The sequence below is a fragment of the Manacus vitellinus genome, unplaced genomic scaffold (assembly GCF_001715985.3).
Source record: "Manacus vitellinus isolate BGI_N305 unplaced genomic scaffold, ASM171598v3 scaffold_54_pilon, whole genome shotgun sequence".
NCBI lineage: Eukaryota > Metazoa > Chordata > Aves > Passeriformes > Pipridae > Manacus > Manacus vitellinus.
The window spans coordinates 1-114,851 of record NW_021940645.1 but is presented as its reverse complement, the minus strand read 5'-3'; the positions used below and the strand labels follow the sequence as shown (position 1 = coordinate 114,851).

Genomic DNA, 114,851 nt, shown 5'->3' with positions numbered 1-114,851 from the left:
GGGGGGGGTGTAAGAAAGGAGCTCTGCCCGTCACATGGGCAGGCTGGGCATTCCCCGAGGGCACAGCGTAGCCCGAGGGAGCGGGTGACACGGCTAAAGCAAGGATGCTACGGTTCAACTGAAGGTTGTAACATCGGATTTAAGCCCACAAACTGCCTGTTCTCACCAGGAATTCATAAGACCTTTCAGAAAACATGCTTTCCAGGCAAGGTGGGACAGAAAACCCCATTTTTGTCGTATGTTACATACGTATTCCTTGAGTAAAATTCTACCAAAAATTTGGAGGAAGGAGATCGTTCATGTTGACCTTTTCTAGCACAAACAGTACTAGCTAAAGGCTTCAATAAACATCTTTTTTTCCTACATGCATTCTTTAAAGATGAGTGAAATTGCTCACATGGAAGCATTTAGAGGAACAAAACAAAATAATAAAAAGGAAAAATGAAAAGGGCATTTTCCAACTACATTTTGTTTGCCAAGACACTAATCAAAATAGCAAGCACAGCATTATCTGACTGAATCAGAGCATTATACAACTTGGGTGGGGAATGAACTGGTCCTTGCAGCTGGGATTTTTGCGAACAGAGTCCAGAACCTCCTTTACAGCACTTGCTTCCTTAATACATATGCATTCTAACAGGTGATTTCACTTAGAATGAAACTAATTTGGATAGATGTGTTCATGCTTCTTAAAGCATACCTCCCATTCAACCACTTCATACAGTGTGACACCATGTGGTACAGAATATCCCTTGGGTCAGTAGCACTCAGCTAAACTGTGTCCCCTCCCAGCTCCTTGTGCACCCCAAGCCTCCTCGGTGGTGGAGTGCAGTGAGAAGCAGAAGGGGCCTTGGCTCTATGTAAGAGCTGCTCAGCAATAACAAAAACATGTCTGTATTATCAGTGTGTTCAGCACAAATCCAAAACACAGCCCCATACTAACCACTGTGAAGAATGTAAACTCTACCTCAGCCAAAACCAGCACATTGGCTTTTTGTGGTTTAGCACAAATTATGAATTTATACCCAGACTATTTTAAGCCTTACTGATATAAATGCATTTCTGATTAATAGGCAAAGCTAAACATCGACACAGGTTTTGATGCAGATGGAAAAATGAAGACGTGCCCACAAAGTAGCTCACATCGAATGAAGGCCAGGGATCTTGTCCTCTCAGTATGCTGGTATTGCTTCTCTTGGGAGTTAACTGCTCTCACTTGTGTCAGCCAAAAGGGGCCACATGAGCTCTAACAGAAGAGTTCTGTTAACCAGAGTAATTTTGACTGAAACAGGTTAGGAGCCGTTCAGGGGAGCTGCTACTCCCAGTGGATGAGGACACAGTGACCCTACACAAAGGGTTACTTCTTCTTCCAGCAGGATAAGAAAAAAAAACCCAAACCCATATTTCTGCAACTTCAGTACTGCTATTTTTTCATGTAGAAAAGCCCTTTGAGTATCATGCCTAGGCTGGAAGGGATGTATGAGGAAGCTTGTACTGCTGCAACCAGCCTGGTATTCATTCCAGACCAGGTTGTGCTCACTTTGAAGTCAATTGCAATGTTCCATGGATTTAACCAAGGTCCAGATTTGGCTTACTTCTATGAATCCCTCTATTTATCCAGCCTCAGTGACTGGAAGCCCCACACCTTTGACACTGCATTCATAAACAGAAAACTGGACTAGCTACGGCAGCATATGGAATATTCTTCTGACAAGGGAATCAGTGTATAGAAACCTCACTACCTGTCATTTTCAGACAGTCAGGGAATGAGGCATTTGCTTAATCTATTTTATTTTTGAAAATTTTTCCACAGAAATGATAATGTCCTAGCCCACAGTTTTTGGGAGCTTTGGCTGGAGCAAATCCCTCTCCCTGCAAAACTTGTTATGGGCAGCATAAAGCCCACTTCTGCTCATCTTCAGCAGCATTACATCTGATACTCCCACAGAGACATTCACAGAATAGTTGCTGCCAAAAAGGGACAAGCAACACCCTCTCCTTTCCACCCTTCACTCCACTTTTTTTGACCCTTATTAGATCAGCTTAACTGTATCATGGTTTCCTACCAGCAGTGTAGGTCTAGGAGCCTTACTGTTTCTGACTAGGACTGTCCTCTATATCTTTGTAACACATTTAATCTCAAAAGTACATTAGAACAATTTACTGGTGAAGTAAATATTAAGTCACAACTGGACTGACTACTTCTCCAGAGCAGGATGTAACTGCAGGTATTTTCCTTAAGAGTTTACAAGAGGAAAAGTGCAGAAACATAACATGCAGTATAACATATGGTGTTACGTGTATTTGTTATATGTATGTTGTATACATACCTTTTAAGACTGGTTTTCAATCAGTTCAGTTTAGGAATCCTAAACCCAGCCTGGAAGTGGAACCACTCCAGCACAGAGTTCCTAAGGTAACTGTGGCAGCCATGCTGTGCAGCTAATACAGAGAGGAAAACAAGGATATTTTCACCAGTTAAAGTTACAAGAAGCCTACCAGCAAGTTTTAATATACTTTTAATTTTTTTCAGCTTTTTTTTTTAATATACTTTTTTAATATACTTTTTTTTAATATACTTTTAATTTTTTTCAGCTTTTTTTTTTTAAAAAACTTTTGGGGTTTAATATTTAAACAACAGAACAGCCAAACCTCACGTGCCGTGCAATTGAACAGAGGCTTATTTTTACTCATATTAAAAACTGTCACTCTGTATTAGGATTTCAAATCAAATGCATGCAGACAGTGATGCCACAATCAGGATAAGACAGCAGAGATGAGGCCTAGAACCCTTGGTGTTGGGATAGGTGAGAGCTGGCATGTCATCTCAAGCACAAGCATAGTCATACTGACATTGTGCTGCTATTGACTCAGTACCAATTCAAACAGAGAAGCCTTTGTGGGAGAACCCACAAAAATCACAGCAGCATTTCCTGCAAGCACTGCATTTTCCTAGTCCCCCTTCCAAACTTTAGTTCCAACCTTGTACATTTCCAAGTGGATTTGTGCCATAACAGGACACAAACCAGAACCAAGTGATGGAAAATAGTACAATAACCACCATCAACACTCCCGATTTCACAGGCACTGTCTTCCTTTTTTCCGTATTTATTTTGCAGCATTTCATTTCCATTGCTAAAATATTCCACTGGTAAAAACTCAAAAAAAATTCCAAAACCCCAACAAAAAACGATCTGAGTGTTTACGCACTAAAAGCAAGAAGAAAATACAAAAGAAAAAATAAAATAAAATTTGCGAGTATTATAACACCGTCTTTCAGGCAGCCTAGGAATGTTGAGTACCAGCCAGGCTGTGGTGTATTTTGGGGAGTTCTAGCCTGGAATCTGAATGGTCCAGATTACCCCACAGGCTTCCTGCATGAACTTGATCAGGTTCGGATGCTCTGAAGATACGTGTCCACACAGCCTACATTCATTTTGAGCCCTAAGGAACTGATAGGCATCATTTGTCAACTCCCTCTTATGAGAAAGGGAGTCCTCTCACAGTCATTCTGGATTGTAGTTCACTTCTTTACAGTCCTGTTAGGGGATGGAGATTTTGGAAAGACAGTCACCCAAATACTTCTACTCTGCTTTAGTGACAAAAGTAATTTATTTCCCTTCCCTGGTTTTTTACTACTCCTGAGCATTCTGTAGGTTTTATATTTACTGTTTTTTGCACATGGTTTCTAACTCCTGCAGCTTGCAACTCTTCAATGCACATTTTCCCTTCTTCATAACTGTTAAATCAGATCCTTGCAAGACAATATCATGTGCTTGTATTTTTCTCCCCTGCTTGTTGCTCCACAAGTTCTTTGTACCCGCTGGTGTATTAGGCTTGCTGATATTTAGATAGCAGCATTACCCTCATTTCGTGTTACACTCCTGAGAAAATTCTACTGCTTAAAATCCATTGCTTGGAGGCAAGCTTAGCTGAACTGACTTCTGCAGTCCAGCTTCACTTCCCTGGTGCATTGGCGTTGCAATGGGAGACTGCAATGCTTAATGTCTCTGCATTGCCACTAGTCTGGAATAAAGGTGATAGAACTTGTGATGGACTGTGTAGACTACATTATCAAAGGGCATCTACCTTAGGCCTGTGTAGGTCTTCAGCATACAAGATTTTTGCTGAAATAATTTTCTTGCATGTATCTTGTGTTTTCCCCAAAACAATCATGCTGTTAGCTTTGATCTCCGAGTCTGTCAATCTGAGCACCTTCCATTATTACTAAAGGCATTCACATTAAGATAAGAGCAAATTTTGCTTTCCAGGGTGTGCAGGTTATGGAGTGTTGAGCATGCATTTGTATGTAAAAATTACCCTTCACATGCAGCAGAATATAGCCTTGAAATAAACATTTTCATCAAGGAGCAGCAGATGGAAGTGCTTTAGTTTCCATTTTGTATTAAAGAAACTTGTCATTAAACTCTCAACAGTATTACAATTGGACAGCTCTGTGTTTTACTGCTTGGTGGGCATAACCTAGCTTACTTTGGTAGGCTGACACTTTGCCACACACACTCAGAGAAGTCACTAGCTCAGCCCTTTAGAAGTCAGATTTTCTACCATCTGTTTAGATTTTCTGCTTTGGGTTGTATCTTGTGTAAAACTGAATTTTGAACTCCAATTAACATTTAATTCTAAGTAGTAGAGTTAGCCAACAGGAAAAGGAACTCACAGAAACACTGAGCTGGCCCTGGTGCACACACTCCACCTACACCTGCAGAGTTCAAGCTCCCAATATGGGGAAATAGATAAATATTTGCTTGCATTTTTAAGTACTTCTGAACGCAATTCACTCGGGTGACTGGGAACCCCATCTGAATGGGTTCTAGTTGAGCCATTTATCCTTATGTGTCAGTTGTGGCAGTTTGTAATAACATTCTGAACTGTTTGCTTCATCATTGTAAATGACTTTCCAGCCCCACAAAGTTTCTGGGTGGAGCTTTATATGACGTAAATGCACATACCTACCTTTTTTTTTTTATCCTCCATCTCCAGGAAGTAGAGAGCAAAGCAGCTTGGGCAGTCCAACACTCAGCAGAATCAAAGAATTTCCAAACCAGGTCAATAGCTGAGCAGATGATTTCTCTTGGGCAGAAGAAGAGCAGGGTTCTCTGATAAATTCACAGAAGCTAAAGAGATTTATCCAACCATATATTGTATTTCAACAGCATGTTTCAAAATTTGCATTTTCAATTGAAGGATATTTGGTTTGCAGCAGAATTTCTGCAAAAATGTAAGCGAAATTTAAATGAAGACAGTTTTTCTAGCACTTCCCATACTCTATTATAGTCTGCAAAAGGCAGCAGGGTTGTTCTGAGCTGGCAGCAGGTAACTCCAGTGATTACAACATCTACAGTTTAGATGTTGTATTAGATTAGATTAATTCTGTTTACTACTGGTCTTCCATTATTTTCAATGGCAAATTATTGCACTGCTTTTCCTGTAACTTAAGCAGGACCCATTTCTTTGGTATTTTCCATACTGCAAATGCAGATAAAAGTATTAAAGAACGACTTTCATTATGACTTGTTTGTAAACTGAGAAAATGCGAGCTGTTACAAGTACATATATCTACAATATCAGAGATTTCACAATCCTTGTGTTTACAGACACCATCTCTCCCTATTTCTAGAGGTTTAGAAGAAAAAGACTATCCCAAAAACACGAACAAATTATTAACAATAGTGCCAATGTTTTGTGCAGTCACACAAGTGACATTTTGTCCTCTTACCTGACCCCGATTTCCATGTCTCAGATGAACTATTGAGAGAAGTCATCACTGTAGGGTTAACCAAAAGGTGTTATTAAACGATGATTTAATGATGACTAAACAATAATGAAAAGGTAGTCAAACACTCTGCTAGTTACTACACTTCTAATAATTAAGCCAGCTTTGTATGCAGTATGCTTTAGATCTAACACATCACTTACCTTGTTGTAGATATCAGATGCCAGGTAAGGGATCGCTTGGCCTCAAGGAGCAACCTTGAAAAGCATTCCTGCTCATGGGGAGATCACCACTGTGCAGCCCATGCAGGAGAGCTCAATAGGCTCTGGGGGCTGCAGATATTTGTGGTGCAAAGTGACTGGTCTGTAGTCAAACTCCTCTCTGATGTATGTGCGGGTGTGCAGCTGTAGCAGTTTTAGTTTTGTTCGGTCCCAGTTCAGGCTGGTCCTGCTGACTCCTGACCTAAATTCTTTAGGTTCCCGAGAAGATACAGCTTAGCATAATTTCTCAAGGTTTGCACAGCAGGGCTGGCTTCAGCCAAGCCTCTTTGTTGGTGATGCCAACAAATGATGTACCATTAACTCAGAGCAGTGCCCATCACACCATACAGTTTGGGAAACAATTTTGGAAAACAAATACCTCAATTCTTATATCCCATTGCTTCCGAGGTAATTGTTCAATACTCCTGTCTTAAAGCAATGTTTCTATTATTGCCTCATTATTTTCTTATCACTTTGCATTTCTGATAAAAGAAGGTGGGATTTGGAGTCGCTTACAAAGCTCCATTTAGCCTTCATTCTGGTTTTGACACCTTTTAGGTCCTCCTTTCAGGGGTCATGCATCCACAGCTGTTCACCTTTCCTGTGCTATTTACTAGAACTGAACCCTCTCCCCTATCTTCTGTTCTTCTTTCCTTACCCTGAAGTGTCAGAATACACCATATTGAACTATCCTTCTTTTCCCTCATCTACTATATACCCCTCTTTCATATTTGTGTGGTGATTCTTTAGGGAAAGGAGTGCCTGTAGCCCATTCATATATTAAGTATGTCAAAACAATCATGGAACTGAAAATATGACTACTCAGTGAACATTAAGATCTGGGTGACTTTAGCCTGTCCATTCTTCAGATATCCTTCCCTAAAACTGGAGATAAATATCATAAATCTATCCTCAATGTGAGAATAAAACCCAAGAGGACCACATAAAGATAAACATTCTACATGTGCAACACTTGTATGTAACTATTAGTCAAAATTGAAAGGCTTAATAAAAATTCTCAAGAGTACCAAAACACAGTACAAACTGTAGTTAAAAGTATAACTTGTCAGAGCTTCTGATCACTGAATCTGACACCTGTGGGGGTCATCTGTGCACAGCAAGCTCTGAGGGGCTCCTTCACCTCATTAATGATACGGGTCAGCACCTCCTCAAGCTCTGCCTCCAGCTGCACAGCGTCCTGCTGTGGAGGAACAGTTCTTTGGGGCATAACTCTTGGAACATAATAAGCTAGGTCTCATATATAGAAGGAGCATAATCTTCCCATGACTCAGCCCTGACTCACCAGGAGCCTTTCCCACATTTAGGGAAAACCCTGTCATTCAAGCCATCTTTGGCACAGATGACCTTTTAACCAAGATTGCTTAAAATATTCTGCAACCATTAAGAAAAGCAAGCATCTGAGATGTCCAGATCCTGAAAGAGCTGGATGACACAGTATTTAACTGAAACTGAATAAAACCCGTTTTATGTTCTTGGTATTGACAGCAGAGGCAGCATTTGTGTAAAAGGAAGAAGATAAATTCAGAGTTTTTCCAACAAACACTGCCTCCTCAGCTGTTACCTTGAACCAGCACATACTTCTTCACTTGCCTTCAAACTGCAGGGAGCGAGAGTCTCCTGGTGGCGTTGGAGTGCACAGCTGTGCAGCCTTGGGTGGCCCTGCTGCACCACACAGGTCCTTCCTACAGCTGCAACCAGCACCCCAACTGTGTCCTTTCACTGAGGCTCTGTGTGTGGAGCCAGGGAAACGTGAAAAACACAGGCTCAGGTGCAATAGTAATTCACCCTTGCCGAGGAATTCTCTTTCCTTCTCTCTCCAACTCAGCCAGTCCCAGGTGACTACAACTGGCCTCAAACACTTTTTTGTTTGTTTTGCACCCCTCACCCTTGCTTTAAGCCTTGCAAACCTCCTTTGATTGAAGTTTTAAGGGAGGGAGCCTCATTGTATCCTGAACTAGAGACTTACATTTTCATATTTAGAAGCAATATGAAAAAAAGAAATAGATGTTTTCTACAAAGCAGCTGCCACGAGCAGAGCCTGTTATCCAAGGTGGCTCAAAGCACAAAGGAATGATGGCTTGGTGCTAACATTTAAGATTCAGAACTTTGGTCTATTTTAATACATTTCATGATGAGTCAGAGCCCTCTCCTAGAACTAAGGAAAGGCATTTTTTCTTTTCTTTACATAGTTGTGCTATTTCACCTCAGAAATACTTAACACTGACAGATATGAGCCACTGACATTCCTGCTTCCTTCGATTTTGATTTGCTTCTACAGCAGGGAATGAAAAAATGTGTCAAGAGAAAATTCTGAATATGACACTCAGATGTAAATAGACCAGAATTATGCAGTGTCAAAGTTTGCAGTTCAGTTTTGGCTGGTTGCTTTTGTTTGTTTGATCACAACAGCATTAATAGAATTGCTGAGATTTCACAAAATTCAAGTATCCTAGGAAGATACATGCACACAATAAGTCTAATTTTGTCTCACAGTTACACATAGATTTCCCAACAGAGGGAGCCCTTTTACTGTCTACCAAAATTTCATCGAAGTGAATATTCACAGAGGTTTCAAATAATGACAGTGTCCCTGCTGTGCAGCTATCATCCCACGAATTGCAAAAATGAAAAAGGTTTGCAAAATAAAGTCACCTCAGGGTATTTAGCAGATCAAAATGTGGGGTAATATCAGATATCTAATGACTAGAAATGCACTGGAGGATTCAAGTGGCCGTTTGTGTTATTACAGCAATTATATCTAGGGGTACAGCGATGAAACATCTATGAGAGTAATTACTTTAAAATACATTAAGAAGAATTATGCCAGAAAAACATATAGTTCCCCTATGTCTGCAAATCATTGTTTAACTATAACACTCCTTTGAGTTCTTTCCTGTTGTTGCAGCCATTGATTGCCAAACAGAAACTATTCAGGCTGTAGTTTGGAGGGAAAAAAATAATTAAAAAAAAAAATCTTTCTTTTACATTGTCATTTCATTAAAGTATCATGTAATTTTTATCACAATCGAACTAACTTGTATACAGTAAGACCTTCAGAACTTCACTTGCTCTTTCATCACAGCATAAACCAAACTTTCTTGTGAAATATGAAAATGTTAATTTAGTATTTTGGAGCCACTGTTTGGATTGTTACTGTTTCTGCTTCTTACCCTCTACATATAGTGGCCAGTTCCCTTTTGACTTCATGAGAGCATTTCAACAGCTGATTTGGTGATGACATGAATCCTGTTCCAGATTAGTTTGGACTCAGCATCTTAGTGTACTTAAGGAAGAAAAAAAAGACAGAAATAGCATTTATTCTGACTACACCAAAGTAAACATTTTACAACTACAATATATTGCCTAGGCTAGCAGAGTTTTGTGAAATATGAAGAAACCAAACCAAGAACTGAGGAGTGATGCCGTTTACTTGCCTAGAGGTATGACGATTACTAGTAGTGTCATAAGGACAAAAACATGAGGTTACATTCATGTCTGTGGGACAGTAGCTCCTCCCTTCGCACAGAAATGTACATTTTTATGGTAGTTAAGACTGAAATGCTCATGAAACAACTCCGAAACCTCTGGGTTTTTTTCAGCTTGATGTATCCCAGTGAGCCTTTAAAAAAAATAAAAATACAAAACTAGTATTACCTGTATCGTCCCATACCCTCCCCTCATGGGGGAAGGGACCTGGGTTTACACTGAAATTCCAGTGGCAGCCCTCTTCCCAACCAATTATCTTCTGAAATTAGTTCAGGATAGGTAAACTAGTGCCAAGGAAACTGCAACAAAATTGAATGTAATTGTTAATGGGAGCCAAATTGAGATTTTTTTTCTTCTTCACTTTCAAATAAGTAAAACTCTTTGTTTTCTACTTTCTCTTAACACTGCAAACAGATCAGCTTTGCAAGTTTTGGACGTCTGGCCATTTTAGATAAACATTCCAACCTTTCAAGTGTTTACAGACTAAACTGCAGAGCTAAATGTTTATGTTGCAGTGAATAACTTCAGCATTGTATTTAACAGAAAAGGCTGCTGAAGTAATATTTTTCAATCAGTAGGTGAAGACACACGCTACTGAAATAACCAAAATTTTAAAGGAAGATATTAATACTAGTCTGTCCATAAATATTTAGCACATTTCTATGTAGTAGGCTTTATAGTTGGAATATATAAAACTTCCACAGTGTACAAGGTTTCTAAGTTTAAATCTATTCCCAGGCCCTTTGAAAAGAATTATTATAGCTTTTAGCTTCTATGGAAAGTAGAATGTAGATTTTGGGGTATCAAATTGTATATTCCTCCCCTAATTCGAGTTTAATATGAAATAAATCCTTGGCCTTGTATTTCAAAGAACATGACCTGAGATACTGCTAGGAAAAGGGTTTGGATCCTATTGTTGTACTTGCGCAGGACAAGAGTCCACCCTGACAGGTGCAAAACTACATAGAGCAGAGAGCTGGTCTGGTCCAGAAGAGATAATTTCTGGAGCAAAATATCTGTTTTCAGTCAAATCTTTACTCAGTTTTAAATAATGATATAGCTTTCACCTGCTGAGATTAATTTGAATCATGTCTCTCCTTGGTATTTACATTTTTCTTACTCTTTGGGGACAGCAACAATGTCTAACAGTGTGTAAACCTCAAAGTATGCCATTCACTCCACAATACCACTTTGCTTGCAAAATGAAAACAAGCTGGGGTGCAATATTTCTTCTAAGAAGAAAACCAACATGAAGAGAGCTGCAGAGGGGCATCAGCTCGCAGGCTGTGTTATTCATTGCTCAGCTTGTTGTTGTTATTCATTGCTTTAAACTTTCCACTTTAAAGCAATACAATGCAGATGAGGATATTTCTTAATTGGTGGTTAACTTGTATGTTTCCATTTCACCGAGTTTGGTCTGGATGTGTTTTCTGCAAGGTCAGAGGAGTTTGCCCTGGATCTGCTCCTCCAGGGATCATACCATTACACGTTTCCTGTTTTGCACATGACAACACAGTAAGCTTTTTCAGACACAAGCTGTATGTATAAGCCTTCTGAGCTGAGTTACTACTGTACTACTGCAAGAATCAGACAGTACAAAGCCACAGGAAAGAACTCCTGACTGAAACCTTTGCCATCTTTCTATTGAATCTTTCAGAACTTGAACACAAACAAATAGAATTCAAAGAGTGACCACCTCAGGATTTTAATTGGGTTTTCAAATCCCTGATTGTAAAGGGATCAAATATAGCATTTAAGTTTTGTCTTTTGGCCATTGTCAATTTTCTCTGTGTCAGAGTAGCTGCATTAGCACTTATCAACTCTGGTAATATGAATTTACCAGAGACTCAGTACAGGCACATCCTTTCCAACAAACCCAGAAGTATTCAGGCAACAGTTCCTGAAACAACTGCTAACAACTGGCATCACTACTCCTTTTCCACAAACTACTTCATCTATGCTTAAATCAGCAGGCTGCTTCTCACTCCAAACAATTTTCTGGAAGTTCCAAGTTATTTAGAGGTTGAACCATGTCCAGTGCTTTATAGTAACTCTGCTGTATTGAAGATAAATATAGTGTTTTAAAAGGAACTAACATCTCCAAGAGTCTTCTGTTAAGATATCATATTGTAAAAGGAATTTTTTAAAGAGATGGCAACAGCAAAAGCATGGAAATTACAAATGGAAGTATAAAGGAAACAACCATCAAGAAACACAGTTTTGGGGTTTTCTTAATCAGTTCAATTGGAGATGCAATGTAGACATCCATCTGAAAGTCCTGATGGTGATCTATGAAACTGAGAATAGGGCTATAATTTTAAGATGGTTTATTTCAGCCAAGTATCACTGAAATTACACCTGAAGACTTGGCACAGATCTCACTTTTTCCAAGACTGTTGGAATCACAGTCCAAACCAGAACAATGCATCCCTCATGCACATTTCTATTGCTGTCTGGCCACAGAGCATTTTTGGAGCATCTCAAAAATAAGAAAGAAATCGTCTGAACTTGTCAGGTTTGTCCTGACATGATCCTGAAATAGTGCTCTTCTCTGTGCGTGAAACAAATATAAAGGAGGACTTCTGACTAATCGACAGAATCCTAGAGTCCTCAAAATTGGGACTGTTACGCATAATTCACAAAACTCTTTCCTATGAGAAAACTCTTGCAGTACGTAGGACAGAACAGCAGGAGGGGATAAAGGCAGCCTTCGTTTTTGGGAGCTTCAGCCATCAGGGAGTCCCAGCCTAGTGGGACTGGGGTAAAGGCTGCTGTCTCCTCCCTCCGTCCCAATGCTTTCTGCGTTATTATTGTCCCAGAGGAAGCTCTGCATTGAAGGAGCCTGGCTTGCCTGTTCGTAAAATCAGCATTGACAAAGATGAGCCAGAAACAGTGCATCATCCTGCAGGACATTGGTATCTAAACTTAACATTTGGGAAACAAATTCAAAGGAAGAATTTAAGAAAATACATAGAAACATCATAATTTCTTTCTGGTATTTCTAAGGATCCTGACGACAGAGTATTTCACCAGTAAGCCAGTAGCCTGTTACAGCTTCAAAGATGGACCATCTCACTTCACACACAACGAAAAACAGCTACAGGGAAAAATCTGATGCCTGCTTGAATCCCTCAGTGAGCTCAGTGCAGGCACATCCCTGAACACTGCAGGGACTGCTTGAATGAAATTCAGTACAGGACTGAAGCCGAATTCTCTGTTCTGACAGCTGTTCTTGGTGGTGTGCAAGACCCCAGCTAGTGAGCTCAGATCAAGCCTCAACAGGCACATGCTTACCTCTTAAAATAGTACACTCTGGCAATAGGTTGTAAAAAGACAAAGATACACATGCTATAAAAGCTAATTAACATTGCAGCCCATGTCATGGCCTGCCATTGCCCATGATGCACAGTAAAGGAAGGGTTTACTCTCCAGGACTTTGACAGCTCAGCAAGGTGACTTTCCACCCCTGGAGTGGAGAGATTTTTATCTATTTTCCTATAATGAAGTATTTTTAAAGGAGTGACACAGATGCTAGAAATGGGGAAGACATACCATTGCTTCATTTAGTTGTATTCCATGCCTAAACAAGACTGATCTCAACTGTAATTTATGCATGCTCAAGCCAAACTACTGTTTTTGTGAAAAAATTACTCCACTTTTATCTCTGCAGTCTCTATAATAGAGTTCACCATCAGCAGAGTAGAGAAGTTTCTCTTTCCTGACTACAACCTGATAGTCTGTCTTATACCACTGTTGAATTACTCACTTCACTCACCAATGTTTGTGTACATCAAGTATTTACTGGCATTTACCTTGAATTCTCTGCAGGGAGACTTCAGTTCTTTGAGGGTTTGAAAAAACTACAGTCCCTATTCACAGTTCTACTAATGTACAACATAAAATGCTAATTGGATTCTTAATCCTTGCTCTGCATACATTTTCTAGTCTGTCCATATTATCCAAATATAATAACTGGGTACTGAATAACAATTCAATGAACAGTTTTGATCACTACCTTCTGTACCTACAAACCCAAGCTTGCATCATGTGTATTTCCTTGCCAGAACATTGAATGAACATATGTGTGCAGTGACATTATTACCACCCTCCTGTATTTTAATTCCTAACTATCTTTCTGTAAAAGAATGACAGCATATAAACTGCATGATCTATGGCAAAGCAATTTTGTTCATTTCTGATTCAAGCATCTTAGTTCTACAGTTGTTTCTCAGCCCATTCTAACATTTACAGTTTCCTATCAATCTGGTACTATCTGAATATTTTACTGTTATTCTGCTCCTATTTTCTTTTACAATAGGCTCATGATATACTTTCAATTCATGTTTTTTGAATCAGTAGTTCATCTATGTACACAAGAGTAAAAAAACAGAATAAACATTTGTTCAGTGTTATCTCCCACTATGCCTTGCATTTGCAATCTATTGTTTCTAACCCTGAGTTCAACTCTAAATTTATTATACTCTAGGCTTTTAAAATTTGTTTGAAGCTTATCAACTGAAACTCTAAAGTCCTAGTAGTGGAAGCTTAAGAAACCATTTACCTACCATCTGTGTCAAATTACACTCTCACTTCTACCTATATGATCAGAAATAGAAGAACTTAGCAACTTCAAAATCCTTTTTCCAGGATCTGGGGGAAGGGTGGGGGGACTAGTGCAGCCACTTTACTAGCTACAAGTTATTAACAGTAATTACTTACCTTATTGATATATTAGGAGTGAGACATGATTTATTTTTAAAGCAATCTAGTATTCATATTAACTACTAGTGTCTAACAAACTGACATGATCAAATCACACAAAACCTAAGCTGAGTTATGTGGGTAAGAGGACTTGCTTCAGAATATTCCATAAAACAATTCCTGATGTTTTTGAAGAAAGTTTACAGTCAGGAAAGGCCCAGTGAAGTAGGGGAGATCTCCCCTCAAGATAACCCTTTAACAGGCTCTCCCTTGGAAACTGAGTATGCAAAGGGATAGGAATAGAGTGGCAGAGAATGCATGCTTAGAAAAAGAGAAAGTAGCAGCTGCTACTATAATTGTAATGCACTTGTGCTTGCAGGACAGCTTGAAAGTTACAAGGGACTAGCAAGCACTAGTAACTTAAAAAAATAAAACCTTTAATTCAGAGCCTAATACTCTGTGTGTAATTTTAAGCCCTGCTGAACGACCAGCTCAACACAATGAAAGAAGGACAGGCTAAAGAGAAGTCACAGAAGATTTAGGTGGGATTTTGAGCAAGGTTCTAACTCCAGTCCCAAAGTCAAGTGGGCTCTTACTAATCCTGTCCTTAATAAATTATCATTTAAATTGACACAACTACTGATCCTATTACAGGTTAGATACAAAAGCCACTTTATACGTGTAATAATTCCACAAGCACTGAAGAACAGTGCTTCAACAGGATATCTAATGTCTGCAGTTCAAGACTAGGGCACAGCACTTTTGGCAAGAAAAAAAATTAAATAAAAAAATCAGTCCTCAGTGTAATTGCAATAAATTGATAATTAAATGCTTAACATGGTGTGTAATGAAAGGTCAAGGGTAAGGTGAAAGAGATGACTTTCACCTCTGCTACAGTTTAATAGCAGGAAGATTCCTTTGGAACCTACAGATTTATGTAGGCTGTTGGTTGAAAAGGAAACATTGTGTGGATTTCTATGAGGCTTCTGTGAGAGGCAACAAAAGTTGTTCTTTCTGAGAAATGTACCCAGAATGAGAATATCTCCTGCTGGACAGCTTAGACAAAGAGCTGGGACTGCCAATAGCTGAGGAAAGCTGCCAAAGGAGAAAGAAGAAAATTAAGCAACAGAGAAGTGCTAACATTTTATCAACAAAATCTTTAGGGAAGGGAATGGCAGACTTAAAAATGCCAACAGTCACCGTACACAGAACACCCTGAAACAGGAAAGAGCCAGAAATTCCAGCTGGAGAGCACAGTAAAAGATTTTGAACAGGAAATGGGGAGATCACATTACCATCAACATTCAAAATGTTGATTTTTCAGAGAGGGCCCAGATAGACTATAAAACAAACTGTTACAATCCTATAACTCCTTTTAATACTATGAATAGTAAAAAAATGGAACACATGAACTGGAGTTAAGATGCTCCACAGTCTAACCTGCAAGCACCCTTATGGAATAGTGTCTGTAAACAGCAGGAAATAGTCACAGATTCCACTTGGTAAAGCATGATGCACACATATCAGACTACAGACATTTTCAGGTAATGTTTTGCTGCCATTCACCAACATCTGAGCTTTGTTCAATCATTTCCTGGATTAGAATAAAATTTGTATCAATTGTTGCATAAAAATGACAAGGCTAAGCTATTAAAACTCCCACGATGAACTACAATTATGTAGCCACTCAATTGTTATGACTGTGACTTCAAAAATAATTTTCACTAGTGCTAGTGAAGCAAGAGACTATTTAAGCTCTGTCCTCAAATAAACTGTGATTTTTCTTCATTCCAGTCAAGCTCTCACATATGCTTTTACATGAGTTTGTGAAGGAATTTCAAAGGAATATCTTCAGGGTTTTTTCTACTCTCATGTAATCAGGCCTGGCTTTAACAAGAAGTTACACCTGACTGTGGAAACTGAGCTGCTGCATTACTGCCACGGAGAGATTAGGTATTACTAAAATTAAGAACGTGGAGCCACATGTCATGCTTTGCAGCATAGTTACTTCTCTCATTACAATCTTCACCATATGCTTCTTCAGTAGTATGCAATTCAGTGTAATTACATGGAGTGTGTGTTTATGCATTTGTATATGCAAATGCCTTCTATGTTCCAAACAAACGTGGCTGTTAACATATATACCTGCTATTGGAGTCAGTCATTATTTTAGCCTTATCTGCACATGAGTAATAGTATCCTGTTTTAGTGGTTGGAACATGCATATAAGTGGCACTGATTTATTTGCATGATTAGTGAAAGCAGTCCTGTGTAAGGATCTCTTGATTACTTCTGACAGTATAAATTTTAATAAAAAAACATTCAGTAGCTGGCACTGAACTCTACGTGGCAGTAATGTACCAGCTCAGTCTGTACAGCCAAGGCTTAAAATAGGTAGGGGATTACATGACGCAGGTGTAAATTAGGAAGATATTAGGACTTGACCCTGTGAACCATGAGAAAAATAAACAACCTGTGAAACAAATTTAAAGAATTCATGATTTACCACAGTTTAAGGAAGGCACCTCCCCCCCTCTCATGCACAACTAGCAAAAATTCCCCTTCATCTTTCTGAGGATGGTTGCTACGGTCTTAAAAATCTGCTTATATTTTTGAGGTCATCCTGTCTGGCTTTGTAGGATCTTTTGGAACAGAGCTCTACAATTTTCCATCCTAGGACATCTGATACCTACACTAAAAATAGCCCCATGGCAGTTCCTCTGTTGAAGATACACCTACTGGTATGTGTCATTCTGATCATAGTTGAGAATCCTCTCGGACACTCAAACTACTGCTGATGCCCTGGGGGCTGTAACAGAATGAGTCTCAGTGTGCTCTTTAAACAATCATTAATAACTTATGCCCATAATAAACCTCATGAGAAGTGTATCTATTTTCTGCACATCGAGAGTATAATACTTAGTGTTCTCTGACCACGTGGAGGGGGGTGGGGATGCAAATCAGCAAGGAGAGGGTATGAAGAACATCTTAGCACTGTTTGCACAGCTGTGGTGTCATGTTTTACCCCTACATTTTCCAGTGTTCATGTCCCAGCCACTTAAATACTCCACAAAACCCAAACAAATGACCTCTGATAATTAATTAAGAACCAATAGTTAGAAGATCTAGGCAAAGTCCTGCTTCTGTGGATATCCACTCAGACAGCTTAGAGAAGCATTCACTAGTCTCTCACTAGGGTTTGTCCTGAAAACCACCTTGCCAGTATGGCTGGTAGGATGTGCAGCAGTAACTCAGACCCTGGTACCTCAGGAAAGACCTCCATTGTTTCCCAAAGGCAGTTAGCAGCAGGAATGCTGTTGCAGCAGGAATGTTTCCTGACAGGTTTTGCTTTATATTTTCGTCGTATACATCAAATAATTGCATTCTGCGTGTAAGCACTATCAAAGATTATAACAAAAGCATAAAAAGGCTTGAAAAAGATTTAGTGCAGCTTTAAAACTTATCCTAATTTCTCCTTAAAGGAAGCTTTGGAGTATCTAGGTATTATTCTGACTAAAACAACTCTTTTATCAAAGTCAAGAGAGTACAATGGTGAAGGCCTACATTTCTGCACCACTCTATGAGCCAGCACTTTCTAGGTTATTGTTAGAAAAGACATTCCTGCTTTTTTTTTTCAACAAATAAAATGGAATTTCTGGAGCAACTAAAGTGAATTAAACCCCCCCATATAATAATTAAAAATAATCAGTCTTCATTGTTCTATATTCTAATTAGTCACTAGATATCTCTGTTCTTGCTTTTCTTTTACATTTTTTAGCAATGTAATTATTGCATAGGGGAACTTTCCAAACGGGAACCTGCTGAACAACAGTGAGACTTGGAATAATCTAGCCCATTTCCTTCTTTCAAACAGAAGTTTGTAAAGACTGTCTTATTGGAAAAATATGGAAACTGGGGCCACGTCAAACTCTGAGCAAGAACTAAGCTAATGATATTGATCATAAGCTGGATTGCCATGAAAAGTAACATGCACCAAACATGAGGAGAGGAATGGAGTAGGCAGGGTGAGGGGGAGGCATCTTGGAAAGTGAGAACATGTTTGATAGGATCTTCCCATAAGGTATGGAATATCACTACCCTGGAAGACTTTCCATTATTGCTTTCCAACTGCTGGCTTCAACCTGGACTGAAGCAATGTTACCCGTGGGTGTACTATTTTGATCAATTTATTCTCTAAGAGTTGCCTTGATTCAACATACACATGACAATGTCAGAAGTTAACAATTGCATGTATTGCAGTACATAATTCATCTTCCTATAGTTCCATACACTTCTTGCAGGTGTGGTGTTCAATATATACTATTACCTGGTTTTAAACTAGTAACATGGAGAAGGCCTGTCCTCAGCCTTCAGAGTAAGGGTAAAGGGAAACAGGAAAGAGAAGGAAGTAATTAAAGGATTCTAGTTCTAGAGACTTGAACTTCAAGTTTTACTTTGTTTTGGTTTTGGTTTTTTGGGGTTTTGTGAGAAGGCAGATGATTAATTACCCTTAATTACCTGCAAAGAGGAAAAAATCATTCCTGCAGATCCAAAAAGGTATAGAAAATTTTATATCCAAAAGCAAGGAATGCAGTTAGAGTGACAAATTCCTAGGAAAAAGAGTTTGAATCAACATAATCCTTCCATGTGCTCCAGGCAATCCAATTTCTTGGATATACAAACAAAAGTAGATATGTTGATTTTTGGTGAGAAAGTGATTTATCTCTATATAAAAAGTTATTTATCTCTATATATGGTTTCAGTACTAGAATACAGATGACAACCACATTTTAATAAGACCAGCTGAAGTTTGGAAAGCAGACTAGCAGAAAGGAAACACTTCAGAAACTAAAATAAAAAAGCTTTTGAATTAATTTTTTACTTAGTCATAAACGGCCTCAAACTGTTTAATCTAGAAAAATAAAAATGCAATATGATTATGGAACAAAAGAACCTCCATAGAAATAAAGCACTGTATAATTAAAAAAAGCCTCTTTGCCTGGAGTGTGGCAGGGCATTTGGCAGAAAAAAAGAGACACCTTCCCCCCCCAAACTGATAACTAACAGCTAAGGACAAGTTTAATCCAGAGAGCGAGTAAACATTGGAGTTGATACCCTGTCTGTTGCAGAGGTGTTTTTCAGGTCAAGAAGATATTTTTAGCCAAAGATATTAGAAAGATTATACAATTCTTGGCAGAATATCTTGCTTACTGGGATTGATCAGAATAAGCATTTCCATCGTCTCTTCCAGCTTTAAATTCTGTGAAGAGTTAGACCTTCTTCACAACATTTTGAGAAGAAGGCTTTTATTCACTTTTCTACACAAAATCCTGTTATCCACTAAGATATCTAGTAATATCAAGTATATTTTTAATAAAGTTGCTACTTCACACCAGTAGAAGGCAAGAAATACGAACATACACAACAAAACAGTTAAACCCAGTGCTAAAATGCAAGCCCAAGGGAACTGAGCCATGTCCCAGCCATGTCTGTAGGGCTGAGTAGTCAAGTAATTAGTTAAGTCTTTTTGTAGACAACTGACTGTGATTTAACAGGGATTTTTTCTTTTTTAGTCCATTTCAAGAGAAATTGAGTATGTTGAATGGGAATAAACCCACACATTGACAAAATACACCAAAAAACACCCATGAGAAAATACAGTATCAAATCCTTGATCAACAGGTCTTCTGTGCCTTCACAAAGCTACATATTACTGCAGACGTAGAGTAAAATAAAATAAAAAAGAGAATTTAGAATATGTATTTGAGATTGGAGTTAGGAAGGATTCCATCATGAAACTTCTTCACTAATCTTCTCTAAGAAATGAGTGGCAAGAAAGAGATATATGGGTGATGGCCACCTCCTGAACACCTACATTTGAGTACCAGCATCTGTATTTTCTGGGTACAATACATAGCATTACCTTTTTCTTTTGATCATCACATTTTTATGGTTTCTATCTACAACCTCGATTCTTCTATTTGTTGACTGGGGATTTTTATTTAGGGTTTTTTTTCGAGGAGCACTTCTGGCTTTTTTGTGCTCTTCACCACAAATTTTGGTTTTCAAACACCATGAAAATAATCAGCAACACTTGTCAAGCCAAGGGATTAATCTGAAAATATTCAAAAGAGCAATTTATTTTTGCCTCCTTTTCCTCTGCACTGCAACCAACGTAACAGTGAAGAAAACCTATTTCCCTGCTTTTCATATCACATTTTTTCCAAATCATGATCTCAATAGGAAATATCTGCTGCATGTGCTGCATGTGAGAAGAATCCCCCCAGCCAAGTTGGCTCTTTCTTAAAAAGTATTTGCAAGCCACATGGCATAGCTGGAGCTGGCAACAACTCTGACCTGAAAGGGGGTACCACAAATCTGCCCTATTTTGCTCCAAGCCTGTCCAGTGAGACTGTTATCAGTGTACCTGATAAGGTACAACAGCATTTTGCCTATGACTTTTAGGCACTGTAGGTATAAAGTTGATTTAAAACTGGAATGTTCTCAGTGAAAGGTTTTATGCTTGGTCTCCCCAAACACCTAATCTTATTTGAACCCTCTGTGTCCATCCACAAGGTAGGGAGGAAAATGTAAGCTATAGAGGCACTGAATAACTTTACTCTTCATCATAAAGCAAAGTGCAAGAGAGAAATAGCTACAAGTTCATGGCAAGAAGGAAAATGGCAAACCTTATATATCCTATCAGCACCAAACTACATGATATGATCACTTCTGTTCTTAGAAACTGCCCTACAGGACGATATAATGGACACAGGAGATGGATCTATAAAGATGTGACCAGACTATCCAGGCAGGCCTTGTGCTGAGCTTGGCAAAACAGAGAACAGAGGATAGTTCTTTGATAAAATGTGCACACCATCTAACCAAAAATAAAAATGGACAAAGAAAGTCAACAGGAAGAAGTGAAGGAAGTTTTCTAATGCCACAGAGCAGACTGAACAAGCAATAAGAATACAGCTCTTACCAAGTCCCCTCTATTTCCCTAACCACAAGATGTGCTGCTGCATACCAGCAATCGTTCTATGAGATCAAGACTTTATTGATTCACTATTTACAAGCTGAAAACAGACAAACAGTTCAGAAGTGTAGTAAGAAATCAATGAATCACTGTTAATTTCTCTCCCAGTATCCATTGTTCCCTATGAGATGCTTCCACACAGCTTTTATGGGAGCTCTCTAAGCAACAATGCAGCCCTTCTTAATCCAAGCAGCAACATACTTTTCAAAGTTTCATTTCCAAGAAGATACTTCAGCTGCTGAAAGGTTTACAATTTCTCAGTTTGTCAAGCTCTTTGGGGCAGTGGGAGGAAGAAAAGATTGGTAGGTCCAGCAGTGAAAATAAATTCCCTAAAGAAGAGAAGATTGGGCACTGAATAATAAGTGGAAAAATGGCCAAAACATCAGTTGTGAAAAGTCAAACTTCTATAAGTGTTCCTACAAGATCTCACATTTATCTACAGACAGTAACACGTCTAGACTTATAACAATCTTCTGAAACACATAAAGAGAGCCTTTTCCCTGCAGATTAGTTATCCCAGGTGCAAAGAAGATAACACTAACAATTCCCAAAGTCTGACTTGCTGCAAAACTAATGAAGTCAGGTCACATATTTTCTGGTCTTGATATGAAACTCATTCAAAACATCAGACTTTACTAGCACAAAATGCTTAAAACACCCTGCAGAGGAGCAAAGGGATTTTTTTTTTATTGCAGCCATTTAGGAACACTGACAATCATTTGTCAGAGGCCCATTGTAAGAGTACTGGCACCAAAATTCAGTTCTCAATATATAACTACTGATCTATACTCACCCTGGTTTTGCTTATGAACATAAGTAACATGTGTTTCTACAGCAAAGTAAAAAGTATGAGAAATTTCTTCTTTCTTATATAAAGAATGCATGAGCAAGTCATAATAGGTAATTACAAGGGGTTTGTAATTAAGAAATATTAAGAAATATTTTACAGAGTGTGCTTAAAAGGTATAGAATAAGATGCAGCATTTCTGGCCAAAGTATTTAAATGTAGAAACTCATTGACTATTTTCTACTGTACCTAAGGTTAAGAATAGATATTTTAAGAAAAGGAAGTAGTCAGAACTCCAAAACACAAGTGCTCATGCATTCATTTGCTACAGTCATACAGCTGTATGGACACTGTGTGACAAACACTGTTAGAATTACACGATTTTCTCTTCACACTGGAGAAGTGTGGTCCTATAAAGTAAGACTAAGGTTTGTGGTTTACTGCTTGGAAAAAATCTGCTGTGTTGCTGTCTATATAGGCTGCATTGTGGCCAGTCTTTGCCCAAAGGATAAATATATATGGCTTGCTATTCTGCCCAGACATAGCCTCCATTGACATGTACATTCAAAATGCTAAGCTAAATTCACACCACCTCAAAAGCTATGCAATTTAGCAATGTTTCAAATCTATAGCTAAAATTTCAGGCTTTTGTAGCACTGAGGAGCTTCAACCAGTGACTATTTTCAAGACACGCAAAGAAGAAAAAATTCACATGCAGAGTCACGTGAATAATGAATTCCCTCATGAAGCCCTAGAGATCCCCAAGTTAACAGCTAATGCAAGAGATTTTGGACAAATTTTGCAGGACAATCTAGCTTGAACTAAATCTCAAAAAATATAATCAGATGTGTCAGATATTGGACAAGATAGTCAAAGAAGAAAAATAATATGAAAGAAACTTTTCCCTGGTGAGATATTCTTTTTCGGTTAAAAATTGGAGACTTTTTTTCCCCAGTCATAATTGTCCATCATTTTTCCACAGAATCTGATGTAATCAGAAGTTACCAAAAAGAAGAAAAAGAACCACAGCCCGTTACATTTATTCCATATTCTGTTTTGGGTGAAAGCTGGGAATGAAAAGCCATGTTATCCACTGTCAGATCATCAAAAGCCTTCCAGGAAAGTAACTTGTGGTCCATGTAGAGCAAGCAACAGAATCACTGGGTCTAAAGTGACCACTGGTGAAAATAAGACAACTGGGAAGCATCATTCCAATAGTCACCTTTTAAAACCTGAAAACAAATAAATTGGCAATTGCTACTTATAATAATTGCTGCTGGATAAAGTCTGAGCAATTACTACTTTGTCCTTAAGCCAGGTATAGTCTGAAGTAGGAGGCAGCAAATTCAGGTATTTCAAAACATACTGCTTCAAAGAAGAAGGCTCTTTGTGAGATTTTAAAAAAAAGAAATACCACTTAAAAAACCCCCCATAACTCTCCTAAAATGGCACATTAAAATTTAGTAGCTGCTTTAAATTTTTAATTCAAATTGTTTCATGAAGCATCATGAGATAAATCCTGGCATCCCATATCTTCCATTTTGTTAAATTTAGAATAACTGAGACCAGTTTTTATCCAATGGTGATTGAAACATTTCCCACCACCCCCTTCTCTCTCCCCAGCTCTTATTTTTCCATGTTCCTTCTACGTCTTTCTTGATTTGTGTTGTTTAAAAAAAAAAAAAGAAAAAAAATAGTCAGATAGATGTAGTAAGTCTACTTGGATAAGTTTGTCAGAGTATATAGCTTCAGTCAACTCAAAAGATTTACAGTGTACAATACTTGAAAAGTTCTAGTTAATCATAGTCTATATTAAATAATTCCTTGTTAACAATCATAAAAATTTTAGTGGGAAACTAGTGAAAAGTTATTAGAGACAGCATAGTCCAACACTGATATAAAGAGCAATAACTGTTCAGTCAAAGCAGTGTGGTTTCTTCAAAGAAAATTTGTTCCCTCCTTCAACAATTTTACTACACTAATAAGTGAACAGAACAAGCAACAATAGAGTTTTATGTGCTTTTTCACAAGACATTGTGAAGAGTTATCTCACAAATTTTAACAAGGAAAATAAATAGCCTTGAGCACACATGCATTTAACTAGAGACATCCACACATATTCCTGCTAGGAAAGAAATAGTATAAATCTATTTTTTAACAAAGGAAATAAAATTAATACTGGAATAAGCAAATCTCAATTAATTGTATTATTGATACATTTATTAACAATTGGAAAGCAGCACAAGAGAGTCATGAAATGAAGGTATTATGAATAAATGCACAAAGGAACTCTCCTCCAAGGAAAAGTAGAGGAATAAGGGTAATCAAGGGGAAAAGCACGTTCTGTGTTGTCTTGTTTTCAAATACACTATAAATACTTAAAATATTATTATGCAAAAACAGAGTTTAGTACTATTAAATAAATGATTGTAAAATTTGATTTTTTAAAGAAAAATGTTAATTGACATCAAGTGTAAAGTCAAAACCAAATAACTTTGCTTCATATGTCAGTAAGAACTGTTAAGTCTTGAACATTTCTACAGGTATATTTGAGAAAGTAAATCTTTGAGAAAGTATTTATAACATTCAAAACTATGCACTGTGGTTTGCAGAGCAGACACTGGACTCCTTCCAGGAGGTGGAAGCACTCCATGTAGAGCCAGAATGGTGGGAGTGATTATGGCAGACCCAGAGCCTTCCTCTCGTTAGAAAAAGGTGGTTCTGGGAATCTGTCACATCCAGCCAGCAGAAAAAAGGGAGCAGGAGATATTCCAGGCAAGATGCAGCAAAAGTGGTTTGCAAACAAAGCACTTGCTGCAAGACAGGGTGTTTTTGTTGGGTTTTGGTTTGTATTCATTCTAAACAACGTCCTCAGAAACACCAATATCCCAGTTTATCCTGTACCTATATTGGTGAACGAGCAGAAGCTGAACAGTAACAGTTGTACTCAAAGTGAAAAAAATGTTTAAAGCGCAAAGCTTCTAATAAATTCCTAGCTTACACCTGAAACTTCAGGGCCTGGGCAGGCACTTAAAAGCCACAAACACCCACGTGGCCAAACAAACCCAAATAGCTGCAGAGATCGGAAGCCACTGCTGAAGGTTTGGGTTTTCATTGCCTTACCCTGGTGACCAGCTTAGCTCGAAGGGATGTCAGCGTTAGCTGACACTGTGCAGCGAGGTGTCTGTCACAGACAGAACTGGTCATGGGAGGAACAAGAGAGGCGTTAGTTTTGTTTCCCACAAGTATTCCACAGGCAGTGACTGTGTTTAAGGTTTAAAGCCAATCCCAGCTCCAATGCCTAGGTGCCAAAAGGCGGACGGGTTCTTAAAAGTTACTGCTTTGCGGTGGGGCTGTTTCTCACTCTTAACAGTGGTGCAACTTTACAACGCTGTCTGAGTGGTGTGAAAAGAAAGGAATAAGTTAAATGAAGGCTTTTATAGTTCCCCAGTAGCTCCTGTCACTCAAAACACAGCCGTTCTTAATCCCAGTTCCAATAAACAGTGGAAACCATTCCCCTGAAATTCGTGTTGCAAAGCAGGGTAAAGGGAAGGGTTCAGACGACCGCCTTGCTCTTGGGCCTGGGGGATGCCAGCAGCTTTAGTAGCCAAGTTAGCTCATTAGAAAAGGCAGAAACTAGCTCAAAGGTGAACAAAACGATGAAATAAAGGAGAAATATTCTTCATCTGTCCAGATTTTAGTCAGCCCTGTAAAGAGGATGAAATTCAGTGGGGCAAATAAATTTTAGAAGCAGACTAGCTGACTAGGATTTTTTTTTTTTATTGAATTTTTTTCTCATTTCAGATGAAAGGGCAGGATAGAACTTTGCATCCCAAATGCCAAACATTTTTTTTCGAGAAAGGGGATATATTTCAAGAATACCCACTGTTAAAGCACACACACTGAGTCCCTGTTATGTGGGTTAGTGGTAGAAATTAGAGGCCAGAGCTTTGGCTGTTTCTGCCTGCCAGGGGCTCACATTTACCCATAGTAAAATAATTTTGTTGGTCCAAGTTTATATACCTACAGAGTCGGGTTTAGTAACACCTATTAAATTGATGCACTAACCCGTATTTAATATCAATAAAGTATTTAGTAATTCTAGATTATAATTCAGTTGAGGGTCACTAAAGAAAAACATTATTTTAGAGTCTGAAAAGAATTATATAGGGGCATTTTCTTCCTTTGATGGTTGAAACTTGGCCCACACCACTGATAAAGTTTTGATTTAATGGTTGTTTTTTGTCCTATGTCAAATAATACATAGTTTTGATTCCACTCCAAGCAAATAAGTGACTACACTGGGCCGCTAGTCATGGTATCAATCCTTATGAAAGACTCACAAAAAGGATAAATAGGCTACATAATGAAAGAAACATAAAAGTGGTACAAGACAAACTATTCAGGGTATCACAGCATGAAAACATTTTGTGATTACTGAAATGCCAATATGGCAAGCTTTCATGTAATATTCTCTGCTCTTCAAAAACACAGGAGGGTTATCTTACCACTTTGAAATTTAAAAATGCTCAGTTGAGAGCCTTCTTTCAAACCCCCACAGAGGAGAAAGCATAAAAAGCTATATAACTGGGTGAAAGTAACAAGAATAACAAAATGAAACCCCAACAAACAAATAAACAAAACCCCCCACAAACAAATAAAAGCCAAAACAAACAAAAAGCCAAAACAAGAAAGCAACAACAGCAACAAAAGACACACAAGGAGAACTACTATAATCCATCCTAAATTAATGGAAAAGGGGAAAGCAGGAATTTGCATTCAGTTCCTGGACCAGCATAGAAGAAACAGAAATATACTTAATCTTCTGTCAAGGGCAAGGAGGAAAGCCAGAGGAACAGTGTAGTTCCTGCTCTGCTCTCAGGCTCACCTAGAGAACATCTATGTTGACATTTTAGTCCAGACCAGGAACACACTCCTGTCATAAATACTGGGACTGTTCTCCCTCACTTGTTTTTATTCACATTTCAGAGCACAAATAGCATGCTCTAAACACAAATCTGTGCTCTGTCTGCCGATGGGCAGTTGGTCTAGATGGTAAGACTAGATCTTGCCCTAAGGAGAAAAAACACAAAATGTGTAAAGTGTGGATGCCAGGTCCATTGATGCTCCTTTAAAAACAAAATAAATCTTTTACTAACACAGATATAACTCTATACACTATCCACCACTACTTCCCCAAATAGACTTTCAAAACAATAAGCACCCAAACTGTTACATGCAAAAAAAAAAAAAAAAGGAACAAAGAATTTACTGATAAGGAATAATTCAATAAGGAAAAGTGGATGATTAGAGAAGCAGGTTGAAAACAATGAGACTTTTCCCCCAATCTCTGGGAATTACTACAAGCCAAAAATATAAGTTTAAGAAACCCGGCAGGATATATGACTCCTTCAATTTCTACTGAGTTATAACTGAATGATTTTCAAGCTTTCAATGGAATATGCAGGTACCATGGAGCCATAATAGTCCAATTAAAAATGCATTATAGATTCCAAGGAGACTAAGCTATATCTCTGGGTTACTCAGTGGAATTTATTAGTCCTTGCACACTGGCTGCTATTATGATCAAAAGCAATTATTCATGTTAAAAGTGTGACTGTCAGTTTTAAAAATGTCCCAATGTAACTCAAGTCTCCTGCTACCATACAGTCTTCAAGTCATCCAGAAAGCAGATCTTTAGGAGGTATAGTATGAATTATTTATTTATTTGCCTTCTAGAGTGATTCTTTATGAAAGAATTACAATCACATAACTACAATGGTAGAGAGAACGAGAGAATCACTGAAGTACTGCAGAAACAGTACAAGATAAAGGTATTTTGAAACAGAGAATTGAATCGAATCTGAACCCAGTTCAAACTGTCCTACTACAACTGAAAATGAATTACAATTTTGGAAGTACTTCTCCAAATTGCACATCCAGCTGACACCACAGCCACAGTTAACCACAAATCAAAGCCAAACCACAACGTTTTACTGGGGATATTAGTTGTCGCTGTCAGTTCTTCTCAAAAGATTTTTAAGAGAATCATAATTTTGGCAATAATTTCAGCACTGTCATATTTTCAGCTCATCAAGGATAAAAGTTTAAAATCAGTTAAACAAAGGATTTTGTTTCTAATATATTGTTAAATTCTTTACTAGATTTAGGTAAGCTTAAGCCAAGTGAAATTTTTTGGTAACACTCAGTTTGCCAAGGGATGCCTGATATATTTCTGCTAACACAATAAAAAACACAATACAGATAAGTGTGGTGGGCTTTTTTTTCCCTAGCTGCATGAATCCACTTATCTCACCTCAAGACATCTGGCAAAATAGAAAAACAGATGCAGGATACTGACATCTTCATGCAAGTCATTCATGACCTAGAAAGAATCAGACTGAAAAGCACGATCCTTTCTTGTGCTGTGCCTCCTCGTGGATGTCACTATTTGTCATCCCCAGTTTGCTATATTTTGATATAGATACAGTCAAAACACACATGCTAACACCCAGGGCAAAATGACAGGCATGTACAACATTACACCATGAATTTTCTTCTGCAGAGCCTACAGAGACCCCTCTGGTTCTCACAACCCCCTACACCCCTACTTTCAGGCCAGAAAAAACAATTTGCATCTGTTTTTTTGGAAGTAATATGTACTTGACAGTGTCCTATTCTTAAAATGGTAGATAATAATCCATTTCTAACATTTTAAGCTTTTTTAAAAATTAATTCTCCTTTCCTCTCAACCTAAGAAAGCAAAGTTGAACGCAGACCAGCAGTTGAACTCCTACTCACTGCCATGTGTTTGATTCAAAATACATTAGCAACTAAGTAAAAACAAGCTAAAGATACAGTGGGAAGGTTCAATAATTTCATATGTACTACTAGAAGGGGTAGTAAACAAAGTGCATATTCAGCACATATAAAATAAATACATAAATATTAACTAAAATTTTAATTTTTTGCTTTTTGGAAAATCTAGCTGTTTTGTGTGACCCACAGACTCGATATGTTTGATTTTAGCTAAGGTTTTCCTGTGCAAATACTGTAAATGAACACAGTATTTTTAAAAGAAATTTCACCAATTCAAAAATAATGTAACAAACCCACTTCAGTTTGCTTAAGTAGTGTCCTATTTCTCCACAGAGCTGGATAACTTTTTGCTGAATATAATAGCAATGTAGCATTCATTTATTAAAATGCTCAGGGATGGGAAAAATATTTTGGTAAATGCAATACATAAAACTGTGCCATCAGTAAAGCTGCAATTTTGGCAACAGCAGGAGCACACAGTACCTTTGACATCACTGGTATGGCATTTGTAATGGTGAGTTGAAGCCACTTTCCTGAAAGATGTTCCACCTGGAGGCATGAAAGGCAACCAGTGTAGGGGTAAGCCATCACAAAAAGTTCTAAACTGTGATTTTCTATACTTACCCTTTATATTTTCCCAGAGTAAAAATGTGCAAGACCTTCTGCTATGGTTTGTAGGGTGAGCACTAAGATTATACCAGGACATCCACCCATTTCCCAAAGTCCTTACTTACCAAGCAATTCAGTTTTGACATACTTTTAAGGAGTGTCTCTGACAACGTTGATGGGGATGAATATTTTTCACTCACTGAGAGGAATACTGTGGTAGAAACAGGGAGGTGGACATAAGCCAGCTGGAGAATGTGTTTGTGTAGCTACCCAGTTACATCCACACCCTTTTCTGGCCCTGGCCTACAGCTTGGGCTGAGACAAGTGAAAGAAAACAAAGTGCAATCAATATTAAAAGTGGGGAAATAAGCTCCACACTTTTTTCACTAGTTTGTCAAAAAATAGATCATCTGTTCATTCGTTCTTCCCATTTCCTAGCAAATATGACTTTCCATAAGGTAGAAACATTGGAAAGTTAATTTTGGAGCAATTACACCGTTGCAGACTTCCTCAGCTTTCATTTTTATTTTTCATTCATCAAGTTATTAGTGTTAATGATACCCTTGGCCAATCCCATCCTCACAGGACCAGGCGGTACATGTTAACACCTCCAAATTAACAGCTGTGTTTAAGATAGAGACACTGGTAGGCTTGTTCAGCCCTTTATATGAGAAGAAGCTACTTGTCTCATTACATGGGAAAGGTCAGGTCAGTACTTGCAGGCTGGCACCAGTCTTAAGAGGTTCACTGTAAGGGTCTGCAGTAGTGTCTAGGCAAATGTGGAGAGTAAAAATAAAGTTTCAAGGAGTTAGCAGGCAAGAAAAATTTCCAGAAGAATGGTATGGCTCAAAATATTCCAATTTTACACCAAGGAGTATGATATATTTTTCCCTAAGGCATGAGTGCCTATACTCTTCTGGTTCATTCATTTACTTTAGTCTCCACTATAACTTCATCTTTCTTATTTAGGATTGTACTGAAGAAACAAAGAAAATGTGTCTTGCTAAAAATTCACATTTTACCTTCAGTTGAATTAAACAGGGCTAACATGAATGTGAATTTGATTAGGGACAAGCAACTTTATACTGAGAACTCTGTTTTTACACAGGCTTTGGAAGAGCACTTTTTCTCCTTGTGAATATTTTCTTTTTCTTTGTGAGTGATTAGAATATAGTACTCTATTAGACAAGACATATATGTGAGAAAGAGTGAAGTTTGTCAATTGTATTAATTGAGGTGAAAAACCAGCCTGGATTAGAAAGGAAGGGGTCAGATTTTAATGTTTTAAAGTAGGGGTTTTAGTGTTCCACCAGCAGTGTTAACTTATGTAACATCATGGTGATTTTTATCTACGATTGATAGATGTGCATATATGAAAAAGGTTTTTTTAATAGAATAGTTTAGTCCATATTTATGTCTGCACCAATATAACTGTTCTCATAAAACTATACACCAGAACCAATGTAGTAAATCTAATCCAAAACCTGTACACCATGTATCTGTTATAAAAGCTGAGGACTTTTAGGCCCTTGATGGATGGTACTAGGCAACAGCTTCTTCCCATACAGAGCTGTAAATGGATCAGTACTTGCTGATCCACTGCCTGTATCAGACAACTCAGGACCAGATGATACTCAAGACAAGTCCTAGATGACTGGAGAATTTTGTAGGCATATAAGGTGTGCTGGTTGAGGCGAGAATTGAGTCCTTCTGTGAGACAGAGGTCCAAGTTTCAGGACATAAAAATCAAAACCTTTTGTCTTCAGGCATCTGCAGTTCATTCTTTTCATATAAAGAATTGCCTAAAACCTGCTTGGAGAGTTTCCAATTTTGATATAAGTAATTTGTCAACTCAAAGTACCTAGGAAACAAACTTTCCTGCAATGGGCTTAGTGCTAATTAAGAGAAATGCCTACTCTAGAAGCAACGTGGCAACTCAGAATGGATAAACTGCATATACTCATGAACAAAGCAAATACCCATTCTGTTATTCAGCCTAATGGAAAGTGGGGATAAAACAGAAAAAGCAAACCCATAGATAATCCTGGGTATGTAAAGAGAGCATAAAGACAAAATCAGTGAGAGTGCAACATTGAGTGGGTGGTGACAGTAATCTCAGTGATGACTGTGGTGCACACAGTTTGCTGTACCATGAATAAAATACTGCTTTCGGACCTGATCTGACTTAAGGATGATCAGTACTTCCACAGAAAGCAGTCAGATACTCCATTAACCAAAAGATAATTGTAGATACTATCCCAGCTTCCAGTCCCACCAGAGCCACTGTGTTTGTAGGTCCCCCTCTTGTCCTCTCATCTCCTATTAACCACTAAGACCAGAACCATCCAGTAATCATCATTTCATGTACCTTTATCTCTGTCATTCTCTTTCATCTCCTGCAATTGCTCTAACTCTTATTTTATCAAAGCTTTGTTTTAACCCAGCAAGCAAGCTCAGAGTTTACAGTTATTGGAAGAAGGAATCTGGTGGAGCTCCCAGGGAAGCACAGAGAAGTGGCATAAAATTAGGCACTATATCCAAGTCCTAGAGCTTGCTGTACCACAGATTTAATGAGAGAAGCAGATGGGCAGAGATACTACACACAGTAAAGGCATAAACAAAAAGATACAAATGAAACCCTCCATGCATTCCCAAAAAGGTCAAATAAAGGGTCATACTTTCCCTCCTTGGGCAGTAGTTTGAGTATTTTTAACATCAAGGTTTTTAAGGGGCTCCAGAAATAACACCTAACTCAATTCTTCAGCTAGTAGCCAGTTACAAAGCACTGAGGCCATTTCAGAAACACCCTCAGGAAAGCATCTCCTGTAGTGTAAGGCAGCTTAGAGGGATTCTCAGGTGACAGAAAATCCCTGGGACTCCCCAGACACCTGCCATTTCTCTGGCTGGAGAAGCCACCATCAGCAGCAGTTCCAACGCAGACACTTCCAGGTAAGGCAGGTGGCCTCCCCTGCACCCTCTTCTCCCTGACTGCTACGGTTCTACTTCTCTGCCCTTTTCCTTGGACCCTCTCTCTTGGATTCCTGGGTCAAGCAAGAGAAAGGGGTTAGGATGGGATAAGTAAAATGGCTAAGATACCTCAGCTACTATTTTTAGACAGAGATGCTGAACTTTTAGATCAGTACTAGAAACAAGGAGCTACTGCCTTTTAAAACTGAAATAACAGAACATTTCAGATGCCCATGTGGCAGCTGAAGAGTCTACAGGAAGCTTTGCAAAACAATGCAAAAATCAAACCAGTATTTCTCACACAGCTACTCGGTTCCAGGGCATATTTCATGCAATTACTCAACAAGGCACTGAAATCTTCATGTAGAGCAAGTGAGGAGGCCCCAAGATTTGAAACCACAAACTGGCCAGGTGCAAAATCTGCATGCTCCAAGAGGATCTGTTACACCAATTACCCACTTGGTGGTTTGAGACTGTCTTGCAGGAATTGTGCTTCACACTCCATCCACAGCAAATCGTTACTGCATATGGTATATATTTACTAACATTTTACATGTGGATGAGCTATATGTTCATATCCATCCGTTTCCAGAATTTTCTATGTCAAAGTTATAGGAGTAAGAGTAGCTTAGAGGAAGAAAACAGGAATTTTTATTTTTCTGCCTGAGCACTGTTTTGCAGCTGATCCTTTATATAGGTGCAAAAATCCACAGTGTAACATACCCAAGCACATGCATTTCCTAGACTCACTTTCACAAACTTTGGTTTATGCTGCGTTTTATTGCTGGCAGTAGAACTGTTGCACCTACATAGTGAGCACAAGAGGTTGTAACATCCATAACTCACAAATACCACATGCAGATGTACTTTCACAGTTTACAGCTCTGCTGAAATGGGTTTCTCATAATTCAGAGAGTGCTTACACACTGTTTCCACCGCATAGCAAAATTATTTCATAATAAGATAAGAATCTCTGCTGCAGCAGATGAAAAACATTTGCTTGGAATATTCCAGCTAAACTGCAGATGAATGGCCCATTGCATTATGTATATCCTGATTACAGAACCCAGGGAATACAGTGGTGGGTTCAAGTTACCTGTTTTCTCTAGTCTTATTGGCAGTTTTGGGTATTCATTATATTTTCCTTCTGGAGCCCCATCTAAGCTAGAAGACTACTAAGAAGGCAACAATTCAGACACCTTTAAAAGCATGAGAATCCAGGATACTTTGTATTAGGGTACATTCATTTTTAAAGTACGGAGAACCATAAAAATTTTCTTTAAAAAAATAAATAATCACATATGTAGTTTAAAAGCTGACATCATCTAAAGTTATGAACACTGAAAGCAAGACCATAACTACATTTGATTATGAAAGAAGCCCTGACCAGAAGGGGAAAATTATGTTCCTCACTCTTCCAAAGATGCCATGGAAAGACAGCAGGCACAAGAGGTCTAGATCACCAAAGGAACAGGCTGAGTAAACAGTTATAGGGAGATTTTGGATAAATTACATGATTATCCACTACTTAAGGAATAGGACTGAAGAAGATGAATCCTGTCTCTGTGTTTGCCTTTGACCTGTTTCAAGGCTCCTATTTTCCAAGTCACTTAAGCCATTCACATTATCAAAAGTTCCATGTTACAGTTCCAGTTTTTTTTTTTTACTTCATTAGCACCACTCATGAATAAAACCAAGTGGATACATAAATGTTTGGGCACCATAAGGCTGATGTAAAATCCATATAGTTGATGTCACTTATACTCCATCCCAGCATAATCAATAGCAAAATACTGTGCACATCTTGAAGATTCTTCTCAGCCATCAGACTGCCTTGTTGGGCAGTTGTGTCTCAAGTATTTTTCAGAAGAATAGATGCAACTGACCTTGATAACTTTTTCTCTACTCTCATGTATCTGCTAAATGGATAACTTGTATTGATCTTCTCCTTACTAATCTATGACTCCCAAGGGTGAAGAGGGGACTTCCAATGAAAAAATTGCTATCTTGAACTTAACTGGACTGTGGCAAGTGTGGCAGGAGCATCTTGCTCTGCTATGAGCAGTATTAAATCCATCCAAATGGAGGGAAACTGCCTGGAAACTGTTTTCCAGAAGAAACTGCAGCAGGAGACCAGGATGACAACTGAACCTCAAAGTGTGGGTGCTTTTTATTTAAGCTCTTCCTAGTGGAGGCATGTGCAACCTTTCTCTTTCTTGATACACCAATCATATTCAATTTACTCATTCTTCTGCGTGGTAACTAGAAGCCACCAGGGCTACTGTCAAGGGGCAATCAAAGTAAAAAACTTTAAATGTTCAAATGCATCTGGTGGAGTGCATGGTGTCCCTCACATCATAAAGGGCTGCTGCAATAAACACACCCTAACTCTGCCTTCGCTTGCCCTGCTGCAATCTTTACTGTATTGTCTAACTAAAGCAATCAAAACAACCATCTACTATGAGAGCTACTTTCAGTTTGGGAAAAAAAGTATCAAAATACACCAAATACTCTTCATCCAAAACATTCTTTATTTTGACCTCTATTAGTACAAGAACCCTGTCATGTTATCTCTTCTGCTTGTTCAGAATTCCCATTTGCTTCACAGCATCTTAGTAAACAGAGTAAACAGTGGAGCTGTCAAATAAGAATATACACGTTTTAGTTTAATATATCAAGTAGAAGAGGGAAGTGATAAGAATAGAAATTGTCTTTAAGGAAGGAATTAGCATGCTTACAAAAAAACCTCCAAAACAACAAAACAAGTGGCCTAGTTCCCCCTTCTAGACTTCCTACCATATCCTGACTTTTCTACTACCATCTGCCAGAAAGGCAAGTTCCTCAGATATGATATCTATTTCTTGTTCTTTTTTCATTTACCAGCAAATCATGAAAAATCCTCCCCCACAGTTTATTAACTCACTAAGCCTCATAGACCTTTTTGCTTCTTTAAAACACTGTGCAACTGTCTGAGTTTGGGATGCAAAGTGATTGAATTCTTCTTTTATGGTCTATGCTTTGGACAGTTGCTGAGCTCCAAAGACCCTTTACACTGGTGTAGCTTGTTCCTTCTTGTGCTGATGCCCACACATTTAGATGTGCTCCAAAGGACTTCTAAACCAAGAGAACTCGTGAGCAACTGCACTCATGCTGCAAGGACTTCATCACTAAAATCCCCCAAATAATATATCAGCCCCACTAAAGGAATTAAGTTTGATTGAGCTGTTCCAAACTGCACCCCACCTTGTACTTCTGGAAAATTAGAATCTTCACCTGCACTTAAATTCTCGCAAGCAGATGGCTTTGCTGCCTTAACTATCTGCTCTCAAAAGTTAAATGCATCCATCTCAGGTGTTTGCAGCTGACAATTTAACAGCATTTTCTACTGTGTGTACGCTGACCTGCATTTTCTGTTGCTTGTAACCATGCCTTTTCAGTACAGTGATTTTTCTTCTATCTCAGCAGAGATGTACTGCTCACTACAGAAAACCAAGTTGCCAACTTTGATGCTTCAAAAGTCAGATTTTTTTTCTGTTAGGTAAGTAAAGAAGGCATTTCCCTCCTCCCCCCCCCCAACACTGTATTAGAAAGGCACACTAATTTTCAGCCTTCTGTCGCTCAGGAAAGAGCACAAGGAGTTATGCTCAAGTTTTAAGTTACCTCCTGGGAGTTCCTTTGAAAACTCCTAGTTTGATTGCTACGGTGCTTATACCAAAGCAAGAAATAGCTGTCCTGTTCCACACATCGCAGGGAAGGCAGCGGGGAAGAGTTTATGAACTGTAATTACCAGCTTACCCACTCAGGCTCCTTCCTAAAAGAAGAATCATTCATCATCCTCCTTTGTGCTACCGACTCCTTAAAAGGCCTACTCAGCTTAAACTCCCGGGTATCCCACCACAACCAGGCTCCCTAAGAGCCTAAGCCAGGGCTACCTAGATGGATTTCAAAGGGAACATCGCGCCGCTTGCCTGCCTTATTTGGGAAACCCTCACTCTGCACCGGCTTGGCACAACCTCAGCGCCCGCGCAGGGCTTCGTAAACGTAAACTGGAGCTCTGACAGAGATTTAACGAGAGGGAAGCTCAGATTGCGATGAGCTCTGAGCACCGGCAAGAAGCAGAAACGAGAGTGAAAAGGGAGGGCGGGCTGACTAGAGTTGAGCGAAACTTGTCGAGTTAAAAACAAGCCCGAAAGGGCCCGGCGAGGAGCCCTCGGGAGGGCTCTGCGCGTGTTTGGCACAAAAATCTCCAGGAAGGAGGAAAAGGAAAGCCGGGGAGCGAGCGAGGGAGCGCCGGCGCGACCGGGGGGGGCGAGCGGCCAGGGGCCGGGGGTGTCCCCGGCCGCGACCGGGACCTCCGCCGCCCGCTCGGCCCCCCTGCCCGCTCGCAGGGGCAGGGCGGGGGCGGAGCGGCGCCGGGACGCCACTGCACCCCCGCGGCGGCCGGGAGGCCTATGGGGGCGCGGCGCGCCGCCGGAGCGCCCGCAGCCCCTCCCCGCCGCTGCCTGCGGGAGTGGGAATAAAGACAGATAGCGGGGCAGGCAGCGGCTGGGGCGGAGGGAGGGAGCGCGCAGAAAGTTTGGTGCGGAGCCCGCGGGCGGCGGCAGCGATGCCCGTGCTGCGCGAGCGCTGGGGCTGGGCGGGCGCCGCCGGCCTTAAGGGGAGCGAGAGCGGCGCGGGGCGCGGCTGCGAGCCCCCGGCCCGGCCCGTCCTGTCCGCTCCTCGGGCGGCCGAGAGGAAAGCGCCCCGGGCAGGGACGGGAGAGCGGCGCTGCCGGAGCGGGGGGAGCGAGAGCGGCACCGCGGGGGCCAGCCGCGCCGGCAGAGCCGGGGGAAAGATGAGCTTGTTGTCAACCATCGACACCAGCGCCGCGTCCGTGTACCAGCCCGCCCAGCTCCTCAACTGGGTCTATCTCTCGCTACAAGACACGCACCAGGCCAGCGCCTTCGATGCCTTCAGACCCGAGCCCTCCTCGTCCCAGCACCCCGACCTCGGCTACACCAAGAGCACCCCGGAGCTGGGCTCCTCGCTCAGCTCCAGCTATCTCAACAGCTTCTTCCAGCTCCAGCGGAGCGAGGTGAGTCCGCCCCGCCGCCCGGCGCGCGCCCCGGCCCCCCCGGGACACAACCGCCATGATCCTCGCAGCCTCCTGCCCCCTTCCCCGAGCCGACGAGCCGCCGCGGACGGGCAGCCCCGCTGCGCGCCCGCTCGGCCGGCGGCCGCCCGGCTCCTTGTCTGCTCCTCCTTCCCGGCCCTTTCCCGCCGGGCGCTCCTCGCTGCCCGTCCCGCTAACGGGCCGGCGAGCGCCGCCGCGCCGCGGCATTGGCGCAGCCGCCGCCTCCTCCCGCCGCCCGCCGGCGGCGCGGGGCGCCCGTGTTGACAGTCTGGTCAATGGTTACACCGATCTCCCGTGCGCGGCCGGGACGCGGCCAGCGGGACGGGGGGCAGGACGCGCAGAAAGTGCCACATCCGTCATAATGTGCAAAAATACCGCCGCCCCCTCCCCCTCCTTTCTTTTTTTTCTTTTCCTTCAAAGTGATGTTTAAAAAGCTTGCTACGAGAATACGTGTCGCTTATAAGAGAGATGAGGCCGGCACTGTTTGAAAGGAAGAGATATAAACAGGAACGTGACAAAAGCAGTGAAAAAGTTTTGTGCGCATTTCGTAACGCAAGAACAAGACTAAATGAAACCAGAGGGAAGGAAGCTAAAAAACTAGGGTATGCGAAGACAATTCGCTGTGGAACTCCCTGTCACAGGAAGTTGTTGAGGTCAAGCACTTCTGCATTGGAGGGATTTCACATGTGCGGAGATACTGCAAGGTGGCACCTCACACGCCACAGCTCACAGCCTCTCCAGAAAAGATCCAGCTACAGTTTTGCACCCTACTGTGGGACTCTTGCCGGAGGCATTCAACAGTGGCTCTGTTTGACGAGGGTTAGATGGACTATGCATCCCTGCCTGCACTGGCACTTCCCACAGAATGACATTTCAGAGTCCTTCCAGCGCCATTTGTGTTAAATATTGATTTGAAATGTATTCTCAGTCAAAATACACATTCCTGTTCTGTCAGCAGAGGGATGGGGTTATTAATTAAAACCAAATCAAATTCCCCAACTGGTCTTAAATTATAGCTGCTAACAGTTAAGAACCAGAGGTTTACACACACATTCTTTTCCCCTTAATTCGAAACTTTCTTCTTTCACAGAGCACAGCCAGTCTCAAAATAGGCACTATTTTTGAGAGTATATAGTTTGCAACCTGTTCAAACTGATGTACCTAGTCTTATGAAGGTCGACATGGCATAGGCAGTTTAAAAAACACACAGACTTAGCAAGCACATTGATTTTGGAAAAAGACTAGCGGGGTTGCAATTTAAACTATTAGCTACCTACCTGTTGGCAGCAAATAGTAGATTTTGCCCCTTTCTGCTTGGCTTACGAGCTTTGTGGTGCCCAAGTAGCAACAAGACTCCAGGAGTTTGGCCTTACATGGACTCCAGAGTGGGACTCGTTCAGGCCTGTGTTTGTTCAAGTTGGGATACATTCTGCTCACAGTGGGTCCTTTTTCTTCCTGGGAGAAAAAGGAAGAAACAAGTAAATGGTGGCTGCATTCAGGAAGCCTTTGAAACAGTCTCTGAGAAACAGTTTTCTTTTCCCCACAGTTCTCAGAGTTCATTTTCTGCTTCTACTATACTGTGTGCAAGTAGGGACTAATCCTTTTGTCACACTCCCTTTCCACTTAGCTCACATTTCTTTCCACTTTTTTCTCCAAAACTTTTCTCCTTTATTCTGGAAAATCATTTCCCTGGTATGCCAGGCCTTCCCCAGGCCCCTGCCTCGGCTCCACACAGTCAGCCCCAGCCCCTTTGCAGCCTCTCCTCAGCTGCACTGCTTTTGGATCCCAGAAGTCACCTTTGCTGCATTTCTGAATAGATTCCTATCATCCATACACTGTATGGATGCAACTTTATTCTGCCTTTTTTAACTTCGTTACGGTTTCCTGAGGCACATGAACAACAACAACAACTAAGAATGCTGGCTCTGTAGAAAGCCAAGAGCATTCACCATTCAGGAAATAAGCCATTTCATTCTACACAGATATTTTAATATTTTTAAAAGATCAAGCACGTTAGTTTGTTCAGTTCACTTTCCAGCCTATGACAATTGCATTGACTATGCGACTGATGGAGACACTTCTGTGTTTCCAGTATTTACCTGAACTATGTGTAACTACAGGGTAACCTGAAAAGAGGGAAGGGGACATGGGAGTGCTTTTACCCTTCTGGATATAGCCTGAAGGAAGTAAGAAACCCATTAGTTCCCCAGGCTAACACTGCCTGCTTACACAGCAGCTTTCATTCAAGGGTTTAGAAGACGCTAGAGATACTGTTGTTCAGAAGAAGTTCTGTCAGTATACTAGGTACTCTGTTCTTTCCAGAGACTGGAAACTAGACTTCTCTTTGGCAGGAGTCACCCAAGAGTTTCCGACAATGTCATGCTCTTAATTCTTGAGATTCTAACATCTGTTTATTTGCAGATGCCATTGGGTATACACTACATATTTCAACTGCGTAAAATTATTTTGGAGCACATTAGTACTGCATGCTGCTTTTGCATCAAGTGGGCTTATGCTATCTTTGGAACAACACATAGCTTTCCACAGTTAAACTGTTGACTGTTTTCTACACAGTGCTTGCTTTGGTTGGCTTTTTTTTTTTTTTTTCCTCACAGTTTTGTCCTGGGTTGGCTTAGGCTGGAGCCGAGCTGTGACAATGATTGACACATAGCTGTACACAATATTTGGAAAGTGACCTAATGAGGGGCCAAAATAGCAACAGATTGAGAAATGATAGGATCATAGGGTGTCAAATAGTCGTGCCTTCTGTATGTTGCATTGCAATTGAAAATTTCTGGAGGACAACACTTGCAATAAGACACAGCGCTTGTGAAAAGTTGCTATTATACCAGGTTTGAAAGTCTGCATGGCAGTGCCTGTGTATGTGACTTGCATACTGACCAAAGGAACAGGACAGAAAAAAATAAAAGTGCCAGCACCCACAGAGTAGTCTTGTACTTCACCAAGATTTTTGTCCTCCAGACTTTTTCCACTACAATGGATGCCTTCTAAATAAACATGATGAACACAGCTGTTTGGTGCATAAAAGCCCATTGTACCAGGAAAAAAAAGCAATAATAAAGGTTTCAACAGTAAAGCAACAAAGAGTGTTTTGTTCCGTATGCAAGACTCATTTTGCAAAACAGACCTGCTTTAAACCAAACTTTACTGCAGCGTTTATTGTCCTAGATATGAAATGAAAGCATGTTAGAACATTAGGATGCAATAAATTGGCCATTGAACTGAGCTCCACCCTCATTATAATACCATCCATCAGAGCCAAGTATTTGAGGCTTTGTTGTGGGGCTGGTTACATGGAATTTAATGCCTTTGAGACACAGCCAGGTATCTGTGGCTTTGTCATTGAGGGATATAATTGAGAAACCTAGAATAAGGGGCAAGAGACTCATACGGTATTTTCCTATACTCACAGGAGGCATCCTACCAGGTCAACACTGTCTTTGGCCATACCAAGTCAATGCTAGCTTTGGTCAAGAAGAGACAGTGACCAGTAACTATAAATTATCATATTATAATAGTTAAGCGTGTTTCTCAGAACTTAGAGTGCTAATTGCAGCACAACCTGTGAGAAGGAGCCTGTGTCCTAATGAATTCTTTGCCCGTGTGCAGTACTCTGTGTGTCTTTCAAGAGGGAAATTCCTTCTAGAAACTTCTATGGCAGCCACTTTCTGAATCTAAACCATATTTTATTTAAGCACAAATAACTGCATACACCAGATTAGAAAAAAATCACCTTTTTCAAGAAGTAGTTAATGTTTCTGCCTCACAGACTTCCAGATCCAGCCCTTATAAGCAAGAGGGAAACTAATTGTGAGAGAACACAAGATAGTTCAGTTTACTACAGTAAGGTATGGATTACTCGCTTGAAAAGAAAATCAGTGGAGTTGAAAAAGTTTACAGAGTGTGCTGTGGAAAGTAACATTCAAATCCCTGTGAAACTGAAGCAGGTCTACAGCACTGGGATAGATTAGGTAGCTTCCCAAAGAAGACAATAACATTCATAAGTTAACAACAAAAACCTGTGAAACACTGTCAAGAACAAAAAATGTAGGGAAGGAAGTTGGCAGTTCTACAGAAAATATATTTTACATCTGTCTTTCATAGAATTAGAGGGATACACACTAGAGTGATATTTGATGAAGAAGATTTGTCCTAGATGAATTAATTTGGAGGATGATTATAAGATTAGAAAAATCTCCATTCTCATAGTATCAGAGGAGTATATGGATTGCTATACCAGATCAGGCCATTGACCCACTAAATTAAGTGCAATATCTCTGAAAACAGCCATGATTAAAAGATTTAAAAGAGAGAACAAAACTCCTTATAAGAGGCTGCTCACAACCAGTATGGTCTGGGGGCAAACACAACAGAGATGCAGATTAGCAGAGATTGCCATATGCTCCAAAATATATCTGATTTGTTTAATTTTATGTAATACAAAATTAATACAGTTATTCTAACATAGACCATGTTTTTGATCCACAGAGTGCTTAATGTGCTAGGCTCCTAAGTCAGGACTTCTTGCTTTCTCACTTGCAGTCTGAACAACCATAGTATTATCTCTTCTTATTAAGCATAGTTATTGATAGAGTACCACAGTGATGCCTGCAGTACATGAAGTTATCCTTTAATAGTGATTATTTGATAGATTTCCTCATTTTCATTTTTCTCACTATTCTTTGTGCAAGTACTAACATTTCAGTGCCCTTATCTTTCTTCAAACTTTATTTAAAAGGCACTAGCACAGCAATTCCAGCATCGGAGGAGCTTGTGCTCTCTGCCTCAGCGTGACTGTACACTACAGATATTTTGTGACTACTTAAAAGTGCCAGTCAAGTAACTTCAAACTGCTTTTCAGGAAGTTAAATGACAATTCTCACATTGGTCCTTGTAAGAGATCCCAGGGAACTGAATGTCTATGTTAATCAGAGGACAATATGCATTTGGAGATCTTGGCAACAGCAGCCTCCTCCGTCCTCTCACACAGCCAGCTCCAGAGCCCTTTTGATGATACTGCCTCAGCACATGAAGTGCAGCTTTCACAGCCCACTCTATTCTGGTCTCAAAATCTCAGATCCTATTACAGGTATTTGCGCTAACAGCTATTTTGTTTCCAATTCCACGTGAAAATAGGCTTTAAAATGCAGAAATTCAGGGGTTTACAATCATTCTCTTTTGCTCCCCGTTTTTATTTCTGCAGCCATGGCCTCCTGCTTTGCTACTTCTTTAGTCTTTGGAAAACACCCTCTTTCGCCAGGGAAGAAAAAAACCCCATATGTGAATGTATTTTAGGAAGTGGAGTCTGAAAATAAGATCTATATCTTGTATAAGAAGTGTGAAACTGAAGTTATCGTCCAAATTACACTGTTCCATTTGTATTGCCTGGGTATGGCTTTAGATTTCTCTGTTCTCCAGGATTAAGTTTTTTGTTTGCGTGGTTTTTATAAATGCACTGTACTGCATATGGCAGATACTCTTTTCTTACTCTTCACAATGAGGCTGAATTACCTAATAGCAATTTGATTGCAGGGGGAAGTACGCAAGAGCCAAATTTGGTTCACTTAAGCAAGCATTCTAAATACAATTACGTTGCTTTTACTCTGGCTTCCTTACCTGAACAAGAACAGCAGAAAGCTCCCAGAAGTAAGAAGAAAAAGTTGTGTTGAATTTATTCCAACAGCTAGAACCTCTTGTGTTGTTCCTTACCCACAAACTGCCCCCACTCCCAGCAAATGCTGCTGTAGCTCTGCAGCACACCTGCCCTACCTCAGGCTTTAACTACTTCGAGCATGACTTACAGCTGGGCTTCAGTTCATTACAACAGAAGTATTATCCACCATAGTCTTCTGCAGCTACTTGTTTTCACATCAAAATCAGAACCGTGTTTGGAAAGCTGGCAACAACTAAAATATTAATTGCTGAAAGTAAATCAAGTCTTCTAGGAGAGGGATATGAGCTTTCTGCTTTACTGTTGACTTCTTTTTGATAGGTTGAAGAAAAAAAAAGCAATACAAGATAGACCAATTATATATATTATTCCTCATTAGTTGAAAATCATTGCCAACTCCTTTAAATCACTTGGGATTTTGTGTTTATGCAAACTCCTCATTGAGGGAAGCACTGGCATGCACTTTCTGCCTCACAAAAACATCCATGTCTTGAAAAACTTGTCAGGCAATACATAAAAAATCACCCCAACCTATAATTGGAGGCAAAAGCACATAGAATTCTTGTTACAATTATATTTTATACACAGAGCTTTCATTTACAGTTTTTTATGCGTTTACAGTGTCTTCCATGCCAAAGCACCCAAACAAAGGGGTGATGTAACTGTGTGTTGGGTAATGATTTTTCATCCATTCCTCTTTTGCTCTGCAGACACAGACTCAGTTATTCAGAATAGAAAAGGACGATCCTTCTCCAATGAACTACACAAATGATCAGACAACTAAGTCTGACTTGAACCAATATATTAATTTATGAAGTGTATGGAACAAATTAAATAACCAAGATGTGTACTCAACTGCTTTTATCCATAAGCCAATCCCCCTCTTCCTCCCACCACACACACCCCCTCCCCCCCAGGCCTTTTTTGTTTTGTTGATTATTTGGGGAATTTTGTCGACTTGCACAAGATAAATAACAAGCAACTTTTATCAAAATATTGCATGTTATTGACAGATACAATGTGAGGATTAATGCAGAGAAAAGTTTTCTAGATCAGAGTTTAAGTGGGCCATAAAAGGACTCTGAAACTTGATTTAAGTGAAATTTAAATCTAAGACCAGAGAATCTTTTCCGTGCTACTTTAAGAAGCATGAAAACCAGTGACACTGTGCAGTTGCAAAAAGATGCAGGCACAGATATTAGAAAGACAAATCATAGAATACTGATATTATGTATTTGCATAGAAACAAAAGCAAGTGTGTCCTGTTAGCCCAACTAGATGCATACATATAAATGCTACCTAAAAAGTGATACTGGGTGTCACCTTCAAGTTTCTGAACTGATTAATAATATGTCACAGTTAATATCTGTACCTTTCCCCAGTTTCTTTTCCTCAGAAAAATTGCCACAGCCTGATGCCCATTTTGCTACTCTGCTGAATTGCTCTTCTTCCTCCTTCAGAAAGCCACAATTAAATTAAATGAGGAGAATATAAGTGTTTGCTTCATGGCAGTTTATGTAGGTTCCGTGTGGGTTCCAGAGTAGTTATAATGGATCAAAGGAACTAATTACATTTTGCAAAGCTATTCAGATCTTAAAGTAGTGCTGACATAATTCAGACAGACAGTATTTCCTATGTGTCAAAACTTAGATCACTTCTTTTTTCCTGAAGGTTGGTTTTTATTCTCAGAATGATTACAAGCAATCTGTGATCTACTAAAAGCAGAACCTAAAATTATAGACAGGTTCACCTGAGGAAAGCAGAATAAATGCAGGGATACGAGTCTTGGGCTTTGTCCATGTCCCTTATTGTCTAGCCAGACCAGCACAGCTGTGGGGAGTTTTGGTAGGTTTTAAGTTTTAATGTTACTATCCTAACCCATTTCTTTCTGTTGTGTGTTTTGGTATAAGCAAATACTAGCAAGTCCAATACTTTGACAAAGAGGAATTTTAAGAAGCCTCTTGTAGATCTTTTTTCTTAGCTCTTTCAACTGCTGCTGATAGGAAATACTGGTCTCCAAACCTGTGTCTAAAGAAATACATTTTGTGTTTCTACAGATTTAGTTTGAAGATTAGCAAATGCCCTCATGATCCAGGACTTGAGCTCATATGCAAAGCAGGAATATGTTCCTGCTATATTAAATGGCCACCTACCACTACTCTCTGCACGTGGCAGGATTGGGTGTCTCTTTTGAATCGACAGAAGTGCAGTACCCTACATAGAAGAATCACAGGTATCTGGAAATACAGATTTATTTACACCTCATCAACTGCCAACTAAGCAAACACTTAAATGGAATCAGCTTGCTCTCAGAGATATCTCTTGCTACTAGGAGCTCCAGGTGTCTAAGTGATTGTAGCAGGGGGAGTTGGAGCCAATATTTCTTCACACTAAGACAGCCTGCTGGGCAACTATTTGTAAGTAGTCATTAGGGCTGTGGATATCTGTGGCTGAAAGGATAGCAAAGGAACTATTGTACTGTCATTGCATCCTGAAAATGGAGGACTAGCAAGAGTTTTTAAGAGGGTTTGAGCATCACTGATCCTTGAAATAGAGGCATTCTTATATAAGCATCTTTCTCAAACATATGTTGAAACTGAAATTAAGAGAGTAATAGATTCATTCCTCTAATAGTCCCAACTTGGGGGAAAAAAAAATCCTTAAATCTATTTGGAAACCAGATTACTCAATTGTTATTTTATAATTTAACTGAAGCAGATTGTGATGTTTTAGGTTTAATTGCTCAGATCACACTTCAAGCTGTGCTGTATCACAATTGATGAAGAGGGTGGCTTTAAATGCAGATAAAACTGTCTAAAAGCTGGAGTCACAGAATGAAATTCCAGCCTGTCATTTAGTATATAGAAATAATTTATTTTCCTCGCTATATTCAATTTAATAAAAGTTTTTGTCTTCCCGTGAGTGCAGGAACTGAGGCCCTGAGCGCATTGCGAGGGGCCCGTTCTGGGCAGATGATGTATTGTTTCTACCTCTGACAGCGACCTTAGCTTTGCCTCTTTTAAACTTTGGCAGGCATTGCAGAGGTTTCTGTGCCAAGAAGGCATTACTGAATGTAAATGATATAAACAAAACTGTCTCAGACTTACGGTTCTGTTTAACCCAAAATGGACATTTCTTAGCAAAACCTTTCATCATGCAAGAGCTGCACAGGAGGTAAATGCTTTCCTAAGTTTGTCTTCAACAGGCACATATCTATTTCCGGGTGTTATTTTTCTTATGTTTGGAGTGTCAAAAGAGCCACCAAACGAAAGGAAACCCGACTCTTGTTTTCCAAACTGCAGGTCAGATTGAGACAAGATTTCCTGCAGGAAACAGAGATGTTAACAGAAAGTGCAGGGATCAAAACATGTCCATCCGTTTCTCCCCTCACTTTATGCCACACAACCTTCATAACCTCCTCCTCGCCCAAGAACCCTGTCTCAACCAGAGTGGCTTGTTTGTCAGCAGTGTGAGGAGGCAGTAGGATGGAGGTGCATGGCAAAGGCCCTCACTGTGGCCTGAGAAAGGTCAGGGAAGTTGGTGGTGGGGGAGACCCAGCTTCAGGCAGGCAAGGGATAGGCCGAGAAATGAAGGCTCCTGTGGGGATGTGTTAAAGTAATTTGCCATGTGAATGGTCTCCCTAATATAGTGCTCATGTGTTAGAGCTTCTCTTTAGCATAAGTGGGCAGTTGTTTGGCATTTAGTGGATGAAAAGGATCCTTGCAGAATTGATGCAAGATTCAAGATTTAGAAAGTTCCTCCAAGACTGCACACCTTTGACCAGAGCAAATCTCTGTCCTCTTCCACACTTGCCTTTAAAGACTTTTTGTGATGTCCCCATACATTGTGTAAAATGAGTGTTCTCACTAACATCGACAGCAAACCCTTCCTGAGGCTGACATAAGGAGGATCACACTGCCAGGAGAGAGCCAAAAGACCTACGCAAGCTCCAGCAAGCCTGGAGATGGTGACTGAGCAACTTCTTAACTGTCAGCATTACTTCTATTCCACTGTATAGTAGACAGGGAGAGGTATGTTTTTTAACATCTAAAGATTTGTGAAACTCATCGAATTCTTTGGATCAACATGTTAAAGACCAGCAGATGTAAAGCAAGGCAAGGTGGTGTTGGTCTCCAGCCTTGCTGTGAACTGAAGGTACACCAGTCATGTACAGAGAGGGTGTTGCACCCACTTGCTGTTCTGCAGAATCTCAGCAATTACATCCTGAGAAGCCACAACCAGCCAAGCTGTCAGATTTGGAATAACTAGATTAGAGAGATCTGTCTGCTAGAGTAAAGATTTGTTGCCCTTCAATGACTAGCTTCACAACCACTAGCAGGTCACACAGCATTCATGGTTGTTTCCTTAAGATACTGTTTCTGCAAAAGGAAAGTCCTAGTGCCATCTATCTGAAAATATTTATAAGTAGGCATTAGTGTTAGCAATTTAACATAAACATGTATTTATCTAAAACCCCCTACAGAAGAAGGATGAATTAAGGTATACTTGGCTAATGTAACTAGCTGGGAATGTATTAAGGTTTACTTGGCTAATCTGCATTTATCTGTGGTTTCATATGAGGAACTTGAGCAATTCAGATTTTACTGAAGTCAGCCCAAAGACCAGATTTTTTGACAGCTGACTTAAATGTTGATTTCAGAAGGAAACAAAAACCCAAGTCTTTTTTTCCTTTCTCCAGGCAAACGTTTTCTTCACTGAGTGATGAGCTTGGCTTGCAGTTCTCCGATGATAAAATGTTACTGAGCAAACTCTTAAGCTTTTTTTTGTAATAGTATCCAATTTATCAGAGGAGTTAAAGCAGACACAAGCTATACAGGAGCAGTTTTTGAGGTTTTCCAGTTCAGCCTTGGTAATTAAACTTCTCTGTTTCTTCTGGCTCAAATTAATACAACTAAATTTATTACAGTATTTTCATTTAATCCCTCTGTTTTCAGAAGGATTTGGGGTTGGCCATAAACATTGATGATGATCTTAAAGGTCTTTTCCAGCCTAAACAATTCTATGATTCTATTCTATGATTCTGCATTAGATGTTTTCTTTTGGGCAAAACCAGGGAACTGTTTGATCGCTTATAAAGAGCTGAAACACAGAAAAGTCACAGATTTGAAGTGCTTATATCCACACGTGGTCATCCTCAGGTGCAACTGTTGTGCTTTCACACATACTGCATAGCCCCCTGGATAAGCCCCATGTGAAAAGCAAGCCTTAGGACACTAGGAGAGAAGAGAAAGATATAGGCCCTCAGGTTTTGTGTATTAGCATGTACAAGCACTGAATTACTGTTTGGGTAGCTCAGATTTCCCTCTCCTCAAACACGAAAATAGCAACTGAGCGAGGGTTTGACTATCCTACTGTTATATCCATGACACAGCACAGGGATGCACTCACTTCTTAGCTTCATGAAAATTCAAGCTGATAACTTTAGCACCTTTTGACATTTCAGCGCAGGGCTAATAATTAGCATGCCTAGTCTGGTTACCATCATAGAGCCTTGAGAATGTTTGCAATTTACAGTATATGAAAACCTTACTTTTTCCACACTGATGATAGGGCAGCCCAACCTGCCTTTTCCAACAGGCTTCAAAGAGCCATGGCGCCTGTTGACTTAAATTTAACTCTGGCAGTTAAGATTGCTTTATTTTTGTTTGCTTTATTAGGTTGGCAACATACTAAAGGAAAAACAAGTCATCAAAAATTCTCTGCTCATTGCTTTTCAATTACAGACTATTTTATGGAAACATTGATGACTGGAGTAAGTTATAGGAATATTGAATTGCTACAGGACCTCACTTCAGTATGTGCAGTTAAAATAAACACGGAGAGAACCATGAGCACCAATCATACTAACTTAAAGAGCATCAAAACAGACCTTCTGGCCAGATACAGCCTATCAACCACATCAACCAGCACAGGTCATTCTAGCTTCAGGTAACTAATGGATATGAACCCCTTTATCATTGCCTTAAGGGTCCAACAGCCACAAACTGAACTTGGGGTAGAAACTGATTTTTCCAGGTACTTTTCCTGTCCATACCTAAAAGCTTCACTTCTTAAATCCTAATAAGAAGATACCATTCCCACATAAACAGGTTGCCATTGCTTATTAATATCAGCTGTTCTGGTAGATAGGTAATCCTTTCACCTTTGGTCAGAATTCAGCATTTCATAATTGAGATGCTGCTGTGCTATCTGTACTTTCTGGTCCCTGTTAAAAATACCTTTACAGCTAAAGCAGTAGCCATACATACCAGTGGAAAACTTGGAAAGTAAGACTTGCCACTTACTTGTTTGAATGTTTCATTGCATATTCCTAACAGTACTGTTGTCTTTATTTTCAACATTTCACCACTGCTATAAAAGAAGCTGTAGAGATAAAGGCAGTGTTTCCTTTTCCACCTCTTGGCACATCAATCCCAAAAGCTGTCTCTGAAAGGCAGGGACCTAGCCAAGGGAACCAAGAGCATTTGCCAATCATTCACGTAACTAGGAATTTCATAGAGGTGAGTTAGATGCTGGAACTCTTGAGTCACTTGCATATGTTACCCAACTGGAAATCAGAGTGAGGAAGCTATAGAAGACAATAGCTGCCTCTTTCACAAAGGACCACACTGCAACTTTACAGATTACGTGGCCTTTAACTGGAAACACTCAGCAAACAAATAACAAAGGAAGCTTTGCTTCCCAGCACCACCAACAGATATATTTTAAAGATCTACCAAGCAGAGAGGTTACCTTTGGAAAGAACGACATCAGACTTTCAGTTCAGTTCATTTGACTCAGTCAACAAGTTTCATAGGAAGGAAAACAAACAAACAGAAAAACAAACTTACATTATCAGCTGGAACTTCCCATCAAACCAGTTTCTAAGTTTTACCGTCAGATCCCCCATCCCCCAGTGGAGCAAGATAAGGAAATCCTGAATTCATTGCAGCTGGGCTGATGAGCCTTGTAATTAGGACATGCAGTGTGGTCTTTTGGCGCCTTGAGAGCACTAACCCTTTCACTGCCAAATCCTTTCTATCCTGTTAGAGCTCAAAATGAGACTCCATTGGAGAGGTACTGTTGTCTACTTTTTAAAGAAATAGGTTGGCTTTGCTACTGGTGCATTGTGAACACAGAGCAATCATTACTTTCGGTGGAATTCATCAGAGGAGCAGTCTCCCTGCCACCTCCCAGATGTCTACTAATACACTTGAGACCACAGTGGGTCAGAATGCATTTCTAACTTCCTCTTTATTTTCTGAGACCATCAACATTCTCTCTGATCATTCCCTGGACATCCCCTTTGAGTGTAAAGCTAATTCTAAAGTTTTAATTCAAAACCCTACTTAAAAATCCCCTTTGCAGCAGTGCAAACAATAAGGGCTGAATTGCTGATCTGCACAATTAAATACTCCAGAAAGAAAAAAAAAAACCAAAACAAAACTGTTTTGGTTCATTCACACCTTGTCTTCTACAAAGAAAAAATGGACTGAAATACCATTTCATCACGTTCATTACATGCCCTAAGCTTTCACTATTTGATTCCAGGGGCCAGGATGAACTTTCCCATTACCACCCTTATTATATAACTTGGCTTTTGGGAATGGCTTATTTCCTCATCTCCTTCTGAAGAACTGGAGATTTCCAGAGCTTGAAGCAGGACGTAGCACCATTTGTGCTGGTGCTCTTTATAGCAACTTTCAAGTGCAACAGATTTGAGACCATTTTCCAGGTCAGATTGGCAGGAACCGTTGAAGTGATTTGCCTGACTGTACCCAGAGGGATGGGCTGCATTTTGGGATTGTCTAGGAATTTGCTTTAGGAATTCATTGTTCTTTAAAGTACCAGTGACATCAGCAATGTGCATCTTCTCCTTTAGTGTCATCTTCTGGGATGATGTATTTGTTTCTTCCTTTTTTAACACTGGGCCTCAAGATGATTATAGGGAGGTGTTTTGTGGTGCCATGCGTAGACTGGATGTCCAACTTTGGCAAATATTGCACAAATGCACTGCCAGCTGAACCAGGTGGCCACTTTTAGAGCCATGTGCCACACTTTGGCCACAGAACCAATGGTGGCTGCTAAGATTATGATTTAGTGTCAGTGCAGCCCATAGTCTGATGGGATTCTGGCCTTTGGCAAGGCTTCTGGTTGAAACAAAAGTTTGTAAAGGTTTACTGACAGAGTGGGCCACCATATGTTACAGTATTGATCTGAAATGTGCCCAGAAGCGTTGGTGAGGAGTAAATTACATAATCCCCAGTTTCTCAAATAATCCCCAAATTTCTCCCTTTTAATGAGGGCAATAGCTCAGTGTAAGGGATTTTAGAAAAGAAAACAGTCACCACTGCAAGCCATATATCCAATCCAAAGCCCACTGAAGGCAGCAGATAGGTATGTTTTCTTTTGTCAGTGAGTTGGCCCTGGGGGCAAGAATAGCAACCTCCTGATGGCCAGGAGTTACATATTCTACCTCCCCAGGAGATATTTTAGATTTTGGCAATAGGTAAAGAATTTGGGATTTTACACATTCTGTGTGTCCATACATACAACTTTCTATAAAAATCAGATAATAAGGAATTTGCAAAGTTACTGATGCGTGTAATGCATGTGAAGTACTTTAAGAATCTCTTAGAGGCAAGAGGACTCTTAAAAAAAGATTTTATATTATTCCAAGTATATATTAGAGAAAGTGGCTCCTAGGGAGACAAGAACTTCTCAAAGGCTCTTAATTAATACTATTTTGGCATCCATAGCACTTCCGCTTCCTCTTAACAATTTGATGCCAAGAATTTCTCATTCCAATAGCATCCAATAAATTCTAGACAATAAATTCTAGTGACCGCTGGAGGTATCTTTGTTTGCTTGATGGCTGAAGCAGCTAAAATCTTTTTATTCGTTTTTGAAATAGCTTTTCCTTTTAAATCTATACCTTTAACCCCTGAAACAAAGTGGCTGATTCTCCTCTTAGCAGCCACCTCGTCCTGCACCAGCACAGAACTGTGCTGTACGGGGAGTAAAATTATGGGCATTTCAGTGCCTGGACATGTGTGAAGTCCCCTGTGAGATCAGATTCTACTCTGGGGCCCTTTGAGTTGATCCTGCTGCTGTGCACCAGCTTCAGTTTTGTAAGAGAGGTCAGTGTTTTGTTTGACCATAGTGCAACTGGGTGGAGCAGATTATCTCAGGCTAAATTTTTCTTTACAGTGTACACCATCTGCAGTGGGATGGGATTCAGTGAGAGCTGGGACTCATCCAGGTACTTGTGCCTAGAGCCTAAATATCATTCTTTTGGTGTGTGACTGTCAGCCGGAAAACACTCAGTGTGCAGACATCCTGGATGTTTGAGATCTCTGACATAAACGTATTTTCTATTTCAGATTTGTTTCACAAACTCTCTAAATCAGTTTCAATGCATGTCTTCCATATGTATATAACAGGTATAAACATATGAAAACATATATGACATATATAAAGACTCCTCTGAAGTATCTGGATTTAATAGCACTGAAAAACAAGGTCTCCACAGAAGCACAGCATAGATTGGATCTCTTCTTACCTCACTTTCTCATAAGCTGGTGGTAATTCTCTGATGCCAGAATTACATAAACATAGCATTACAGACCTAAGGTGGAAACACCATGTGAAAAGTGTCCTATAACAAGGATGGAGCGGACAGTCAATAGTTGGTCCTATTTCTATAGTAATTCATTATTATTTTAATGTTTTTAAGAGTTATTTCCTTTTTAAACTCCTGCTACAGTTTCTTCTGAATGTTAGCAAGTTGAAGAATGAATCCTTGTTATCTCCATTAGGGAGAATAGCTATTTAGGTGTTGATGGGTTTCCTGCTGTTCTAAAACTACTGAATGGCAAATTAGGAGCTACCGATTTAGATTTGCAGATTGAGAGAGGAAGATCCTATTGAGGTGAAGTACAAAACCCAAGTATTTACTGTTTATCAGGAAATGTTTAAATTGCAGTAGGTCTCCCCTTAGAAAATCCAAAACAGATATAGACCTCAATGTTTCTTGTTATGATTTGAACATGGGACTCTATATTGACTGTCTGATTAACCCGATTAGAAATTAAAAGTTATTTTGCATTTTTCTTGGTCTTCTTTTCCTTTCCCTGACTTCACTATTCATTGCGTTAAGTAGTTTTGGACACAAAGACATTTCTTTTTGTGAGTTGTTCTTTCAGCTTTTTGCCTGCATATTCTAACCATACCATGAATGTGTTACAGTCAAACACAAGAAAGCAGTCACTCCTTAGTGGAAAGGTTGGACTAAGTGAACCATGGCAAGCTCAACAGTTTCCTTAGCAGTGGGGTGACCAGCTCCATTGCACTGCCTTTGTGAAACCTCTTTATTAATGGCCTGTATATTGCTCTCCTCAAATATGCAGCCATGTTTCTAATGAAAAAAAATCACTTTTTCCCCTGCTCTTTTTATCCTTCTCCTACTCAGATCTGCCTCAGACCAATCCTAAATACAGTACTATGTTGCATGCAATTCTTTTCTTTTCTTTTGCAGGCTCTGAGCAGCAGTCTGTACAAGAGTGCATCACCTTATGGCTCACTTAATAACATTGTGGATGGGTTAAGCTCCCTCACTGAGCACTTCTCTGACCTATCCCTTTCTTCAGAAGCCAGAAAACCCAGCAAGAGGCCACCTCCTAATTACTTGTGCCACCTCTGCTTTAACAAGGGACACTACATCAAAGACTGCCCACAGGTAAGGAATATATAATATTCTGGAAAAATCTTCATTAAAATTTTCCTCATCCCCTGATTTAGTAACACGGAATTTGAGAGGGAGTAGCACTGAAGAAATATCTTGACAAAGTGCCAAGCTAGCCATGTGTTCTTTTAATCTAGTCTTTATCACAATGCAGATGGAAAAAGTAAGCTATTTCATTTGCTTGATAAGTATTACAGAAGATATTAATCTACGCACATGAGTAGGTAGATTTTGGAAACTTTAAAAATGGCTACTATGAAATTTTCTGTTACAGAGATTGTGTAAAATACGTTTTCAAGCAACACCCTGTGTAGTCAGTTTGGCAATAGCACTTAATAAAAATATAACAAGTTACATATGCTAAAGGAGAAGAAATTGTTACATTGGAGAATTTTGAATCAGTAACACAAGCTCCAGGTATTTCTGGTGCAAACTCTCTTCTGTCTTATAAAAGAGTTTTGCTATACTTGGCAAGATGTGTTGGTCTTTGACTCCTAGAACTTTTCTGTAGTGGCAAAGCTGGCAATATTTATTTCCTTAGAAAAGAGGTATAAACCAGTGTGCAGAGGTATAAACCACTCACCAATGTGCAATTTATTTTTTTTCCTGAGGCTCCAAGCCACAGTGTACAAGGTTTTTTCATTTTCTCTGGTTTCAGCTGGATCCAGTTGTGTTGCTGGCTTAAACTTTCAGAATTCCAACAATATCCTATGTAGAGTCCCAAGGAAATTAAAATGCTGCCAATACTTTAGAAACACAGATGTGGACATTACCAGCATCCACTTCACTATGACTTTAACCTCTTATCCTCTTATTGTATGACTTTCAGCAGAATTAATCTGCGTAAAATTAACTACAGTTAATTTGCAGTTGAGGATGTCAGACATATATTAGCCAAAACACAAGCAGAAGGGTGTCTGCCAGCTGAGTAAGATCAGCATGAAATCAAGTGTAACATCAGATGAGCCTTAACTGAGTGAATTCTTCTTGCTGTTATGAACAGACTAACTTTATTACTTTAGCTGTATTTAATTCTAATGAAAGCTATGGAATTAAAGTACATTTGCAGTCTTAGGTGTGGCACTTGAAAATGGTTTTACTTATTATTTCAATATATATTGAATAAGAATTTTCTTTAGGAAACAACTGAAATTTTCTTTGCTGGAGATCAAAAGTATTCTGGTTTGTGCACTTCTGTGTTTAATGTACTTAATTTAGCATGTTACAGAACAAAGTAAAGATGGGACCATGTAATAGCGTACATTGCTTGTCAAGGGGACTAAAACTAGAACTACTAACTATGTGGTGGAGTAAAAAACTGCTAATCTGGGGTTGGATGGCTGTGCTTTGCCGTGCAGTGTGAGAAACCAAATGAATGCAACAGGTCTCTTGACAATCAGGACGTGCAAGCTGCAGCTCACACAGTTGGTCCCAAGTGAATGTGTCAGTGTTGGAGCAGCAATGCATTGTTTATTTCATAGGCATTCTTATGGTTTGAGGCACGAGGGATTAAAGAAATTTAGTGAAAATTGAAGACATACGCATAGAAATCCAGAAGATCCAAACAAATAAAGGACTGTGGAGGAACAGTAACTCACTTAAACTGCACATCCTATGTTGTTTTTTTTTTCTAAAGATTTAACTTAATATCTTCAATTTCTCTGTGAACCAGGAAATGGAAAGACTTCCTACTGGGTGTACTCTGTGGCTGTCCTATGAGATAGGGAGGAATGACTGAAGGAACACAGGACAGGGGGGCACCTGCTCACTCACTGCATGTGGTCTCCTATGGTTACAGGCAGCCATATCATATAGCCCCTTTCCAAAACTGATCAAGTTCTGGTTGGGAAGCATTTCAGTATTTTGCCCTTGCTACTGCTGATGTGAGAAGCTGCTCCAGAACCTCAGTCCTCTCCTAACTAGAAATCTTCCAATTTCTAGGATGAGTGTAACTCGTGGTCACCTTACAGTCATTTGTTCTCCTGCCAACATTGTCCTCCACTGAAATAGTTCTTATCCCTCCCTGGTGTTTATCTCAGGGTGTATTAATAGACTGCAATCATATCCTCTCTCAGTATTCATTCTGTAGGACTAACCGAGCCAGGTTTTCTCAGTCTCCTCACAGAAAGTGTACAGACTCCCTACCTCCTTCTCATGGCTGTTCTCTTGTGCTTTTCATCTCCTTGCACATGTGTGACTACATGGACATATGGTCAGGTCTCGTCAGTGCCTTTTGCTGTGTGTACACGTACCTGTTTCTATAGATTAAAGTTTATGTTAGTTAAGGAACAGGTGATATGATATTGGTTCTGCTCTGTTGGAGACTTCTTCTAACACAAGCAGTTGCTTTATGGTTTAATCAGCATGAAAGTGCTTTCTTGAAAAAAAAAGCAGAGTTAAGCATTCACAGAAATTTACACATCTCCTTATGTTATCTAAATTTGAGGACAGATCTAAAGAGGATGACCCTGTTTGCACAAGTTATGTTCAAAACATTGAAAACATCGTGCTCAGGAAGGGAGCACCAGTGACAGGATCAGGCTTTTGTCATAAAAATCCCCATTTGTTACCACTGCTTTTGACAATAACTGATTTCTTAGTATGAACATTACATGCACTACTTAATAGCTTATATTTTGATGCTTAGTTTTGCTAGTGCTGTCAAAAATGAAATTTGTTTTGCAAATCCTACCAATAAAGGACTGTAGCTATGCATTTTTAAAGTACTTAAACCTGGATAGAGAAAAGAGATAAAGTAATCTGATCTAGACAAAATGCATATCAGTAAATCATATGGTATTTTTATTTTCTTTTTATGTAACTGCCTAATAAGAAAAACATTTTGAAAGGGGGTGTTTTATGGAGTTTTTCCTGCATAGCAAAGAAATTGTGTAACAAGTTTAGGCCTTTAAAACAAGCAGAATTAAGTGAGGGTATAAACACTGAAAAGATATTGTCTTTTTCTGTTGCTGTAAAAGTTGATGAAAATACATGTATCGGTTCAGATTTATATCTTAAGTGATGATCATATTTCAGGAGGTTAAGTCATTATAAACAAAAATTGCCAGCTTTGGTATTTGACTACCTCAGGTGTCTGCAGTTTGTCCAATATCATGTCCAAAATTATCTGTTGGAAATTGAAATGGGATTTAGCAAATTACTATTATTTTAGCTTGTAGTTTATGTCATATATAGTGATAGAAAGTGGGATTTTTCTGTTAAAGTAACTACCAAAAATAAGAGCAACATTAGGACTACAATTCATAATTTCTAATTTGCTTATATTTGAAAAAACTGTTTGTTGCAATTATTATGTCTATAAGAAACAGAGCACTTACTTTTAGCATCATCTTTATAGCATAGCTACATTTGTGAGTTTCAGTGGCTCAGACAATAACATCTTGCTCATACCTCTCTGATATTCTTTCACGTACAGAATTCTCGTTGACTTGAATGAACTGAAAAATGTGTAGAGAATAAAGGTTAAAAGCACTGTTCTTAATGTAGTGATCTCTTAAATTATCATTGACTGTGCCATAAAAAAATAAACAAACTATTTCTCTTTAACTAGCAAGGAAGGTGAGGAATGAGAGTACTTTTACTATGTAGTTTGCTAGTGGTTGATTGCATGATATATAAATATATATGTATATAGATTTGTCAAAACTTTGTATACTTATGTGCTCAAAGGTACGGTGCCAGCTTACACCTTACATATGCATGATAACCACAGGACCTTTTTCCCCTTACCAGGGCAAAAAATGATGAGTTCTGGGCCAATAATAGTTTAGATGTGTGATACTTTATGACATTTATTTATATAGCAGGTGTAGAAACTCATGGAAGACCTTTTTAAAAAAGTTGTATTGTCACTTTTCACCCATTGTCACTGTAGTCTATATTTTTAAATCCTATAAAATATAAACAGTGAGTTCCTTTGTACTCTGTGTGGCCTATACAAAATTCATCTTGTTCCTTTACATCATAGGGATGTTATTGACATGACCGCTCTTCCATGATGTCATCAACCTAAACTCAGACCTGTCATACGTGTTTAATTTGCAGAAAATATAGGATAATGGGATGTACAGTATAATGGAGTATGGTGTTACTTGCAGCATATATGGACATTTGTGATTGAAACACCTAGTTCAGATTCCGAGATGTTGCAGAGTGATTGAACCTTTTCCACTTTTCAAAAATCTGCTGTTGGAAGGAAATACGTAGACAGAGATCCTAGACCTCATTTATTGCTTATGTCATTCCCGTTGTTAATTTGGGCAGTAAAGGCAACAACAGAAGTCCAAGTTTGGAGCTCCAGCAAAGCATCTCTGTATTCAGAATTTCCAAACACTATGTTTCTGCCAAGCACCAGTTCCATATTCTGGTGTCTCTGTCCTAACTTTATTCAAATACCTGTGCCAGTGCCAAGCTCTTTGAAAAAAATCTTTCTAACAATTCCTGTAAATCTCTACACAGGCAAGGAGCTCTCACATCATGGAGCCTTGGTGGCGAAAGAAAAAGGGCAAATATCACCCATAGTTCTGCAGTCAATTCCTGTGCACTGCAACTATTAGCCTAGTCCCTGGCAGATATAGAACTGTTGTATGTGTTTCCCAATTTTACATAATTCTTGCAGAGGAAAATGTATGTGCATGCTTACAGAAGTACAGACATACTACCACAGACGTATGTGTAATGGGAAACTGTATTAGTCTCTTTTTGCACTAGACTTTTAAATTTGTGACTGAAATGCATGGCATGGTCCATATTAATGTGGCCAACACTGGGAGTCTTCCGCTGCCAACAGTGATCTTTGAAGCAGATCCTGAAAATCTAAAGTGCCTTTAGAACACATATTCGAGTCAGTGGGAGCAGTAGGTAATTGGTGTGGCTGCTTGAGCTTGCATAGATTTGCTTTTGTGGTTTCATGCAGGATGTGGAAGAAATCAGTGTCAAGCTGAGTTTAGTCTTTTCTTCTCAGTCCATAGCTTGATCTGCCAGATCATGCTGCCCTGAAGCTGTCCCTCCCTGTGGTCAGATATAGTGGATCTTTGGCAGTAGAGCTGGCTCAGCAAGCAGCTATTTGGCTGCAAGACTGGAGCGACTCTCATGCCTGAATCATTAATCTGATTTGTCTTGTGCCTTATGGTTGTGCAAGGATCTCAAAGGTCCACAACATTCAAGGAGTTCACAGCTGTGATTTCTCCAGGTACCAAAGGCTGACTAAGATGGCAGCGAGGACCAAGCTGGCATATTTACAGAGATGCAAAAAAAAATTTACCTTTCTGGGTTTTAGCTTACAGATCTTAATTTTTTTAAAAAGCAAAACAAACACAAACCTCTTGAAATTTGTTTTTCTTTTAAAGATGATGTTTCAGAGAGCTCTGGAATTAAAGGAGATCATAGATCATTTAGCAAATCTTAAAATTCACTCTGAAAATAATAGTTTTTGACAGTTGCTACACTTTACAGTAGTCCTCTGGATGTTGTGTGATTGCCTCCAAATTAATGTGTCTTTTCTCTGTTGAACTGAGTGAAATATTGGTATTGTTACTCAGTTCCAGGATGAGGGGTCAATCTCCCCAGCCTTGGAGGAGTCTGATACCCTGTATGGGCTCAATTTTTTCGAGTTTCACTATAGTTTTTAATCAGAGTGTACTTGCTGGCATTTGATCTGGTGTGGTGTGGGACACATAATAAAAGAAAACAATAGCTAAACTCATCCCTGATGCAGTAGCACTGATGTTAGTAAGGTCAGTACTGAGAGAGAACCCAATAGCCTGTATTACAAGGAGGGAAAAGGTGTTAATCTCTGCTATGTGTAATTGTTTTCAAACTGCATGTGGCACTCCAGAAAAACCTCTATATATGCAGCTCCTTGTTTCTGTAGCTTTGAAATACATTTTTATATATTAATCCATTTTGTATGGTGCACATTTCTTCACATAAATATAACTCTGTAAGAAATTGTAGTTCTGTAAGTACCTATGCACATACTAAACTTCCACATTACAACATGCTGGAACAATCTGAGGCTCTCAAAAGTCCTGTTTATACACAACATGCTACTTCCATTTATACCTATTTTTCCATTCAGAACCTGCATAAAATTATTTTAGATGATTTGGATGTGGATGAGATTTTTTTTTAAAATTCTTTTTTTCTCACATGCAGCCGCTTTGACAACTCCATGATATAAAATATACTACAGAATTTATTGCAGGCTGTTGGATTTTTTTCTCATATACTTGAACTTTTAGCTCTGCCAAATTTTTTCAGAGTTTCTGAGATTAGCTGAGTATATTTTCCCAGATAATTTCTACTTTTATTATGAAGACTTGCAGAAATAGTGTAACAAAAGTGTAGTGGGCTATAATTTGGTCACATTCATTCTACCTCTGGAAATGTAAGTTGCTTAAGAGTCTAAAAGATCAAAAAATACCCATTCTGCACTGTTTTGGAAATTCTGGATAAGCTGTGCGTATCATTATTTAAACCACTTATCAGAGAGGCAAGTAACTCAGACAGCTGTACGTGAGTAGGGGGGATCTAAACAGCCCTGTTTTGAGAGCATGTTCCCAAAATACTAGTTTTGAAACTGCATCTGTAGTATGTGGCATTTATGTCCATTTGTTTGATAAACTGAGTGCTTGGAAAGAAGATACTGAGCCTTAACATACCAGAACAAGAGCAGTTAGATAGTGAAAAAGAAAACAGAAATATCTAATAAACTGTGTCTGTGCCCCTTTCCTGTCTAGCACACTACTCAACATTACATTCCCAAAAGTCTGGCAGACCAGCCAAAACCAAACTCCTCCTCCAGGCCCATCGCTAAGCTGTTATTACTGCGGCTCAGTCTTTATATACTAATACAAGCTCAAACTGTTTTTTTTCCTGTGGGAAATGCAATGTAAACAGAGGTGATAAAGGCAAATACTGTAATAGGGCAATGTTTGTTTGGTCTTTGCAGTGACCTTGGAGTGATAACTATCAGGTCCTGCATGATAGTTACCAATGGACTCTGTGACAGGTGTTGGAGGATCACCCACCACAGAATGTGATTTCATTTCGTTGAGGTTATCCAACTACCTTTTATTCACTTTAGAATCTCATTTGCATATTCTCTATCTAGATAATTTCAAGTCAACTGGCAACAAGGTGGGTATGAGGAAAAGAATACTATTTAAATGTAAAACCATAAGGATACCTGGCATTTAAACAGAATAAGGTTTCAGCACTGGTAAAGCCTCATCCGGATCCAGGTTGAGCACAGAAATTCAGAGTAGACTGGAGAGGAGAAAATGTTTAATTTGCGGTCTCTGAAACATATCTTGTGTTGAAAGAATGAAGAAGTGGTGTTGTCTGTTTCTACAAAAAGACACAGTAATCTGCAAATATGCAGAAAGCCTTACATGGAGGGCACAGTTTGTTTTCCATATGCACAGCTAATGAGTCCAGTACTGGACTTCAACTAGGCTGCAGTTTCTGTTAGGCATTAGAGTGCCTGGGAAGGCTCTTGATCATTGGAGGGATTTCAGAACAGTGTAGATAAACACACATCAGGATTTTCCTTGCTGATCCTGTCCAGAAACAAGTTAGGAGAACATCTCAAAACATCTCCCAGCCTTACGTTTCTGTTATTGCATATCTGCAAACTAATATTACAACTCGCTATCTTAAATGTGCATAATTTATATTTAAAAACCATGAACAATAAACCAGACCCAAATCCTGTGCAAGTCAGTGAGAGACTTTTATAAACTCCTTTGAACTGGAGTTTATGCTAATACATTGGTCTAAATCTGAACTCTGTTTACTAACAGCTTCTTATTTACTTAGTTTGCAGTAAAACTCCTGATAAACCATAATTAGGTGCTTAGCTTGGAAATTAGTACTGAGAGCATCCCTCTTGACAGTGGAAGTAAGGTCTGGTTTCCAGCCCTCCACAAGCTGATTTGTAGATAAGGTAAAGAGAGAACTAGCAGGTCAAACCACACTAGTTTATCAATTCCTCATTTGCACTGATAAGAAGCGAATAATGGAAGATTAAGTGAACCACGTTTTCTCACTTCATAAAAGTATTTTGATTTAGTGTGAAATATAGGTTGTGGAATTTCCATTCATGATTGGAAACATTCAAGATCTGACTGGACAAAGTCCTAGTAAACCTGCCCTGACCTCAATGTTGGTCCTGCTTTGAGCAGAGGTTGGACTTGGTGACCTTCCCATGTCCCCTTCCAATTTAATGATAATGGGGCTTATGAAAATTAACTAAATTTTATGCTCTGCAGTAAGAGATCACTGCTCTTCAAGATCTCTGTGTCTCCCAGCTCCAGTGTCTCCCACAATCCTTCCTCACTGTGCTTTTAAATAAAATACTCTTACAAAATACAATACTGCTAAAACATAAAAGTAGAAGCAAATGGGTATTTTTTATAACATCAAATACAGAAAACAAAAGGCTCTCCTAAACCTAATACTTGTCAAAATGTTCATGCACAAAAACTTCTTGTAAAAAGGTAGCGTCATTTAATCTATATTTTAAAAAATCAATCAAGTAACTTTTTTTTCAAATGGAGTTTTTTCTAGGAAAATTTATTTCAACAAGCTACTCAGCTGAAAAAGCAAAAGAGGTTGAAGCAAAAGTCTGAAGTGGAAGCTTTGCACTTCGCAATGGTTTGGATTTGTTTTGCAAGAGTTTGTTTGGAAATGTTTCAAAAACTTCATTTACCCAAAATGAACATTTATATCTTGGGGTTTCTGGTTTGAAATTCCAAAAATGTTCACATCTGCCAAATGTATCAATATTTCAACTCTCCTTCCCAGTTTTAAGAGAACCTCCTTTCCCCGTTTCTCAAAAATGAAAATGCATTTTCCGATAAACCTCATGCCCAGTTAAAGAAGGCCTACAAGGTCTGAGCAGAGCCTGGGGTGGTGTCACAAAAATAGGAAACACTCTGGCTGTTGAGGAGAAAGTGACTGTCAGGGGCGTGAACCATCTTGTCTCTCCCTCCCTTTTCCTTTTAGCTTACTGTACAGAGGAGGAAGCTGGCAAACAGCAAAAGCAGGGAAGAACAAGAGCAAATGGCTAAAGGCAGATCAGCAGTTTCTGCTGGCTACAGCAGTGGCAGCTCAACCCCTCCTTGCTTCTCTGATTGTCCTGGGACAGTCTGTAGATTGTGAGGGCACAAACCCAACCCAGGGAGCCCCTCTCATTTTCCTGCTGTCAAGATGTATCAGTCAGTCCTGCCTTTCCCTCCTGTTATATAGCTTTCCTTAAGAAATTAAGATACTAAATGAAAATTAATCCCTCTTTCATTTCCCTGATATAGCACAAGTGTTGGTGGTATTCTACTTTATCTGGCTTATGTCAATAAATGTTATATATTTTGATATGGCTCCTTCCATAGCTATTAAAAGGTCTACTATGAGATGTGAACAGAGTTTCTGAGGTAACTAATGCCATCTATGCCTTGTAGGATTGTATGTATCCTTCAGACTGGCTGAGCAAGTCTTAACTCTAATTTTATGGTTGGTTTGTGCTAAATTATTTCCTTTCGTACTACACTGAATTTATTTAAATAGAAGACACGAGACACTTACTATTAACCTGCTAGATGAGAAGCAGAAGAGAAGGCAGCGCTGCATGGATCAGAAATGCAAGTCTCTGTGCTGTGCTGATACATGGATGTCAGCCTCATAGACATCAAGCTCAGGATAAACTTAGTGAAAACTGCATTCGTTATATTTTACTGCATGCATTTTATATTTTACACTAGAGATGATCTCTCATATTACTGATAGAAGACTGTTATTTAAGGAGATATTTACCAAGTTTGTAGAGGCTTGTTTTTCAAGATCAAAAAAAATTAAGAAAAAAATTTTTAAGACAATTGTCTTCCAAGTTTGCTTCATTCGGCAAGAAAGTTTTTAGAGTAACTAGAAAAAACAAGAATAATTTTATTTCAGAGCCCCATCAGTGCCAGATTATTAGCTAAGGCAGTAAAGCCCATATGCAGCAGTCAGGTTGAAACTTTTGGGGATTTTAGCAGCAACAGCAGAAATTTTGGAAATGATGTAATCTTGATAACTAGTTCATCCTCCGATTTGCAACTGATTTTCCACAAGATACTTCCTACTCCTTGTTTCTAACTCATTCCCTGACTGTGCAGAAACGTGCATGGGAGTAAGGCAGCACCTTTTGAGATCATCTTTATTATTGAGTCCTGTAAACAATTCTTTTTTCATTCTGCAAAGTAACACATTTCAACTAGCCTTTGGTGCAGTCTCAAGCTATAATTTTGGACATGAGCTCAGCGTAACACTGAACATTTCCCAGGTTCAAGAGTTTCACATACGAAATACTGGTTTCAAGTCCATTTCTAATTTTAACCCACATTGCAGGTGTGCAGCTATAGTTAAAGCTTTGCAACAGCCCAGACAAATCAATACTTCCACCTGAGCCAGCCTACCCACACCATCTGGCAGCCAAGAACACCCAGCCCAAGCACACATTCAACCCTCCCAAACGCTGCCCTGTGGGTCTTACATGGGTGAGGAAAGGAGCCCCTCAGAAGGCTTCACGAGAGCAGAGAGGCCCTCTGAGATGTTTTTATATGTCATGTTACTCCCAAACTCATGATTACACAGTTGAAGAAATTAGAAGAGCAAAAAGTGGGGAAGAGAAAGGCTCCTTTCAAATAAATGGCAAACAAAAAGGGTTTATTAGAAGATCAAAGGAGATTCGTCATTAAAATAAAAACAGTTTTAAAAAGCAAAATGAATTAGTGAATTCCAGACATGCATTTTGTGTTTCTTTCTTAATTTTTGTATATCTTATTTAGGAAGTTAGAGCTCTGCAATTGAAAACAGATTGCTGTAAACCTTAGTTAAGAAGACTTAATAGAGTAGAGCTAAATGACAAAACTGCACTACTGTCTCATAAGTTTTCTCAAAAATCATGAGAAAAGTCTTCCTGCACTGTCAGATGTCCACAAGCCAGATTTTCTGTACACTTTACATGAGGGCAAACCAACACCAAAACAGTTGATGGGGATCTCTGACTAGATAGCATGGCACTTGAGGTCTGGGAGCCAGATGTCCTGCTCTGGGGAGGATGGATAAAGTAGGTTGTAAAGATGGATAGAATACTGTATGCCTGCAACTATCAACCTTAGCAAATAAAAGATCTGTCAGTCATCTAGAGGTTGTTAGCATAGCACCACATACAGGACTGACAGACAGTTACTGCTGTTGTTCTGTGATGAAAGCTTTGGTTATTAATAACAGTCTGACTTTTCGGCCACTGCTAACACTCCTGTTAAACTTTTAAAAAGAGTTGTCTCTCTTGCTGCTATCATTTACTGCAGTCTCCTAAGCAGCAGGTCTTACCTCTAATTTTATGGTTGGTTTGTGATAAATTATTTCCTTTCATACTACACTGCATTTATTTAAAAAGAAGACAGGAGACACTTACTATGAACCTGAAAAGTAGCAGTATTTACATGAAACTATTGGAAAGGCTTTGTTGGGGGTTTTTTACCTTTTGACATGTTTAAGTAAATAATACAATGTTCTCTATAGCTGCTTGAGCTACCATATATCTAGTCTTAGTGGGTACAGCTAATATGGCTGTACTGTTTATGCTGAGCTCACAACATGACTCACATGTTGTATTTGTTTGCAAAGTTGGAGAAGAGAATAGGGCATTTTTTTTTGACCATTAACGTAATTTTAACTCTCATCTGCTTTCTTCTGAGCTCCCATTCCTGATTCAGCACGCATGAGTCTGCTAATGAAATCCAGATGTCAGACGAAAAAACAATAAGCTCTCCCACCCCTCTGGTGGATCAGGTTTCTCAGAGAATGAAAAAAAAAAAAGAATCAGGAAAGATTCCTAGAATGTCTGAAACTTTAGATTTCAGTGTGTGTTCAGAGAGCATAGGGCAGCAGGGGGGTGGTTTGATAGCAAGTCAAGATTCTTGGTGGAAAGGTAAGAAGAAATTGAATGATTATGTTCTCTGTTACTCTGAACCATAAACAGACCTGGTATATCCCAAATTCAGCGCTACCACTGAAAAATTACACAGAATGTCACAAATAGCAGCACTCAGTCAGACATAAAAAGGTACTGTGATGTAAATTATTAAATTGTTATATTCCTTGGCTTTGTTGTTTCAGAGTCCCTGGCCCTCCAGAGACTAATTTCCTCCTGGGAGGAAAAATTATAACATCAGCCCCCAGTTCACTTTGGAGGATTATTCACAGAATCTCAAGTCCATGACTTGCGGCTTCCTCTCTTTCAACCTCACCTTAAGCCTACCCCTAGTCCTGGGTTGAGCTGTACACAAAGTGCCCAAAGCCCTTTAGAATACCAAGACTTGTCCTCAGGGAACAAATTTTTCATAGCCCTCAGCTTCTTTGGCAGCCTCTTTCCAGCCCAAATCCAACTGCAGCTTTAGGTTTTCTTCTCTCAACCCTGACCATAAACCTCAAGTTTAGACAAGAGAAGTTCAGTCCTTCCTACAGCTGAAGCTTTGCATTTTGTTTTTCTCTACTCTTTTTGATTACTGTAATGTATTATAGTCTTTCCATAGGCACACGTGAGGCATTGTGAGCTTTCCTCATTTCAGCTATATTTGACTTAAACTAAGTCACAAAGTGCTGCTTTGCTGGAAGAAGTTTCCTTTGTGTCTGAAAACAGAACAGTCAACAGATGTGGCCTCCTCTCAGGTGGCTGCACCTCTCCAAGATCTGTCTGATCACAGTGCTTGCAGACCTGTGCAAATTCTGACTCTGCTCTGGGCCAGCTGGCCAGACTACTTCTGATGCAAAAGTCCTGTAACCACACTTGTTGAGATGCCATATGGAACTCCATAAGTTTAGGGTTTTTAAATGCCACATCTTTCAGTACTGCACTCTTTTCCATGGAAAACTGTGGTTAGACCTGTTGCAACGGAGGTAAATCTTCCAGCCATCGACAGGCAGATACTTATGGATGCTGCTTAGTAGTAGTTTAGCATCTGCACAGACTCCAGAGCTCTCTGCTGTCAGACTGAACAGAGCTATTGAGATTTGTGCCTCCTACGAAGGGAACCGCTCTGTGACTACAGGCACTTCAAAGTACACATTCACTACTATGTATTTGGCCCAGGTTATCAAGCTGTTCATTATTCATGAACTGCTCTTATCTGAACTGTGGTTCTCACTGGTCATAACTTGTGATGATGGATGGTTAAGAGCTGGATGCAGTGTGCAGACTTTGCGTTAGAGGTGGTGTTATTTTAACTGGTTCCTCTGGTAGTTGTACACAGAGATCCAACAGGATGATTGTCCACAGAAACCACAGTGGGGACCAGTGGCAGAGCTGTAATCAGTCACTGCTCTTGAGGAGGGCAGGCTGAATGATCCTTTCCATGAAGGATGCAAACTACCTCAATGCAATCCCTTGGACGTTGCCATTCTTTTTTTCAGGAGAAAGAGCAGTATCTTATGAAAGCATCGCTCTTCATAAACATTTCTTATCGTGTCTTTTCTTTCTGCCCCATAGTCTTCTCTGTTACAAGCCCCTGATACATTTGATGTCTGATAAGGGCCAAAAGCAGAAGCTAGTAGAGATAAGAGCCAGGGAAGTGAGAGAAGGAAGAAGACAGCTGTTGCCTGAAGACTACCAGCTGTTGAAAAATAATCAGAGGGCATTGTACAGCATCACCCTAAGGTTAGTTAAATAAGGACTTTAACTCCCATCTCTGTCTGTGTAAGAGACCTGCTTGTTTCAGTAGGAACTGAAGACAGACATAAGCAACTTTGGCTGATCAGCCTTCAGAGACAGGCTGTTGTCTTACTCCAGCAGAATTATTGGAGCATGTACAGGGGGTGTGACCCTGCTGACCCCACGTTCTGCATCCTGTCATACCTTTTCTTTATCTCACCTCCATTCTTGAGATTCTTTCCCAATCAATTCCTTTCCTTATCCAACTGCTAAAGTTAAATCCCTCATTTATTTTCCAGAGTATCTAAGATCAACATTTTGACCCATTCAGTCTCCTTTCCAAGGTGCCTTCCATTGGTGTCAGAGAATTAAGGCTAAAGAATGAATATTTAGCACACCAAAACAAATGCAATGGGGAACGAGAAGCACATCTCTCCTATTCCTTGTATACAGTTCCCACAGACACAAGCCTTGTCTAGCTTTTCCAAACTCAACCATTATTTTCTCTTTTGATCTCCAGTGGCTACCATTTCATCATCACTGTCATTTTATTAACCACTCTAGAAAAGATGTTGTTTATCTGCTAAGCACATCTCACAAATTAAGACACAGTGGTTTCTTCTCTGGATATTTTTGGCATACCTTGGGTGGTTATGTTACAACAAGGAACATAGTCAAAGTGCAGTGAGCCCGAGTGCTTAAATCTATAGATTGAGATCTAGGAAAAAGCAACTTGAAGTTCTGGAAAAAGCCCTGCACTGACTTTAGTATTTTCATCAACATCTTGACAGGGAATGTTCTTTGCACCAGATTTTGTGTTGCAGTTAGACAGTTTGTTATTAGTTCTCCATTTTAAACATAATTACAAAATTTTCAAAATCTTTACTCCCTCTTCTCCATCAGGTTTTACCTCACCACCTCTCCTGAATTTGCAGGAATGTTTTGTATGTTAGGCCTTAAACCTCAAGGCAGGCAAGCTAACATGGTCAGCACTCAGACAAATAAGCATGATTCTGTTCAAGTCTGTCAGGGTGCATTTGTTTGTAATATTGGATGATCTGGTCCACAGTAACAAACATGAAAAGCCAGGCAATAATGTAAGCTGAGAATTTCAGCTGGCTTGGCATTCTGACTTCATATAGCTGTTGTGTTTACGTGGTGGAAAGAATTCAAAATGCACAATGGATGGATATATGAATCTTGAGTCATCAGAAGTGGCAAGAAAACTTCCTTGAATAATTACTGTACATTGTACTTTTCCACGCATTTCCACATAAACCAACATTTATCATTCTGTACAATGCTCCTCACTAGAAACCTGTTTGCTTCTTTCTAATCCAAGGCTGGAGAGATACAAGATTTGAGGACTTGTATCTCAGCTGATGGCAAGTCCCTTGGCTCGGATGTTCCAGCAGTGCTGCAGAACTGGCCTGTGGCAGATGCACACACTGTTCCCAGCATTTTACTACCCGCTTAGATCCTTGGAAGGAATAGGCTTTCTGCTTGTTTCTGCCCAGCTGACCTAATTGCTCAGAGAACTAAATTGGAGTAGGATTTTTTTTGTTCTTTTTAATGACTAGTCTTGATTGAAAACAACAAAACCCAAAAAAACTCAGTGCTGTAGCGCACAAGATCATCAGTGATGAAGACAAAGGTTAGTTTTTTTCAGTGTCATACTGGAAACTCAAATTTAGATGATTCTGAATCACTCTACTGAGAAAAACCTAGAAGTAGAATGGTAACAAGTTTTAGCCCTTTAATTTTACATTTGCCCATGCTAAAACATGGCCATGTGCCATTTATCCAATGTTTGAGATCACTCTATCATTATTTACCACATCCCAAGCACTCTGCAGACTTTATTAGTCCTTATTACTTATGTTCCTCTTTTCAGCTGCAACTCTATGTAATATTATCAAACTGAAACAAAAGTGTTGCTTCAGCATCCACATGTTAAAAATAACGAATTTTTATTTTCAGATTCAGCTCACCCCTAAACTGCTTTTGACACTGAAAAGCACTTCTTTGCTGAAAAGCACTATGGGGATGATTCAGGGAATAGTGAATCTGTCAGACTGAATTACTAAGTCATCATTATGAGTAAGAGTCAAAGCTGTTCTAGTATTTGTCCAGGGTATAAAAGCCTTTCTAATTTTGAACAGTTGTTTTTTTGAATTTGTTTGGGTTTGAGCCATATTTATATAATTGTTTATATTGGTAAAATTCTGCTTATGGCCCTTTACCCTTTAGGAGTATAGTATAATCACAAGCCGGTAATATAATATCTTAAAGATTTATCTATAAAAACTAATAAATAAAAATCGTCTGCAAAGAAGGTTTTAGAAGAACAGCACTTCGAAGTACATTTGATGAAAAATCATGGGGTTTTTGTGCTCCGATGAAAATCACAAAACTAAAAAAAATAGAGTTGAAACAACATAGCTTCTGCTTTATCAAACTAATAGAACCTTAGAAATAAACTCAAATTCTGCTTTCTGAAGGTTTTTTTTTTTAATTCAGATAATTTTAGAGAAAAATAATTTCAGTGGCTTTTATGATCACCCAGTGATGTTTGAATTTGTGATGCCAGTAATTTTGCTATTCTGGTACAGAAGTTTCTGTACCAGAAATTTTTTTCTCCCTCCCCATTTGCTTCTTATACTTTCAGTCACACTTTGTGGGCTTGCTCTAAGGCCAGTAACTCATTTTTAAGGCATACAAATCAATCCTAAACACCTTTTACACACATAAATATACATCATCACTCAAGCTAATGGTTTCTAAACGCCAGCATAAGTTGTTGTCACTGTTCTAATTTCTCTCTCACTATTAAATCAACCCAACAATGATCTCTGTTTCAACTGTGTATTTTCAGAGCTGAGGCTTAAGCTGGTCGAGACATACAGGAACTAAAGACCAGGAAAGATTAGGAACCATTTACACTGAACATCCATGTTTTTGGCGTATCATTTTAGTGAGAGAGTTGTATCATGGTGGAGATTCCTGCCAGAGCCATTTATGAGAGTATTTATGTCCTTATAATTTTTTACCTTTAACTAACACTGTTTCACTGTGGAGAAGGCTACCCAAGAAAGAGACATTAAACACATAGCAAACACACCAATGTTCTGCCAAAGTTTGAGGGAAAATAAATAACTTAATGGACTGCAGGACTGCAACAAACCTATTACAGGCTACAGATGCAGCTGTATTTAAACATCAGTCTGAATTAATGCTGCTTTCTTGTGCCCTTTTGGTCTTGGAGCTTTTACTTATTTCTCACTCAAGTCAGCCTTTAGTTCATGGGAAAAACATTGCCTTGGTTTTCATATATTTTGTCATAATTCCCGTTCTCACAGTCTTTCAGAAGACACTCTTCACTACAATAATCATCAACAGGGAGGGAATATCTTCAACAGAGAACTTCAGCATGCACTTGTGGATTATTATTATCTAGAGTGTCTCTAAAGGTACCAGTCTCAAGATAAAATACACTTACGAAAAACTCCAGACTAGAATTGCTAGTCAGTGTCAAAGTATGTTTCGCCATCAACTCTTGTCAAGAGTCATTCACCTTTTGCATATCATATTACAAGATCATGTTCTTTCTATGTGACACAAAAGAAGAGGCATCCGTGTACTTCTGCCCAGGAGCCTGGGCGAGCTTCTTCCATCTTTCTGGAAAGTGAGTAGGGTATGTTTCCTCTTGAAGCACATGATAATCCATTTTTCTGTACTGCATCTTAGTTATACATGACAGTCTTTGCAACACCATGCAGAGGATGCTGGCTAAAGAATGAACAAAGAGGACACTGTTACAATGTGCATCTTCCTCTTGTATAATTTTCTGTTCCTGCTAAATTCCTCCAGTCCAGAAGGAAAACTGGATTTTTTTTCCTAGTTCTCTTCTTGAGATCAAAGTGCTCAGGGTACACATGCTCTGTTTGTGTGGAGCACCTATTGCAGTGCAACCCCACATGAACCTGAGCAATTGATGGACCTTGTGCTTCCTGGAAGGAGGAGCCAAGGTGCTGCTTCTCAATGAACAGAAAGATGGAGGAGGGAAGACGACAGCCAGAAGAGTCAGAAGTAAGTCCCTTGGCTGCATAGAGAAAATAACTATATATCCCTAGTGAACCTGGTCTGAAATACCTCACTAGCTTGCTATGGAGCAGTAGTTGGAAGTGGATTCTGTTGTACTTCCCTGCTAGGGGTGCTTTGAAAAGCTGCACTGATGACTTTCACTTTTGGTGATAAATGGCTTTATCAGCCACCTTTCTAAAGTACCATCTCTCTGCCTTCCTCCTGGCAAACAATCCTCTGTGTACAGTGTGCCTCAGTTCTTCATTCAATTTGCTTTTAATAGAAGTAGAATGCTGAGTCTTTTAGAATTACCAATGAATTGGTGGAGTTTAAAAATAGCCACTGGTCCTCTTACGTTATTGAAGAGGTCCCTCCATGCCCTATTGTCAGACTTTGTCCTCATGAATTGTCCTGTAACTCTGACTCATGAAACAAGGAACCAAAGCTCTGGAGGCAAAAATACCAGTATTAGTTTCACCAGCTGCTGGTTTTCTCCTTTTCATTCTTGTTACTCTGCATAACAAAGCAGTTCACAGAATCTGGCAAATCTGGAACTCAAGTCCAACCATAATTTCTGTTAAATTAGCATAATGCTTATATTGTTACAAGGAAACAAAATATAAAGGAAGATCATACCCTGATTACCTGCCTTAATTTACATATTACAGGTTTTGATGCTTGGAAAGAGCAAAAAGTGTGCCCTTCCCTTAGGGTACATAACCCCCAGGAATATATTATTGACTGTTTAGCACAAATCACCATAAATCTTATATGATGCTGATCTGTAGGATAAGGATCTGTCATGGTTCAAGAAAACACAAACTTCAATGGCTGCATGATTTCCAGCTTTAACCTCCAAATGCACTGCCTCACAGTCCAGCTCTGTTCATACTTCTGTTGACAGGCTAAAGTGGTTAAAAGCTGTATTAAGAAAACAAGACAACACAAAGAAAGACTGTGTGCATACATGTACACACATGTGGGTGGCTGGCTGTGATGGAACAGGGAATGCTGCGGGAAGCTGGGCTTGAGGAGAGAGCACGCTCACTCAGCTTCCTCGAGAAGGAAATCAAATGCAAAGAGCAAAAGAGGGGCTTCCTGCCAGCTGTGTGGGACTTTGCAGAGGCATGCAGCCTTCCTCTGCTGATCTAACAGGGAACTTGCCTTTGCTGTCACTTGGCAGCCAAAAATGAACTCCTATTAATGCCTACCTTACTAGAAACTAATAAAAAACAACATTGAAAGTCACTGTGGATGTGAAAGAGCTGTAAAGTTTGGGTTTGAGAGAGGCTCACTAGCATTCAGGCACACTTTCTCTGATGGCCTTTGGTATATGTATGGGTGCTATCAGTCCATTTATTTGTAGACTAGCATCTGTAACATAAAGGCTCTTGTAATGGCTGTGACACCATTATTCACGCCTTCAGTAGAAGGGCCAAGAATGGATCAACACTGTCCCCCACCTACTCTTCTAAAGAGGTCCTGTGGTCAAAATGGTGTGTGATATGCCTGTTTGTGTAGTCTCTCAAAATTACTCTAGCTCAATCCTTGTGCTGTGGCAGGATCAATATAGAAAGCTTTACCTGTAACAAAGTGTACCATTCATGTCATTAAAGGCAGGGCTTTGAAACCTAACAGCTATGTATTGCAAAAGCTGTCTGCAAGGTATAGTCTATGTGTTTCTGTATGTATCCAAATAGAAGAGTTTTACAGGATGCCTGACAAGTTTTTGTGATTTAATCAATCTCAGCGAACTAAATCTGTCTAAATACTTTAAAACATTCCCATGTGTGCCTGTCCCTTTGATAGCATGGTTGGCTTTTGTATGGCATAGTTGCAAGCTGAAATGTGAAATAAATGCTGTTCCATCCTTCTGAGAGGTTTCATCCAAAGTTCCCCATCTCATGTTGAAATGCAGTGACATTCAATATGGCAGTCCCATTCATTAAGGAATTTATTATGGCATCTTGCGTACAAGATCCACTAGTAATGCTTTGTCTTTTTACTGTATCAGTGTGGAGCTCTGCATCACAGCATCTTTAGGCCAAATCATGGACTATTTCTAAATACTTTTGGTCCAGAAGCTGCTCTTTGATATCGCTTCATGTATCAAAGCCTAGGCAGTTCAATTCTGCTGAGTTACGAAAATATTATAAGCCAAAAAAAAGATAATCTGTATTCAGTGTTCGGTGAGGACTGTCCCATCTGCTATTGTCTTCTTCAGTACCACATATTCACCACAGAAATACAACAGAGAGATTGTGTGCAGACCTCCCCAGTTTAGCTGCAGTGTGCAGTATGTTCAGGAATTTCAGTCACAAAGAAGATCCTTTTTTACAAGAAGGCGGTAATGTGCCCTTAGAATCCATTCATATCACGTAAAACAGAACTGTGTTTGTTCTGCCTAATGGACTTTGCATGGGGCATCTTTCTAGCACAGACAGAAATATATTCCTTGGCTCTACCAATTTGCCCTGAGGCACTGCAGTACCCCACAGATTCTCCCCAGGGAATTCATGCTTTTCAAAATCATAGCCAGGTCCTCCTTGGTTAATGCATGTGTCCCTGGAACTTGTAGCATGTTGCTATTGGCTCCATGTCATAACTGTAAAATATAGGCTGAAAACAGCATGAGGGGTTTGTGTCATTTCTTTAATATAAAGAGAAACTTGACTATGTGTCTGTAGTTAATTGAAGTCAGTCTTATTGCTTATTTCATTGAGGAAGGAGATTGTTTAATGAGAATCATGTTCTTACTTCAATTACAGTATAGCAATTAAAATAGCAGTCCAGTTAGCAAAGTAACATGGCTTTCAGTAACTGACACTAAATTAATGGAAAAATTCCTGGAGAAGTTGACTTCCATGGAGGCCTGCTGAGTCAGCAAGCTCTCCAAACTTTCTGTTCTTTGATAGTTACAGCACTCAACTTTACAGTCATGTATTCTCTAAATCGTGTATTTTCTAAAATATATCTTTTTCTTCTGTAGGTCATCATTAGTTTTACTAGTTGCAGAACCTGGGAGTCAGATTTTTTTTCTTTTATTAAGCACAGAAGTTGAGCATATTGACCTTAAAATCAGTTCTGCTGACTGTCTACCACAGACACAACAATAGAACATAGAAACTTATGTGGTCAGTCAGTTAGGCTGACTATGGACTCACTGAGGCAACAGAATGAATCCCAGCCAGTTTCCTGCACAACAGGCTTTTGAGATATTTTCGTTTCCATTTAGACTTCTTGTAATGTGTAGCTCATTAATTTGCAAGTGAGAGAATGGTCTTGTGGTTTAAGTTCTGGACTGGGATTCAAAACCATCCAGGTTGAAAGCTGACTAGTTGTATACACATGGGTTAATGATATTAATGATGCTGTATATCGATGTTTTACAGATGAGGAACTGTGGCAAAATCCCACCTTACCTACTAGAGTCTGAGGTCTTGTGGCCAAAGCATTTTTCTGTCATTTTGTATATCTCCCACTGCCATATACTCAGGGTCTCTGCTTAGTAGTAAATGATAAATAATTTTTAGACAAGGGTTGAAAACCACTTAATCACTGCTGGTTTGCACAGGTCTGGGGATAAGTGTGTCAAGTCAGCCCAGCTGAGACACCACAGGTTTACAGAGTACTATTTACAAAAGGCATGAGAAACCAAAGAAGAATTCAAATATGGTTCAAAACCAAGGGGAACCTGGTTTAGCCTTCTGGACATGCCAAGCAGGGCTGGAAAGCAAACGAGAACAGTCTTTCATGAGATTTTCCTACTTCTGGTCAGGCCAGAAATTTTGCAAGAGCAGCTTTTCTCATGATATTTTGGCACTTTTGCTTCTGGTCTTGCCCAAAGCCTGGAGGCAGAGCCATGTGAAAATACTAATGGAAAAAGCAACTTCTCTCAATGTGTTTGATCTTCAGCTACAGCCTGAAAGAATCATGTTCTCATCCTTTATCTATGTCCAGCTATTACTTGCAGGTCTAAATATTTTTTAACTCATGCCTCGTTCCTTTGCTGCTGTAAACTTGTGGCCTCAGATTCAGCTTAATCCTTCTTCACAGGAAGAAACTGAAAGCATAAAATGAGGTCTCAAAGAGACAACTTTGAATTAAGGAGAAAAATGTTCTGTCCTTAAAGCCAATGTTGAAACTACCTTAACACCACTGTCTACCTCAGAACTTCCCCACTGTCATCAGTAACAACACTACAAGAGCTGACACACTGTCAGCTGATACAATGTACTCCACATACCCTCAAAACAAAAGCAATCCCACCTTGTTTTCCAGTCCTCGGTGTATCTCTTCATCTAGAGAATAAACTCATCAGGGCAGAGTGTGCCTCTATCCATGAGTTTCTGCCAGGTCTACTGTGACAGGCCTCACAAAGAGTGAACAAAGGTATTCCAGACCTTTCTTCTTTGGAGTTTTTATCCTCAATATACTGTAATGATAATGTAGTGAATCGTGGAATGCACAAGGGTTAATAGGAAAGGATCTCTGGCCCTCTTACCAGGAAGCTTTTCTTCTACCCAAAAGAACAGAAGATCTCTGCACTCTCCCTTTGACAAAGGAGATGATCTTGACTATGGCTAGCAATCAGAAAAAAAAAACTTGACCTTACACTTACCCCTCTTCCAATTTGCCAGATGATAGTGTTCTGATTAACTTCTTATCTAGCCTGTTTATGGCTATTTGCAGCATTACTCTAAATACAGTGACATTTGTGCCAGCATACCTGTCTGATTTCTCTCTCACCCTGTTTATCTGCAAACACTTGTTCAGTTTAATCATCTGCCAAAACCAAAAGTTGAAATTTGGGTAATTTATAGTAAGAAACCTTGTGGTTTTTTTCTGAAGTGGGGAATAGGAGCAAATAGGAGATGAATGAACTGAGCCTTTCAGTCTTTCTTCAGTGTGGCACAGAGCACTGTCCTCACCTAATCAATCTCACCCCAGAACACATGTATGAGTATTAGAACCTATCACATATGTTCTTGAACTGTGTTCTGGAGACAGGTGATAATCATACTCTGGACCACTGAAACTTCATTTAGTCTTCAATTTATTTCTTGATTCAACTACAGCTGTTTGTCAGATGATAAAAATAGGCTCCCATGTTGGTGCTATCACTGCCTATTTTGATTAAAACAAGATGCATGACAAGATCCTGTTCTGATCCATATGATCCAGAATAAGGGAAGAGTGAAGAAGTTTTCTTGCTAGCAAAGTTATGGGGAAATGAAAGGGAAAATTAACAAGCAAGAAACAGACAACTAATTCCCTTTTTAGAGGTTTTCCTAGAGTTTGCAAATTGCACTGGCCAAGAACACAGCACTGCAGTTTTCTTATCACCTCAGTTTGTTGCATACATATAAGTAGAAGAAAGGTATTTGCCATGACAAAACCACTAGCCCAGGTGGAAGTCAGTGGTTGATCCGTGCTTGCTCTGTGAGAAGCACAAAATAATACTGCATAGTTCTACAGCACTTAGTAGGCCAAAGGAGCAGTTAAGGACTGGACACAGTGAACACTGTGTTGGGCTTCAGATGGACTCACCAAAAGCAGTCACTTCCACTGATGCGATTGGTGGGGTTCTCAAAGTCTGTGCTTCTCTCCAGTTATTGTACCAAGCTAGAGTAAAAGAACTTCCATGCATTGAGAGCCAGGTTCATGATGGACAGAACTGGAAAGGACTACAATGGAGAGAAGTTCCATAGTTTGGTACTGCACTGTAATGAGAGTGTTAAGTCTGGACAGAGGGTAATGAACCCAGTCTGAAGAATACATAACATCATCTACCCTCAGAGTACAGACAAAATACTCTGCATAGTGCCCTGTTAGTTCCAGTACTGATGAATTTTCTTTGCACAGAAAGTATCCTTACAAGACTGTTTGTACTGTTTTAGAAACCTTGCATTAGTACCTTCAAAAGAAGATGTTGAAACTAGGACTTCAGGTGACTTTTAATTCCACTGGCAATACTGTACTTGACCTCAAATATCGCTAGCTAGTATAGATATTACTCTCTCTAGAAGTCATTGGAGTGGTGCAGGACAACAGCAGCAATCAGAAATTAGGAAAGAACATGAGATCAGCTAGGGAGGCTCAAATAATCTCTGAGTTACATGACTCAAACTTCACTAGTGACCTTATCAACAGCTTCATGCATCTTCATGCATTACTAGGCACAGACTGTGGAAGCAGCACAAGAAGTTACTGTTTTCAGTCACAGGAATTCATCAAGAATTAGAAACAGTTGATTTAATTGATTCAGATAAAATATGACTATTGCAAAAGTCTGTACTGAACCAGATTCCAGCTAACATTTTATGGAGCTCAAAGTGTGGGCATTTGGCTTTGTCTCATCCTGTTGCATGCTTGTAGACTTTTGCTAAACTGAATTGCAGAGGGACAGGAAAGAGGCATGCTGAATAGTACAGGAAAAGTTAATATTGATTTATTCCATACAACCAGGGTACAGGTGATACTCAAAGTCTTTCATCTAGATATGTCCAATTCACTCTTTAGCAGGCTTAGAATGTTTTCAATAGGAACCTAAACCTGGGAAAGTTTATCCAAACCTCTGAGGATTCTGCCATTATCAAAGAGTATTAGAAAAGAGAAATAATGTAGCCCAGATCAAAGTGAAGACTATCAGGTTACCTACTAGCCTTGAATGGACTTAAACAAAAATTTCTAGAATCCTTACTCTAGAAAAGAAAATGGCATTGACTGTGTGGAAATGAGGTATACTAAGTGCCCAGAGCTCCTTGATAGGATACAAGAGGGAAAAAAAAAAGATCAGAAAAAAACCCACACAACCCCCACCATCCCAGAGCGTTGCTTCTCTATCCCACACGTCTTTGTAACAGGAGATCTTTGATCATGAAGCACCTGTTGTCTCTCAGAATTGAACATGCAATATTGAAAAGAGCGGAACACTTTATTAAATTATTTACTTATGGCCTTTGTGAAAGCATTTCATAGTTCAGCTGCCTGGATTGCTTTCTGCCTTAATCTGGCACAGCTTTATCTCACAGCAAAAGGTGCTAAATCATCAAGTGTGTTCAGGCACGTCTGTGATGTCATACCATATGCAGTAACAATATATTTATTATGTGATGTGGTGTGCATCTGTCCTAGTAGGTCATTCCTATCACTGTCTTCATCAGCAACACGCCTTTTTTTTTTTTCTTTATATGTGCAATGTTTTGTTTTACTTTGAAAGCACAGATAGCTTTGGCAAGGACTCAGCTTTAAAAGTTAGCAGTTGCATGGACCTAACTGGACAAGGGAGCTGATCAAAACCAGGAGATAACAGTGTATATTATAAGGAGATATGTTTATGGAAACCTATGGGAAAGGCCGGCTTCCTTTTCAGAGAAAACAGAGGTTCTGCATGCTCATTATGGCTTTGGAAAGTTTTCCTTTTACCATTTTTCTTTATATTCTGAGTGAAAGTTAATTGCAAATAAATTCCTGCTACTCCTGTCAGCTCTAATGCTCTGTTAAGCTTCACTTTAATACTTCATTGCTCCGAAATCTTGGGACAAATTATCACCTGGCTTAACTCCACCAACTGTGGTGAAGCTACATTAGAATGGATTTGGCCCTACAGTTTATCTTTTTTCTTTCCAGTGCTGTTTTTGCTTGGCTCTGTACATGACCAGAATATAAAGACAGCAAGCTTACATTAGAAACAAGTCACTAGAGAAACCGAGAAATCTTTCTAAGCTATCAAATGTCTTTTCATGGGGTGTAAATGACTGCACAGTTCATTTCCTTTCTTTTCAATATCTGCTGGCAAGAGGACAGTGCTAACTGTCATGTAAACATCAAGTTTTACAAAAGATTTCTCCAAAGTAAGTAAAATACTAGTTTGCATTGGTTAGTTCACTTTTCCCATTGTTTATACACAAACCTGAAATTCCCACTACAGAATTACAAACACAAACGATTACAACCCCCAGAAAGGTTCATTTCAGAGGACATAATCTATTTCAACGTATTCATGGTTCAGCTGGTACAACAGCCTTCCGAGTTTATTGCTGGTCTGCTGTGCAGCAGACCCCTAGAAATTCTGCCAGAGAATGCCTTCCCAGTGATCTAGGTTAGCACAGTCTTCCTCTAAAGCAGCTTTCCCCCTCTTGCTATCCCATTTTACAAGATTTGGTAATGGAGTTTCACACTGAAGTCAATTCCACATAGTAATTAATGGTTTGCTTTTTTATTATCATTTCTTTTCAGGGTAGAAAGAGAACTGCTTTTGTAGCCTTAAGGCACGTGGCAGGAAGAGATGGAAACACTTCTTTCATAACTTCTGTCTGATTATAGAGCCCTTTGATCCTAGAAGATTTACATTCAAGTGAAACACAAAAACTGAAACAAAACAACCATGTGTAATCACTGGTCATTATTACAACTTGGAGTATCTTATCAGGCAGGCTCGTAACAAAGTGGCATAACCTCACAGACACACATACAGCAGTATCTGCCTACTACATTATTTTTTATAAACATAGTGGAGGAAAAGAAACATTTTCAAGGTTTTGGCTGAATTGTGTATTTGAAAGGGTGTTATCCTGTTAGCACAGAAGAATCTAAAGATGATGGAGATCAGAGCACTGGGAGAGCACTGCTCTTCCTCATGTAGTGCACTGTGCCAGCAAGTTCTTTGCTGAAGATGGCTCTGTGACAAAGTGCTGGCTTCAATTTAAACACTTTAGCTAAATTGAGAGCTGTTGATCTACATAAGCACATAAGAATCCATGAGTATAGATATCTGAAATGCTATTGGTAGCATTAAAGTAATGGTCCCTTTTACATTGTCACAGACCTAAATCTCACCTAACCTGCATATATATATCTGTGCCAAGATGATTTGCTCCTCTCTGATGCTGAACCTACTGACTTGGAAACAGAAGCACAACTGTACAGCTTGTCCAGCTAAGGGCACGAGAAGCATTGTCATCTTACCATTGGCAATTCTTTGTCTATTCTGACTAGAAAGTGAGGAAATCAGAAGGTAGAGACACATGAACTTTCACACTATTTGACTGTAGTAGATATTTACCCAGTTCTAGCTGCAAGGGAAAGTCTGAGCAGGATGAAGAGGAAGGATAGTGTTGGAGGCTTGGAGGAAGCAACAATCACAACCCAAAATGGAACAGCCCTTTGAGTTAGCCTTGCCATTTCCTCAGCTGATGCTGCTGTGTTTCAGGCTGTATATTCTCAAGTGTTCTGCACAATCTGACTTCAAGCAGGTGAAAGAGTGGCATGTCTACCGTTTCCTAACCTGACAGCCATACCTTACTTAGACATTTAAACTGAAGTCTCACATACAATACAAGAAGACAAACAAAACCTACCACAACTTACTTCATAGTAGCCTGACAATCTTCATTTAAAACTGCCTGCAGTAATTCTTTACTCCCTTGGAACTTGTATTTGATGTATCTACAGAAGTAACATTATACATCTGAAATCTATAGGATATTTACTTACTTCTTAGCAAAACATCAAGACAGGGATTTTACTGTCAAATCTTACTGCAGCTTTATGAAGTTGAGTACTCGACGCATTAAGGCTCCTTTAGAAAACCTGATTATTTTTGTTTTTTTTCCTTACAGATTATTTTCCGAAGTTTTATTTGTTACTTTATACAAATACCTTTTTACTTACATCTTAATCTATGCTAACACAGGCATAAGTCGCCTCATCAAACTGGGTCTGAAATCCTCATCTCCAACATTTTGGAAACTCAGTGCAACACTCTAAAGTCATCTCATCTGGTCAGGCATTCTGCTTTGGTGACCTTGGGGGAGCTACTGCTTGATTTAAATGACAGTTACCAAATTCCCAAATCAGTCGCCAATAATTTATACTTATATCTGCAAAAACACTTTTTACCCACAACGCTTGACTGCCAAAGCACTTTTTATCATTTGCTAGATTCTTAGCTTGAAAGAAGAAAACAAAACCTAATTTTTACTGACACTTGTGGAGCTTTCCCACCCTGCTGAGGAAGCCTAAATACAAGCAGATTGGAGCAGAACAGGAACAAAGAAGCCATGGTGGAGAAACTTGCTCTAAAAACACAGCTGAGCATGCCGAGTTCCCAACGCACCGGAGACGCAAACAATAATGTAAAGTGAGGATGGAAGCTCTTGCTGTGAAACCTCTTTTTCTCGTGCATCTCTAAGAATCTGTCCAGCCCAAAAGCACTGCGAAGGCCGGTGCGAGGCTGCGCGGCTCGGAGGTACAGCCAGAGCGTGCAACTCTGCATAAAGCCTTTTGTGTTCAGAAGGGGCCAGTCTCTTGCTCAGGGAGCCATGTCTTATTGTTCACCCACTGGGGTGCTGCCTGCTGCTCCTTATTAGGGCCCCTGCCTCTACAGGCATTTCTTGGTATAGTCAGTGCAAGCATTTTTTAACTGTTACTTACAAAATGGCAGTGGCTTCCCCAAGGCCATATCTTTGTTTCTTTGTACAATGCTGTGATTGTGTAAATTGTCTTGCGTAAGCACATCAGCCCACTCTGGAATTCATTTTTTCCCCCCTTATGGCCTTTCATTGTTGTTCTTTTATGGTGGGATTTGTTCTTTTGCCATCTTGTCACAAATCCATTCCTGTGGCTATGTCACTTTTAAGAAACAGCATGGCTAAGTCTGGCCTTTCAATTTGCGGAGGTCTGGGGAGCAGCTACTTTTGCTGAGAGCGCTGTTGTCAGCAAACTGAACAGGCTCTCTTGCACTGTCACACAAAACTGTGGAGGCCCCAAAACCATGAAGCCTAAAGCAGCCACTTGTGTTCTTATATTGTAATCCTTTCCTGCATATAGCTCAACAGTCTTCTAAATCTAGTGGTGTGACTTGTAACATCAAAGCGGGGAGTAAGAGAGAGCTTCCTCTCTAGACTGATCAGCCAAAGTCCTTAAACCATGAATGCAAACACTGCAAGCCTCAGCATTGTGTGCAGATATTTCTTCTTTCATTTGTGTAAAGAACAAACCACAGCTGAAAACCAGAGTCTGAGGAACCTGCAGTTTCAGTTTTTGATTGATACCATGGCACAGCGTTTTGGAGCGTCCTTGTTTCTTCCCCTGTTTCCACATTAGCTATAGTTCCACTTCAAGGGCCACGTTAGTAGTGTGCGAGATCCTTCTCTGGATTGTGGATCTGATCCCTATTTCCTCAGCTGCCAGTATTCATCTGGAAAGTTATAAAAGGGGGGCCTGAAAGCACATGTAGAGGTTTCCTTTTTTCCCTTTGCTATAAACAGAAGAGGGCTGGCTGGCTGCTGGGCTTTGCTGGCTCAGCACGTGTAAGGACCTATCTGGGGGAAGGAAGGATGCTGCAAGACAGACCCTCGGGGTTTGTTAAGGGCCATGTCTGCAGAAACCATCCCAGTTGACACTGACAGCATTACACAGGTTGCCAGCTATGCAGTAGCCCCATTTGGGCCTCAGGAATACAATAGTCACAACCAACGCTGGACAGGAAAGAGTTAACTATCGGGCTTTCTTGGAAGAAAGGAAAATTGCACTTACTTAGCATGTGCCACCTAGAAGGATTGAGACTATTTATGTTTTTGGCCAAAGACCTACTCTAAGGGAACACATAAATCAGGATCAATATTGTTGATTTACCAGAAAGAATGTAATCCAGATCCTTGTTATCCTAAATGTGTTGGTTCATCATTATAAAACAAGACCTGTGGAGTTTACTTCTTACCACATCTACAAAGGTAGCCACATACTCCACTAAATGACCAGTAAGGAATAATCTAAAGTCTGACTGGGGGCAATGGAAATTCCATTGTCTTCCAGCAAGCTTTGAAATGAGCCTGAATGGGTCAGACACACTGAATTTTTGCATATGTGTTATAATAAAATCATACATTCTCAAAAATAAAGTGCATCATCTTCAACACAATAATTTAGAAAGAATTTACCTCTTAATGTTAAGTTATATATTATTTAACAACTATACTGCCTGAATGATGCTAGATAAATATAGGGTTGTGCGGCTGTTGTCAAGAGGAATTAAGGAGCTTGATGTGGATTAGAGGTATTTTCTTTGTCTTTTAATGGCATGATCTTGATATCATCCCTAAGTCTAACATTAGTTTTTATTCAATAAAATCCATTAGCATAAAACATAAATGCTGCAGATAAAGTGGAAGCCGCCTTTAACAGTGATTTTTCAGGTGTGCCTCACTCCCTTTCTGCCCCCTAAATGTACACTATACTGCTTGTGTGCATTTCTGGTGAGCTGAAAGAGCCACAGTCCACATTTCCTAAAAACCACTTAGGGAAGGCTGTGAGTCTCAGTGATCCAGAATGAAATACTCTTTTGACAGCATAGTGAAGAACAACTATACCAGCCCTTTCTCTTGGTGTTTGTCAGCTTCAGTGTTGATGTATAAATCTCACAGCTAAATGTTTTCAATTCAGAATTGGCTATGAAGCCCCAGCTGAGTAAAGAGATGTTATACAGGGTTTGTTATTGCTGTGCCCTGACTTATGCTTCTGAGGCTGATGTTTGACACATGTCCTCAACTAAAACATTTCGTATTTACTGCTATTAGTATTATTCATGTTCATGCTGTGTGTGTGTCCCAACACACCTGATCACCAAATTTCAAGGCAAACTTTAAGGAGAACTATGGTGTTGGTTGCTAGCTAAAGCTGACAAGCACCTGCCTTTACACACTGCTGTTGTGCTCCCCCTGCTAGAACTGGAGCACAGTCTCTTCATCATGGCTGGACTTTTCTGCTAGCAGTAACAAGAAGGGAGCACTGGTTTAAAAACATTTAGGTTAATTTTTATCTCTCTGTATTTGTTGGAAGCTTAGCCTAGGAAACAAGAGCAAGATTTCTATTGTGTTAAGAAGGAACATTCTGAAAAGCAATAAAAATGGGAAATAGCCCATTTGAAAATGACCTGATTGGTCACATTGCTTATCCCATAATCTTAGGAACCTTGGAAATATTCCTTCTGTCTATACTTTGGCTTCAGCTACAGCAGGAAGTATCGATTGTGCCACTCATCTTGGTCTAAGGAAGTAATGATGAGAACAAGTCTATTTGCAAAACTAAAATGTATGGAAGGCAGCAGGAGATGGGACCTGCTTTTTGCTTTTTCCTTTGAGAAAATCCTGAAATACACAGAGTTGGCTTGATAAGGTCTCAAGAGAAGATGTGCAGATGATCTGACTGCAGAGATCATATATATGTCAAGAGATAGAAAGCAAAAGTCACCAGAAAGGTACAAGTTCACTGGCTATATGCAGAATACAGCAAGAAAGAGAACTAAACCCTTATTAATCCTAACTAAAAAACAAGTTTTAAAAAGACACACAGCTTCATCCTCCAGTATTAGTTTCCTCCCTGCCTGCCCAGGTCAGTGCTAAGCTGACACAGCCAGTGACCAATGGTGCTCTGCACCATTTGATGTGCAGAGCAGACAGGGAAGCAGCAGACCCAGCCAGCAGATGGATGGACACTAAAGGAAAAGTAAGCATTAATCCAGAGGATGATGCTTTTGGGATGAATCTTACATATATTTTATATTACTCAGATCAGAAGGGTTCAAGTGGCTTGTGTTACATAGAAGGAGATGAGTAGTGTATAAAGGTGAGGAACTAGACTTTTGCTTTTTTCCTGGCAAACAGGCAAAACAGATTTGTGTGTTTCTTGCCAGGAAAACTAAAAGGGAATTAAGCTGTAAAGCAAGGCCTCATTTTCCAAGTGCTCAGTATCTAGAAATGGGAATTGGACATGGCTTGAAAAAGGCCCAAGTATGTGAAATCTTCAGATAATCACTGCTCTTTTCTATTTCCTTTCATTTCTGTTTTTGATGAGACTGTCCTATAAACAGACATTTCTGTCCTCTTCAAACTGAATGCTAAGGAACTCCAAAGTTAGCAGGAAAAGATAATCATCACACAGATTAGAATAACAAAAACTGCTGTTGAGGGTCATTGAACTAGACCAAGAACAATTTCAGCAGCCAGGCCTATATGCTGCTGAGCTTATTTAGAAATACCATCTCAAAACTTACACACCCTTTAACTAAGTACTGAAAATTTAAGCTAGGTGCTTAGTTCACTATTAAGTGAACTTGATATATGGACATCAGTGTTCTACTAGGAAATCTAGATGCACACAAAGAACTGATTTAAAAGTCATCAACCCAATCACCTATGCCACAGAAGATGCCTGCAAAGAATTTCTGCATTCTGTTTATTGTGGGACTGCCTGACTTAGGAAGGATGATGAAGGGCAAAAGGTCATGATGTGGATTGCATGCAAACACAGACCTAAGTTTCCAAAAGGAATTTATTATTTTGAAAAACAAAACCCAGACACATCCCTCCAAGTCTTCTTGGGCACTAAGTTCTTTGAGGTATTACCCAGCAGGGACATGAGTTCAGTACATTTGTACAAAAAAGGAAGCGAAGATCCCATCTTTTCGGTTGCAGTCTTGAAAATAACTACATAATAACTTCTAATAACAGGGTGGATTTTTGGTTCTCAAGAGCTGATATGATACAAATGTGGGCTGTTTGGAGGCAGAGACTTTCTGTCCTCCATATCCAAGTTACCCACCCACCCAAACAGAGAATTGTGTGCATGGAGGTATATACAGATTCCCACAGATAGCTCAGGGCTGAGCACAGCTCTGCAGGCTCTGCTACAAACATCCTATCCCTTTTGCTTGAGAGCAGCTAAGAGAGCAGGGTGCCAGCAGGGAGTGATAAAACAGAATAACATGTACACATGGTTTTCAAAGCAGAGTTTTCAAAACTCTGTTACAGTTCTTAAACATCGATAGGGACCAGTCATCAAATATGCATCACCCACGAGAAAAAAAATAGTTTCAGCTCTTTGAAGTGGTTGAGAGTGAGAAATCACCCTGTACCTGTGCATATAGATGAGAAAAATGAATACATAAAGCTGACAGTTTTCTCTATGCCCTTGCCATAAAGTGCCAGCCAAAGGAGCTACAACTTCTGTTCATACATAGATGAAGATTGCTCATTGTCCCCCACTCCTTTCACGAGGTTCATTCAGTAAACTTCACGCCAGCTTTTCTCCAGCATCTGCGTCAGCAAAACTAACAGAGCAAAGAAGAGCTCAGAGCTGGACTAAAGGAGGCTCAATTGTCCTGAGAACTTTTCCCAAACAGAAATCTTGGCCTGGCAAGAGTGCAGAGAAGGCTATGGGAAAAATATATCCAGCATGCAGGAGGCCAGGAGGGCCTGACATGTAGTAGTGTCCTATGGTCTATCACTACCACGACTTGGAGAGCTGCTCACTTAGAGGGGCTTATGAGGTCACTTTGAATTTGTGGTCTGAAACATCTTTCCCCCTCTTTCTCTTCTTTTGAGTCCAGACTTCCTTCTAATAACATTTCATCTTCCAAGAGAAACAGTCAAAACCTCCAGCTTTAAAGGAATATATCAAACATGAAGGTCTATAACCCAATTGGAAAATTAATACCAATATATTTCATTTAAAGAAATTAACTTGATATGAACAAATCTTTAATTATAAGCCTGAAATGCGTGTGAGGGTCCCACTAACCCCAACCAAACAGAGGCTTTCTGTCTGCATTAACCTTCATCACAGCCCCTGCCTGAGGTGGGCAGCACAGAGGAGTAAGGCATAAACTGGAAGAAGCCAGATTCAGTCCCAGGCATCATCAGGGAAGGCAGCTCTTCCCAGCCCCATCCTCAACCACAAAGCTTTTGCCCCAGAATTATCTTCCCTGTGCACACACTTCAGTGTAAAAAACAACATTTGAAATTAATATGTCAGAAGCTTCTGTTTTTTGAAAATTACATCTGATATCAGCCTACTGGCAAAACACATCAAGTGTGGGCAGAAGAGAAGGGGAATACAAAGTGGAGGATGTGAACTTCCACAGACCTCAGTAGGAAAACTGTTGTTATCGTTGGCCTGAGTATTGTGGCCAATTTGTAATTAAATTACAAATTACTTTAAATTGTATAAACATCCATAGCAAGCCCTGGAGAAGAATCCCCAGAGTGGCAGTAAATAAAGGGTGTCCTGTCCCTCTTTATGCCACAGTTACTGTGGGAGGTTATTTAAAATCCTGTCTTGGCAAATGCTGCTTGTCAGAGTTGATGAGTTGAAAGGATGTGCATGTACACAGACCCAAACAAAGAACTTCTAACACACAGAAAAATTACTGCAGTTAATGGCATGGGATGTTGAGCAGTGCAACAACATTTGCTCTTATACTTTGGGCTAGTTCTGAATTTTTACATAGGCTCCTATTACCTTGGAAATGGCAGGTGGCTTTGCAGGGATCCTTGGGTCTGGCATCATGGGGGAAAGTTAAGCTCGCAAAGTCTTTCCTTGTCAGACCCCTCACCACCCTGGGAAGAGGACAGATTTCTCTTTCTGTTTTGTCCCGGGCCTGGAGTCTTTGCCTGGAGTCCCACCTGCTCCTGCAGCTCACATCCCCTGAAACCAGACCCCAGCCAGCAGCTGCATAAACCGTTGCGAGCAGGGCTGCAGCGGGGTGTCGAGCACTCGGGAGCACATGGGGGAGTGACTCGCTCCTTCCTCGCTCGCCTCCATCTTCCCCTAAAGTAAACAACAGCAGTCCCCACTGTGAACCCAGTTGCGAAACCGCCTGGCTCTGAACTTTAGCTCGGTGCCGAGCGGCTCTCGCAGGGGCTCTGGGCTGGGTGTTCCTGCCGCCTCCCAGGCTGCTGCCAGCCGGGGAATTCTTTCCATCGCTCCTGCGGACACACTAGGAAAGGAAGCTTGCTTGCAAACATGCAGATAAACGCGGTGGTGTGGGCAGCTTAATGCCCCATTTTACCGGGGCCAAGTCAAGACTGAAAACGCATTTAAATGAATTGCTAATAACGATTTACATACAGTTGGCTCCATCAACATTTATCCCGTGTCAGGTAGCTTTTATTTCTCCTAGAAGCTCTTAGCATAAAAAAACAATGCAAAAAAGCAGGTCAGTCAAGTTGCAAAGTTCAGTCATGGACCAGAGTAGGAACTTCCCTCTGACTAGATAATGCAAATGGTTTTTGGTTCAGACATAATTATAACAATATGTAGATGCCGATGTGGGTTTTTCCCAAGATGGAAATTCCAAAACTGGCAAATGCTACCACATCACAAATGAGGAAACCATTCCCTTGGTGAAGAGAGGATGGTACAACATTAAATCGGGGGAAAAGAAAACCCTCAAAAAGCCAGTAAATGCATTGAAGCTATCCATATGCAGAAGTGGTGGTCCAGGGATCTGAGCAGTAATGCTCTGCAGATGCCTCACAATCCGAGTCATGTTTAAAGGAATCCTTAAAGTCTCACCCACACAAGAGATTATAGCTTGAAGTCAGCTCCAGGAAACAGTATTCTGCAATGTTTCTTTCGTATTAGAGGACTTTTCTGGGTTCTCTTTTTCATTATGATTATAGCAATCAGATAAAGAATCAGGACCCAGAGCTCTCCATTGCTGAGAGCAAGTTTATCCCTCCCCCTCTGAAGATTTCTCTCCGTCAATATTTTGGTTATACACATTTAGCTTTTGTACCATGGCAGGAGGGAAAGATACTGTCTTGACATTTTTTTAAAACTGTCTGTAAGCATGGAACTTCCACTCAGGTTATTTATTTGGGCTTTATTACTTGGGCCTTTCTTTCCTGTCTATCTAAAGATGCAGATATGACTGTGTATTCCCAGGCTGTAAGAAGTAAAACTAATCAGTGTGTATTGAGGGGGAGAACCTGACAGGAAGAAAAAGAGGGCTCTAATTGTAATGGGAACTGAAAATGCATTAAAACCAGGAGAGAAGGAATGAGCTTTGGGAGAGCAGGTCCTTGTACTGGAGCTAAGCCGTGTTCAGCACACAGGCTCTAAATCTCACCCCAGCTTACCAAGTCTCAGGTTTCAGAGCCCTGGAAGATCAGCAGGCTGAGCCGTGTGGTGAAATGTACTGCTCACAGCCTGTTTGTTGGGCCCTCAGGAGAGAAATCTCAGTTTAGTTCTGTGTTTGTGGTAGGCTTTTAGCCATTTTCCATCACTTTAGATATGGAAGTGTGTAAATTTGTTACAAAGGTAAATTGAATTGGGCTTGCTTTTTGTAGCAGAGAGGAAAGTGGGAAACAGCAAACAACGTGCCATGGATACACAGACTCATAAAATGTCCGAGTTAAATTTGAGGTGACTCACCATTTTAGTGTGTTTTGTAGGCCATGTTCCAAATTGCCAGCTGTTATAATGTGTGTAAACCTCCTGTAACTGCAATCAAACTAGTTGCTGCTCACTATTTGAAATTACTATCACTACCATCATGCCAGTGTTGTTCTACCAGTACACAGCTTTGCTCAATGTTTTTATTTCTTCTTCATCCCATAGGGATGAGGAGTCATTAGATGCTTCACCACTCTCTTCCCTAAAATCCAGGAACATACACTCCTGCCTGTGCTTTCCTAGCAGTTCCAGAGAGAACTGTTTCATCCTATGTACATCATCTAGAGAGCAAAGAAAAAAGGAAGAGAGATTTCCTTTCTCCCTTCCTTTCCACAGCATAGAAAAAACTAACTAGGATGGCTAACTTTTCAGGCCTCCCCTGTGCAAAGACACCTAAGCAAACCATCCTTAGAGCAGCTGCATAGCCCTAACTGCATATCAGCAGGGTGGCTGGCACCTTTGGCTAAAATGCATCTTCACAGGAGTATTTTTTTTAACTGTCTGCACTACCTATCTTCTTTCAGTTAGATATCCTCCAAATGAGTGCAGATATGTTGGATGTATTCAAACAGAAGGACACTCTTCTCCTGCAGTCAAGTTGAAACCCTGGTTAGCACAGGATTCTGTACTTTCAACACACAGCTTTCTCTAGTTTCTAATGTATCATAAAAAAAGAAAAATCAGTTCTTTCTGGAACACAATCTGGTGCCAGAGGTTACAGCAAATTCTAGCAAGTGGATAGAAATTTTCCTCCCTAATCTTGTTTTCCTCAGGGAGTTGTGGTTTCCACGTAAACACTTCTATGATCAGGCCCTTTGAGACATGCCTGGAAGAATATATATTCTGCCTAGCACATATCTACCATATCTTAGCAGCTAAGAAAAATAATTCTGCGGTCTGACTACACTTCACCACTGTCACCTCAGCCTGGCTAAGCTAAAAATTAAAGACCAAAGTAAAGACCAAGTGATGTTGAGAGAAAGCTATGGCTGATAATGGCGGGTGTGTTTTTTCTGGATTTTGTCCCATCTATTATAGCTTCAGGAAAGAGTACTTGAAACCCATGAGTTATGGTAAATAATGATAGGGATAATATAACATGATAGTCATTCATTTCTCATTGCACATGGAGCAGCAAGCAGCACCAGCCTGTGACATCCAGAGAATTTGCTCTAAAATTTAGATCAGTATTTCAAAACATATGAAGGACTTTTTTCTTATCTTTTTTTTGTGTAAGGTTGGATATACATTGTCTTCTTATAGCAGATTCCCTTTGATGTCCATTCGCATTTCATAAGCCAAGAGCAATATAGTTAGGGCCTTGGAGGACAAGGGGAAAAAATGTAAATGTAAGTTGTTCTTGGAAATTATTTGGATCCCAGCTCCAGACCAGAGAATCTTTGAACCTGCCTGAGCAAACTGTTCAGTGTCTGAGCCCAGCCCAACTCTGGATTTGCAGTTATAAAAAGGACAGGATTCAAACCATGGACCTGGATACTCATAAGCTCCTGGACATTCTGTATTTCTGGATTAATTTTTTTTTTATCCTGAATCCAGTCCTAATTATTTATACAAGATATCTCTGAATCTTTTGGGTTTTTTTCCACACGCCCTCACTTATAATATTAGGATGGTATTAAATATTTGTAATGTTTACTAAGCAAAGCCCTTAGCAGTGTCAGGATCACAGTACCCAGAGATTCCTTCCACAAATTCCAAGTGCAGGCTCAAATAAAAAAGGCAATTCTGGGATTTATAATTACAGGATGTTTATATTTATAGTGTGCACCTCCAGTAAGCAGGTTCTGAATTCATCTTGGACATAATCATTGACATTCTTCTCTCTTAGCAAAGCAACAGCTCTTTATGCCACTGGAACAAAGGGGGAGGCAAACAGAGCAGAAGAGTGTGTGAGTATATGTGGAAGAGCTTGCAGTCTGGTCACTTGGTGACTCAAGGACAGCAAAACAGAAACTGAAGCTTAAGATGACAGGAACAGAAAAGCTTCATGTCCAAGGGGTGAGACTGATTCCAAGAAAGTTGTGGGTTGGTTTTTTTCCCCTTCAAACAAAGCCTTTCTTCTCTGGTCAAGTCTAAGCTCTAAAGTAGCTAAAATAGCTTTTTCTCTCTCCAGTTAGTCTCTGCTTCATGGCTTCTTTTAAAGAAGGATTTTTGATCAGGAAGTCATGTTGGTTAATAGCACAGGACAGAGCTTCCAGAGGAAAGTTCACCTACAGCCATTTCTAAAGTTGGCAATGATGTAGTTTGGGGCCCTTTCTGTTTTCCCTAGAGAGCAAGATTGAAAACCACATCCTCATCCAAATCCAGTAGCTCTTGGTTTTTAGACACCTGAGCACTCCTTATTCACCACAAAGCCTCCAAGCGGTGCTGGGTATCAGAGTGAGTTACATGAGTGCAATAAACTTCCCATTCTTTGCTAAAATTCAAAGGAGCCTTAGGGAACTAGGTACTCAAGTCCCACTGTTTCTGACAACTATTGTCTTGCTTTCAGCTTGCAGTTCTTCTGGTTTACAGACACACCACACCTGTGCCTTATTCTCTGTGTTCACCAATACTTTTCCATTTTCTCGTAGCGCCCTAATACTTCCTAGTAAGCAAAACAGTACGTGTGGTTTTGCAGTTGCTGCTGATTTTATATCAGAACCTTGTAGTCCCAGATAGTATTGCAACAATCTGCATAACTTTAAAGAAGTAGGGCAGATTGGGATGTTAGCACACCAATTGGCCCCTTATCTGTAATCTAGGTCTTTTCTCTAGATGCGTATCAGTTAAAGCCAGCTCAATAGTCATAAACTTCTATTTTCTAGCAGTGCTTGTAACCTGCTGTGTAACAACCCTTTTGATACTAAAGATATCTCCTGCCATGTTTTCTCCACTGCCAAGCACCGATTGTTGACATAAGTGTTTCATTTAATAAATATTACCACTGTGTATGAGCATCAGGGGATGATTCAGCAGCGTCAGGGGCCCCGTGGCAGCAGTCCTAACAGGAAGACAAAAGTGATTACTTCATAGCAAATGGAGCAGGCCCCAAACCCAGGACACTCAGAGAAACATCCTTTTTGCACTAAATTGTCATGCCTCTGGGTTGCATTAATAATGACAACATGTGCATAAGCAGCAATTTGTCAGGACAAGCACGTCTGTCTGATAAAAGGCAACATACAATGCCTGAAATCAGGAACTGAGCCCTGAACCAGGACACCTGGGCTCTCCTCCCAGCCCTGTTGCTGCCCTGCACATGTCTTCCATCCATGTCTGAGTTTCTCATCTGTAAAATGGGGATCATGACATTCACCTCTCTAAAGCAGCCTGTGGGGCTCTGTAAGATCATTATATTAACACTAATCAAAAAATTTTTCCATGCACTATCATCTCAGCCATACCTTTTTAAAGCCTTTCTTGAGAATCAAAATTATTGAAACTTAGTAACTCCTACCTGCAGCTGACTTGCCTTGGCACCCACTTAAACACATTAAGCTTGTGACCAAAAACTTATAGCCAGTCTTGAGGAACTGACTGTGAGCCTAGTCATTCCTTTTATTTTTTATTTAGAAAATTGATAACAGACTTCCACAGTTAAATTCATAAAATCTGCTCATCTTTGAACTGCTATGCCAAAAAAATCAGCCTTTTATAGCAAGACTTCTGCATGTGTAAATACTAAGTTACAAAAATACAAGTGTGTACTACTGTTCCTTCAGTAGCCAAGAATTTTAATTCAGCTGCTAGGCTGTCATAGCATTTTATCTAACACACAGTTTCTGTGAGGTATAAAAAAATAAAATGGAGAGACCAGATATCTAGGTATCCACAGACAAAGATAAAGGATGAGACATTTATTCATTCAGGAGGACCACATGCTCAAAAAATAATTGCATTTGCATCCTAGTGGTATTCATGAATGAAAAAGCATTCAGTGAGAAGAATGAATGTTCACAAAACTTCCCTGAAGAAATCCAAATGTTCAGAAGTTTAGTTGTCAGTAACAGACTGATTTGTGGCAAGAGTCTAAAATTCATGAAAGGTAAGTTTGCCACATTTGCTACTGGATGAATTCCAGTGAACCTTAATTTGAGACTGGTTGAAGAATTAAATGGTATTTTAATTATTAAACATCTGTATGAATCTAGTGTAAATTATAAATCCTGTCTGTTCCACATGATTTTTTAATAGACTTGGGTTATAGTTTCAATAATGTATGTTGAATAGGTGTTGTACTTTTAAGGACTGTGAAAAGTGCCCTCTCTGTTACCTGACACAGGCAGGACTGACCCCACTGCAGACCCCACGTCTGTGAACGTTGAAGTCTGTCCCGTCCGGGAATACAGCAGGAGCAAAGAGCAGAGCCAAGTTAGACCTGCAGGATTACTGTGTGCTCTTGCTGGATGAAAATCTTGTTTTTAAATTGACTCTGAAATAAATATTTAGCTATAAGCCTTTGAGAGTCATGGTTTGTTTGGGTTTATGTTCTACACCATCATGTCACAGTATTTGGTAATTCGCATCCCTTGGGGTGGCTTCCTACTTAGAGCATTACACAAAGAATGCATTTTCAGGCTGGATTTCCAGTAAATAACCCTGCAGTTCCAGGAGATTGACTAAAATAGCAGCACGCCTGCAGCACAATGCCACTTTAGTTAAGTTCAGATCTCTCTCTTACTCTGATTACATCCTCTTCTGTCTTTCCCCCAACACTGGCATAATTGTCAGTGCCTATGGGCATCTTGGTTTTCACCAAGTTCTTCACAACCTCATCTTTGCCTGAAACTATGCTCTTGTGGAATCCTGCACTTTGTGTTGCTTGATTCATGTTTCCAGCCCTTTCCATAGTCGTCATCTTCCACCATAAGAGTAACAATGGCCAAGTTCTGCCAATACTGCCAAAAGTCTCAAGATACCCAGCACCTTTTCTCAGACTATTAGACAGAAACAGCCTCAAAAGAGAGATCTCCCTGAGTAAAGAACAATGAATAAACAGATACTTCAAGAAATTTTAAGAAATCCTCTAGTGGATGTAAAATCTTAAAGTGTATCTTTGTCATATTGTTTTATGAGTTGCAGTTGCCACATGTCCTTCTGAATACTGTTTTTTATTAACTGCAGATGAGTTTTTACCATGCCTAACTCATTGTTCTCACTCTTTATAAATCCTTGATTCTGGTTTTGAATCCAATTTGATTCGCAGTCTCAGTGAGTGCCAGAGATTGGAACTGTGTATTGTATGAGGCATAGTCCTTTAAATCTTTTCAAAAGAGCTAGGAGAACTTCTAGTTTACCTACTCTGCACTTCTGTTATGTACTCCTTCAGTTACTGTGTATAAACAGTCCCAGTGTTTATTTGGCCTTCAAAACAGCCTTCTGAATCTCTGCACTTTATTGCTACCTGCCTGCAGATTGCTGCAAGTCAAGCTATGGACACCAACTGATGTCCCCACATCCACAAATCCTGTTGTTGTATCATAGAAGGCAATCATATATGATTTACCCTCAGTAAATCCATGCTGACTGTTAACTGGTGACCTCTGTGCACGCACAGAAGTAGCTTCTAAGAGGATGTGCCCTGTAGTTTTTCCAGAGACTGAAGGCAGGCTGACCAGCCTTTGATTTTGCAGATCACCCTTTTGGCATCCTCACAGTCAAGTCAGAAGAGGTAGTAGGGTCTTTGTGGATCTAATCTGCAATAAGCAGAATAACCAATGCAGATTTTAGCCCTCTCAGAAGGAATTGGCCAGAAATACACTACCAGATTAGAGGAAAATCTCTGTTGGACAACTCAAACAGTCATAAATCTGAAGAAACATTAGTTACATTTGTTTAACTTGTAGACTAAATGAGCTCTTGAAGGTGACCTTATAGTTTTACATACAGATACTGTGCTTGGTTCAGCCATTCCTGAAATGCATTCTTCTCTTTTTGTCAGCTAGCTTACTCCAGGACAGGGTGCCAACTGGCTGGTTGACTTATCAGGGTGAGTTAGTGGTGTGTTGTGAGAAACGTACAAATGCTGAAGAAATACTTTTGTCTTGTTTTCATAGTGTTTTCTGCAGTCCGTTGCTTGCCACTTCATTTTCTTTTCTCTACTCCTTGTTTTCCTTTCAGCCCTGAGCATTTATTCTCCTCTCCTTTCTTTTGCTGCCCTAAATTGGCAGGAGGTATTGCTGAGCAGAGGAGAAACCTCTCTCTCACATCTGTATAGCTTTACTACTGCTCGCATTTCCGGGGCAGTACTTTCACTTACCCCATATTTCACTCTGCAGAGACAGCTTGGCTAGAGCATAGCACATTTTCCAGTCACAGATGTCTCTATCAGATTCATGCCTGGTTCTTGGTAGAAAGAATTTTTTTTAGTTGTTGTGCTTCAACTGATACAAATGAACCCAAACCAATATACAGCAAATCTCCTTATCCTCTTTGCCTTTTCTTTCTGATCCTGTGTGTTTGCTTCAGTACTCACATGAGGAAAGGCTGGTGTTTAATTCTAATTAAAAAATTAACTGATATTTCATTAAAGATAAATGACTGATTTTTTAATACATTTCTTTTCAAATAGTAAAACATTTGACAACAGCTCTGGTCTTACGAGTGACAAAACATACAAGGTCATGAATTTTCAGATACTTGTTTGTATAAAGATTTTCCCTAAACTTCAGGGGAATTTCCAACTGCACTATAGGTCATCCTGCATGAATCGAGTTGTAAGACTGGAAACTAAGATTAATATTTTTTTCCACACAAGAACTCTAGCTGACTGATTTTAACTTCTGGAAGAGAGTTCAGTTCCATCGTAGAATCTAAGTAGTCTTTAACTAAAGTATGTGCAGATCTATTGCCAAGAAAAGAAAAAACCAAACTATGAAGAGAAGCACAAGGTATTAGTAAGGTGCTATTTAAAACACTGTTTTCTCAGAACTGTTGCTGAACTGGTCCCTGCTAGTGATGGAGTGTTCTCATGCTGACATACTGGCAGCAGGTCACAACAGAGTAGCTCAGTTCACATCAGTGCAGTCAGCCAGCATGTTTGCACACCTACACTGTCAAAATTGTTGAGTGCATGGATTTTAAATACAATAGGAAAAATCAGTTTCTTAGGCTGATCTTATCAACTTTCTTGATATTTTATTTTTATTCCTGTCTTTCACGTTCCTTCTTCCCACCATTGCCATCCAAATGAAAGAGGTGCAGGGAGAGGTGGGAGAGAAGGAAAGAGAAAGGGGGAGCATATTTCCTTGGCTAGTCCAACTCAGACACATTCAAAGAGTTCTGCTGGGCAATCTTGCATATCAGGTTTTATCTCTAGTCAGGATCCAAAAAGCAGTGTCCTAGTGCTCTCCAGTAAAAGGGTAAATGTCACCTGCAAACAGACCTTCTATACTTGCTGTTATTTTTTCCCAGCTGAAGAACTAAGATGAAGTGGAAAAGTAAATCGATCAGTTTTTGCACAGGCACTATTTCCAGAGAGCAGTGCTCCCAGGGAGGAGCAGTGGCTGCAGCAGAGGACAACCTATGGTTGTCATCAGGGTTCTGTGCAGGACAAAAATGGGATGTCTGCCAGTTCTCAAACCGAATGGGAGCAAAGGTATACAGTCTCTAACTTCCACAGCTGCCAGGAAAGCCTATGTTACATCAGGAACTTCATAGGTCTCCTACAACCATTCATCCCAGTCTGTATCACTGCTCTGGCTTTAATTGCATCTGAGGTGAACTCAGCAGAAAAGTATCTTTGTCCTGAGTGATAGACAACTATTTACTTCCAGTTTTATGTAACCCTATATCATCGCCAGAAGAGAAAGACAACACCCACCCTCACCAATCAGTCTTCTCTCATGGTGTGTCTGGTACAAGTGAGCAAGCATTATAAAGCACTACAGCACAAACTGTCACAAAATCTTAGTTGCATGAAACAACCATAGAGCGTAGGAATTAGCTGTTTTCATGTTTGTTTACCCTAGCATCAGTATGACTTTAATGGGTAACGTAACACATTGGGGTTTTTTTAAATATTTTTTTTTAATGTATAAATAAAAGGCAGGATTATCTCTTCCTAGCATAGTTTGCCTCAAAAAATTACACTCTGTGGCATCCTGCAATCCTGACAGCTGTACAGTTGTTTTACATGGGAATATAGATGCATGTTTGTCTTGAGAGCTCCCAAATCCCTGCATTCTCCATAGGAAAGAATGAGGCAGGAAATTTCTGGGTTACTGGGCTCTTTGGCGCAGATGTCCCTTTTGCTTTCACACATATTTCTACAGCAAGATGAGAGCCATCTTAAGCAAGAGACACAGAGTCTCATTCAGCAGTGGTTCTTTTCTTTTTTGTGTGCTCTAAAATAGTCTGAGTGTTAGGAAGAGTAACTGAACTTTTCCCTAGATACTCACACAGGGGAATGAAACTGGGCTGAGATAAGAATACTTTTTTTTCCCCCCTCTTTAAGAAAAAAAGCAGGTAAAGTTCAGGTTCCTCCAAACTAAGTTTACTATTGGAATCCTAAGACCATCCAGCAAATACCTGCTTTCAGTATAATTTTTCATGTGCTTTTGATGTTAAATATGTATTTAAGAACTTGTTTGCTTGGGTAGTTAGGCTTGGGACAGAAGGTATATGCTAACACCTAGATTTCAGGGATTCTGTCATCGCAGGTTTTATGCTGAGAGCTTTAGGTATCAAGTGCCAAAGACACAGGATTTACATTCTCTAATATTTTCCTATATCCTGCAGTCCTTAATCCCTAAGTTCAAAGAGAGCTTTTCTTAAATTAAATCAGTAACAGAACTTAATTCATTTTTCCTCTTACTTGTATTCTTACACTCTTTTTATTCTGTTTGACCCACATTGCTATAATAAGAAGAGTCTATAAAATTATTAATTTTGCCTTGCCACATTCCTTTTAAGGCAGGAGTAACTAGTAATCCATGGGGAAGTGCGAGGAATAAGAAGGGCAACAACATGTCCTATGTGACATATTGGAATTGAACTCGCTTCCCTTGAGGTCCTGTTCTAGATCTGGAAAGGTTTTTTTTCCCTTAACACAGGTTCTCCTTCAGCCATATTTTGTGCTTTATATTAAAAAAACTATAGGAAGGCATAGGCCTACCATGAGAAGCAGAAAATTATGGCTACTCAGTACTTCGTGTAAATATTCTCTTAGTAGAAGTTTTGGCTTTTGTTTTGTGATATAACCTGAGAAACAATAGTGGCTTTCTATTCCTATGGAATACATAAAAACCAAAGAAAGAAAGAGGAACCAAAGTGCTCAAGATGTTACAAGACCACAGGTACAACTTTTCTGGAGGGTCTAAAAGGCTTGAACCCCTCTAAGGGGTTCCACCCAAGCATCTGCAGTGCAGCTTCACGTGATGAAGAAGCTGTGTACTCTCCCTCCTGGGAGCAGCCAGCATCTTAAAAATGTACAGGGACCAAAATTTCCCAGTGATTATTGCTCCTCTCTGAAGTGACCTGCTATATACATATTTAAGATGGCCTGGGGGAGGATGCTCAGTGATTTAAAAAAAAAAAAAAGAAAAAGAAAAAAAATCAGGGTTTTTTGAGGGGTTGAAAACAGGATGCCTAGGAGGTAAGGCACTAGCATGCTGGCTTATTCCAGTGTGTAGAAGAGAATTGGGAATTCAAAGTGATACCTGTATAGTACTTCAAGGAAAGCACAATAAAAACAAATGCATTAGTTGTCATAAGTTCAACATCAGTTATGAGGCTCTCACTAAAAGAAATTTTAAAACTCATCATTTCTATTATTTATATTCAGTTCTCTTCAAATCAGACACCGGTTGAAAGTGAGGAAATGCTACTGCCCCTCTGTTTACACTCATTCCAGTGGCACCTATATCTTGTTCCCACTGACTTCTACAGCACAAGTTCTGCTGCTGTTGGTTAAACCCAATTTGAAAACCACACAGGTTCACTCACTGCTCTGCGATCTGATTTCCCTGTGGATTATGAGAAGCAGGTTTTTGCCTGTACCATAATCCGTTCACACATTCTGACAAGACAATGCACAGCTCAAAATGCCTATAAATAAAGCACTATTTTAGGCCCAAACCTCAAAAAAAATCCTGAAACATTCAACAGTTGCAATAGAAATAGCCAATGTCCGTATTTTTTATGGGAACAAGATAGTATCAACGTGGAATATTTTAGAGCAATGTAACCAACTTAAAACTACTCAAGTTATAACTGATGACATTTTGACCACAACATACAATCCCCAGACATGCAATTTACTGAGTATAAACAAGCCAGAAGAAGAGGGGAGAAAACTCCTATGAGTCTGCTACATGTGATACACACAAGTGCTGCAGAAATCTGCTGATAATCCCCTTTTCAGTTTGTGTTCGCAGCTAAATCTACTTCACTTCCTACGACACTGAACATTATGCAGTCCTTTGAGGTCCATCACAGCCATAAATCCCAGGCAGGAAACAGAGCAGGAAAAGACAGCATTTCATTTTCTAAAGCCATCCCAAAGTAAGCAGGTCAAACAAAGTTTGGAATTGAAGCTCTCGAAATCCAGGATATAATTGTGTATGTTTTTCTGTTTGTTTTGTTACCAGTTAACCGGATGCAACAAATAAAACCATTTTTCTTCCTTATTTTGTCTCTCTCTGACTGCCTCATTGGGAGCTCCTCTTTGAGAGCCAGCCTCTCCAGGAGCCAGTGCTTGAGGTCATAGCTCCCTAACTTTAGGACATCTGCTAGGTCAAATGTACTTGAAGAGAATCAGCTGCTTGCAGCCAGGACATTAACACAGCACACTGGAGTCACAGACAAATGCTGAGGGTCTCTCTTTTTCCATCTCTCTAACAAATACAGAGTCACATATATTCATATATCACATTTAAAATTTCTTGTCTTGATCAGAGCTCTGTCTTCAGTAGCGATACAGAGCATTAGATTAAGAGCTCAAGCTCTTAAATGTTTGAATCATCAGCTAGAGTAATTAAAGAAAAAAAATTACAAACTAAAATACTACCTTCACTTTTGGCACTAGGTATTGAATCTGCCCTGTACTGTACTCTTTCTGGTTTTCTGGAAAAGCGTAGAAGTAAAGATACGAAAAAAAACCCCTAATTTACTGTGTTGAACACCTGAAAAATAGATTGATGAGCTATACTTTGTGAAAACAAAACCCTTCTTGATGTCTGAAACTCAATATCCAAATCCAAAAGAGTCTCTAAAGCACTAGCTGCTTATGAAGCCCTTGATACCCCTTCTTGTATTCATTATTTAAAACATTTCAGTTATTTCAGTAGCAGATATAAGAAAAAAGCAAAGAAATACCCAGTATTTGTGTTCAACTCTCCAATTAACAAAAAATGTGTATACAGATGAAGAGGAAAAATGTATTTAGTAAGAAATTATTTCTTCTTTTTAAGTCACCCAGGGTTTGTCCTAGAGCTCCTTCAAGTTGCCTTTAATGCCATAAATGAAGTGTTATTCGGAAATAGAGCAGTCGGTTTTTACAGTAAGGAAAAAATCTGCTTGGAAAAAAAATACACCAGGCCTGATTCAAAACTTGCACACTGGAGTGCCAGGTTGGCAGCAGTTGAAAGTGCAGTGGAATTGAAAGGTTTCCATCTAGCTAAGCTTTAACGCAGCGTGTTAGATATTTGTACTGCTTTGGCACAGACCTGCAGCCCCAAGTGTACTAATTTCTGTTAAGCTTTTGAAACTCTCATTCAGGTGCCTGAAAAAGCAGAAGGTACAAGGAAATTGGTAACATACCCCTCAGGGACTACCTAAAAGCCAGTCAAAATTGCAGTACCTGTATTTAGGGAATTGCAGTAAAAAACCCTTCTGTGAAGTTCATCTCTGTAACAGAGTTTAAGAGGGAAATGCTAGGAGCTAGATTCACAGCCACTATAAAGGCATCAAGCAGCATTTACCCATATATTTATATCTGTTTAGACTAGCTAAGGATAAGTCCTCGTCCATCTTCACCAAACCTAGTGTTAAGAAAATAAATAGGAAAAATCATATATTAAAGGTCCTTTTAAGCTCTGTCCACTATATCCTCTGCCATCCAACACACTTTGTTCTTTCCATATATACTAAGAACTCATTTCAGTTTTGCACCTATTCTTTTCAAGTCTGCTGACAGAAAACATTAAAGAGGAATGGTATACTCAGAGATTGATGCAGGTTTTCTAAAGGAGTCTGTGTCTTTTGCAGTAAACAAAGTCTTGCAAGAAAAGTAAGAATAAGGGAATAAACAAAAGTAGCGCATTAATAGTTATATTTTCCACCTCAAAGCATTTTCCTCATGTTTTATTCTGTAGTAACAAGATCAAAAATTGGTTAAGTTTAAATTTTCATTGGACAGCCTCTAGGGAAAGCTCTTCTGCTTGTCTGCAGGGGCCATACAATCCCCAGCTGAGCCCAGGTGCAGGGAGGCAGTGCAAGCTGTCAGCCTTGCCTCCAGTCCTCTCTCTGCCCTTGTAAGATCAGCGCACAGGAAGAGCACGAGGTAACAGCTTTGGTCTGCAGGAGTTTGTCTCTCAGGAACTAGATTGAAAAACATGTCTTGGTAAGTCCAACACAAGCAGCATGTTTGAACCAAGACAGCTCAACAGGGAAAACGGAGCCTTTTATAAAAACATTCTTGCTAATCTACTTGATACCATTTGAGCCACCAAAAAGCGCCGGTCTGAAAACAAACATATCTTTCTTATGCTGACTGTAAGTCATTTTGATTCTATCTGCACCTTTCAAGTTAGAAGGCAAAGTGTAGGGAAAACACAGGTTTTCATGGAACATTTGACAGCTGCATTGTTTATCATCTCCACCCAAAATAAGAAATATGGTACATTTAGTTACTTGTGATTGTTTCAGTGGAAGTGAATTATGACCCAGTGCTGCCACTTGGTTAGCACATTCACGACATGGTTATTAACTCATATCAGCTATGCTCTATCAGATAGAGTACTCTCAGGTTATATTTCTGAGCAGCAAGACCAGAAGGGAGTTTATGAAGACACCACCACTGGCTTGGGGCATCCCTCAATTGCAAATTGTTGGAGTCTGGAGGAGCATACTGGGGTAAAACTGTTTTATGCTTAGCTTGGTTTTGTACTCTCCTCTGACATCCATGGCTGGACCTACCAAAGACTGGAGCAGCACTTTGTCTGGTGCAGTACAGCAATCCTGACATGCACAAAATGATACTATACAAAATGATACTGCTCAAGGAAGGAAATAACTGCTTTTAGTTACAATAAAAATAAAAAAGGTCCAACTCTAGAGATAGCAATATAGTTACCATATCTGCTATTAGATCTACATTAACAAAAAATAAGGCATTAGGCATGCTATAGAACAGAACAAAATCTTAACATGGAACCCCCTGACTGGTTACTGATGTCATGCACCATTCAAGATGTGATTCAAATGCTAGGTAGGAACAACCTCAGAAATTCTTTAGAGTTTGTGGAGAGAGAAATAGGCTTGCAGCTCATTTATTACATATTATTTGGGAAGGAAAGAGTTTAATTAGAAAATAATGGGGAATCTTTTGTTTTCAAATACAGTTTAGATTTTATTGGCTTTTAAAAAGGTACAAAATTAAGGTTGAGACTGCTTCATCACTTCAGGGGTGATAAAGAGCTCGCATTGTTTGAGCATTCAGCATGGTCTGATCTGGTTTTGGAGCTGGAAAGCTTAATTCTTTGTCAAAATAAGACAGTTAATATTTTTAGCATGTCATCAAACAGATGACAAACTCACACATCATGTGACTCAGTTAATTTCTGAATGGATTTACCAGGTGTGCACAGTGAGACGTGTGTCAGCACAGTCCTTTATTTGTCTAACACATAGAATGTGTGGGCATGGACAGGTCAATGTACAAACATACCCTGCACTCACTTTCTGAAGTATTGGCTCATGCTGAGAGCCCTGTTTACAGCATCTGATGAGAAATCTTTCTTAAACCCTTTTTAATTTCGGTGCTGTCAGGATTCAGCTCCTCTGTGTTAATGTTAACACATACAGTAAGAAAAAGTTAGGAATACATTTAGCATTAAAAGCCTGTGAAATGTACACTAGAAACAAACCAGTGCTCGTCTCTGAATGATACATTTTTATCAGCCCCACACACAAAGACTACCAAATCACAAAGGCGAGAGACATGAGGGTCTTTTGAGCCTGTCCAGGAGACTGGAAGAAGACAAAGGAAATGCACTTGTGCCCTTTTAGCACACCTTAGGCTCAGAACATCAGGTTTCAGCATCACTGGGTTTTGTAAGGGGTTCCTTGGAAGACAGTGAATAAGCAGAGGATGGTCATATCAGGGGGTCTGAAGTCTGGACAGAAGTTTGACTAAGGTTTTGAGTATAACTGGGGTTTGAACTATGATATAAGCAGATTTTTTACACTTACTAGTGAATCTAGGATCAAGCTGGTAGTCTGTTTCTTTTTGAACAGCAGATTTTGCTGAATTTTTTTTTCAGCAAATTAAATACTACTTGGTACTAATCTACCAAGACTACTTTAGAGGAGGTTTCTTCCTGCAAAACTTACCATCCCTCTCAGGAGACATGAAGACTTCAGCAAAGAAATTACTATAGCAGTAATAAAAGAAATAAAAGAAAAGCAAAGGCACAACCTTGTATTTCTAATGTGTGAGCAGGAGAGCTCTCTCATCCACCATCTTTTGATGGCAGCAACAGGAACTCTTATAGATTTCCACAGTCTCTGCCCAACCCCAAGTACATGCATACACGTAGGAGCAATGTAGAAACTTGCTCTAACTCAGTGTGCTGGCAGCCAAACTTAACTAGAATACAGGTCTCCAAACACTGAAGTCCTGCTCTTGGACCTCATCCCTCTGAAAGTTAAGAATTAATTACTAGGAGGGATTTGGGGGGTTTTCCTTATTTTACCTCCCTTTGCTCTTCTCTGCTTTCTGGCTTTCTTGGTGAAAGTGCCCACTGCTCTCCCGTTCTTGCTCCCCTTCCCTAGTTTCCATGGTTCAGATGTTTAAAAACACTTTGTAGAATTCTGCAAGCTTCTTCCAGCTGTGCCAAAGCAAACTTGAACTCACAGCCTTCTGAGGCTTTCCCATCACTGCTGACACTCTCTTGGTGATCTGCCTGCTATGGAGTTTTTGCTGGGGTTTTCTGACCATTTTTGCACATCCACTGTGTAACAGCTAAATGAGCTATGGATGCCAAGGGAAAAAAACCCCTACGTTGCTTTCCCTTGGTTAATTGCATTACAGAGCTGTTTAAACACACACAGAAAAAGACAGAGAAACAGATGGGGGAGAAGGGGCAGAAGAGAGAAACAGTGTGGTCATGTGTACTTGAGAGAGCAAGGGAACTGTAAATGAAGGTGGTCTTAGTGAAAAGTAGCACTGTCTCTTTAAAAATAAAATGTAAAAAAATACCCTTGGTGTTTTCTTTAGTCTTTTTCATTCTTTGGCAGCATCCCAAAGATTTCACTGTCCTTGTCTCCAGCATCTGGAAGCCATCAGGGTAAACAATAGAGTGCTAGGAACTGGAACCCCTGCCTCAGCTCCCGTGGGACTTTGCTCTGGAGAACATGAGAACACAAACCGTTGGACACCATGTGGTCAATTACTTCAAACTAACAAATCTGTGTGCCTTCCTATTTTCTGTTTTCCTTGGCACCACATGACCCTTTCACAATGGAACCCAGCTGTTGAAAAAGCCAGACATTTTCTTTTTTAACCTCTTGCTTACTTTTGTGCTTGCTTTCCGCAGCAAGCTTAGGGTTGGCACGTACCCCAGGTAAAAGTGTCCCGCTTATTAAAATCCTGGCTGGCTGTAAAGTTTGCCTGTATTAGTCAGCAGAGAGGCTCGAGAGTATTAACTTAACAGGATCATACTGCAATGAGGACTCCACAGGTGGTCCTGTGTTTTCTGGGTTTCCTGACACTGCATGCCAGCACTTAAAGCAGATACACCAGGACACTTTTATAGCCTGCCTGTTTTGTGCAATCAGTAATTGTATGTGCAGTTGTGACCTACTTTTTAAAATTTGTTCCTAGTGCAGGTGCTATATTGGCAATTGCAAAGAGCTAAAGTCATCTCAAAGCCAAAGGCTGTTCAGGGGGCTGCCCCTTTCAGTGCTGTGAAATAAACTTTCCTCTGGATTAGCCATGCTAGACCCAGGACTAAAGCTGGGGCTAATGAAGTGGGGGGCTGACAGATTCTTGTTCTTTCCAGTCTTCTGTTTCAAAAGACAAGCCTTAAGCTGTGTGAAGCAGATGAGTGTTACTGACCAAACACAAGACTTCTATAGTATATTTAGATGTGTGGTTTACTTTGGTTAACTTTTTACAACGACTGGGGATGCTGAATGGATGGAATTGTGCAAGATTTAAGGCCTCACTTTTAGGTCACTTTTAAAGTTTCTGAATGTTCCTAGCACACACTGAAGAAAAAAGCAGCTGACTGCCACACATGTTCCCAGATTCAGTTTTATTTCTGGCAGAAAGGAGGGTATGTATGTAATGCTACCCTAGGAGACAGGATAAAACAAGAGGGTGCCATGCAGTTGGATCCTTGCAGCTGGCAGTGCACCCAGAGGTGTGGCTTTACCTCCATTCTGGCACTCAGCTTCACCAGCTTTGACCTCAAACAGCTTCTCTGCTGTGCAGCCAGTTATGTCAGTTGGTAAAGGTTAGGGAGTTGGCACTGGTGCAGTCAGGAGACTGGTGCAGGGTAACTGGATTCAGTGCCAGCTGTTTTAATTGCATCTGTATCCCAGTGTGGAAGGGCTGTTGCAGTGGCTACATCCAGCCTTTCTCCACTGATCCTTGAGGCTGGCCTTGCATCTGGATACAGGAGGGCCTTTCTAGGGTTTCACTGTTCAAGTCCTGACATCTTGGTTACCACTGAGCACAACGTGCTTTATTCATTTCCAGGGTGTACACGGAACTATAATACCTAATTTCTATTAAAATTACAGAAATCTGTAGAAACTTAGGACCCATTCCAGCAAGCAGTGGAGTTCTGTTTTCTTTTTTTTTCTACTCTCTTTAGATTTAAATATAAAACTTTTTCACTATAATGACCTCACATTAAAACACAACCCAACTAATACAAACAAAATGAAACAAAATAATAATACACATGTATCTGCTGTGAGCCACAGACACCAACCATAATCCTGAAAGCTGACAAGTTTAAACTTTAAAGGCAGACAAAGCAGGACATCACTTGGGTAGGCTGGATAAGCAGGGAATGCTTTCAAATGTTACCTTCAAGCTCATTAAATAGATGCTGTTGAGCCTAAAACTGAGATGGATGCCTGGAATTGGTGGAATCTTGTTCCTCCTCTTCCAGTAAAGTACAGTGTGTATTTTGTGTACACTTTTACAACTATATTTCTTCCAAAAGAGATGAAGAGGAATCATTAAATGGGTTTGCTGGAGGAACTCCTGCTGCAGGATCTAGGCATTAAGCCATTTTGTAGCCAGCAGTATAAATACATTTTTTTTTTAATCCCAGATCCAACCTATAGGCTCAGCAGTAACACTAGGGAAGCTTTTTCCCCTTTTCTGCCAACACTTTTTGATCCCAAATGTCTGCAGAATTGATTAGTGTGATACTGAAGGGGCAAAGGTGATGGGGGAAGGGGAAGGTTAGGACTGTGCAGTAGCAACTTAAAAAACACAGTACACATTTAATCTGTTAATATTTATGAAAGAGTTGGCTAAATGTATGGCAAAAGTTCAAATCAATCTAATACTTCCCTATGTGAACATCTTGGACAGTTTCTTGTCTGGCTGACAGATACAAAAGTAAAGATAAAAGTACAGTTCTTTGAAGGAATGTTCTGCCTGCAGCAAGAAATATATACATCTTACAGAAGTTAAGGGATCCTACCTTAGCACTCCTATTAAAGCTTGAATGCAAGCCAGGACACAAATAAAACCACTATAATGGCACTGATGGATGACCTAATTCTGGCAATGAGGAGAAAACACATCCATTCTCTTCATCCTGCACCTCTTTAGCATCTGACAATACTGGCCATGAGATACAGCTGTTCCACCAGCAAGAGGTGGCAGACAACCAGAGTGATATGTTCAGATGGTTTCAGTCTTTTTCAACAGGAACACCACTTCCAATAGTTGTCCCCCTTCCCTGGCTCAGTTTTGTGACATTCCACAAGAATCAGTTTCCCCTCTGGTCTCTTATCTGTGCGGTTGCATTTGCCAGGAAGGAAAGTTGCTTTTAAATGCCAGCAGTCTGTCTGTGTGTGACACAAAGAGGGTTAGCTGGTTTTCACTGCCTGCAACCATATCACTTCTGCAGAGTGAGCCCCTATTCAGTGGGGCAAATTGAATTTGTGGATGAAAAACAGCTGCTTGAAGCTGAACAAGAACAAGAGCTGCTGCTGGCAGTCAGGGAACAGAGTTTTTGGAAATGTTTTAGGTAGGACTAGTGCAATCTGAAGACTGGTCAAATTTAGTCGCTCTTTTAGGGCTATTGTGGTATTACTCCACAAGACTAGCTTTTCATAATTCTCAAGCAAAGTTTTTCTTCCCATCTCCAAACACTGCAGTTATCCACTCTGCAGGAAGCGATCCTGGCTGCTTTACTGCTTCCTCACCTCTCTGCTGGAGTGCAATACTGTGTATCTGAAATGATGCCTACACCTCTTAGGAAGCTAAAGGTATTTAAGTACAGTGCAGCATGTCTCTCTCCGGCAATTCAAGAGTCAGCTTGTCTTCTGCAGCTTTCCACAAAACAGAAGTGCAGGCTGGAGCACATGCTGAGACACTTTCACTGAGTTCATGGAATATTCTAAATGTCTTTGATTATTTGGTCCATAAAATCCTCATCTTTGAGTTGTTTCTGGGCCACATTATCTGAGGGTACCTTCTTAGTGGTATCACCAACAATTTCACTAGCACTCGTCACCAAGGGCAAAAACCTTTTCGGTGGAAAGTTTCCTTTAGCTTGAATAATAAGGGCACTCAGGAATTAAGGATTGCCACAAGCCTGCCCAAGTACAAAGTATGCACATTTTGAGCTTGTCTCCAAGAAAACATGTATTGAAATGTGTATGGTAACCATATATTTAAAAATAAAAAGTCCTGTCTAGAACAAGGTTTCCACTGCACTAAAGGAGGGTGTGATTGCCAAATGATGTACTGCATGGAAGTGCTTTGGTCTTAACACTGATTATACTGGAATAACAAACTTTGTAGAATACTTTCTTCCATCTTTCTGTGCATCTAAAGGATTTGTATCTTATTGCCACTTTTGAATGAGCATGGCATGCAGAACACTTCAGCTCCTGGCATCTCTCTTTATTTGTATTAGTAACGTGTTTAATAGGAGTTAATGTTTGTCTGTGGTTGTTCCCTACTTGAAGGAACCTCTTTTTCTGTCAGGCAAGAGCATTTTTATTTCCAGTTAAGTCTGAGAAAGTGATTGCAATTCTGATGTTGTAAAAGAGATAAAAAGGCAAATCTTCAAGTTCCCAGCAAGTTGTTAGTATTAAAACAAAAAACATCATCTGTGCTCATTTTTGGTTTGAAATTCAGAAGAATCAAAAGGCAGTGTGCAATATTGCCCCATCTATTGCAGTTTCTATGCTCAGCTGGGATTTCCTGCTCATTTTAAAATGAAACTGGTCAATCATTAATAGAAAACTTTACTCATGCAATTTCATGTTTAAAAAATATTTGCAAGTTGCATATAGTCAGATTTCTATGATTTTTTCAATTAATTGCTACAGTTTGTCTTTTTCTACAATAGATTTTAATAAATAAGTCCGTAAGCTGCATTTCCTGCAACTACTTACACTAGAGTCCTATATATCACCACTTCTGACAGATCACATAGACTGTAAAGTTATATTTCTGCCTCATGGGGCTGAGTTATTACTAACCACTGAGCCCCACAGAGAGAAGTCTGTTTATCATAATGTGACTAAAAGGAGCAAGTAATCAGGGTGGAGAACAGTGCTGAAGAGGGAGAGGTGTAACTGGAAAGAAGGCTTCATTTGTAGATGACAGAGCACAACTTTTCTGCACAGAAGAATGACTTGGAAGAGATTTTACTCATACTTTTTTTCCTCCACTGTTTAAGTTTTTAAAAATGAAGAAAACTGATGCTAAGAGAAGAAAAAAAGAAAAAAAAAGAATAAGGAAAAGCATGAAAGTTATAGCTGGAAAAAAACCCACAAAAATAGAGAACTCTGTTAATTAACTACCAGTAAGTTCACTCTATCTGATGGTCATTTGATCCCAATTACTCTTCTTTTTTTCTGGAAGAGAACTGACTTCAGGCAGCTGATCATCAAGAAGGACATGCATGTCAACAAGGCTGAAAGAACTGATTGCATTGCTCACACTGTTTCTGCTGAGAGGAGACAGGCATACCAAAGTCATACCTGCCTTCAGTGCTAGTCAGCATTTTGGACAGCTGATTCTCACTCAGATGTAATACACAAAATTTTTTTAATTCCTTTTAACTGTCCAAATTTCCCACCATCTACAAGTGTACATTTTGTGTCTACTTTGTCACACCTGGTCTGCAATGCAAGGTTTCAGAGCATTCCCTTCAAAATATGGTGCTGCACACTGCAATTTCTACTAAGAAAGGACCAAATGAACACATTGTACCTAATATGGGAGAAAATGGCATTCAGTTTGCTGCTTCTATGGTCAGGTACCAGAACATACTGGGATTTAAGCTGTTGGTTTAGACAGTGCCCCCGATAACTCTGGTTCAGCTACCATCTGGTCTTGTTTGTTTTCAAATACCTGTTTACGTGACTAAGCACTTGGCTTAGAAAAAGCAAATGTGCAAACAGTACAGATGCTGCAAAGGGAAGTTCATCTTTACACTGGCCAAAATGGTCATAGGCCCTTTGCTCCTGTTCTGTATCTTACTGTGGTAAGCAGTAAGTCCAGGAATTTCAAGGCAGCCATAGGAAGTCAGTATGCCTTGGGTGCTTAATTTCTTCTGCAAACTCTACCTTGTCTTCAGAGTAAGGGGCTGTTTGGCTCTCTTCATCTAAGGGAATGAAAACATCCTTTGCTTATCTCTATCTGAAAGGCCTGAAGATAATTACCATATTCAAATGAGTGCAAAATTCAGTGCTCTAACGCTTTTGTTTATTTTTTGTAGCAAACAGCTTTGTGAATAGTTAGTCTCTATTTCCTGGACAGAAGAAAAGTTCTCCATTCTTTATTTATATGCCCTTTTACTGGCAAGGTCTAACCCTTTCCTTTTATCCTTCCTATTTACCAGTGCAAATACTAAAATGACCTGCTCCCTGCTGCTGCAAGCCCCACACTGTCCCCTTCCCCCTGCCAGGAGCCAACAGCTGTTACTGTGCACAGCACGGGCACTACAGGCTCAAATCCAGGCAATCTTGGTCACTGCTTTTCTAGGGAGAAGTTTTAAACTGTAGTTCTAAAAACTCTCACTGCTGAGCAGGAGCATCGTGCAATTCTGCTTCTGCTCTTTGTTAATCCATAATGCTGGTTAGGAGAAGAGGCATGATGTTTTTTCTTTTGGTTAAACACTTGTAGCATAACCTACTTTTAGCTGAGCCAGTTGTTTGGGAGAGAGAGGGGAATGCAAGTCCTAAATTGGCCCCACACGCTTCAACAGACTATTGCTAAGTTGTGGTTGAAAGCAATTTCTTCTGCAAGTTTACAAAACTGACTTTGCTGTAACAGAGCTGCCTTAAATTTTCAGCACAGCTCTCCGTGTACAGTGTTAAATGCACGCTTGACAAAGTCCCAAAACAGTTTCCAGTGACTATGGACAGTGAGAACATTTTCCAAAGCAACTTCCTATTCAAAAAGCTGCAAAGCTGTGTACATGTTAGCTGGGACAGACCACCCAGCTTCTATGGCAGCACTTGTGGGCTGCCATGACCCACCCTAGTCACCTGAGCAGAAGCTGCAGATGTGCCTGACAAGCAGCATGCACACTTGGGCTGCCTGCAGGACAACAGCAGCAAACAAAGCAGGGGGTCTCTCTGCTCCCCCAGGAGGGCTGTATGCATATCCAGTGACAGGACAGGACCTGCAGTCTAAGCAGACACGTATCTTCAGGTTATTCCAGTGACAGATGGGATATGGACACCTAACAACAGCACTCCTAATCTTGTGTCCTCCACACCACCTTATGCACCAAGCCAGCCCTGGTGAGACCTTCTGCCCCATCCCTGCAGAGCAGTGCTGCCCACTGACAGCTGTAAAATCTGAACTAATAATTTTAAGTATCTCTCCTACTTGGTTAAAGAAGTCCTGTCGAATGCAGATCCATCTACACCCCAAGATAGCTGCACATAGCTCCAACTTTTCTACTAACAGGTATGAATACTGCTCCTGTTGTTTGCAGGCACTGTGAAACAAAGCAGTTCAGTTTAAAATCAGAGTTCAAAAGCAGAAAAGATTTTTGCAGCTGTTGTTCTACCCTGGAATTTGTTGTGCATATCTCCTTTTTGGGAACACTTCTTTGTTTCACAGTGCCTTCAAAAATATACTGTCGTCACAACCTTCTTGCCAAGTACCACTCCAAGCTGATTATTCACTGCTGCCCCTTTCCCAAGTCAAAGTGCATTTCTAAAACATTTCTCACATTGATGAGGAGCAACATGTTCAGTCTCTCAGGCCAACCTGTGAGGTAATTATCCGACCTCTCTTTCCTCTACATGAAGCAATGAAACAATTGTCTCATAACAGAACTGAAAGATAGTCCTTGTGTGGTTACAGTCTTCTGGTATCAGACTTCTTTTTTTTTTTTAACCCTTCTGCTTTGACAAATTTAGTCATAACAAATCACTCAGCTGGCAAAAACTGCAAGGTGTCAGATATAAATTAACTGGGGGACAATAATCTCAACTCAATTTTTCTTATTAAAAAGTTCAGGTAAGTGCTTTTGTATTTCCCTACCTACCCCTACTTACAGAAAATATTTACATGTTTTAAGCTTTACAAGTTTTATATAAAACAACAATGTGTTATATACCTGAATAAACCCTGAAGAAAACAGCACAAGGACAGCACAGGCATATTAAAAAATGAGTTTCATCCCATCCTAGTTTACACACATCTGCCCTAATATTCTGAATCAGCTATTAGATCAAAACCCTGACATGAATAACACTGTGTTTAATGGCCCTTAGATGTTTTCAAACATCTACAAGAAGGGAAAGCTGATGGCTATATTTTTCTGGAGGCTGTTCTTAAAGTTTTTCAGAAGTTGTAATGCATTTAAGTTTACTAATATCACATAATACACAGTGATGGTTTTTCGCCACTTCACAAGTCAAACAAGTACAGAAAAAGCAAAGAATAAAACTACACACATAGACATCACAACTATTATTTGCACTTTAAAATACTAGACAGTCATTGCCCCATCCCCCCTTGTAGAGGAGAGGACTATTTTAATATGTAACATGTAATATTTTAAGAACATTGCTCACTGAAAGTCAGTGAAAGAGCAGGAAAGAGTCAGGAAAGAGCTGACTGTTGGAGAAGCTGCCAAGATAGCACAGATCTGAACTCTGACTGGTGGGCACTTCTATGTCCGTGCAAGTTTGGTACTAACACTACACTTCCTTGCTGTGCTGCAAATTACAGTGAATGTGTAATTCCACACTTTTTTCTTACATTTCTCTCCTGCATAACACACTGTTATGTTTCTATTTTAGTTCACTGTATCTGTTTACTACAGATTATGTTTATAGTCCTTAAATAGTCTGTCCATGCACTCTTCAGAGTTTTCTTCACTCCTTCACATATTTCTAAGCAGAAAACATCTACTCCACTGTTTTACACCTAGTGGAGAATACAGGACAAGCAAGGCAAAGAATTTTTAAATAGTCCTTTGCCTGATGTTAAGGACGTTCATGCTCTTTAAACTCAGTGACAGTCAGGAATGAGACACTTAGGATGCTTTAGAGTAATGAAGGCAATGTGGATTCCCTTTGTACTGCTTATGCAGATAATAAGATGAATGAGGAGGCTTTTCCAGTTTTTATCCCAATTTCATGTGCAGAACCACATCCTTAAAAAGAAGTGGGTGGTGGGCAGTCTCTAAAATGATTTCTTGCACATATTTCCCTGATTGCATCCAAGCAGTACAGAGCATGCTGCCCACAGGACAGTCTAACAGCTGTAGCACCTTGTTGTACAACTGAGAACTCCCTACAACCATCAGAATAGACTAACAGTGGCATACTTGACACACATTTCTTCCTTTTATTTTAAGAAGGAACTTCAATGGCTTAGAACACAATTCCTCCAAAGCTGGCTTGGCTACTCCAGCATTTAGAAAGGGGTCACCTGAGGCACTATCCCACTGTCCCAGTCCTCTCTGTGAATTTCCATTAGCTTTCAATATTTAGTCTGGAGCTTCACAAATGATCTAACAACATTATATCAAATTGAACTGTCCCATTCACTACTATAAGGAAAATTCCCTGTATTTGCTGTGTGAATTGCATACCTCATGCTAAATGTACATAATGCATACCCTTCTTTTCTTTCTGTTTACCTATGGAAGTTAAATACCTAATAAATATTCTCATCTTTCCGTATCCTTTTCTTATTGCTGCTATTAACCTCACATTTAGAGTAATTATGTATTATGATAAAATTGTTTCAGCTTCTCAAAACTGATTCAAATCCTCTTGTCATTAACATAGCCTTGCATTTTGGAAGCTATTTGGTAGCTTCTCTTCCTGAAGATCTACTGAGTGTACCCCAGCACTTTCACACAGAAGATTTATTACTGTGAAGAGTTAGGAAAATGCAAAGCACAGACTGGTACTGCTCTCCACCCCAAGATATACTT

The 114,851-nt window shown here is 39.8% G+C and overlaps 1 protein-coding gene across 3 annotated transcripts; it reads left to right on the top strand.

Annotated features, from left to right (window-relative positions):
• The first annotated feature begins 37,166 nt into the window (after positions 1 to 37,166).
• ZCCHC24 (zinc finger CCHC-type containing 24) lies at positions 37,167 to 100,632 on the top strand. 3 transcript variants are annotated; one of them, XM_018068947.2, is made up of 3 exons: positions 37,167 to 37,497; positions 53,766 to 53,966; positions 100,376 to 100,632. In XM_018068947.2, the coding sequence occupies exons 1-3, from the start codon at positions 37,258 to 37,260 to the stop codon at positions 100,517 to 100,519; spliced, it is 585 nt and encodes a 194-aa protein (XP_017924436.1). In that variant the 5' UTR covers positions 37,167 to 37,257; the 3' UTR covers positions 100,520 to 100,632. The 3 variants fall into 3 exon arrangements, with proteins under 3 accessions (XP_017924436.1, XP_029819047.1, XP_029819048.1); XM_029963187.1 differs by lacking the exon at positions 100,376 to 100,632 and adding an exon at positions 55,454 to 55,534 and having other exon boundaries at positions 37,171 to 37,497; XM_029963188.1 differs by lacking the exon at positions 100,376 to 100,632 and adding an exon at positions 94,295 to 94,472 and having other exon boundaries at positions 37,175 to 37,497.
• The last annotated feature ends 14,219 nt before the right edge of the window (positions 100,633 to 114,851 follow it).

Excerpts from the sequence above, each read along its gene's own strand:
- ZCCHC24 (XM_018068947.2), top strand. The coding sequence starts at position 37,258 with ATGAGCTTGTTGTCAACCATCGACACCAGCGCCGCGTCCGTGTACCAG. Across the intron at positions 37,498-53,765 it reads TCCAGCTCCAGCGGAGCGAG|GCTCTGAGCAGCAGTCTGTA; the intron begins GTGAGTCCGCCC and ends TTTCTTTTGCAG. Across the intron at positions 53,967-100,375 it reads ACATCAAAGACTGCCCACAG|TTTGTGTTCGCAGCTAAATC; the intron begins GTAAGGAATATA and ends TCCCCTTTTCAG.